Source organism: Saccostrea echinata, unplaced genomic scaffold (genome assembly GCF_033153115.1).
Source record: "Saccostrea echinata isolate AGI-Se365-2 ecotype Australia unplaced genomic scaffold, CSIRO_AGI_Sech_v1 ptg000029l, whole genome shotgun sequence".
NCBI classification, from domain to species: domain Eukaryota; kingdom Metazoa; phylum Mollusca; class Bivalvia; order Ostreida; family Ostreidae; genus Saccostrea; species Saccostrea echinata.
This window is the reverse complement of record NW_026889778.1, coordinates 35,444,179-35,588,357: the sequence shown is the minus strand read 5'-3', so window position 1 is coordinate 35,588,357 and position 144,179 is coordinate 35,444,179. Positions and strand designations below refer to the sequence as shown.

Below are 144,179 nucleotides of genomic sequence, written 5' to 3'. Positions count from 1 at the left end.
AAAGTTTCACATTGATATCTTTTACCGTTCTTGAGATTATCCGCGGACAAAATGTCTTTTAAAATTCAGAAAATGATCCGTAACTTGGCACCGGAAGTAAGATTCTAAAAATTCTCTCAGATAAAATAATTTCAGATAACAACACATTGTTCCTGCAAATTTCATTAAAATCCATCCAGTAGTCTTTGAGAAATCGCGTGCACAAAATTAGATTGGGCGGAAAAATAATAATGATAAGAAACAGTAGAATCACTATAAGGTCTTCCGTGAAGACGGAAGACCTTAATAATAATAACTAGAAACTCATTGCTAGCAATGAGAGGTCTTCCGTCCGATTGTAAAAAAAAACGAAAATTCAAGCTGAAAAAGTGATAAAAGAAATTCAGACAATCTGGAGATATACACCTGGTCATCAGCATGAAAATCCAACGTGCTAACCATTAACCATTCACTTTTGTAAATCACTTCCTTTCACGACCAGAGGTAACGGCGATACAAGATTTTCTCACGATTCAAATAAACTGATGACTGACTATCAGTTCTGAAACTTTTAGACTTCAGTCGTTTACTATTGCCGAGCAATATTGTGAGAACATTGATCCTTATTGTAGTTTTCTTCAACACGACGCTCGGCTGTTTCCGTAAACTCCGACCTGCCAATCGGCAATCCTCAGCTGACTCCGCTACCTCCATACAAACTCGGATGTGATTGGTGGAGGAATGTGTATCAAATTAATTACATTTCTCCGACGAAAACTGCCTTGTAACTCATTTCATATTTCGCTCTGCATAAAGTTCTTCAAAAAGTTTTTTTCTCTCTTGTCTTGTAAGTAGTCTTTGGAAGCAAAAACATAGTGTTGGACGTGCCACAAAGTAGCTCAGATTTCAAAGGTACACAATTGGAGGAATTTCAAAGAAGATCACATGACTGTATCAGCAACATGGTAGAACACCGTTGACGTCCGAGGTTAGTGTGCGAGGTACGAGCCACCCCAGGAGCTCCGAGTGCCGACCTGCTCGTCAGAGTGTACGGTGACAGCCGCCATTTTGGAGCCGCTTCAGATTTTAAAATGCGAATATCTAGAGTTTGAATTTATCTATTTGAAAACAAATTATATATTAAGCATTTCCGGAAGGGCCTCTATTAACACTACTACTACTAAAGAAAAATATTGAAAGATAAAAAAGTTTAAAAATTCAATTTTTTAAATTTGCATCCGGTAACGACCGGAGGTACCTACGACAAACGAAAGGTCACGTCCCGGCTAGTATTTATCACAACCTATAATCCCTGAAAGTTTCACATTGATATTTTTTACCGTTCCTGAGATTATCCGCGGACAAAATGTCATTTTAAATTCAGAAAATGGTCAGTAACTTGGCACCGAAAGTGAATTTCCGAATTTTCTCTCAGATAGATCAAGTTCATGTTACGACACATCTTTCCTGAAAATTTCATGTAAATCCATCCAATAGTCTGAGAAATCGCATGCACAAAATTAGAAAGTCAAAAAAATAATAATAACTAGAAACTAGAAACGTCCGATTCGGAAAATAAAAACGAAAATTAAGCTGAAAAGTGATAAAAGAAATTCAGACACTCTGGAGATTTAACCCTAATCGTCAGCGTGAAAATCAAATGCTAACCATTAACCTTTCACTTTTTTACATAACTTCCTTTCACGACCGGAAGTAACGGCAATGCAAGATTTTCTCACGGTTCAAATAAACTGATGACTGAATATCAGTCCTGAAAGTTTTAGTCCTCAGTCGTTTATTGTTGCCGAACAATATTGTGGGACTAAATTCTAATTTTGAGAACAGGTAAACACACAAGCGGAAGTGAATTTTATAAAAATCTCTGACTGTTCTCTAGACATTTGCAGTATCTACAACATGCATAAAATCATTTCAGGTACTTCATCGATAAGCGATATTTATGAGAAAGTTAAATATCAAAACAACGTAGTCTATCTCCTAAAACCGGAAGTTGACGTTTTTGTTTCCGGTGGAATCTAACATATTTCAAAACAGCAAAAGAGATGCAATAAAATCATGTAAGTTTTAATTTAAAAAAGAAAAGTTAAAATTTTTGATTTCTTTGATCACTTCCTGTGACAAGCGGAAGGGACGACTGACGCGTTTAACCCAAATAGTTTCATCTACCTCTCAACGTCCATTACTCTTAAAAATTTGGTATTTTAATCTTCTACCTGTTTTTGAGATCTCCCTCAGACAACTTCTCATTTTGAGGACAGGAAAACACGCGACCGGAAGTGAATTTTTGAAAAAATATTTAAGGTTACTCTAGACATTTGCATTCTGAATAGCACATTTAAAATTCATTTCAAATACTTTATCTATCAAAAATATTTACGGGAAATTAAAAAACTCAAATTATTTAGTTTTTCTCTTCTAACCGGAAGTTGTCGTATTTGTTTCCGGTGGGACAAACATCTTTCGAATCTGCAAAAAAGATGCAATAAAGTGATGCAATTTTTAATTAAAAAACGAAAAGTTGAAATTTTCATTTTCTTTGATCACTTCCTGTGACGACCGGAAGTGACGACTGACGCTCTTAACCCAAATAGTTTTGCCTACATCTTAAGGTTTGTTGCTCGTAAAAGTTTGGTGTCATAATCCCTTACCGTTTCCGACATCTTGCTCAGACAACTTCTCATTTTGAGGACAGAAAAACACGCGACCGGAAGTGAATTTTATAAAGATATTTGACGTTACTCTAGACATTTTCAGTCTGAATAACGTATTTAAAATTCATTTCAAATACTTTATCTACAAAAGATATTAATGGGAAAGAAAAATACTCAAATTATGTAGTTTTTCTCTTATAACCGGAAGTTGACGTTTTTGTTTCCGGTGGGACCAACATATTTCGAAACTACAAAAGAAATGCAATAATGTGATGTAAGTACTGATTTAAAAAAGGAAAGTTGAAATTTTACGATTTCTTGGATCACTTCCGTAAGCGACCGGAAGTGCCGACGACGAACAAAAAGTAGCGACCCGGCTAGTACCTATCACGAACAATAATCCCTGAAAGTTTGACATTGATATCTCTTGCCGTTCTTGAGATTATCCGCGGACAAAATGTCATTTTGAAATCAGAAAATGGTCTGTAACTTGGCACCGGAAGGGAATTTTCAAAAAATCTCTCAGATAGATCAAATTCATGTTACAAGACACTTTTCCTGAAAATTTAATGTAAATCCATCCAATAGTCTTTGAGAAATCGCGTGCACAAAATTAGAAAGTCAAAATAATAATAATAATAATAATAACTAGAGCGAGCTCGTTGCAAAGCAACTAATAGGTCTTCCGTTGGAGCTGCGAAAGGAAGAAGTGACCTTGAGTCAAGGTCATGCAACATTCTAAAGTTATACATGTAAGCAATCTTGTAAGGGGAAGCAACTTACAATATTTCGCTAGGAAAAACTGTAAAGGAATGTACGTGACCTTGAACATTCCAAATGACAAGCCATGTCACACTCTCGTCATAAAACCCAATCTGTGTGTTACCGACTTGAAAAGTTCACAGTGACACGCCATGTTCTTTTAGTCCATACATACAGTCAAAACATCTTATCCTTAGTGACCTTGAACTTGAGTCAAGGCCATGTCACACTCTGCATGATACCAGCAATGTTTCACTAGTACAAATACGGTAGCGAAATTACAGTTTCTCTGTCAGTGACCTTGACTCGACCAAATGACCTTGCATCAAGACCATAACATACACTGGTTAAGAGCAATCCCAGTCTGAGTTTCTGAATGGATAAGTTCAGCCATGTTTTTTCAGACCAAACAGCGAGTCGGAATAATTTGTTAGGTTCAACACAATGATTTAAAAATTCATTGAGAATGTTTTATGCTCAGTTAGGATAAGTAGTAAAACGTGGAGATCGGTCCTTTGGATGAGACCGTATAAGGCCTCGTGTTGGGGTAAGTGCTAGCATGAGTGATCTCATGCTATAAATTTTGAATTTACCGGGTGGCAGTAAATACAAAAAAATTTACAACATGACATGTAAATTTTGTATTTACTGACAACAGGTAAGGTCAAAATTTACAACATGACAGATCCATGGCACTTGATTCTACCTCTGATTTCAAAAGATTTGCACTGTTCCTAATTTGTATTATATTGTTTGAATGGTCTTTTAAGCTTGAATGTTGCACAGGTGCTTGTGGACAGGAACCCCCCCCCCCCCAATATACACCCAATACACACCCCGGGGTCCAAGAATATTTTTATTCGTCTTTTTCCATAAATTAATCTTTTAGTACACATTTACAATGTATTCCATATAAAAAATCAAAAATTACCGTAGAATTAACGTTTTATTCAAAAATCATACCCGCGGTATTATGAAATAGAGAAGGTAAGTCACTTCCATTTATTTTGTTAACACTGGACCTCTCTTGGATATCGGGCCTAAAATATCATATACCTACCACATGTCACCAAAATATGTTATTATATCTTGTATCGGTAGATATTTTTTGTCTTTAATCGTGCTATTTAATTGCCTATGCATTCCACAATAATCCGAGTATTCATCGTCAAACGTAAGAAATGTAAGATTTGGAAATATCAAAGTAGAAATTATACGGAAGTGATGCAGAAACGACACCTAGCGGGTAACTCTCGAGTTCCGAGTGTTACAGAATTAAAGGAAAAGCCAGAGGTCTACGGAAAAGTTCGGGAAAAATTTTGATAAAGAAGTCGAAATCGATTCATTAGAATTTTAAATTTTGCTGCAGATTTTCCAGATGAGTTAGGGTAGTCATCAATATTCTTTTTAAAGGATTTTATTACTCAAACCAAATAGCGTTTTAAAAACGCTTTCTAACTGCATTTAACCAGTTTGTACAATTTCTCTGTTGTTCTTCATACTCACATATGTTTATGACATGTCCGCAGAATGTAATTATTTGTATTGAGCAAATTACACCAATAATTCAGAATTCGAAGTTTTCTTTGAACATACATTGGGCATCTACCAAATTCGAAATAAACCATTAAGTTATTTGTAGATTTTCGAAGCGACATAATTTTCTTCAAAAAGTTAATATGTACTTGCTCAACATGTGGGGCTTTATGAAATCCCCACATCTCACATCCATAATGAAGAACAGAACCTACATATGTATCAAATAAAGAGAGTGTAGTATCCTCATTGAGATTATTCTCTTTCACTCTTTTCCACAAAGAAAAAGTACATTTTTCGTTAACATTTCACCTGTGGAATGCTGATCATTTTCTCCGATTTCCATCCCTTATTGCTCAAAGGCCGTAAGTACCATGTACATTATAAAATGTATAAATTTTCAGCCATTCACCATTTATATCCTATCAAAATTTTAATTCCATCTATTTTGTTAACATTAAATTCTGGAAATATAGTCAAAAATCAGGAATGAAAATAATAAATGTTAAAAGTGAAATTTATTAATTGTCGAAAGTGCAATGCAAAATTCCGGAAATCAAATGCAAAAACCGAAAATGGTAACTCCCCTCACCCCAAGAAACTATTAGTAAACACTTCGACGCTCAATTGACCACTCCAATGAACACATTAAATCGTTACATTTTTTAAGTTTTAAAATAAAATAAAAGACCTTAAAAAGTTTATAAAAATAGGAAAGCTTAGTCACAGATATTAATCGTTGCAGACCTTGTTTTTCATTCATTTGACGATTCGCGAATAACAAATGTCGCGTATGATTATTGGTTTACATTAAAATAGGTTGTGGATATCTCTCGGAATTCAACACGAGTCCTCACCTATATGTATACGTACCTGAACAAACCAACCGATTGACATTTTCGGCTCTAAAGAAAAACATTGTATTCTTTAAAGGGGGGGGGGGGGTACGTATCGTAATGAGAGGAAATTTGATCACCTGTCAGTCCATTAAACATGAAAGATTATTTTGGAATATCTGTATACAACTGCGCGGCTTTCTTAGAACCAAATTAGCATTTGTTAGATAAATTAAATAATTATTTAAATTAGATGTTTAAGATTTGTGACATATTTGTAAGAACCACTTTATTTACCAAACAAAGTTTCATCCTTATATGGACGCCGTGATATATTTGATAGGCTGTTTAATTACTATTCGGATATATTGCCATTCAAAGGACCAACACATTTTTTTTTAATTTGGATAAAAAGTCCGACAATTTTCAACCACGTAATTTTACCGAATCGGATCTTTTTTCCGTATAGTCGAAATGCATGGACGCAGGATAAAAAACCGTATGCTGATCAATCAAAACATCATTGCGATTGTGTATCTAATTTATGGAGATATGTTTTTTTCTGTTTTTCCTTATCTGTGAATTACCCGTTTGCTTTGTACACAAGCATGTATATTCTGAAAGCTCAGGATGTATTTACTTTGGGCGCTCTTCCATGTAAAACTGCATGTACTTACAAGCATGTATCCGTAAAATCGTGTATTGGGATATTCTGTTTATTCGACGAAATAAAAGAAATGCATAAGTATATCATTCTGTACAATACAATTGTAAGTTTGGTAGCAAATAATGCAAACTCAGAAGTGATTAATTTAATTTTCGATTTTCCCGAGAATTGAAAACGTCACCTCCACTTACAATTATTATGCATGTGTACATGCAGTTTAAAACATGAGACAGAAAAATAAATTGTTGCAAACCTAGTGGTTAAGTCGGCAATTAAAATGCATACAACTTAAAATGAATAAATACACAGGCGGATAAGATAATGATAAAAATAAGCGTGAGATAGAGTGAAATTAAATAATATTTAAGATTTGAAATGATTTCAAACACATGTACAATTTTCTATTAATCGCTATGAGTACACATTGCATTAAATTTTTAACACCGATATGACCGCGGCTCGCTAATCTCTGCGGCCACGTGTGAACGACGAGTGGGTTACAAATTTTGAAGTTAAACACAGAGACAGAGCGGAATATAAACTGTCTGCTGTAAGAAGGCGTGAATTATTGTTTGTTTAAAAGTATTATTTTATGTATATAGTTTATTTAATATTAAATGAAAAATTAAATGGAGAAACAAGAGACTGATAGTAAAAATTATACTTTACACAAGTATCACTTAATACAATTCTTTGCCGTAGCACCTTTTCAATTACAATTGAAATAGAATACTATAACACGGGATAGAGAAATATTTTTTTTTAATCGTATTGTTGTGTCAACAGTGACCAGGTCGATGAAAGCGATTAAAATTCGTAAAGATTAAATCAAAGATGAGATTAAGTTATCTTAAAGATTCGATATAAATAAAAAAAAACAATGTTTCATTAATCGTTGTTTCTACACAATGGATTTGTCTTCTCAGATGTTTGTTTTGTTTACATGGCTTATGACCGCAGGTGGCTGGTACACTGGTGACCTCGGCAACGTGGGATCGCGGGTTGTGTTACATAACCATAACATCGAGGTGAACATGGAGAACGTAAACTTGTAAAATGCGTACAGTTAATGTTCATTAATTATTCGATGCTTAAAGTTTAATATAAGTAATATTAAACTTTAAGCATCGAATAATTAATAGATACATTTAATTCCTTCCTTTATTTGAAGACGTGTTCCCTTTAAATCTAAATTAAAAAAAAAAAGAAAGTTGTAAAAAACTAGAGCCGAGCTCGTTGCAAAGCAACGAGTAGGTCTTCCGTTGGAGCTGCAGGCAGGAAGAAGTGACCTTGAGTCAAGGTCATACCATATCATAAGGTTATAAGCAATCTTGTAAGAGGTATCAACTAACAATGTTTCGCTCTGTAGTATAAAGACGATAAAGGAATGCATGTGACCTTGAACTTGTCCAAATGACCTTGCGAAAGCCATGACACACTCTGGTTATGAGCAAACCCCATCTGTGTATTACTAACTTCTCAAATTCACTCATGTTCATACAGTCCATACATCCAGTCAAAATATTTTATCCTTAGTGACCTGGAACTTGAGTTTAGGCCATGTCACACTATGCATGATACCAACAATGTTTCACTAGAAAAAGACGGTAACGAATTTAAAGCTTCTCATCCAAACTCATCCAAATGACCTTTCATCAAGACCTTAACACATACTGGTTAAGAAAAATCCCAATCTGTGAGTTATTGACTGGATAAGGTTAGCCATGTTCTTTCAGACCATAGATCGAGTCAATTAATTTATCAGGTTCCACACAATGATTTAAGGATTCATTGTGAATGTTTTTGTCTAGTTTGGATATTGAACAAGACGTGTTTGTGAAACACTGATGCCCCGGTATTGCAGCTTATGGCAAAGGTTTAAGTTTCTCAAATCCGTATCCAACTCCAAGGTCAAAGTCAAGAGATAAGAAATTATGTTACCCAAAGAAAGATCTCGCCTCAGTGAATATAACTGTGAAATATGAAACCGCTATAAGACTAACTATTGAAAAGCATGGCAAAGGTTTTTTTTTTTTTTTTTTTTTTTTTTTTTTTTTTTTTTTTATACTCAAGTCAAATGTTAAGGTCAAGGATAGATTAACGGTGTCCAAAGGAATGCCTTGTCATAAGAAATAGACATTGAAATATGAAAGCCCTAGCATTAATTATTCAAAAGTTATGACAAAGGTCAACTTTTTTTTTTCAAAAGTAGGTCAAACCCCAAGATCAAGGACAAAAGTCAAAACTGTCGGTACTCAAGGGAGGGTCTTGTCACAAGAAACACACATGTAAAAATACGAAAACCCTAACACCAACCGTTGAAAAGTTATGAATGAGATTAAAATGTTTCAAAGGTAGGTCAAACTCTAAGGTCAAAGGTGAAAAGTCAAAACTTTTATTATTTTTTTTAAAGTACGTCAAACTCCAAGGTCAAGGTCAAATAGTAAAAATTGTTGATATCCAATGAACAGCGTTTTCACAAGGAATACACCTGTGAATGTGAAAACACTAGTCCCAACCGTTCAAAAGGTATTGCCAAGGTTAGATTTTTTAAAAAGTGGGTCAAACTCCAAGGTGAACGTCACAAGGTCAAAAATATTTATTCCAAAGAAAAGGTCTTGTCACAAAGAATTTCGGATGTGAAGTATGAAAGCCCTAACGCCAACTGTTCAAAAGGCTAAAGAACAAGGTACGGTTTCAATACAAATCTTGCCCTGTGTTTTTCTTTAAAAATAAAAGTGATGTAAAAAATTAAAACTCATGCTTTTTGAATTATTGAAATTCATGCAGAAAGATCATACAAATCTTTTTTCTCACATGACCTTCCAAATGCTAATTGTGACGTCATAAACTTGTGCATTTTCCCGTATTTTCTTAAAAAGTTGCAGAAGACATCAATTTTCAATGGAATTTTCTTTCAGATGATATTGTTCACAGGCATCGCCCACAAAAATTTTGAGATATGTGATTTTCCAAAGAATTTTACACAACATATCTAAAAATTAACGTGGGCGACGGCTGTGGACACTATTTTCTTAAGGAAAATAACCCTTGAAATGGGTCATTTTGAGGCTTTTTCTGTTTAAAATAGAGAAATGCATCAAATTAATGACGTCATATATCCAGAATGGTACTCCATCATGCTATATTCTTTCCTGATTTATTACAGTCATATACTCAACTAATATTTAAGCCAGTTTCAAAACTTTTTGAAAACATTAAATTTTTAGGGCACAATAAAGCTAAAACCATACCTTCTTCTTTTGCATAGTTGGTCAAACTAAAAGGCTGTAGAAAGGATAAGAGAGAATCCGAGATATTCAATCAAGCAAACTTATGATATTGCAGATCAAATAAAGCATGAGCTATAAGAGCAGGCACGTAGCATCAGCCTCCCCCTTTTTTCAGACCTAATTTTTTACTTTAGTAATGTTCATTGAAAGTCCCGTTGGCCCCCACTTTTTGTTGCAGTATTGTCCCGTTGTCCCCACCCCTTTCCGCCAGGAAATAGGATTCTGGGCTATTTTCCGATTTTGGTTTTGCTTGTGAAGTCTTTTCAGGTAAGTTAATTTTTTTCTCTGGCTGCCCCCCCCCCCTTTTCAAAAACGATGCTATGTCCTTGAAAAGTAACATGTAGAAATGTCTGTCCTGGCATATGTTATAGTTTTATAATCTACAGCCTAACTTTGCACTTAAACCACAAACACATACGTGTAGTACAAAATAATGATAAAAATAGAAATAATCAGTAATATTTAATTATTAAGATAAAAAATGAAAATAATGCAAAATATTCTATATTACATATATAGAGAGATTGTCAATCAAATGGCATGTTCAACGCAATAGCAGCAATAAGAAACTCGCCAACAGTTTTTTTTTTTTTTAAAAATTCCAAATTGCTTTTTAATTTCTACTGATATTTATAATCCTTTCAATGTATGTTCGTGGATTATTGATGGAATAATTTTAGTTACATGTCAAGTTTAATATTATGGTGTTTGTGCTTTGTAGCAAGGATTTGCTAAATACTTATAATTTTCTATGATTGTACCGAAAAGTAGATACATGTTTTAAAGCAGAGCTACCGCTCAAGCTTTATTTCTGTCGTGTAGATCTAGAAGTCCTTGTGTATATATCATAGGTAAAAGTACCAATACCGATGATCACATCCCTTCAAAGTTATATTATTCTTGTTTATTACGCCCCTTGCAGTGGCAGATCCAGGAATTTCATAACGGGGGGGGGGGGGGCAAAGTAGAAGGCAGGGGAGGGGTCGGGGGGGGGCTGCAATGAAGCCCCCAGAGGGTCTATAACAAAGCCCTGGTGGGGATCCAGGGGTGAAGCCCCCAGAAGTTGACAAATTCTTACAAATAAGAGATGTTTTTTCCTTGATTCAAGGATAATGGACATTTTAGTTCTACATACAAAAAATTCGAAAACGGAACGGAAGGGGGGGGGGGTGCGTGCGCCCGGCGCGCCGGCCCTGGATCCGCCTTTGCTTTTTTTTATTTTATACATGTAGTTATGCACCTCACCAACCCTTCTTGTGTTCAAGATGTTTCAGTCGTTTGTTTGCATTATATTTTAACAAGAAGTCCGTGATTTTTTGTGTGAAGTTTAGTTTTTAAAATTCCGAAAATGACAGGCTAAAAGGATATTTATTATTGATGAAAATAATGAAATTGGTGATCAAAGTTCAAAATACACGTGCGGTGGCGATATTCAAAATTGACAGGAAGTCGCTTGACTTTTTAATACACTTAAAGATGGTGTCAAGAGGGAAGAGTTTGAAAGGTTTGATAAATACACACATGCATCACAGAGTTGACCAATATGAATGCATTATGATCAGGTCACGTGGTAAGTACCTCTATCACAATAATTGACACGTGGAGCACCTGCATTGATTTCTTATAATTAAGTTAAAAATTTGTTTAAAAAAAAAAATGAAGATATTAGTTAATAAAAGTTTTATTAATTATTTATTAATTAAACTGTAATGGTTTGGGTCGTGGATATCGGCCTGGGTAGCTCAGTCGGTACAGCACCTGAGTAGTGATGCAGGGGTCCCGAAGAAAATTAAAGAATATTTGTTAAAGGTACGTGTATAGTCAATCAGATTAGAAATACAGCGACTATCAGAATTCCGGGCCGTAAAAAAGATCTGATTTTGATTAGATCTCAGGTATAGGCGAATGTGTGTGTACTGAAAAGGTTAGTTAATTCATTCAAGATTTATTATATTGTTCGTTTGGACGAAGGCTTCATAAAAATATACACACTGCCTGTACAGGTACACTATACCGATACACATCAATGAATGTTCGGATTAATTCAAAAATTGGCGGACATTAATTTATTTTAGTTATCTAAAGGCAATGTTATTTCCAGAGACATTTATATTTTTCTGTTTTTTATGTCTCGGATTTTTCTTTTTTGTGATTTACCGGTTTACAAAGGCCTGTGTTTTAACAGCTGTTCATAAACGCTGCCAATTAATATATGATCAGAGAAAACGAGACATCTCCCGGTAATTCATTTCTTATGGAAAATATATGGATTGAAATCTTAGCATTTACCTGTGTAATTACGATGTTACAAACCGTGACGATGACAGGCCAGGAGGACTACCCGTTATAAAAACAACTCATGATCAACTCAGCGGACCTATAATTCACTTTAATATATGCTGTAAATCAATAAAATAATTTCAGTGTAGTCGATATTTTATTGCAAAAATAATGAAAAAAAAAAATACGGGATTTAGAATTTTTCTGTATTTCAAACTCTCGATATGCATATATTTGGGGCGTTCTTGCATATGCACTTATAAAACGTGCATGTTCTGTACTTGCATGCGTGTACATTGTATGTGTCCGTAAAACCTTAAGAGAGCTGATAAATGTGTTCTGATTTTCAGAAAAAATAATGGGAACCTATAAATAATTACACGTTTATCATTTTGTTCGCATACAGTAACAAGTTAAGTAGAAAAAATAATTTGTTCAACATCGAGGTGCCCGCGGCTCTCTGTGGCCACGTGTATGTAAACGAGGACTGGACTACAATACTTAAGACACAAAGCGGCAGAGATGGATGAAACTGTTTGCTATATTACAAAGACTTGAATTATATTACATGTATATTTGAAGGAATTTTTATTTATGTTAATGTTTATTTAATTCTATAAATAATAAATGGACATTCACAAGAGTGATGGTAAAAATAATATGTGCGTAGCATGCGTAGTAATTACAATTATTTACCGAAGCCCCGATTCAATTACAATTGCAGATGAATTAAAATACAACAACACGGGATAGAGCAATACTTTTTTTAAATTTATTGTTGCGTGAACAGACAAAAACAGCGATTAAAATTCAAAATGATTTTTATGCACCAGTGTTTGGAATTAAGATTATAAAAGATCGGTAAAGTAATCTTACTGATTCGATATAATCAAAAACATAACTTTCCATTAATTAATAGCTCTTTGTACAAAATTGACATTATACGCGATCACAAATACTAGCTTTGTTTATTGCCACAGGTGGCTAGTACACTGGTGACCTCGATCAAAGGCGTGGGATTCGCGCGTTGGGTTACATAACTAAACATCGAGCTGAACATGGAGACCGTAATATGCATACAGCTAATGATCGTGAATTATTCAATGCATACAGTTTAAAATCACTTACAAAGTTTGTTTTAATAATAAACGTAGAAAGATAGATTTAATATTCTCCGCTTTTGAACACTATTAATCTAATTGAAAAAAGAAGAAAAGAAAGACTAGTTGTAATAAATAATTTAATAGTGAACCATAAACCACGTTTTAAACCTTATTAAAAAGAAAATTAACATTAAATACCGCAGGGTATATTATTGATAGCAAGTCTGTTTAAGTTATACACATGAAGAGGTCTGATTTCCTTGCCGAATGAAAAACGTTACCTGTTTACCTGGCCTGCTTTCTAATACGTATTACGCAATACCCATGGTATACTCGAACAAAACAACATTTTCATTAGATCAAAAAGGTGTAAAAGAACAATTTTGTTCCCAATATCCAGATCGAAATATTTACCGTTTTTGAGTTATAAAGCAAAAACTTTTAAGGGCCCAAGATCCCTAATCATAGGGGCCAGCCCCTTTTAAATAGTATAATATGAAAGCCCTTGCAATTATGCACAACTTTTGTTCTACATGTCTTAACAAAATATTTCTAGTTTTCAAGATATAAAGGAAAATATGTCAAATTTTTTGCTGTTTTCCGCGTTCTAACTTTTGACCCCTCTCTAGCGCCATTTTTAATGCAAAAATCAAAAAACAAAAACCGATGTGCACAACTTCAATGCTTCCTCTTTTCAATTTCAAAGGGTTTTGTGCTCCAATTATAACCATTTCTGAGCCTTTGTCTGGAAATCGGAGGCATGCAAAATTCAATCAAAGGGGAATAATTCGTGAACAGAAGGTAATTTCCGAATTGTATTACGGTATTCTGACAGTGTTTTGTAAAGTCTAAAAGCTCTGAAAATTTGAACAAAATCTGTTTAAAAATGAGGAAGATATGAAGCGTCAAAGTTGGCGTCTAGGAAAAAAAAAAGAATAATAAGAATAATCTTAATCGTCACAATCAGTAGAAGGTCTTCCGTTGGAAACGGAAGACCTTAATAATTTATGAGTGAACCACAGAACACGTTTAAAACCTTATTTAGAAGAAAATTAGCATAAAATACAGTAGGGTATATAATTTATTGCAAGTTTGTTAAAGTTATACACATGAAGAGTTCTGATTTACTTGCCGATTGAAAACGCTTACCTGTTTACGGGACCTGCTTTTTACCTACATATTACGACATATTACGCAATACTCGAACAAAACAACATTTGTATGAGATTAATAAGGTGTTAAAGAACAACTTTAATTCCGAAAGCCATATCGAAATATTTACCGTTTCTGAGTTATAAAGCGAAAACTTTCAAGGGCTCTAGATCCCTAATTATAGGGGCCAGCCCCTTTTAAATGATATCAAATGAAAGCTCTTGCTATTATGCACAACTTTTATTCTACATGTTTTAACAAAATATTTTTAGTTTTAAAGATATAAAGGAAAATATGTCAAAATTTTTGCTCTTTTCCGCGTTCTAACTTTTGACCCCTCTCTAGCGCCATTTTTAATGCAAAAATCAAAAAACAAAAACCGATGTGCACAACTTCAATGCTTCTTCTTTTCAATTTCAAAGGGTTTTGTGCTCCAATTATTACAGTTTCAGAGCCTTTGTCTGGAAACCAGAGGCATAAAATTTTCAATCAAAGGGGAATAACTCGTGAACAGAAGGTAATTTCCGAATTGTATTACAATATTCTGAGAGTGTTTAGTAAAGTCTAAAAGCTCTGAAAATTTGAACAAAATCCGTTCAGAAATGAGGAAGATATCATGTTGTAAATTTTGAATTTACTAGGGGGAGGTAAATGCAAAATTTACAACAAGTTATCATGTTGTAAATTTTGCATTTACCTCCCCCTAGTAAATTCAAAATTTACAACATGATAAAGATATGAAGCTTCAAAGTTGGCGTCTAGGAAAAAAAAAAAGAATAATAAGAATAATCTTAACCATCAGAATCAGTAGAAGGTCTTCCGTTGGAAACGAAAGACCTTAATAATAATAAGAAACAGTAGAATCACTATAGTCTTCCGTTGAAAACGGAAGACCTAATAACTAGAAACTCATTACTAGTAATGAGAAGGTCTTCCGTTATACCACTTCCTGTTGGGAGTCGCCTATGTAACACAGTGTTTTGAGCGGTTTTTTGGCCGGTACTTCTGGCGGAAATAATTTGCGTGGACATGTCCTTTCTAACTTCGGTATTATCCTAAAACTAATGTAGAAAGAAAACAACTTGCAAAAATTCACTTTTTTGTATCACTTCCTGTCACAATCGGAAGTAATGGCGACACACGATTTTACACGATGCATTTGAACTGATGATTGACTATCAGTCCTGAAAGTTTTAGACTTCAGTCTTTTAAAGTTGTCAAGCAATTTTGAGAACACATTCTAATTTTGAGTACAGGAAAACACACGACCGGAAGTGAATTGTATAAAAATCTCTGAAATTTCTCTAGACATTTGTAGTATCTACAACATATATAAAAAACATTTCAAATACCTTATCTCTAAGTGATATTTATGAGACAGTTAAACATAGAAATAACATAGTTGATCTCTTAAAACTGGAAGTTTAGATTATTGTTTCCGGTGGAATCTGACATATCACAAAACAGCAAAAGAGTTGCAATAAAGTGATGCAAGTTTCAATTTTTAAAAGAAAACTTAAAATGTTTGATTTTTTATCACTTTCTGTGACGACCGGAAGCGACGGTTGACGCGTTTAATCATATACGTTTTGTCTACTCCTCAAGATCTATTATTCTTATAAGTTTGGTGTCTTAATCTCTTACTGTTTCCGAGATCTCGCTCAGAGAACTTCTCATTTTCAGGACAGGAAAACACGCGACCGGAAGTGAATTTTACAAAGATGTCTGAAATTACTCTAGACATTTGCAGTCTGAATAAAATATCTAAACATCATTTCAGATTCCTTATCTATAAAAGATATGTATGGGAAAGTATAATACTCAAATTATGTGGTTTTTCTCTTAAAACCGGAAGTTGTCGTTTTTGTTTCCGGTGGGACTGACATATTTCGAAACGACAAATAAGATGCAATAAAGTGATGCAAAAAAAGATTTAAAAACGAAAAGTTGAAAAATTCAATTTCTTTGATCACTTCCTGTGACGACCGGAAGTGACGGCTGACGTTTTTTACCCAAAAGGTTTTGCCTACTTGTCAAGATCTATTATTCATAAAAGTTTGGTGTCTTAATCTCTTACCGTTTCTCAGATCTGGTTCAGACAAATTCTCAGTTTACGGACTGTAAAACACGCTACCGGAAGTGAATTTTACCAAGATATTTGACGTTACTCTAGACATTTACAGTCTTTATAACATATATAAAAATCATTTCAAATACTTAATCTATAAGCGATATTTATGGGGAAGTATAATACTCGAACTATGTAGTTTTTCTCTCATAACCAGAAGTTGACGTTTTTGTTTCCGGTGGGACCAACATATTTCGAAACTACAAATGAGATGCAATAATGTGATGCAAAAAAAGATTCAAAAAAGAAAAGTTGAAAATTTCGATTTCTATGATCACTTCCTGTGACGAGCGGAAGTGACGGTTGACGCTCTTAACCCAAATGGTTTTGCCTACTCCTCAAGATCTATTACTCATATAAGTTTGGTGTCTTAATGTCTAACTGTTTCTGAGATATGACTGGGACAAAATATTTTTGAAAAAAAAAACGGAAATCGGACATATCTGACGACAGGAAGTGAATTTTGAAAAAATGAAAAAAAAACGCCTGGGATTATTTTCATTGTCTATCATCCCTGAAAATTTCAAGGAAATCCGTCCAGCCATCTCTGAGAAATTGAGGGGGACACGAAAAGGGAAAAAAAAAATAATCACTACAATCACTATAAGGTCTTCCGTCTGAAACGGAAGACCTTATTAAGAAACAGTAGCATCACTATAGGTCTTCCGTTGAAAACGGAAGACCTAATAAGAAACAGTAGAATCACTATAAGGTCTTCCGTGAAGACGGAAGACCTTAAATAGTAAAATCTACGATATCTTTCATGTCTATAGTGACTGTCTGATCGTGAACTTGATGAAAAAAGATAAATTTATTGTCCGGAAAAAAGATTGTCGAATGATATTAAAATACGGAAAAAAAATAGGAAGGAAAAATGTATAAATGGAAAAAAGTTTAAAAACCTAACTAATAAATATAATTTTTACGTGCATGTGATCGCGGAAGAAACTCGAGAAAGGAAAGGATATAAATGGCGGAAGATAAGACGGTCCAATAGAATAAAGAAAAAGAAAGGATATCCTTAAACGTTAGAGCAAATTGCAAAAGTAGTAAAATACTAAAACATGCCATGACGCGCATGTAACACAAAATGATATATTTCACATCTTTCACAAGATGGTTGAAAGCTGTATTAAATTACTTAACTGTATCCAGCTTATTCTTATATCCATTCTGTAAATAGAAAAAATAGTTGAATACAAACATCTACACAATAGAATGAATAAACATGGTTAGTATTCAGATAAAGCCTCAACAGACTTAAATTATAAAATTTGCAGAAACAGATATAAAATTGGCTTCAGCGTTTTAAATTTGACTTCAGTTTCAGTTAAGGATACATTACACAAACAAAAACTTGGTGCATGGATATATATATATATATATATATATATATATATATATTGAATAGAAATGACATAAATAATCAATCCCTAAAATACAAAGAAATCGTACCGGTAAGTTTCCTTTGGTGCTTAGATATGCGACTTTGTATTGTTTTCTATGTAATCCTATACAAAATTTTGCACATATTTTTGACATTGTGAAAAATCTTACAAAATTCTTCCACTTTACTTGGAAAATATCATTCAGGTTACCTTTTTGAATATTTATCGATGAGATGCTGATTCCTGAAAAAAGTTTGTGTTATTTATCCTTAAGTTTTAAGTGAATGTCAAATATATGGGAATATAATTGTTTAAAACTACATTTAAACAAACTGACACTAAGTAAAAATGTTCCAAACCACAGCAAAGCTCTTTAATTAACTGAAGTTCAGCTTTACACATATTCTAGAACATTATTATTTGCCAGGAATAAGCAATAAAGGTTTCAAATGATAGATAAAAAAAATCTGCCTTTCTTCTTAACTTACTTCTCAAAAATTCTGATACATTGAAAAAGTCAAAATAAAATAACCATTTTAATTTCACTTTAAACAGTAAAATACTGTAATTTATTTGAATAAAAATGATAGTTTGTCACAGTGTGAAATAATATCAAACGTGCGACAAAACTCCTGATTTTGCTTCCCCTCTCGAAGATTGTTGTTAAAAATATTCTTGGGCTCTATAGAGTGTAAATAAATAATCCCGATAGAGACTAAAACTGTCAAATTTTCTCCAGATATGTTGTTGAAATCCATGTCTACAATATTTTTAATCTCACAGTTGCTCTTCTCTGTAGAGCAGTGGACAGGCTTTCGCCTGATGAAATGAAAAAAAAAAAATCCTCTCCCACTCGTGAAATAAATACCATATACAACTACGAAACATTAAATATCCTCTATTTAGCATAAAAATACCGTATTTTGTTTTCTTAGTCACTAGATTTACCAAAAAAAAAAAAAAAAAAAAAAAAAAACAACAACAACAAAAAACCAAAGATGCACTCTGAAGAAAATTTCGGGAAAAAATGCATGTGTAAAAAGATTCTGAGACAAGGTGTTAAAACATTTAACTTAAGGAACTTTTTGTATCAAGTATCCGATGGCAGGTCTTGAAATCGACGATAAAGGGAACTACGCTGAATTTTCGAGAACACAGATCTCTTATTAATAGATTTATCTATTTCAATATTCACGGCCAGGAACACGTTAAGTTCCTAGACAGTACCGTTGTCAGAAACCTTTAAAGTTAAGCACTGAAACTGGTTCGTTGTCATGAACATACAGGTGAGGTTATGATAAAATCCGTCCGGTGTCATGACTTGAGAAGACAGGCTGTGAGATGTTTTTCATTTTTCAAGTTAAATTATCTATAATAATGTCTGAAATTGCAATGGGAAACAGGGCTGACACCCTATTTGGCGTTGTATGAATTCAAGCCGTTAAAAAGAATTAATAAAAGAAGAGTTTGCGTTGGCGACATTAACCCTGTTGAAATCACTTGTGGATTTGATTCATTTTCCTACTGAGATGTTATATTTTTCGTAAATAGAATATATAATATACACACCAATTGGTGCAGACAGTATCAAGACATGTTGTAAGCCTTTACAGAAAAATGAGAACAAATTAAACCTGAAAATTCTGATTTATTTCATTTTTTGTCCGTTGTCATGACAAGATACGAAAATTCAGTCCGTTGTCATCGGTCCGTTGTCGCTACTGTACTTCATACACTACGAAGGTCGATCTTATGTTGTTTTAGGTATTGTTAAGCATGCCGTCAAAAAAGAGGGGTGTGACGGTACATATTGTCGTTGGCGACAAAAAGTACCTAACCTGACTGCACATGTCGTCGTCCATCGGTACATATCGTCGCCGGCGACAATTTGTACCGAGACGAGCCTTTTTTCCTCCTGCGTAATTATGAAAGACAAAATGTACAGTCAAGCATGGGCACGTTTTGTTGTCGGCGACAATATGTACTGTGAACATTTGCACATTTTGTCGCCGATATATTGTGTTGCATATTTACTAAGGTCGTGAAGAGAGAGAGAGAGATAGACACACATACACAGAGAAGAGAGAGAGACAGACAGACAGTTAGACAGACAGAAGGATAGACACAGTGTTTGGCTGATAAATAAGTAAACAAGTTGTATTTATTTAGCATTACTCGCAATACTGTAGGGAGAAATGGTGTTGCTCAGAAACTTGTGTCCGGCATTGGTTTACATGACTATGATATGTCAAAATACCAGAGTTTTTGAGATATCTGATAAATCAGTCTATTTTTTTTCTCTTTATATATACATAGATATGAGATTGAAAGTTATTTGTTCAGTAGTAATGTTATCTACAATTTATTTTTTTTATGCCCCCGTATCGAAGATTCGGGGGTATATATAGTTTTTGCCCTGTCCGCCCGTCTGTCTGTCTGTTTATCTGTTTGTCCGCAAAAACTTTAACATTGCCCATAACTTTTGATTGGTTGGAGCTATGGCTTTCATATTTCACATGTGTATTCCTTGTGACAAGACCTTTCTTTGGGTACCATCATATTTGACCTTTTGACCTTGACCTTGGAGTTTGACCCAGTTTTAAAAAATTTTGCGAAACTTTAACCTTGGCCATAACTTTTGAACAGTTGGTGCTAGGGCTTTCATACGTCACATGTGCAATTCTTGTGACAAGACCTTCCTTTGGATACCAACAACTTTGACCCTTTGACCTTGACCTAGGAGTTTGACCTACATTTGAAAAATTTTAACCTTGGCCATAACTTTTGAACAGTTGGTGCTAGGGCTTTCATACTTTACATATGTAATCCTTGTGACAAGATCTTACTTTGGATACCAACAACTTTGACCTTTTGACCTTGACCTTGGAGTTTGACCTACTTTTGATAAACTTTAAACTTGGTCCTATCTTTTGAACGTTTGGTGCTAGGGCTTTCATATTTCACATGTGTATTTCTTGTGAGAAGGTCTTTCTTTGGGTACCATTAATTTTGACCATTTGACTTTGACCTTGATGTTTGACTTACCTTTGAATTTTTTTAACCTTTTCCACATCTTTTTAATGGTTGCTGCTAGGACTTTTATATTTCACAGGTATATTCTTCGGGACAAGAACTTACTTTGGGTACCAACATATTTGATTTGCATTTGAGAAAGTTTAACCTTAGCTATAAGTTGCCATACGGGGGCATCAGTGTTTCACAAACACATCTTGTTTTGCTTAATTCTTATACGAGTGCCGATATAATTGGTGTAGGGGTTGACATTTTTAGCTCACCTGAGCTGATAGCTTTAGTGAGCTCTAGTGAGCTTTTCTGATCACATATTTGTGTCGTCCGTCTGTTTGCCGGTAAACTTTTCACATTTTCAGCTTCTTCTCAGGAACTACAGGCCAATTTCAATTTCAACCAAACTTGCCAGAAAGCAAACGTGGATAAAGGGAGTCAAGTTTGTTCAAACTAATGGTCATGCCCTCTTTCAAGGAAGTATAGTTAAGAATTAGTAAAAATTTAGTGACATCTTTAACTTATGTGAAAGCTTTATTATAAAGTGTAGATTCATTTTTATTCAGATCATGTCTGGGGAAGGGTTGGGCTACAATAGGTGATCAAAGTTTAAATAGAATATCTAAGAATAACTCTTTCAAAATTTCTTCTCAAGATCTTCTGGATCAGAGGAAATGATACTTATGTGAAAGAACATAGTGTAGTTTTAATTTTGTAGATTCTGGCACAAAAAAGATCCCACACCACTTCTCAATGGCCCTGAGTTCCGAGAATAGGTCTAAATATTTGACCCTCCACCGGCAAGTGGTGATGTCTCCTTAAAACATTAAAACAAACAAACAAAAACAAATTCAATTTCGTTCAAATCATGACCCCCATGGGTAGGGTGGGGCCACAATTGGTGATAAAAGTTTTTCGTTGGAATATACGGTATACAGAAACTCTTTATAAATATGCTCAATAACCAAAGGCGGATCTAGCACCGGCGCATACTAGCTAGGATGCAGGTTCCTAAGAGAAAATAAATTGAAAAAAAAATAATCGCAGAATAGTTAGCAAGTTCGTGTGACCTGCTTTAAGACGACCCCTAGATTCAAAATTATCTGTAATATGCTTTGTATTCTTTTTAATTAAACACATATTTGATCATTTCTGTTGAATTTTATTGATTTACTTACATGTTAAGAAAAATGACACCGGACCAGATAAACTTAACATGTACTGACAACGGACTTTTTGCTTATAAATTGCGATTTCTTAAAACATGTTAGCTACAAAAGGCTGTCACTTGCCTAATACATTTAAAATGAAGTTTCTCTTCATATTTTAAAATAAAAGGACCATTTCGATGAATTAAATATAAGAAATATATAATTTTCCAGCTCACGATCATGCCTTCACACATGGGCATGAGATCGCCACTCAAAACTCCTCAAAATGTGATAAGGATATCAAATACATAAATCTTTGTATGGAATACTGAATGTTGTATCTGTTTCCCAAAATTCAAATTTATTCTTAGAATTTGTCAAAAACGTTAAATTTTATGCATTATGTATAAATTCTTGTATCTTTTGCATGACACCGGACGGATTTTATCATAACCTCACCTGTATGTTCATGACAACGAACCAGTTTCAGTGCTTAACTTTAAAGGTTTCTGACAACGGTACTGTCTAGGAACTTAACGTGATCCTGGCCGTGAATATTGTGACAGTTTACCTTTTTATTTATGTGCATGTTTAAAAAAAGGTGTAGTCACAAAGCTGAAAATAGAGGAGGGGGAAGGGGATCACCCAATAAAATATTTGAGAAGAACGAAAGATATGCTTACCTCATCTTTCAAGTGGGGGGCACTAATCCTGCCCCTTTGTTACGCCACTGTGAAACCTTTTCCAATTTAAAAATTTTAGGCGGGGTCCCACACGCCCTCTATCTATCTGACTGAAGTCTTAATAACTTCATAGAATGTCGATATCTACGGGAAAACATCCCCGGAAGCACGTGCCCTCTGCATGGTTTTTATCAGCATACACACACATATATATTGTACATAATTTCCTTGATCATCCATTATCAGAACCATCTTTAAATAGTTAAATGCCTTTATGAAATTAAAGTAGATTTTCAATGCGTGTTAAAAAAAATGTTTTTGAGACATGATGTTAGATGTAAGTTATTGATGCTATAGAAATTCCTGGCAAATTCTCTGATGAGACGACAATGGTAAGTTTATTTTAATAAATCTAATTCTGTGGTTTAAAAAGAATCATTCTTTGCGAAATAGTGAAATTAAAAAAATGAATATTTTAATGTTTATTAAGAATTTAAGAAGATAATGAATCAAATAAATGAAAAATGATTTTAAAAGGAGAAAACAAAAGTCATGAGAGTGAAGTGCTCGTTTTCAGGATATTGACGGTGTTTTGATGTTTAGTTTATTTGTATAAATCTGTGTGTGTGTGTGTGTGTGTGTGTGAGGGTGTGTGTGTGTGTGTGTGTGTGTGTGTGTGTGTGTGTGCAGAAAGAACCTTAATTAAACATACAATCATGCAACCAAACCAGTGTTGATAGTAATCACATGGAGGGGTTTGTAGTTAATAAGCCGATGTATCATGTACTGGAATAAGTGACAAGAAATGATTTTCTGTAAGTTAAAGGGTAGGCTTTTCAAAACAAAAAAAAGAATGAATTAAATGTCGACAGAAATTTTATCCAATTTTCTACAATTTTATTTAATGAATGTCTGAATTGTTGGATAGTGGGAAAAAAAAACCAACATGAAAATTGAAATGATCGTGCTGCATATAAGTTGCTATAACTTCATTATTAAACAAAAGTTAAAACTGGTAACATATTATTTGTCATAATAACATGAGCTGTAAATTTTATACCTCTTTAAGGGGCTTGGACACAGATTTGAAGTTTATTTATTTTTGAAAAGATAAATTCAGTGTTATATCATGACTTGTATGTTGCTAGAGCATTTCACTCCTAAATACTTCAAAAGCATATTTATAAACTTTTTTGAAATAATTAAACGGAACGCATTTAATTGACACCCATCCTTGCTCTTTCACAAAGTACACCTTATCCTAAAAATATAAGAGAAATGGAAAGTTTGTGTATCTATGAAAAATATTAAAACTTTAATCTAGAAAATTCACAGTAGAAATATGAGAAAGCAAAACCAACTTACCAGTATTGTGAGTCCGTTTTTAGTGATGTGTGCAGAGTAAACAAATCGAACACACCCGGTAAAACGTAAACGTAAACATGAACAATAACAAATCTCGTGCCATGTTTATATCATCGGGCAAAATAAGTGTAAAACTTTCCGGCAACAATGAAACATAAAAAATGCTAACGATGGAAAAGCACTTTATTATAAACTTAGGTAGGTAGGGTGAATTCTGGAAATCCAAAAAATTACATCCTAACAATCCGAAGCCTAGGACTTGACTGATTAACAATGTTGCATGTAACATGTAACATATAAATAATAAAATATAACAATGATAATTAGCACAATTCTGAGCATGAGTGACAGATGGCTTAGATAGAATAACTCATGACACGTTGAGTAAATCGATTAAATTGACACATGTTGAGTTACACGGTAATTAGCATAATTAAAGTGTTTTATGTTTTTTAAAGTAATTACATTTGATTAAAAGCATATTTCAAAGTCAGCTAAAACATGCCACTAAAATTGCTTTTATCAAAAATTACACCGAGATATTTACATGTAGAAACACCGATATCTGACGTGATGAAATGAAGTATGTCGATGTCATCAGGGACCTATATACTAACGAGATAGGCAACTCCTTCAGCGCCATGTTTATTTACCCAAAACGGCACACGCAACACTGCAAGTTTTTCAAACTACGTTTTTTCCCAGTGAGAAGCTTGTTTTCTGATTAATGTAATCTGTTGTTTTTGTGTATCAGAATGGATATTTAATAAATTTTAAAGCACATATTATAAAATAATTTAGATATTATGTAAACAACCACCAAAATCGTCGGTTTCTCGGAAATACGGCCGATCAGGGGCACGCACTGATTTTTAAATAAACGTAATTACTACTAAGATAAGGAATTAAAAAAAAGTGCTAATAACAAATCTTGAATAATTTTTTGATAGATAAATTAAGATTTTATTCTGAAATATTAGATAGCAAAAGAAATATACTTAATTAAAATTGACTTACGAAATCCCGCAACTTACGAGCGATCGCGAGACTTGCGAGAGTTGCCTACCCCGTTAGTATATAGGTCCCTGATGTCATTGAATTTTAAGAATTTTTCGTGCAAGTTTAATTCATTTAACTGAAGTTATCTTCGGAATAGAAATAGAAATTAAAAAAAAAAGTAAACGAAACGGCAATGTAACTGTGCCCACCCCCCCTAAAAATCATGATCTTATTACATATATTTATATATTATAATTATTTGTTAAGTTAAAGCATAACATTCATTAAATATAACAATATTATACCTTCATGTAAATTAGTTGAATCTGATTCGTCGAAAAACATTTGTTAAAAAACACTATTACCCGCTGAATATTGAAGCCACGCCCTCCAGCGTAGCAACAGTTAACATTGCTTGACGACGGGTGTTATTCCAAAAAATATTGACTGCGCAGAATTCATGCGCGCAAGGTTTACTGTAATATGCATTTGTATAAAGCATTCAGTATAATATAATAAATACTTCATGTAGTTGAGCGTAACATTGAAAATTTTCACCCCTCGAAAACCATTGTCAGCCTCGGCTGCGCCTCGCGATCGGTTGACAATGGTTTTCTTGGAGTGAAAATTTTCAATGTTACACTCAACTACATGCAGTATTTATATACTGTCTACTAGTATTATAAATATATACTTATTTCTAGATTATTTACATATATCACGAAAATGCATACGTTTCCCCCCTATAATAACGATACATATGCCGTATCTTTTATTCAGAACGACGGAAGAGGTTGTATTAATACTGAAAATAAGGAAACAAAAAGTGTCTTGTTTAAACAATAAATGTTTTAAATTTTTTGTTTCGTCTAATTAAGCAGGACATGTATTTTTTTGCGGTTGTTGCAATCGTTAATCCCTGTAAATATATAAAAAAGAGATTTTATTTTTTAAGATTACATGTGTATAAATAATTATCCGAATTACGTGAGTGAAAGTACGTAAAATATGGAATGATTGGTACGTAACGTTGATCGAAGAACCAACTTTAGCACAGAGGGCTTTTTTCAAACTGATGTTAAAGGTTTACACACTATATAAACGCCGAATTTTTTATGTGAAACAAAATGATTAAATGATTTGAGAAACATGATGTGTAATGAAAAAACAAAGTTTAACTAAATAAGCCGTTGTAATTACAAAACAATTAAGCAAGATCTGCAATCAAGAATTCAGTCTTTTCATGAATATTGATAAAAGAAGTGCGTAAACAGTTATATAGACACGCATGTCCGCGGGAAATCATACACGACGAGGTACGTTGCATTTTGACTACGACTATGAATAAAAGGCTAATGTCTGTCATTACAGAGTAGATAGTTAATACTGGTTGTTTTAAAAGACAAGTATCTTTAAGTGTTAGACGTGTGCCATTCATGTCAAAAATTATTTGTATACCAAACAGCCTACCTCGTTTTCTTGAACGTCATTTTTGTTTATCAATCTAATCATACGTTCCCACTGTCGTGCGGTCTGTTACGAACGCCACGATTTATCAATCATAGCTGATCGAGTTTTTATTGAATTTCATGCCAAGATACAAAGACATGCGCATAGATGCGTTTTCATACGATTCGTTGCGCTTTGATGCGGTATGGTCACGATGGATAAAATCTCTGACGATCTGACTACCCTTTCAGATAAGATGAATTACGTTCCAATAGGATTATCAAGATTTAGTTGACGAAAGAACCTCGATCTGTTACGAATATAACGATCCGAGTCCCCGATTTGAAACGTTCTTCTACGTTTAAATACGTACTCACACGATAAAATACGTTCATCACGCCCCGTTGCGCTAATTTGCGATAGAACAACACGTTAATTGCAATGTCTTTCACGATCAGTATCAAGATGAAACACGCTTTGAGCTACGATTGTACCCCGACAGATATATTTTTAATTTGTTTATAAACAATCTGACTGCATCGAGCCCATTATATTTAATCTATTAAAAAGTAAACACAACAAAACATACAATCAACAAGATGTGTTTGTGAAACACTGATGCCCCTGTATGGCAACTTATAGCGAAGGTTAAACTTTCTCACATGCAAATCAAATATATTGGTACCCAAAGTAAGGTCTTGTACCGAGGAATATACCTGTGAAATATGAAAGCCCTAGCAGCAACCATTGAAAAGATAGGGAAAAGGTTAAAGTTTTCCAAAAGTGAGTCAAACATCAAGGACCGTTCACGATAGCTCAGTCGGTAGAGCGCTCGCTCCGTGATCGGAAGGTCGTGAGTTCGAATCTCGGCCGCGACAGACCTAAGTCGATAAAAAATAGGTAGCAACTGTTCCTTCGCCATGCGCTCGGCACTTTGAAGTGAAAGTTGCGGGTCCTTCGGATGAGACCTTAAAAACCGAGGCCCCGTGTCACGACAGGCGTTGGCACGATAAAGATCCCTCAATGGCCCTGAGTGCCGAGTAAAAGTCAAAATTTGAAGCCCTTCACCGGTATATGGTGACGTCTCTATATGAGTGAAAAATTCTCGAATGGGAGGTAAAACAACATACAATCAATATAAACATCAAGGTCAAGGTCAATGGGCTATGATTGTTGGTATCTAAAGGAAGGTCTTGTCACAAGGATTACACATGTGAAGATTGAAAGCCCTAGTACCAATCGTTCAAAAGTTATGGCCAAGGTAAATGTTGTGAAAAATTTTGTAAAACTGGGTCAAACTCCAAGGTCAAGGTCAAATATTATGGTACCCAAAGAAAGGTCTTGTCACAAGAAATACACATGTGAAATATGAAAGCCATAGCTCCAACCAATCAAAAGTTATGAGCAATGTTAAAGTTTTTGCGGACAAACAGACAAACAGACAGACAGACGAATCTTAGATACGGGGGCATAACAAGAATGGCAGAAGTTGAGGTTGATGACAACGTGGTGTTTGCAGTGCTACTATGTTCATAATGTTATTGATATCGAAGAAAAGGAAGAGCAGCGGATAGACCATGTACAACCCCATCAAAGAAAGGTTATAAGAGCTGATTGAACGGGTTCAGGTTCAGAAGGAGATTAGATCGTTCGCCTTTTTCCTTTTATGCCCCTGTTTCCCTTGGGTAGCATCTTTAAAATATTTTGCAAAACTGATATCTATCTCCTTGTTCCGATCGGTGAATGAAACGCGTTAAGTGTTGTCCGTTATTTAAGTGAGTTTAAGAACTCGTAAGATAGCGTAAGCGTCGGTGACAAAGTGTCAGCACTCGTATCTAATCGCATTTACTCTCATCTGTTCCTATCAAATTGTATCTGAGCGGAAGTAATTCGTGTCAGCTCGTGAGCAGTAGGACCACGCAAAGCGTCACAGATAGTGACGGAACGCGAGACATCGCAACGAACCGCAAACCAGCGGGATGTTTGTCCTGTCCAAGGTCGATCCCGATGATCACGATATGAAAGCCAGATTAGATGCGCTTACTTACGATGCAGTTGAGGTTAGTTACGATGCAATACGGTCTGATGCGATGATAACGATTAAAATCTAATCGTGATAATCGTAGAAAAAAATTTTAACAGTGAAAAAAATTTCACGATCAACACGATAGCCACAGGTGAACAAAAGATTTGTTACGGTTTGATACGATCACTACTATTTGTCCGCGTTTGAGTCCCCGATTTCAATCGTGGCGCCAATTGTGATAGTGGGAACGTAGCATAAGGTAGCGACTGTGTCACGTGATGCATTAATTTAAATAGAGGCATTACTTTCCGGACAGGAAATTAAATGATTATAATTTGCCTTCTTTATAACGCGTTCATTTTCAGATGTGTGATTTACATTTTTTTTCGTAAGTTTAATTGGTAGGGATGTCAACGAATAGTCGACTATACGACTATCAGTCGAATGGACCGACGATCGAATAACGAAACGACATTCGAATAAATAAATTTAAATAACAGTGATAAAGAGATGAAATTCTCATCCTAAAATTAAGAAACTGTCTTTCCTCAGACACAGTCGATAAGATAATTTTCCTCATTAAAAACTGTTGACTTTACATGAAGAAAGTACAGTAATTAGAAATGCTTCACTCTCGCGAGAATTATTTGTCAATTAATGTGTTGTTTTTGTAATAAAATTATCTCGCTATACTGCGCTTTCTTTGTAAAATTATTAATTGGACTTGATCTCATAACATGCACCCATTATAGCCGTGACATGTTTGGACACTACGATAATTATTATAAAATTAATATTCTTTTACATATTTTAAAGACATTTTGATAGATGGTACAAAAACTATATTCAAATATTTTACATTATCACAGACACCGTGTGTGCCTACCCACCCTCAAATCATTTAAATAAGCTTTAAAAAAAAATATATCGTACTGTTATTTTTTTATGCTTCCTAAAAAAAAACGACTTTACAGACCGATTTATGAACATGATTGAGGGGAAATCATACATTTGGAGAAATGAGCGGTCTATATTTAGTAAATATAAACACGCTATCCACATTTTAGGTCTATGTGAACATTTGTGTTTAACATTTGATGTTACTTCTTAATAAATTTAAGAAAAGAGGATTTTGAGTTAAACATGTCGTGTACCAGTGAAGTTTGAAATAAAATTTTAACTTCCGAAAAAGTTTCGAATATATTCGACTATCGTTCGAATAATGCAATCGAATATTCGACTAAAGAAAATAAATATTCTGACATCCCTATTAATTGGTAAACAAAATAAATAAATTTCCAACTTTATCCTTAACTGATGCAAGTTACAAAAATGTACATGTGTATATCTTTAACTAGTGTATGTTTATCGATTGATAAACATGATTAAGCAATTAGTGTTTACAAGAAATAAAGAAGAAAATGTTTAGTGGACGTAAATATGATAAAATAGATCAATAATTATTGTCTTTTTTTAAGATTGAAGAGCTAGACATTAGTATTCTATCAGAGGGAGTGTACGCTGGATTATGTACAAAGGTGGGATCACAGCTTCAGGTGGAAACAAGAAGATCTGTGATAGAAGTGATGGAATTGATTTCAAAGCGTAATTTACTCTCTGAATATGTTCTTGGGGAATGTATATTCAAGCTTATGGGAAGCCGAAGAGAAGGATTCATATTCTCTGATTCCGATTTTGATGTGATGTTTTGGTTTGAGAATTATGTTATACTACCAGAGGATGATGACGAAAATTTTGTTCCCAAAGATGTCAAAAACATATTGTTTACTTACAAGTGTAAAAAGAGTCGACCAGGGTTTTTCTTCCTTGAGATGCAACTGTCTGACATGACCGAATATTGGACCACATTTAAAAAAACGAATAACATGATCATGATGATGACTAAAAGCTCCTACTATCATTTAGTTGAGGCTCTACATTGTTTTTTTGAGGAATGCTTTGGTGTAAAAGATGGAAGTTACTTGGTATCGAGTTCAGGTTTTCGTCTATTTACAGAAAACGTATATTCCTGGCCAGCAGGCGGATGTCAGAGGTCTTCTCATGGGCCATGTTTAAACATAAAAAACGAATCTGACTATGACCTCGATTTAACTTTTTGTTATCAATGCAATTTTTGGCCATCATCGGTATGCTCTTGGACATCGAGAGGGCAGAATTGGCCGCCATCAAATGTTGTTTATGAAATCATAACAAGTGGCTTCCATCTTGTTCCTATTGGAAGCAAAGTTTCCCATGATTCAGACATGGAATGGAGAATGTCATTTTCATTGGCCGAATATAAGTTAGTGAAATCAATGAATCATTGTCAGTTTTTGACATACGGACTGATGAAATTGTTCTTAAAAGAGGTGATCAACAAAGATGACAGCAACCCTGTGCTTTGTTCTTATTTCATGAAAACAATTTTGTTCTGGGAAATTCAAGAAGAAAAATATATTTGGTCGGTACAAACATTGATGCATTGTTTTTGGTCGTGTTTCAAACGATTGGTGCATTGGGTGAACAAAGAATATTGCCCCAATTTTTTTATTCCAGAGAACAATATGTTTTTGGGAAAATTATCCCCAGCAGCAAAACATTTATTGCTTGATAAGCTCAACTCTTTGTATGAAGAGGGTCACAGATGCATTTTCAAATGTTCCACGGTGAGATCCTTCTTGAATGACCGCGGTTTATTTAATCCTAGCCGTGAACTAATATCTAAAACTGAGGTGATTGAAGTTCTTGATGATTGCCATTTTTTCTCAGAAATTGACCAGATTTCTCTTCTAAGATTTCGAATCCTAGATTTGAAGGAATTTGCCTTGCAAGAAAGTCTTCGTAACATAGCCGATTTTTCACGTAGAAATGAACTGGAATGCAGGGATATTGTTATAATTCAAAAATATCTCTCTCAATTTATTTTCCTTCTTATCTCTGACACGCGTTTTTATTGCTTTAAAGGAAACCGATTGTATTTAATGCACGGTCGATTGCTTCAAGTTTTTCATCATGTAATGAAATTTTCGGATATAACAACCTTATTATACTACGCGCTGCTGATTTTTGAAAGAAATGACATCAGTACCACACTCTCCACCATTGCCAGAGCCAAATCCAAATTATCAAAGCCATATGTCATTTATAACAATACTGTTAACATATCAAAATATCGGGAAACCTTTGCAGGGAAATCGCTCTATGTCAAATTTATGAACGCTTCTGTAACAGATGTCCATGTACCTCATACGATTTTATTCCAGGATGTGTTAAGTGACCTACTTAATGATAAGGAAACAGGGACATATATGAACCAATTAACATTCTTTAGAGTTCCTCCTCTTGTCATCTTGCACACATTGGAACTGTTCTGCTATAACCGTATAAATGATCCGAAACAATTCGAATCCTTACACAGTCTATATTTCTTGGTGCATTTTGACAAGGGAGAACACATACCAAGTGAATGTACGGAAATAGCCTGGTATTTGTTAGGAGTATGTCAAAGAATTTGTGGTGATGTCGAAGGTGCCATTAGATCTTTTCAAAAAGTTTCGAGTTTGACAAATCCAAAAGGATTTCTTGGATTGTCCATCTTTGCTCAATTAAGATATTGCACTTAATTCTAAAACAACTGCAAGCTGAAACATGATATATTTCTGTATAAGAAAAAAATTGAAAAGAATGAGGAACTTTTGAACTATACAGTGACAAATAAGATCACTTAATTGAGATAGTATTTCAAGGTGTACATGTACCATCAAGTAAATATTAAAACATATCACTATGTCCATCTTTCCTATAACTACTTCTTTTTATGGTTTAATTTATTAATTGTCATTATTTTTATTCCAGCATAGATTGGTTCTGCATTCTCGAAATACTTTTGTATAACAAACAAACGGTATTAAAATGGAGCATTTCATTCTTGTATACATATGAATGCCTTTTTGAAATGGCAGTGCTATGTATTACAAGAATATTGTAAGGTCTGGTGCATTGACTGGCTTACTCTATTTTCTGCCTATGTAGTAAAAGATCCCAGTGGCACTAACAGCCGAGATAAAACATAAAGATATGTTATAAATTAAATTGTCTATGAATAGTAATGGCATCTGTTCAATTCTAAAATGAACATTCTTTTCCTGCATGAATATTTTCAATTTATTTAAGGTACATGAGTACAAAACACCTATGAAATCTGTTTTAACGCATTTCTTATAAGGACACTAGAAAAAAGAATAATATCAATATATTGTCAATAATTAATGATTATTGTAAGAAAATCAATAAGTTGTGACATGTTTTTCGCCATATTGTGTAAACAAGAAATTAGAGAATCCTATATATATTAGTCATTCGAGAGCCTGCATTTTAGATTGTGTTTATGCCATCTACATGCCAAATGACATCTATTATTAAATGCAGAGTAAATTTTGATCCGTTTTAAGTAGAGACCTGATATTTGGACATATTTATAAGACGTCTCCATTCTTTAGACACAATAAATGTCAAGGTGATATTTAGAGGACAAAGGTATTCTTAAGTGCAATGTCTGATTTCACAGTCTTCTTACAGGGGGCTGATAAGTCATATTTCAAGCTGCAGAATGTGGGCAAAAATTGTGCGGTTGAATTTCTTTCAAATTACATATAAAGAGAGATTTTGTATCGTAGAACAAAATATCAAAGTTTAAAAAAAAATTGAATTTGAGGGAAAATTTGGCCTATCTATTATGCACTACCTTAATACAAAATGGAGCAGTGCTTCGAAAGTTTAGAGCTTGAATCGCACAGTAAGAGATCTAATTGATTTTGAAACTCTGTACGTCTTTCCCTTTATATAATATTTTTGTAAATATTTGGCAATTTTATTGTACATTGTCCAATGAATTGTTGATATGTGTATATGTCTTTTGATCGGTTTTATAATTAAATATACGGTATTCTTTGTTGCTATGTCTTGGAGGTTCTAGTTTCTTTTGTCATCAACAAATAACAACATATATAACTAAACTGGCACATGTTAAATTTATATAAATACATCCATGCATATTCAGTAGATTTTGCATGGTAGCGATTTTCTTTTTCATGTTCAGATGCGTGTATTTATCTATATCTCTATCTATATCTATATCTATATATATATATATATATATATATATATATATATATATATATATATATATATATGCAACTTTTGAAATGAAATGGAATGTACGTATTCATATAATAAATTTTGTAGATACAGTTTGCTTAGAATAGATTATGTTATGTATGATTCAACTTGATGTGTCAGTGTGACACAAATAACCCCGCTTACATTCAGGTTTTAAATATCTGAAAGTCTAAGGATAGATATGAAAATAACAATCGTTGGACATAAAATAAAAATAGAACATCATATTTCTGTTATTCTTGAATCAGTTGTCCATACCACAAGAAACACCGATGAAGTTAGAGCACTGCAATTCAGTGTTCATTTAGCAATCTTTGTACAAACCAAAAAAAAAAAAAAAATGAAAAGAACAATCAATAAATTTCTTATCATTTATTATTCTCTGCCCCCCCCCCCCTCCACTTTGAAACATCGATTCCTGCTTCTCGTTACCAGATATAAATGATTTACGATATTTTGAGGCATCAAAAACAAATTTTGAATTTTTCTGACGTTAAGTGCATAACAACACCGATCGTTTATGAATTTAAGCATCCTCACAAAGTCAGGCCCGGGGTCCTGTGTCAACTCGTCGCCGTGGGACCCCTGACAAACTTCATTCGCTATTTTACGGGCTGGCGGTAGCGATCTCTTTCGGAAAAACTAAAATCTTTTTTTTTTCTTATATCTCAACCAATCACGTCAAGCGTGTCAGTGATAAACTTATAAGGTGCATATGATCGAGGTGTCAACTGATTTCTTTCAGTTTACATTATCTGTCTACACGTACTTCAATTTGATTGATGCTTCTCAATGAGAGAATCAAGTCCGAAAAAAAACAAAATAAAAGAAGTTTATTAGGGGTTCAATGTCAACATGTTGACACAGGACCCCTGACGTTGTGAGGATGGAATTCTAGACATTAATAGTCTCTGTAATACTATTCATTCGACACATGATTAAAATTGATAAAAACAATTTCAATACTTTTAGTCATCATTTTTTATCAATTAATTCTGTACTAGTTCCAGGCCTCTAAGTGACTTCTAAAATTTAGCGTCAGCTGGCTCCAAACAATTCAGTCGCCAAAGCAGATTTTTAGTCGCCAGGCAAATGTTTCTTAGGTGCCAACTTTAAAAGGTGATATAAGCCAATAAAGGGACCAATGGGGGTAGTAAAGGGAGGGGTATCTAGTGCCTCTTCCACTTTTGAAAGTGGAGGTGCAATAGTATAAAAAAAAAAATCCTGTCTCATGAGTGAAATAAATTCCATATCCAACAACAAAAGATTGAATTGTACATTGTAACATGGATTTTAGCAAGGAAAGATTTTTAGGAAGGAATTGGTAGTTTTAGTTTCTATCAAGACGGTTTATTTACTATCTCTATTGTTACAGGTCCAATAAATACAAGACTGCTGTATGGGTTCTATTCTTTTATTTAGTACATCTTGATGAATTGATTGGTTGATTTATGGAGCCCTAAAATTGAAAATATATTATAAATACATGTAAATCTACAAATCAAATAATTACAAGCACAAACAATCATATATATCACATGAAATACAATGGTATAACATTATGCTCAACATTATACTTTCCTTCATGATAAATACAGTATGTACAGCACTCTGAATAAGGGGCCATAACTCTTAATTTTAACTGAACAGATTTATAGGGCTTTACATATAAAACATAAAAAATAAAGGTAAAAATGGATTTTGGTAATTAAGCTTGGTAAATCAAAAATATTTGTCAAACATACTTTATAACCAATACTTTCATTATCAATTCAAAGTAATAAAAATATCTAAAATAAATAATACATGTTCTTACCAAAGACAATGTGTCTGGAGGCTTACTGATTCAGACTTATATATATTTACAACAACTTGTCATATGGTAACCCAGCACCTAGTCATCAAAATAATATAAAACAGTTCAAGGTGTTGCATACACACTTAAATGTAGTTTTTAACATTCAGATTATTTAAAACCAATAAGTCTTTTAATCAAGCATAATAATTAACTTATTCAAATCTTAAGCTTTAGATAAACTTTATATTAACTTTAAATGTCATAGTCAAAAGTATAGAGAATTAATTTAAACAACAAAATTAGTAAAATTAGTAAGAGAAATCTAACCTGCTGCTACATGTATCAGGACCAAGGTCTGGCTAGAAAGTGAAAAGCATGAACTGCATGGGATAAATATACCACCTGACTGACCAAAATGACTTAACCAATAGCAGAACAGGGCAAGACCTCAATTATAATAATAATACATCACATGACACTACCAAACTGGACAAAACACTACACAGAACACAAAACACAACACAAGCACATGGCCAGGTAAACATTGAAATTACACAAACAAACACATTTAATATTTTAATAAATCTTATTAATCTGACCTTACTACACTATCTTATGACAGGCCAGAAATTATTTTTACTTACTTTGATACCCTTTCACACTGTGAAAGAATCTCACTTTTATTCAATAAATAAATCACAGTATTTCACTGTTGAAAATGTAATAAAATGCCGTATTCCACTGAAATTTTAATGTCGCTTCATTCATTTACAAATTTCAAGATGAAATTTTCAGCCGTATAAGCGTTTCGAATAGATTGCAATAAATATTTAAAAAAGTCTTTCCTATATAAAAAGAAACCACTAATCTCGCAAAGAAATGCACGGATCTTCTTTCATACGAAATCATAGCATGCCGCTGAAAATCATTTCACTTCCGTAATGATTTTGTTTTGAATTTCCCGCACAGAATGCAGATTTCAAAAAGAACTGAAACTTATCTGAAAGACTTTAGTGACCATGGAACCTAATATCATCGATTCTAGTTGCGAGTCCGCTACTTTAGACCATTACATTTTCGACAAAGCAAAATGAATTAGACTAATTTGAAAACAGGCGTCTCACTTCAAAACTTAACTTCCGTAACGGTAATTCAGGAAAGTTTTGAATTAAAGGTATAATTTAATAATTGTCGAGGGTAAGGCTTTAATATTTGACATGAGTGTTCATTATGACAAGACCTTTCCTTGGGTACCACCATATATGACCTTTTGATCTTGATCTTGGAATTTGACCCAGTTTTGCAAAATTTTACCAAACTATAACCTTGGCCATAACTTTTGAACGGTTGGTGCTAGGGCTTTCATACTTCACATGTGTAATCCTTGTGACAAGACCTTCCTTTGGATACCAACAACTTTGACCCTTTGACCTTTAAGTTTGACCTACTTTTGGAAAACTTTAACCTTGGCCATAACTTTGAACGGTTGGTGCTAGGGCTTTCATACTTCACATATGTAATCCTTGTGACAAGACCTTTCTTTGGATACCAACAGCTTTGACCCTTTGATCTTGGAGTTTGGCCTACTTTTGGAAAACTTTAACCTTGGCCATAACTTTAATTTTGAACGATTGGTGCTTCGGCTTTCATATTTCACCTGTGTATTTCTTGGGAGAAGGCCTTTCCATTAATTTTGACCATTTAACCTTGATGTTTGACATACTTCTGAAAAAACTTTAACCTTTTCCATATCTATTCAATGGTTGCTGCTAGGTCTTTCATATTTCACAGGTTTATTCCTCGAGACAAGACCTTACTTTGGGTATCAACATATTTGATTTGAGAAAGTTTAACCTTTGCTGTAAGTTGCCATACGGGGGCATCAGTGTTTCATAAACACATCTTGTTTTTTATTATTTTTGGAGCGAAATGCTTCATACTTTTGTTTAACATCCAAGAACAAACGTTAATTTTAACTATAGCAGAGAACTTTAACTTTTATTGCTGGAAATTAACTTCCGTAACGATTAACTTCCGAAACGATATTTAGGCTAGGTGACTGGAATATAGAAATGCAGCATTAATTAATAAATGTTACGAAAATTATACATGTAAATTAAATTAATGTCTATTCTGAAAACAAAAGTTTAGTATTAATGGAATTTAAAAACACTTTCCATGTGTAAAAACAGCTCTATTTTTTATGCATTAGTCGAGAAAAGATTATTTATAAATAGCTCATAGAGGCAAACAGGTTACATATAACCGATAACTTGTATGCATATTAGAACGCATGAAAAAATGTTTCAATAAGTGTATCGATCCCGGATTTAAAAAAGAAAATGGAACTTGGGGATCTCTGGTTAGAATGGGTCAATCAACAAGGAACTTAAATTTCATCTGTAAGTCATTAAAGTCATATATGGCGCGCATGTTTTTCATAAGTTAAGACTAACTAAAATTAAAAAGATTTTTCTATTTGTTTTATTTCTTTATATTAAGATAGGACTTTCCTGTAAATTCCAGATTTTAAATCAATCACGTTTCAAAGATATTAGAAATTTAAAACAATAACCGATTTATTTACCGACTCCGCATTTAAATAACAGCCACTTTAAAGTCAACATGAGGTTATTCAAGTTCAAAATCGGTGAAAATTTTAATTTGAACGTAAATAAAACGTAAAAACAATAACATATATCATGTTTATCTGCACTCAATCTCGTATTTTTATTTTTTAGGTCAGATACGCCATATATAGCTGTTATATAACTCTACACACGAAATATCAGAGGACCATGGACCTTCTGGAAAACAGAAAATAATTAGAAATTTGCAATCAAAGGGCAATGACTGGAATAAAACTCAGACTTGATCTGGAAGGCATCAGAATAGACATAACAAAAATCAGCTTATGAAGCCCCCCCCCCCCCCCAATGTCCAGAAAAGGGTGAATTTTTTTAAGTTAAGAAAAATAACCACACAAAATAAAAAATATATATATATAAAGATAACAATAAAAAGTGATTTAATTATCTCAAATCCTATAAACATTAGAAATTGAGAACAGGGTTAAAAAAAAAACACCACTCACATTTGACCTCTCTAAGTCATCAATAATGTAAGGACCTGTCAGATGTCTAAAATTTTACGACGGTTTACTGTGTAATCATAGTAGGGCGGGTGGACTTTACTTGTAATATTATTTCATGCGTGTCAAAACGTTGTGCTAGAATTGGTCAGGAATGTTAATGTTCGCATTTATTTTTACATACCATGAATTAGTTACCCTTCATCTTAAATCTGCAAGTATTTCTTGAGTTAACTGTCACTATTTTAGCAATTCTACATGTGTAGATTAACTGCAACACTTTAAATCATCTGCTGCCATGCAACTTGTTTACATCCTGTCTGCCATCTTTATCGGTGCATGTTAAGTAGATTAGTTTCGTATTTAACCTCATGTTATTCATGTTACATTACTGGCATAATTACTTGCTATTAATTATGTTAATTATTATTGTGATTTCTAATATTCATTTTAGTAATTGTTATTCCCGATTACATGTGTCTAAAACTTGTACTATATTTTTATCCATCCGCGATATCGTCTGCATACTCAGCAAGTTTACTTCTGTGAAATTTACAAGTTTCAGAGATAAATTGTTTACTTACTTATTATAGACACATCTTTTGTCATCCATATTTATTGATTATTTTGTCTTTTCACAACTTAATTCCTGGGTTTGTTTATAATCCATATTGTACGACAACTTTGTTTGACAGTACGACACGATTTTTATTTTGTACGATGTCGTACATTGTCGTGATTGGTGGAACGTCGCCGTACAGCATTTGTATTGGTTGAAACTTGTCATGTGACCCTTTTCCGAAGGGGCGATCGCATTATGTCATCAGATAATTTGCCGAGTTGTCAGGCGCGTATATTCAAAGTAGAGATCCAAGATCCGCCCATATTTTCACCATAGCCATACTATTGTGATTCCAGGTGAGAAAATGTTCGACAATTATCTCCCAACACACTGGACACCTACTGTATTGTAATTAACTCTGGAGATCATCCTACTAAAGCCATTGTACACCCCCCCCTTCTTTTTTTATAAAAGTAGAGTGTACGGTAGACGCCACCAATATGAATTGTACCTGTTCAGATGAAAACTATATGTTATTGAGACCAAGATGAATCTTAAGTTTTCCCTATTACCAAGTGACCAAGGATTTTAGTACAGGAGTACTGCCAGTTATTATTTTGTAGCGCCCCCAACTTAAGCTTGGCCATTCCCGGGGAGCTTACAATATAAAGAGATACATGTATGTACCAATAATTGGCTCATTATTTATAAAATAGCATTAAAACATCCCAAAAATTTGCTCATAATTACCATTTAAGCTCTTAACTCTCAAGACAATTTTATACAACCCATCAAAGTTTGTGATAAAGAATTTTCAAAATATCAAACAATGGGTTGACACTTTGTTCAAAACCCAAGCAACTTTTCTTATTATTGAATTAGCAAACTGTACACCATGTGCGATACTAAAATATCTTCCATTTCCCAAAACCACTACAATCTTTATGATACATATTTTTTCTTCAAAGATATTTATACATATACACGTTATTGATTGTGTACATGTACCTACAATTTATTCCGTGTAGACTCAACCCCTTTGACATGGTATCTTCGTTCCATGTTCTAATATTTCTCTCTATTACTTTTCAAATTCTTGGTCAAGACAAAAAACATTAACTTCCAATCCCTGAGACCTTGACCTTTTTAAAATACTTAGCTGAAGGTGATAATACCCCTTCTGATGATAGGTTACCATCTGATTCAAAAATGAAATCTTTAAGCTGCTAACTCGGTAACAATGTTAAATTTACCTACAAATAGCCCCCCCCCCCCCCCGAAAAAAAAACCCCTTCTATATTTGATGCTTCAGTCCTCCTCACACACAAACATACTTTCTCTCTCTATATAAATATTCTTATAAATAAGAAAACAAAAGAAATATTACAGTGTCTGATAATTAATATGAAAATGAAATAAAAAGGCAACACTTCTTGTTAAAATATAAGCACTTTTGTTGTTTTCTTCAGATACATGTCTTTAAATGCCATATATATAAATTTTTGAGGCAACAACAGTTCAAATACATATGTAATACTTTCTAATGCTCAGTAGATCAACACAAGTAAAGTCTTTAAATTCATATGTTGAATTTTGATCCACCTTTCTTATAGAAAGTAAAATACAATAATTTTTTGTTAACTCTGTATTCTGTGAAAGTATCAGTTCTTTAATTTACAGAACTAACCACAGTCAACCTCGTTGTCTTAAACTCAATGGAGCTGAGAAAAAAGTGGGAGATTTTAATGGATTCAAGATATCAGAGTAAAAATACATGTATACAAAAAAAAAAAAAAAAAAAAAAAAAAAAAAAAAAAACAAACAAAACTTGAGACTTTCAACTTATTTTAACATATTCATGGTATTTGATAAATTACTGATGTTCAACTGTAGTCAAATACTGGCTATTGTCTTTTGTTCTAGCCTACATGTTCTGTGTCAAAACATTAACACCTTGATCAAACTTGTCCCAGTCCACTCTTGCACCAGCATTCTCTGCATCCATAAAACACCTGGTTAATTCTCCCAATGTTGCATTTCTTCCATTTTTATATTTCCATCTGAGAATAATCTTATGAATCTGTGTGATTGCAGAATATGGGTTTTCCATTCTTATCACATCAATATCGGACTGTGTAAGGAGTAAAGCTTTCCCAACTATTTCAACATCACTTCCAAAACATTTGTTGAATTTGAGGAGATTTTGTTCGGTGAGGTAATGCGATTTCTGAGCATCTGTTAGTTTTGCAAAATGGTCCACTGTAAAAGATATACAAAATATTTGTACACTACCAAGATCAGGAAGAGAGAAAATATGACCAACCAGTCTAAGATTCAAACCTGTAACCAATGAAAACTGAAATATTCAAAAGATATTTTTTTATCAGTAGCCACCCATCACAGTACTATTCAGTGAAATTCAAAAACTGATAAATAGAACCATACATCTTGATCTTCTTTACATTAATGTTCCAAATTTTATTTAAATCAGACTCGCACCAGAGGAGGGGGAAGAGATAAATTGAGAATTGAGAGCAGATTATTTTATTTTCAGTAACCATAGCAACACCACTCATCAAAATTTAAAAAAAAAAAAAGTTCCTTAGTACAGTGATGAAGAGTACTTGTGCACAAGTTGAATTGAAGTCTGGCTAAAATTGTAGAAGCTGGGTTAGAATTTAAAAGAATTTAGAGGGTTGTATTTTTAGTGGTTCAACCACAAAAAAAACAAACTCATTGAAATAAAAATATAAATTTGTGTGCATGGTATATCATTTTGTAGTTTTACTTATAACCCAATTTACTGAGTTACTGCAAAGATTTTAAGTACAGTAGAAATTTGAAAAAAAAAATGTCTAACAGGCAGTGCTTTGAACAGACAATAGACAAAATACAAACTCAAAGAAAAAAATGGAATTGTGATAAAAAAAAAATAAACAACATGCCAACAATGCAGACACAATCAATCTCATATTCTTATTACACTCTATCTATTCAATGGGATTTCTTAATATTTATATGTTTTAAAAACAAAATAAGATAAAGGGGAGCATTTATATTGTATGATATTATCTTTGTTTTGTCCAGTATGTTGAAATGATGTAAATTCCATGCAAGCCTCATCATTTCAACTCCTTGTGTAAAGCAAGTATGAAATCATACAATATATAGATATCCTATTAAAAGATTATGTCTCTTCATCCCACAGTGCAATATAAGTACACAACTTACCTTGGGCTGCCTGTTTATTCTCAGTAATTGGTGTATTTTTAAGTTTTTCTAAAATATGATCAGAGTGTTTTGCTTTCAAAGCATCAACAAAAACTTTGTATGCCCCTGGTCCAGACTTTAATAATAGCCTAAGGAAAACTTCATTCTTTTTATTTGGAGTAGGCATTGCATCAATTTCATCAAAGTCCTTGACATCCCAGATATCTTCATCCATAAATGCATCTCTTATCTCATCTTGATGTAGCTCTTCTTTCAAAAAACTCCAGTTCTTCTTTATGCGCTGTTCATCAGAATTACTAAGTGGTTGAAGTGTCCTTGGCATCTTGAAGCTTTACATAATAAAAATATCAATTATCAATGTAAAAAGTAGTGAAAAAATATCGAAAACATCTATAAGAATTTAAAATAATGAAAGACCAATATTAAAGGTTCAAATGTAAATGTAGTTAATGTTTTCAAAGGTAAACACTGCATGTAAATTTCAGTAGCCATCAAGAACCTGAATTCTTTTTAATCTCTATTTCATTTTCTTGAATAATAATCTATACAATAATTCAAAGAGTGACATTGGAAAGTACTATCTATAACATAATATAATATAATATAATATGATGTGATATATATAACAGTCATAAGCAGGTCCAGCACAATCTCTTGATTCAACTATATAGCTTGAAATAGCTATATAACTTTATTAAGCTATTCAAAATAGCTTGATAAAGCTATTTATCTACAGATTTTCACAAATTAAATGTTTTTTGTAAGAAATAGACAAAAAGTATTTGACTATTCATATATGTACTATGGGCTATCAAAACAACAACTGAAATCGAAGATAGTTCTAACATTGCAGCATTTGAATACTTTTAAGCAAACGATGTATTTCCATTGTTTGAGTAACTGTACACTACCTTGTGTGCGTTAAGACGTGGATAAGTATGATTACTTCTATTGTACTGAATTATCTTGTGGACCATAATTGTCCTCCTTTATAAGTATCAATTGCTTTATATAGCCCCAAAACTTTTAGAACTGAGTACACAGTCTCTTAAGGAGACGCAATTTGATGAGTGATTTTTACATGCATTATGTTCAAAAGAGTTCAAGGTTGAATATTATCACTGTACCAAGGTGCGACTTTTTGTGCATGCTGAGAAAATAACACATTTAAGAAAATTTGTGATAAAATAGCTAAATCAAGCTATTCTGAATAACTTAATAAAGCTATATAGCTAAATCAAGCTATATAGCTAAATCAAGAGCTTGTGCTGGACCTGATAAGTATGCATTCATATATTCAAAGATAGGGTATCATCTTTCGTCCTAGGTGCAATCATGTGAATGAGAATTCTGTAACTACAATACTTTTATCGAATTGGATCTGATTTAGGTAAATTTTTACCCTTAATTAATAACCCTGTACTTCTTTGATGATTTATATCAAAATCAACACTGTGATCTACTTTCGTTTTGTCCAAAAACAAGTAATCGCTTTTTCGTATATTTTATGAAATTATAAATTAAAAAAATATGGCATGCGGTGATTATACCCAGCATGTGGATGTTCCGGTTGATTATTATTATACAGGCAAATGCCAAAAATTGAAGGATTTACTTGTTAGCACTCTAGTCAGGTCCACCGGCGATTATGACCTGATGACAGGAAGTGTACACGATAGAAAGAATATAAAACCGGTTTGGTAGGTACATGTAAATCCGTAATACCGTTATTATATGAAATTGGCGAACAAGGCGTGCAAAATTCCTAAACATGCAGCTTCAAAAGTATGTAATATTCAATTTGTGAACTTAGTATTTAGAGTAAAGTTCTTATTATTGAAAGGTATGAAATTATGACAAAACTTTTCTGAGAAAATTCTTTCGGCAAAAATCACTCTATGATTTTTTACAAAAAAAAAAAAAAAAAAAAAAAAAAAAAAAAAAAAAAAAAAAAAAAAAGAAAGAAAAGAAAAAAAAAGAAGGTATTCTTGGGGATAACACCCAAGCAGTAAAATTGCTGAGTGTCATTTTTTTTCTTCGAGATTTATACGCTAACAACTACGCTATACTATGCAGCTTATCACAGATAGCGGCATTAAAATCATGTACGACCCTTGACTAATTAAAGGACCTCTTAGAAAGATACGAGAGTGAATTTTTGAGGTAAAGTGTCACAGCGTCTTTGGTTTTTTTTTTTTAAATCCAGAAATTGTATATATTTTATGCATACTTTGAGAATAGTCTTTCAAGAAAGTGGATCGAGGACCCACTTCATTTAATCGAAAAATTGTAAGGTTACAAATAGTATGAAGAAATGATCATTTCAATCTTTGTGAAATTTTTGCAGATTGTGGAGATTTTACATAAAAATGTTCATGTTAAATGAAATATCAAAGAAATTTTTGTTATAAATGAAATTTAAATTTTTGACTTTCTTGTTTGTCGCACAATATAGGCATTTTGCTCGCCAAATATCTGCGCATTCCAGACACTTTTTTGTAATGAAATATAGTATGGGGTTAAAAGAAACTGGGGGGATAAGCCGAGCCATATGCCTACATAACGATCGATAAAAAATCAGTAAATTCATTTTTAAAAAATTTCACTTTTTGTTGAATTAGAGTAATGCTTATTACCATTTGGATACAATTTTGACAAAACCTGAATACTGTAACAGCGAAAATGATTCTGATTAACACAAAAAATGGCATCACCCCAGCAGGCACACAACGTTGTTTAAACGTTGAATATTAGTTGAAAATGTGTTTAGACGTTGATAAATCTAGATTCAATCTTGATTCAACGTTGACTTTTCAACGTTGAAAATGTAACGTTGATTCGACATTGAATTCAAATTGAGTTGAATTGCCAACATTGATTTAACGTCGGATCTTCGTTGAGCGGGAATCCTATTTTTCTCTGATAAGTAATTCGGACTATAATAATGTCGGACTATAACATTGTCGGACCATAACGAGGTCGGACTTAACAAAGTCGCACTACCGACTTTAATAACTATTACAACAAACAAGAATGGTAAATATATGTATTTTACAAATTCAGTGATTAATATGAATTCAGTACGAATTTGCCAATGTACGAATTAAGAGCATGCGCAGTAGGACATCAGGAAAATATTCAAAAAGACAGGATAACAGTTACTGGTAAGTTTTGATAATTTTAAGATTTTATATATACAGCTGTTTTAAGATTTTAAAAATATAACTCGATTTGGCATTTATCTTAATTGCTCGTGATTATGGATGTTTTCGAATTCCAACTGACGCCAATTTCAGTTCAATATTTTTTTTTTTAAAGAATGCATGAAGACCATATTGAAAACTATTCCATTGTATAGTTTGGTTAATTGCTCTTCATAGTTTGAGAGTATTACATATTGTGTATGTTATGTGTTAGGATATATAGCATAAACGGATCAAAGATTCTGTAAAAAAAAAAAGGGGGGGGTGGGGGGTGGCCACTTGAACATGTTGAACAGTGTTGAAAGGGGAAGTCTACCATCTCCACCGAAAGCTTTCGGGCAGTTTTCACGGCACACCGAGTCCCGTTTACATCCCATTCTCACATCTGTAACATCTTAAGGAACCCTGAATTTTTTATTTTCAGATTCTTATGGATCTGTCTTTGTATAGCTTTACTGGGGGGGGGGGGGGGGGGGGGTTGCAGTCAGGAATTCCCCGTCTGTTTTCCAGTATACATGTATCCCTTTCCCCCTTTTTTTATTTGATGAGTAAATCATTATTTTAAAAGTAATTTCCTCTTTTAATGATTTTTTTTTCATGTCTTGGATTTGAGTTTTTCTTGTAAATAATTGTTTCAGGCCCGTAGGAAGCAAATTTAGTTTGGGGGGCACAGCCATACATTTTCAGTCGACAGTTGAGGGGGCACTACCAAAAATTTCCTGACAAGCAAAAAAAAAAGGTCATCAACTACCAAAATTCCTTGACAAGCAAAAAAAAAAAAAAATAAAATAAAATGTCATCAGAGATTTTTATTGAGGGGCACAAGGCAAATAGTATCTATGTTTACTATAGTAATCTACATATCGCCCCCCCCCCCCCCCCCTCGGTTCCTACGCCCAGGTGTTTTGTGAAATATTGAACTGCTGCACAAGTTTGGGTTGAGAAATTCATGTGTAAGTCTTTTGCTTTGATGCAACACAAGCTTTTAACAATTTTTTTCTTTACTTTCCTGTTACACTTTCAATTTACTTCATTTTATTTTGTGTTTTGTGAACAGTAGGCATGGCTTATAAAGAAATGGAAGAGATAGATTTAATCTCACGGCCAAACAATGATATAGATGTACCTTGTAAATGAAGGACATTCCAGCACCTCACAGCCTCCAGCAAATTAAGCAGCTGATGAATGTTAACACATGGAAATTAAATGGTACAGTGCATTAACCATTCTCATTACACTTTAAAAATTTGCATTTTAAAGATTTATTGATAAATATCATTTGCAATGGCAAGAAATTAACTAATTTTTGCATATAAGTATTTTTTTAATAATTCGTTTTTAATAATTATATTTGTCTTTGGATTGATTATTCATAATTTGGAAAAAAGCGCAAGATATTAATTGTTTGTTAAGGAAGCTCTAAGCACTGCACACTAAAGAGTTCTACTTATAGGGTAGTTTTATGCAGTTAGAGTGATCTGCCCTTAGAAGTAAGATAGAAAAAAAACCCGGTTATTTACAGTTAATTACACAATTTGTAATAGATCAGAATATTCCTAGCATTATATTAGATCGAGAATAAGTAATTGGAATTCATTTTTCCATTAATTTTCCCAATATAAGTAAACAACGGTGATTTCTGCTCACGAGTAGTCCATTGTCTTTGAACATTTTTCCTGCGGAAATAAGGCAGGTACCCTATGATGAACATGAACTAAACAGACTCAATATGCACACCTTTATATGATATATTTTTAATATATATATAATAATTAGTCCAAAAAGCACTTTTTGTTTGTGTATAGAGCTTCCTTAAAGTTTTCGTCAATTTTCACTGAAAGATAATTTTGGAATAAAAAGATTATGAGATTGAACACAATTTTAACATATTTCATTATACAAATATTTATTATATTAAATTGTACATTGTAGGGGTAATCAACTAAAACGCTGCACCAATCTGTCCACTCAGAAGACCAACATAATCCAGGAGAGAACACTAATCAGGAGATCAACAGCACCCCAGGAGTCCAACACCACCCACAAAGACCAACACCACCCTCAGGACTCCAACACCAGGACTCTAACACCAAGATTTAATTAATAATATATTTTTTAAAAGAAATATTTATCAGATTTCGGATTTCCGACATTTTGGTATGAGCATCACTGAAGAGACATAATTTGTCGAAATGCGCATCTGGTGCATCAAAATGGCTACCGTATAAGATTTACATCTTTTCTTGGAATGTTTTCATGTATTGGACTATTTCTTGACCACGGGTGAAAATAGAAAACGTTTGTAAAATGTTTGGGTTTTGTACTGATTACATGTAATTTATAAAATGTATTTTTGTGAAATTCATTGTAACTGATCTATTGATAGGAAGTTAATTAAATGTTTACAATATAGATTTATATATGTTTTCCTTCATATAGTTATGAAGGCATCTTAGTTAATAAAAAATTAAAATTTTAAATAAGTAATCACCATCCACCCCCGCTCCCGAAAAAAAAAAAACAACAATGTTGAATTAACTTTTATTCAATGTCTAATCAACATTGATTTTCAACATTGAATCAACGTTAAGATTTCAACGTTGAACACAATTTTCAAAATCTTACATAAACTAAACGTTGAATCAACATATATAATCAACGTTGATTCAAAGTTTTTTTTCAATGTTGTGTGCCTGCTGGGCACGCTCAATTTTCACAAAAACTGACATAAATTGGATGATATAACTACATTTTTTAAATAGAGTGGGTCATCATACCATTTTTTTGAGAACGATTAATGAAAGGCAATGGAAAGATGTTGCTTTTTACACTTGCAAAAATTTGGTATGAAGACCCACTCTACATAAAAAATTAAGTTAACTTACTTAAATTTTCACCGTGGTCTTAAAAAATTCTAAGTCCAAATACGCTTGCTAAATATAGAGAACTGTATGCTATTTAAATGTGTATATATGTGTGACTCCGTGGTATAGTGGTTAGCGAGGAGCTCTTTTAAAGGGACGTTTATTGAGGAAAGTGTTAGAATCATGATTTTTTTTATTTTTTATTTTTTGGGGAGGGGGTTAATTTTGTTTTACTTTATAAAAAATGTCTATAGGAATAACATATTTTTCACTGGAAATAATATATATATATATATATATATGAAGTGTGATTTACATAATTGAACGAATTAATTATCGCTAATTAATTACGGCCAACAGTAAATCGTACATTGTCTTATTCTCTCAAAATATTTTGAGAGAATAAGACAATGTACGATTTACTGTTGGCCGTAATTAATTAGCGATAATTAATTCGTTCAATTATGTAAATCACACTTCACCAGACTACACCCGATAGACCGGACGCAATTCATAGCGCTCCGGATTTCTTTGTTCACAACTGTTTATAAACTCCAAATTAAACATGTAACATTGTAAATATTTAGTGTTTGGTAGTTTAGTAGTAGTGCTAGTTGTTTTTGCTTCTCTATTTCCTTTGTTTTTATGACTTCTTAACTTTTTTCTTTGTCCTGAGGAAGGGACAGGTTGTCCCGAAAATTTGACAATTATTATTGTTCGTGTCGTTGGTCATTTTTAGTGCTTTATATAAATTTCCATCCGTGACCTTGTATCTACTTAGTAGATCCGACACTTAGGATATACAGTGTTGTTGGTTTTTAGTGCTTTATATATATATATATATATATATATATATATATATATATATATATATATATATATATATATATATATAGTAATGAACTCATTTACAGTAAATTATTTAGAATGACGGATAAAAATTAGAATAGATATTTGAATACTTTTATTCCCGTTTTTTATTTATTTTTACTACAAGCGCTTCTAGATCACCACTATCATTATATACAATGTTAACATTTTTATAATATCTCCACAATAAGTGTTAACACTCGATAGCAGATTAATTAATAGAAGTCCCTACCCATGTTAAACACTTGTGACAGTAAATGAAAGTCAACTGTTTAGCTTGTTTAGAATATAAATATCATTTTGAGAACTACTGCAAACATTAAAATGCTTAAGTAAATTCGAACAATTGAGAGATTTTTTCCAATAAATGTTCTTGCATAGCCGAAAAATGGGCATGGGCACATGGCTCGTCTTATTCCCCCAGATTCTTTTATAAAGAAAAAAGTACCTGTTCTGCGAATCGATAATTTTTTGAAATTGTGCTAGTAATCACTACATAATGTTTAGATCTTGCTTATTACAGTGACTGCAGGTGAACTCATGCAATCTTTAACGTTTTCTTTTCCAGGAATATTGGATTTCAGTCAGTCAGAATCATTCGATCATATATTTAAATATATTATCAACCCTTCTAGCTGCAGAACTGTAGCATCATGGTTTTATATTTTAGTCTAATGGTTATGGTCAAAGATAAGATATAAAACCACAACGCTACAGTTCTGCAGCTACATCCCTTCTATCTCAGCCCCCTTCCAAATCTAAAGTACTAAACAGTAAACAATAACTTTCAGATCAAGAAAAACACAAGCATATTGAATTTTTTAAATATTTTGGCTAAAATATGTTCTCTATCAGTGCAGATCCAGGAATTATGACCGGGGGGGGGGAGGGGTGGGGTGGGGGGGGGGGTTAAAAAAAAGTAAAATGACACGACATGAAAAACTAAAAATATTCAAAGTTAGAATTTAGAATTTAATTAATAGCATAAAGTTTTCAATTTTTTTAAACTTTGCAATATAACTTAAGAGGAGGTGGAGGTTTTCCCCCTATTCTGCTTACGTACACTGGATACATGTATACATGTAACACAATATTCATATCCCCCCCCCCCCCCCTTTCCGCCCATAGAAAAAAAAATAAAAAGTTCTTTAAAGTTTTATTTTTAAAAGACAACACATAATAGGTATATAATATTTTTTCAGTAGTAAATGCATCGAATGCGATGAAATGGAATATTATCACGCATTTCCTCTGCGTGGTCTCGTCTGAAGTCCCACAGGTAATGATCAATCAAAATAGAATTCATCACTACATCTTTCAATGAGGAATCTTCCTTAATTAATTCCCTTGCTTTCTCAGCGACAAGCTATAAGTGGAAAATATTACCAGAATATATACATGTACTAAGTTAAGCATATTTATATCCATTCAGGTAATTTAGGAAAGACACGCAAGGTAGTCAAATATAAAATTAGTCTTTTGACATATAAATAATTGCTAAAGTGCAATTAACAAAAAGAACATAAAAAAATGTTGAGGGACATTAAATTAGAATTTAAACTTTAAAATATTAATATTAAAATTCTCACTTCAGTAGCCCAAATGCTACATCCACGAATCTCTACTTCATATCGGTCTCCAGATTTCATCATATGCCCTGAAATAATAATTTTAAAAAATAGATAGAATATTAATTAATAATATAATAAACAAGAGGCCCATGGGCCACATCGCTCACCTGAGTAACTTTGGCCATGATGTTCTTTACCAGATTCCCCCCTTTTAATATACCTATTGTGGCCCCGCTCTACCCCCGGGGGTCATGATTTGAACAAATTAGAATCTACATGACCTTAGGATGCTTCCATTTAAGTTTCAGCTTTTCTGGCCCAGTGGTTCTTGAGAAGAAGATTTTTAAAGATTTTTCTTATGTATTTCAATGTAAAACTTGGATTCTCTATTGTGGCCCCGCCCTAACCCCGGGGGTCATGATTTGAACAATATAGAATCTACACTACCCCAAGATGCTTCCATATAAGTTTTAGCTTTTCTGGCCCAGTGGTTCTTGAGAAGAAGATTTGTAAATATTTTTCTGATATATTTCAATGTTAAACTTGGATTCCCTATTGTGGCCCCGCCCTACCCCCGGGGGTCATGATTTGAACAATTTATAATCTACACTATCCCAGGATGCTTCCACATAAGTTTCAGCTTTTCTGGCCCAGTGGTTCTTGAGAAGAAGATTTTTTAAGATTTTTCCTATATATTTCAATGTAAAACTTGGATTCCCTATTGTGGCCCCGCCCTAACCCCGGGGGTCATGATTTGAACAATTTAGAATCTACACTACCCCAGGATGCTTCCACATAAGTTTCAGCTTTTCTGGCCCAGTGGTTCTTGAGAAGAAGATTTGTAAAAAAATTTTCTTATATATTTCAATGTAAAACTTGGATTCCCTATTGTGGCCCCGCCCTACCCCCGGGGGTCATGATTTGAACAATTTAGAATCTACACTATCCCAGGATGCTTCCACATAAGTTTCAGCTTTTCTGGCCCAGTGGTTCTTGAGAAGAAGATTTTTTAATGACCCCACCCTATTTTTGTCTTTTCTTGATTATCTCCCCTTGTAAGGGGACTTGGCCCTTTATTTTAACAATTTAAACTCCCCTTCACCCAAGGATACTTTGTACCAAGTTTGGTTAAAATTGGCCCAGTGGTTCTTGAGAAGAAGTTGAAAATGTGAAAAGTTTACAGACGGACGGACAGACGGATAGACGGACGAACGACGGACAACGGGTGATCAGAAAAGCTCACTTGAGCTTTCAGCTCAGGTGAGCTAAAAATTAATGGTCAAACAATAAAGAATAAGAATTCTTCCTACCATCTTTTAGATATTTCATAAGTTCTTTATTGTAAGACAATGCTCCGAAGTGGTACAAAGCCTGGGGAATTCTTGAAATGCAAAAGATATAAAAGATATTTTAAAATCATAAAAATTGTTATAGCTTTTAAACATTTTTTTAAATAAACTCTAACAATTCTAATTTGAAAATAAATTTATAATATGGACAAATGTATGTACTTCATGTAATACGACACACAAATAAGAGTTAATGAATATAGACGATAACAAATCATAAAGTCCAGATTAAAATTACAAAAATAAAAAAAAGGAAAAAAATCTGTATTAAAAAATCTAAATTCATAAACATTTTACAATACTATCAATTTACCATTTGAATTCTATACATGACATGACTTAAGTCATAATCAGATTTCATGGTTTGAGCAAATTAAAATCAATTCTAAATCAATTCAATTCACTTTATTACGTAAGACATACATCTTATTGTATACAATATAAATTTATAACACATAAACAGTAAGACATAGCGCAGGGTTTTTTTTAACAGCATAATAATTATACAATCAGTTTAATGGTGGAGAATTTACAAACCATTTTATTTAATTTGTTTATAAGACAGTGAGACATTCATTACGTAAGTTAAAAGCATGGTACAGAAACTTTCCCAAATTACAAAGGTCCTTAACATTGTGTGCACATAACAACTGTATGAATTTGAACATTAGATGGTTTTTCCCAGTAAATTTTTTTAATATATTTTACTCGTAAATCTTTATATCGTGGACATTTTAAAACAAAATGGAATTCTTCTTCAATTTCACATCTACATAATTCGCATATTCGATTTTCGCGTAATATATTTTTATGGCATCCACTTTCTATAGCTAAATTATGTGATGACAGTCTTATCTTGCTAATTTGCTTTTTATAAATGGAAGGAATAGGTTTTACCAAATAATATTGCAGTGTGAAGTGGTCAATAATATTCTTAAATAACATACATCTAGATGAACTATTGATATCTGCAAGGAGATTCTGTACATAGGTGTCAATAATTCTTTGCTTTATAATCTTCATAAAACTTCAACATAACTGATATGCTCACTGGGATTTTTTTATGTAAGTTAATATTGTTTGTTGTATTCATGACTATATGCCAATGTATGATGGTTTTGTCAATAAATAAACTGAAATTATTGAATATTCATTTTGTTCTTTACTAATTTTTAGTTGAAAATAAAATTTTATAGTACATGACTATGACCCTTGTATATATACTTGTGTACTATTTTTAATTTTAAAATAAAATCAGTAATGATCGACAATTCTCTACAGCATTTAGAGACAGCATAATCAGAGAAACAAATTAACAATTTGAGGTTAATTTTTTTCTCAAATTTTTAAACTTTTTGAATTTTTCTAATCTTCATAACAAAATACACAGTGATTATTAATTACTTCCAAAGCAAATATTGATGCTTCACAAAATCTTACAAGTCATAAAAGTAAATTTCTATTTCATTACACCAGATCTAAAAAAAAATTGTTTTCTTTTTAAGCTCATAATCCACACTTTCTTTTAACATGAGATTTAAAAGTTCCACTTTCTCAAAACAAAATTAAAATGTTCACACATACTTCAACTAACTAAAAATATTTTTAAAAAAAGAAATACTATAAAATTCACCTGTAGTCTGCAAACATAGTGATTGTGTCTATGTCGTAAAATTCCCCAAAACCTTTCCCCTCAAAGCATGCCCAAACATCAGCAACTAAAATCTGGGCTCTCTTGTAAAATGACACTAAAGAACATAATTAAAGTTAGTCATAAATAATAATATATACATCTTAACATATTGCAGTAAAATTTGAAAAAGGAGAAATTACGGAAAACTGAAAATATATTTATACCCCCCCCCCCCCCAAAAAAAAATCACACACAAAAGACAAACAAATAATGGAAAATGTTTGCAAATATTAAATCATACCTTATGCTGGTCAATAGAACAGGACAAAGAGGTAATTTATATTTTTATATATTATAATTCAATTTAAAGTGGTAAATTCTATAAAAAAAAAGTTTTTTCCAAGAAAGTTTTATAGTTAAGTTGACCAAGGGGAACCATTTTAAGTTCAATTGACAAAGACATTCAGATATTAATTAAGATTTAAATACAATTTCCAGGCATTGAGAGAGTGTATAAATTCATTGAAATCAAGTCATCATGAAATATGCAGTGTAACCTTTTTCCAGTCGATTACCTTGGTGAGAAAAAAAAAATCTACACCATTCAGTGTTTGGGGTTTTTTTGTCACCCAAATGCAAAACCCCACTTTCAAATTTCACAGGAATTTGAATTGTTTATACAACTGAAAAAAATGTGGACATATTATACATGAAAATCAGATACTTCTGAAGAGTGAATAGAGGACAGGTGGTTAGTGCATGTAGTTGGGACTGTTTGCTGAGTCTAATTAAATACGAAATGTAGAATGGTAGAATTTTAAACTTGGCATTAATTAGTAATTAATTTTAATATTAATCTGGATCTTTATATAATTATGTAAACGGATACCTCTCTTTCCTTCGTAATCAGCTTCATCTCTATAGGAGGGGAAATCCTGGACAACCAGACGCAGCAACGATTGTGCACTTTTATTGCAAGCCTTAATGCAGTTTGAAAACTTACCATCATATTTCTGTGAAAAAAAGTTAAACATTTTTTTAAAAAATGATTGTTGCTTATAACTCCTTGCGTTAATATTGAAAAATAAAGTGCCTTTTTGATGTTTTTTTATGCAAAAGATTGAAATGAAAATAAAATTATGATGAAAAAGGTCTTACTAACATAAACTTGTATTACAAAGGGTCAAGGGTTAGTATTTAACAGTTTTTTTTACCCTTTGAACAAAATATTCTTTTTCTTCACAAGCAGTTTTTTCTTATATATATATATATATATATATATATATATATATATATATATATATATATATATATATATATATATATATATAATATCAGCATCAAAGAATTTCCACCCTAAATAGTACAAAAGACTCCTATAGCACATGATACACTTCCCCTACTTACTTCCAGTAAGACTTTTCCTGCTTCTCTCAGAACTGACACTCTTTGTTGTAACAATGGTATTGGTATATCAGAGTCTGATTTCAGGACCTCTGCAAGTTCCTTCTCTGTAATGTCGGCGTAGAAATTGGCATCTGTTATTTTGACACCTTTCTGTTAAAAAAAAAAGGCGTGAACACAAAACACGTGCTTATCCACAAAAACAGGCGACGGATATCGGCATAGAAGATCATATTTGTTGGATGTAAAATTTACATGATTGGAAATAGTATGGAATATAAACTACAATACTGACAGTCATTTTACTCCTGCGCGGATCAAGAAATTATTTTTTTCCGGAGGGGGGGGGGGGTCCACCTCAGTCCCCCAAAAAATCTACCCAGAAATTTGTCAGCCCCCCCCCCCCCTAAAAAACAACTCATTTCCCAAACGTGAAAAACCTATATCATGGGGGAGGGGGAGAGTCGCTTTCCTTCACTTCTAGAGCTTCGTATTATGACTCTTCCTACCAAATCAACAGAGGTCCGCGTTTTCTAGGGTGGTCGGGGGGAGGGGGGGTCCTTCTGACGTTGACCTTTGAGCAAATGGCATAAAACATTGTAGGAATCTCTTTTTATTGTGCAGTAAATAAGAATTAGTATCAATCTACATGTATGTGTATTACAGAATTAATATTAAGAAATTAAGCAAAGTAATTATTATGTTTTGTCAATAAGATTTTGTTGCTATAGTACATAATTGCTCCCAGTCAAAAATAACATTATCATGTGTGAATTTGATGATAAAAATTTTAATTTAATTTTTTTCCACAAAACTCTCGCTATCTATAAATTAAGGAGTATTACATAGAGTATAAAATAGATCTGATTTTTTAAAAATACTATATTTTAGTGCAAATGTCTAACTACCTCCAAAGCTCTATTGAGGGCCGCGCACCATGACCAGTAGCCCGTGTACTCTCTCCCGTTATATCTGATGCGGTATTTCTGAGATTCGTCGTCCGACCAGAAGGAAAAGTTCAATGTGTCTGCTACAAATACCCTGTGTAAAACACAACTTTTCTTCGGTTTCAATGGTTTCAAATAAGTATATCAACATAAAATAATTTATTTCACCTAACATGTACACATAGAACGAAATTTTTAAATAAAATCCTGCGGGTGTAGACAGACCTTGGGGGAAACATTTAAAAAATGATTTTATATTTTAGTATGCGCAGGCACTCACCAGTCCAGGGCTGACTCGTCCTGCTTCCGCGGGTTTAATTCGTGCTCCGTTCGCCAGGACTGTATAGTGTAGGTATTCTTCTTAGCACACTCATACATCTGGGACAAGATAAGATAATATTTTTAAGAGAGAATATTCACATTATACATAAGAGTATCATGTTGTAAATTTTGAATTTACCTCCCCCTAGTAAATTCAAAAACTTACATGATAGAAATACCCCCCCCCTCTTTTTTTTCTAGTGGTGCCAGTGCCTATTCCAGGACATCTGACAGCATTATATATTTGTTTGAATATTTATGTCACCCTTAGATTGTTTGGCATACTTTAAAGTTTAAACTAGTTTCATTTCTTAGATAAATAAAACATTTTCCTGCTCAAGATATTTTATAAGACCGCGGAACATTAACTGGCAAAATTGGAAATATACAGCTTACGTCTTTTCCATCTGTTACAGTCAAAACAATGAAATGGGCGGGTACAATTCGGTACGGACGTCCGAGAAAACATTGGATTGAAATTCTAGTTTGAAATTCATTTCAAACGCAGAGTGTTAATATATGATCCAGAAGACAAATAATTTCAATTCCCAAACACATGTGGTGTGAAATTCATACTTATCATTGTTTATATGAGTTTTTAGCCTATAATTTTAAGGAGACGTAAAAGTCAAGAAGACAGAGATTATTTTTTTTTTTTTCAGGGGATGGCTATTTGATTCTATAAAAGGGGGGGGGGTTAAGAAATTGTCGAGTCAGGCCATGCCTTCACATGACAAAATATATTAACATCAATTCTCTGTAAGGACCAAAAATGCTTGGCCACGCACTATCACAGAATTTGATCTTAACACTATAACTTCAAAGAGGGTTCCATATAATGACTCTTGGTGGGTAATGTTTGGACATTACCTCTCTGGTTTCCATAGCAACGACTTTGAAATATTTTGCTTATGGCCAAAATGACCTCAGTGAATCATCATATAAAGTAATGGCATGCTCAAAAAATCTAGGAATGTTTTTAAAATGAGATGGGTTTCATTCTATAGCTAAATAATCAAAGTACCTTTGCTCTTAATTTCATTCAATTTAACTAATGGCTTATTGTACTGTAAAGATGTGTTGCATGGCGTGAGTGAAAAAAATGAATGCAAAATTTCACATTACATTATATGCATATCTTTTTAAGCAGGCAATTAAAATTCTGGGTTTGAAAAGTTCAAGTAAATCATAATGTAAGATAATTTTAAACGAGCTCAGCATTTTTTTTCAAATTCATATTGGAATTTATAGAAAATCTGAAAAATGTGTACTGTCTGTTATGCCAGATATATAAACTGTGCTATTTTAATTGGATGTTAATCTTATAGCTGGTGTTTATAAGGTATTTGAAAAAATATTTCATGTAATTATTATTTATTTATATGTTCATAATGTATGTGGGAGAATAAAATTTAAAATGGGGGGCAACTATTTGACGGATCCATTAAAAAAAAATTCACACTTGCTACTTACATGTATATTGTTTATTGATGAACAAAAGATTTTTTTGGTCTATATTTAAACACTTGAGCTTTTATCCAGAGATTTTCTTTCAAATATATTTATTTAATTAAAAATGTAATTATATATATATATACATGTACCAATATACATGCAGTTGATAAAATCCATTGAAAACACAAAATTAAAGGTTTGGAGTTATCTGCCCTTTGCTATGAATATCATATAAAACCATTAATAATTCCATAAAAATTGTTTCAAATATGAAGTATCATAAATTTTATTTTCTATTTAATCACTTTATCAACTACATTAATGAAAAAAAAAAATTCAGATAATAAATTCTATAATTTGCTCGTCTGCTAACATTTTACACAAAAATATTTTTTGGCAAAATGTCAAATTTCAACGTTACAAATAACAAAAACGATAAAAATCCCCAATCTTCTTTTCATATTAATAAATTAATGTTATTATGGTGTGTTTAAAAAATTAGTTGCTTTATTTTTTCATTGCCTGCATTTCTTGAGAGACTTCTTCAAAAATAGGGTAAAAATAGTCATATTCCAAATGCGACATTTTGGCCATCTTTGGGCCATCACTTATGGAATTGCGGGCACATTGAGAATTATTTTAAATATGTCATATACAACTATAGTTGTTCTTTTCATATCATGTATGAATTATCTTTGAATATTAAAACTGAAGAAGGTAAGTGACATCAAATATATAGCATTTTTGTGCTAGAAATGATAGTAGATGGGCCCTTAATGAATGATGCTCCGTTACCATGGCAACCAAGGTGGTAACCTTCATTTTGAAGTTTGATAATGTCACCATGTATGGACCTTAATCAACTGAGAAAGTTTCATGAAAATCTGGCTTGGTGCGTGCCACGACCCTATAGTAAAATTTTGGTCCTTACAGAGAGTTGATGTTAATTACTAGGATGACAAGAGGTATTTTTTTTTAGTTTTGTCTTCACTGAAAAATTTTTGACACTCAAAAACAGGGAGGTGTTGTCCAAACTAAAAAAAAATTCTTTTTTATTTCCAAGATCGTTCAGCCCTCTCACCCCCCCCCCCCCCAACACATGCATGCACATACCTAACAGAAATCAAATATTTGTTCCTTTATATTTCTTTAAAAACACTGGTCAGAAATGCTGATTTATATATTTAAACTTCAAAATGTTCCGAAAATGAAATTATTTGTCTTCTGGATCAATCAGTAACTCATTGTCTTCTAGCGTAGCTGAGGTGGATTGAAAATGATTTTCAAACTAGAATTTCAATCCAATGTTTTGTCAGACGTCAGTGTCGAATTGTACCCCCCCCCCCCCTCCATTCCATTGTCTATCGTTAAATGTTTTGATTGTAACAGATAGAAATGACGTAAGCTGCATATTTCCAATTTTGCCAGTTAATGTTCCGCGGTCTTATCATCAATTCAATATAAAAAAGGAACATTCAGTGAATTCCTCTGAAAAGATATTTACCAACTTATTTTGATTCAAATTTAAATTCATTTTTTTTTAAAATACACAAAATAATATGCATGCCAAATTTTCAACCTTTTCTTTGAAAGTAAATAACAATTTTAAGTACCAGAAATATTTTCATGAGAGAGAGAGAGAAAGAGAGAGAGAGAGAGAGAGAGAGTTAATAGTTTACTTACATGTTGAGCGATATTGTCTACGCCCTCATCTATAACTTTTACATCTTGACTAATTTCTGCTATCAGCTTGGCACTCTTTCTTGGCGACAAGACCTTTGCATACCCATTTTCCATTTCGTCTAAATCCTGTAAAAAATAAATAAAATATTAGTGTAATTTACGTAGAATATTTTGTTGAATAAACTGACTTCCCACATACAGTCACACAAAGCAGTCAAACACTGAAGACATCTTGTGTAATCGATGAAACGTTTACTTATACATGTCAATGCATATATAATGGTCTTACAATCATTTCACTATTCAGATAAATTCATGAAAATTACGTTGTCATATGTGTTACCAAAAATGCATGTTATCTTATCTACCTTTAGTTACTAGCCTGAAATATTTTTCTCTGGAAAGTGGTAAAGACAGTGATCTTATTCACCAGCACATTCCTTGGTCGCGTATCGGTAAAGATTGCACAACTACATGCAACAGGTCTTTACATCTCGACGTTTTTCATACGATGGTTAACGAACCCTCTCATTTTCACCACTAAACGAATGAACAACGTTTTACAAACGATGAACAATGAAGGCACAACTACGTGCCCAAGAAGGGATCCATTCAGGCCGGTAGAACGCAGGGGGGGGGGGGGGGGGGTGTCTCCCACTTTTTTAATTCTGGGTATAGTATTTTGCTATAGTAGATGTTCCTTTAGATACTGGTTGCCCCCCCCCCCATTTTTGTTGCAGTATTTAAGGTTTCAAAGTGTTTTAGTATCTGTGCACGTCATAGAATGAAATCTAACATTTACTTTTATACACATATTGAAACCATATAAAGTTTAGTGATATTTAGTACATCATCGGATACCTACGGGTTTACATGAATGCTGGTGGACACGACTTGGTAAATATGGCCAGTGTATAATTCGGTTTCAATACCCGTACGTGGGCTGTCCTTAAAATTCGTGGACAGGCCTTAATTTTTCAAATTAAAACAAAATTTACTAAAATCAAATGTTCTATCATCCCTCTTATAAAGTTTTATTTAATTTCTTATTTGAATTGTTAAGCAATAAAAGTAACATATGTATATATACGATTTCGATAAAGAAGTATCGGGACCCGGAACAATGGATTGATTGTTTGTTGTTTAACGCCCCTCTCGAGAATTTTTCACTCATATGGACACGGAACAATGGAAATTCGCCCGATATTCGATTTTCATAATTTTTAGTTTTCGTATTTAGCGAATTTCTGCATATCAAACCTTTTCTCTCTAGTGCTAGAACACGTATCCTAACATATGTTGTTGTCTGTATCTGTTTATATCTAAAAAACAGGAATGTATTTGGGTGGCTTGTACACACGAATAACAGGCCAATGGAAATGAATTTCGAGTTAAATGCTCCATTTTGAAGTTTCGGTAAAGGTATCTAGTATTCTTTTGGAAATGAATGAAAATAATTTTCGATAATGATGACCGACCAGTTTTCAAAATTATCGGTAATGCAATACAGTCCTCTTTTCCCTTAGGTCTTAATTAACCGCGTTCACCTTAAGTTCATACAAATCTGGTCCTCCGTACACGACTATACTCGGTGAAGCATAGCCTCTTTCACCGCTAAATGGCCATACCTTCAAACAATTAAGAGATTTTGTCTTTAGTACTCAACCTTTGGTATGTTATGTTTTAGCACCTTTTACAGAGATAGAGAGAGAAAGAGAGGGAGAGATAATGCAAAGAATATTTATCTATTTTTAAACGAAAGTTGAAAACAAGTACATTCCTGTTTGTCTAGTCACCATTGTTTAAATATTTAATACCAGTATTTAAATAGCACTTTTTTCATATGATTATAATTGTATTATTTGTACTGTAATTTCCTTCTTATCCGTTACATGTATTTTTATAATCTAATATTAAGGTGCATAGTTTGTTATGAACTAATGAAATCAAGTTTTTTGCACGTTTAAATAATAACCTGAACTGTATACTAACAACGCAAAAAAGTTATCTATGATCGGGCTTTAGGTTCGGTTGTTTGTATTTTTTTCAAAGCATGAAAATCGTCCTGAAATACTGGAAATTATCAGGCTTTATTCCGTATTAAAACTTGTATAGTGATGATCCAATGTATCCCACATGCGTCGGCATATCATGACTGCTACCACTTTATAGGTGCTAAACCAACCCCTCCACAACCACACAACGAACATCACACCCGAAATTGAGGTTGCTCTGATTTAGGTGGAAGAATGCTCCCCGTTTGTCATTCTAAAAAAATGCCATTCCTACAATGAATTATTACATGTATCATACTTGTATTTTAAGGTTTTGCCTTTTCCCTTCGTCGAGATATTCTTTTTTTGGCTGTTCATTTTCAAAACCTTCTACTACCACCCCTCAACCCCCTTCATATATACTCCAAATTCCTGTTTCCTCCAACAGAACAGCTTTTTTGGAAAATAGGAAAGTATAATGATGGCCTGTACATGTAGAAGGCGGGGGGGGGGGAGCCCTGCCTCCCTTTTTTTCGGAGAATAGTCTTAATTTGCTGTAGTTTTAACGTGTAAATTATGATTTGGATGCTGTTCCCCCACTTTTTGTTGCTGTACGGTCAAGGTTGAAAGAAGAAATATACCGAAAAGTTAGAAAAAGGCCCACTGCCCCCCCCCCCCCCATCCCCAAACACACACTAAATAGGATTTTAGAATGTGGACAGTTTACTTTTTAAGGAGGTTACTCCCCCCCCCCCCCCTTTCAAAACCCGGGCCTGTGGATGGTTTTTTTTTTTGTTTATAGAAAATAAATGTTTTGAACATAAGGGGATCACGTCCTACTATATCATATGCATCATAAACACAGCATTCGATATCATTATTGTATATAAGGCTAATATAAGTAAGCTAGCCATCGAAAAACTGATAACCTGTAAAAATATTTTTCTAAAAAAAAAAGATAATTTTTCAGTGGTTTGTCATGGCTAGAGCACAAGCCCAAGATGCCATACGTTGTCAATTCTGTGAGGACGAGCCCGCTCTCTTCCGCTGTGTTCCGTGTGGAGATCAATTTTGTCCCCGTTGTAAAGCCTTTCATCTTAAAAGCAAAGTCCCCTCCGGCCACAACATCATCCATTTGTCAGAGAGACATCAGCCCAAAAATTTGGTGAAATGTGCAAGAACCACCCATCCAAAGCATATAGTGCTTGCTGTGAAGCTTGTCAAGTTCCCGTCCGCATTACCTGCATTCAGAAAGTGCATATCAAACACACCATTGGCAATCTGCAAGATTTCTACGAGAAGCAAAAAGCATGGAAGAAGTTTCTAAACTAAAGACGCAGTGGAAGGCTGAAATCCGTCAAAGGATTAAAGATCTCGAAAAAGGAGAAGCAGTGATGAGAACTTGTCATGAAACAATGCGAAAAAAGATGATGACGCAAGCCGAAGATTTCACTAATCTTATTACAACCATTTTGAATGAAGCTTTAGACGAGTCTGTAGAGGACGAGAAAAAGGCGGTACGCCAAATATCACAGCACAAAGCAGAACTTAAAACAAAGTATCATGATGTGAAGAAATTGATTGCAAAGTTGGAAAATCTGACAGAGTCGTGTCCTCCTTCCGATCTGATACTATACCGAGAACAGAATCCCAACATACTTCTGAGATTTCCAGGTAAAGTTGACATCATTAATCCTTCGTTCACGGTCGGTCAGTTGGATAAATCGGAGAACAGAAAACAATTTGGAAAAATAATGAAAACTCTTGTAACACAACTAAAACTGCCCGATCAGAATAGAGAAATGTTAGATTTTTAGTAAACTGCGTCACAACAAACGACCATCTCTCCAGGATTTTAGGATTTTAAAACGTTACTTTTGTGGATTACGACTCAAAGAAACGAGCAACCTTTTGTAAAAAGAAAATGGAAAGAAGACCCATAGACCATAAAAACGAACTTTAAAACAGACACATTGTGTAAATGCGCTGCTTTATTGTCGTTTCAAAACCCACACTTAGTATGCTACGACGACAGCACGTGCAGTTGTACATGTTGTGTTCCTCTCCATGACGGTGAGGAATCGGTAAGTTTTGGTTCGATCCTCGCATGGAGCGTTTATTTATTTTTTTTTTTAAACAAAGAATAAAGTCCTTTGTCACTTTGATTTTATTTACTGTTTTCTAAAAATTCTAAAATAAAGCTAAATTATGTTTATGTTGAACCGAGAGCGAAAGTATTTTGAAAGCAAACTGAAATTTTAATACATTTGCCTATACCTGTATACCCTTTTCTCTTATAGCTGTCTACTAATTATATGTAGTGATAGTTTGTATTCTAAGAAGCCAACTGTACGAAGTGCATTTGATTTGTTTGTTTGGTTTTTCCCCCCATCCAAATGATCTCTAAATGACTGTAGATTGTGGAATTGTTAGATCACAGGAGTTCGCGTACCTATCAATTTAACCGAAATTTTCAGTAAATAAAAAATATACGATATTAAAGGAGGGGTTCCCCGGTGACCTGGAATGCTTTGCCATCCTTGTGTTATTATTATAGGTATTACGTATTTTTTTTATTTACTGAAAATTGCGGTTAAATTGATAAATACGCGAACTCCTGTGGTTAGATAAACATCACAGTAATAAAAGTATAGTCTTCCACGCGATTTCTGTTTTCGATTGTGTATACAGATATATATGGGATGCAAGGCAGCCAGAACGGGGGGAGGGAGTGCGTTGGGTGCGACTGAATCCCCTTTATAAAAGCATTTGAAAGTATCACTTTTAAAACAACATGTAATTCGTTATTCATAATTTAATTCTAGCATTTTTAAAACAATTTCAAGAATGCACCAGTACAAATATATATATATATATATATATATATATATATATATATATATATATATATATATATATATATATATATATATATATATATATATATATATATATATATATATATATATATTATATTATATTATATTATATTAAATTCTGGCTCAAAGGAAGGGAAATAATTTCAGACCCTTCTCCGTATCTCCTTTCCAGAATTCTGGAGACGGCTCTGGGACGAATTAATATATTTTGACTGACGATTGTTTTCACTGATCTTGATTATATACGTGAGGTCCTTGATCTCGTCCAGTGGACCCTTTGACTTTAAAGTAGATGTACATGTAATACATATAAATTAAATGCGCAACTGCTTTGGTTTTCATAAACATGATAAAGATATTGGTGAAGTATCAGTAGAAAGACGATTTTGCAATACTTAAATTAAGTCTTAATCAATTTGTACTAAGATGTTACTAAAATTTGTGTATGAGTAATACACGTATACAGCTGGTGTATATTAGAACCACAGCTAGGGGCATCTTATTCGCCCTTTTTGTCTATTTCACATATAAATGTAATAAATACACATAATGTGTATTCATTTTATGTGAAAAAGTGTATTTATTGTATTAGCTGCAGAACTGTAGCGTTATGGCTGGTCAAAGACTAATATAATGTGAAATAGGTAAGTGCAAGTTCAGAGAGGATGCCCTAGTGTTTAGAACTGTATATTCCTACATACATGATTTAGCACCAAATTTAGTTGATAGAAGATCTTCAAAAACAACAAATTTATTTGATGCAAGATCATGGAAAGGCCTCAGACTAATGTTTTCGGATAAACTACTGTTACTACTCACCAAGAAATACTCCACGTGTAGCGAATGGGACAATGTTTTTATGTAAGAATTGTTTGTAACACGATCCCGAGCTATTAATATTACTTGTTGAACGATATAGAACTAAAATACAAATTGCACATAGTACAACTTAAACAACTCAGTGTTCCTGAAGTTAATGTTCGTTTCCGTGTGGTGTGGAGGGGGATGGTCTATATTTGACTAAGACATCAATTAAACTGCACACAGTATGTTTTACACACGGGGGGGGGGGGGGATCACTTTTCTATTTAATTTATACACTATACTTTTTTCTCCTTACCATCTTACGAGGGGGTCGTGTTTGCTAGGGGGATCCAAGGTCATTTTTTTGGGTAACTTTATTGAAAATTAAGATAGAGGCAGAGATTGGTCCATTTTATTTCTATCAACATTTTGCAAGAGAAGAAACAAACGAGAGCATAATACTCACGTGTACATTCTACATGGAATCATCACATGCTTTCTGTTAATTTTTATACTATTTGAAACTGTGTAAAGGTAAACGTATTGTTATTGAAAACAAGTAAATTTTTGATATTTTGTCTTAATGTCTTAGTCACTAATAAGATTAATCAAAAAGAAAAAGAAGGGGGGGGGGGGTTCCGTATCATTTTACCATTTCCAATTCAAAATCTGTTGGCGTTTTCAAGGAACCAAGGAACACCTCTTTTCTAATTTCATGAACATCCACTCGCAACGTTTTCTAACAAGATGCATCTTACAGACAGACTTACGGAAAGACTGATACACTATTATAAGGATACACCTTTCAATGATAAATGCGTTCATGATAAGCTGAAAACTGAAGAAAATCATTTAATTTTGACGTCTTAATCTGAAGAGCGATTCTAATCTAAATATTGGCATTTAACGCTACGTCCTTTTGAAAGAAATAACATCTCTGATAGTTATACAATAATCTGATTTAAAATGTAACTTGTAAATAAATTCTTGGAGTACAAGAAATTTCTTTAAATGCATGTCTTTACCATTGCTAACATGATGGTGATGTTTCCATTTTTTATTATCTTTCGTTATACAATTAGCAAATTATAAAGATTTAACACTTTTATTTAGTGAATTAGGAAACTATTTTTTGTGATCACAAGTATTCATACATGTTACATGTACCTGGTGGATTGAAACACTAGACTTCTAGAATAAATTCTGTACATGTCTTTGAAGGTAACAGAGAAGTCAATACAAAAAGAGTTCTTTATTTAAAAACGAAATGTTTATAAGTTACAGAAATCCATGCAATATCTTTGGTTACATTCTATACGTATATCACAATACTTGCATCAGACATTCTAGATTAGTACAGAAAACACAAGAAAATCTAAGCCACAAAGACAATTAAACAACGAACAGGCACTGTCAACAATTTGTCTAAAAGAAACTAATACCTTGCTTCGGGTTAACCTACTGATTACAGAATTTCTGAGAAAAAAATACGACCGAAAACAATGGAAAAGATGTTTCTTAATATAACTATTTGATTAAAATTTTTACTTTTAAATACATTTGATGTTTTGGTCCTTATCATATCTAGCGATATAGAAATGATATTGTAAGGCAAAAATCTACAAAAGTTTAGGCCTACTAACTTAGCATCAATTTTATCTAAAAGATGTTTAACATGTCCAAATTTTGATCATTTCAATACAATATCATTTTATATATTACTGAAAATTTTTACTTTCTAAAACGACAGCATCTAGAAGCCAACGACTTTTTGTCGAACATGGTCAATATTTTCATACACGTCCTTTGTGTAAGGCTCTATGACAATGTGTTTGTCTTCCGGTCCTTTAAAGTGCTCTGGTTCTGCTAGCGAATTAAAGAGTTTGTGTACCACATGTTCCCCGGAAGTGTATACATGTTCCGGAACTTCAGTGTCGACGGGTTCATAAACGACCTCCTTGTTGACTTCATGGTCAGGTTTCGGATCACATGTATTTGATTTCCAACCACACTGCAGGGCACCGTAGGTAGATTTTTGGACGCATGCGTTCTTTTTCAGGTAGCAGTTTCTGTTTGATTTAATAACACAGTTCTCTCCTGTTGGTGGATTACAATTTCCGTCCGTACAATCCAAAATCTGAACAAAGTAAACCCATTTCTTATACCCATCATACCATCAATTAAAGTGTTCAAAGTTTAATCAACTATAAAAATTAAGATTTCTTAGTATTTTTCATAAAAAATTCGGTATATTTTCTTGTCCTACAAGAAACAGGCCGGAAGATCATAAATGTATCTGACTTGTATTTGTTTGTTGTAACTTAGCCTAATTGAACAGTACCCCTAAAAATGATTATTTTTATAAATCTAAGAACTACAAAAATGGGTAAATCTTCCCACATCGTACCTTGCACTGGCAATTCTTTTTGTACAGGCCAGTCTTGAGAGCAAACTTTTGGAAGGATGTGACGGTACAGATCTTCTGGCTCCAAGAACAAGCGCTTGTTGTCAACTTTCCATCCGCACCAGATTTGTATCCTGCGATGATAAAATTATAAATACATTTGTATTTGGATTTAACACTTATATTTTTCTTTTTGTGTAGAAAAAAAATCAAATTATAATGTATAATATATCCTCCATGTTTTTAAACGGGTACCCAATGCATCGTAGGATCCAGATGGAAAAGAGGTAAAGTGAGGGGGTAGGAGGAATCCTGGTTGATTTCTATCATATAATAAACTAGCAATAACATTACTTTTAGTCAACCATCCTAGAAGACTTCTGTAATTAAATGAAAGCCGTCTTCGCTATCAGAAAATAAGTGGGGGGGGGGGGGGTCCAAACCCTAACGTACACAAAATTAAAATTTTCCGCCCCATATCAAGTTGCCCCCTTTTCTTTGAGTGGAAATATAATTATTTTTTAATTTTTTTTTTTCAGAATAAAAAAGAGTTGGTAGTATTTTTTCTTTACGGAAAATGCACTTCAAAACACACACAACATATATATACCCCCTTAAATCCAAATGACAAAGAAATAAAATGAAAATCATGAAATCGTCCCTCAAATATTTTATTCCTAACTTGTATCATAATGCTTTTAATAATGATATTTTGAAATGAAATATATATAAGAACCAATTGTCTACCACTTATAATGTATGTGGCCTTCCTTCTGAAATATACACCACAGGGTTCATGTGACGAGCTTGTGTAAATCTTTTCTTTTCCTTGAATAGGATCAAAGGTGTTCTGCAATATTAAAGAAAGATTAAAGACTTTGGTTCAAAAAATAAGTTTGTAAAATGAAATTAAAATAAAATTGGAAAATTAAATCAAGAAGTTAGAATTTAAAAAAAAGAAATAATTTTTAAAAAAAAAAATGTTAAAATAAACTTGAAACAATAAGGAGTTAAAATTAAAATAAGAAATAAAAATATTAAAAGAGAATTATGGCACTAAAATCCTCCCATATATTGTTCCTAATATTATTTCTGCACATTTTATCAGGTAGAATTAAAGTTAGTTTAACCTTGTAATCTTTTAAGACTTTGACTTTATAAACACGACGTCCAGAACCAGGTCCACCAGATACCTTCTTTCTGCTTAATATCTTTGCTTTGATAACTAAAAAAATCAAAAATAAAATCATATACAAGGAGAAGAGAGAAGGCCATGCAATTTATATTAAAATACATGTATATTTTATCTTTGACCGCGTGAAATCTTTATAATATATACAAGTTTCTTCGATTCAAACGTCCACCACAGTGTTGTATGTCCATTCTTTATTGCACATTTTGATTAGTGACATCTATTTTAAAAAAAAAAAAAATCAATCAGCAATGCGCCGCGTAGATCCGATGACTGAATGGTTTTACGATACCCAAGAATTTTGTTTTAGCTCGGTCTAAATCAAAAGGAAACTTTTTCAACTTCAAAAGAAATATTTAATAGAATTGACTTACCGAAAGTTTTGTCATCACAAAATGCCTCTTGTGGATGCTGTGGCCTGCACTTGCACTCCTTTATGGCCTCAGAATAATGGAAAAATGCCAGGACTAGCAAACAACAGATGCTTAGAAGCCTCATTTTCGTGTACGGTATATCAAAATCTTCTTGCTGTTGAATTGTACGTTTTACACAACTTGGTAAAGCTCTCACTTTTATATATTTTCCAAACAAGTTGGTTTTTGTTCGGAGAAATTTAATTGTAAAATTATTCCTCATGTGATCTACAAACAAACAACCAAGGAACAAGCAATATTCTTTAACAATGCTTTATAGGGTTTCAGACTTATGGTTTACCACACTGAGCAGCATCTTTGCGAAGGTACAAAGCAATAATTCCATGTCTCGTGATTGCATGGACGTACAAATAAACTGATTATGACATGTGCATGTTTTAGCCAATAAGAATTTCATAGATAAGATTATGATAGCATCTTTGCTAAGGTACATGGCAATAATTTTGGGTCTCATGATTGCATGAACGTACAAATATACTGCATCAGACATTTGAATGTTTTAAACAATTGGAGTTTCATGGATATCATTATAATACAATTTTAGAACTTGACAAAAAAAAAAAAAAAAAAAAAAAAAAAAAAAAAAAAAAAAAACAATTGTCGGATGTATCAAATGTCATAGTCATTCTATTTAATTTAATTTAAAATGTATGCTTTTGAGTTTGATCAAATATAATGTTGTTTGAACGTCTTTCATCATATTTTCTTTCACTCTATATTGCAGACTATATTAGTTCATCATAATTAACGAAATATCCGTTATATTTTACTTTTATACCTTTCAATACGCGTACAGCGTGGATAAAAAATAACAAGACTCCTCTTTTCTCCCTTTGTATTAAAGTATTCCCCTTCTCTTTTTTTCTATACATGTGCGTATCAAGCTTCATATATAACAAAAGTTACTAGTTCTTATTCTTAGGTTTAGATAAAAGTACAATTCGTCAGAATTACAATTAACTGCTAATGCAAGAAATATTGACAAAAAAATTAATTAGATGGTGTTGTTAGCGCTGTGGTTGATTAAATTCATTTATACGTACTTGTATGTACTTTAATGAAATTGTTGACCTTGGAATGTTTCTTGCGCCTCGAATTAAAAAGCTATTAAACTTTGTAACGTCAGGAAATCCTCCTTTTGTTTTAAAAGTACAATAAGTGATTGTCTTTGGACTCTGATCTGAAACTAACGGTAAATATACGACACATAAATGTAAGTACAGCAGTAAATTCATCTCAACCACGAAAGTCTCACACTCTGACATTCATTTAATGTACCTTTATCAACTTGAAGCCTCGCGTATTCACTAATTTGATGACAATTATACTTCTTTTACATGTTTATCGAATACCTTAATTAATTGGAACTACTTTTGTATAAAACTCTTGAATATGTACAGGAGCATTTCATATACCGAACAGTTTTCTTATTTATTTAACACAACACGTTTGTTATGCATTCAGAATTTCAAAAGAATTGACCTATTGGGAGAGAACAATTTCCCGGAAAAGTCACATTCAAAAATCAATGTTCATTAGTTATGTGTATGTCTAAATTTTTCAAATTTGCAAAATGAACCTTAATTTATTATTTGCAACTTCAACATTTACCTCCAAAGTTGTCTAAAAACAGCTTTTTCTCTGTTAAAGCATCGGCTTTTGCATGAATTTTGGCCTAGAAGTCCTTCAGGACAGGTCTGCCCCTAAATAAAATTTATGATATTTTGATACCTTGTGTTCTAAGGAATAATTTAAGATAGGATTTTTTTCTCTGCCCTAGGGTAACAATTCACAAAAAACCTATATAAAAAAGAAAGAAAGGAAAACTGTTTTTGAAAACCTGGTTAATATTTAAATACCATCTATTTTCATAGCCAGAATAGCTCAAAAGGTATAATAGCTGACTATCAACGCCGCGGGTACTTTTTTTTAGAGTCGTGTTTCGAATCCATTTGGTGTCACACTTTTATAGTTTTAAATTCAAATTCTTTTCGAAGAATATTTCAATTTTTTAATAGGAGAATGTGTATGTCCTTCTATAATCTATCTTCAATGTTCATTCTTGATATATATATATATATATATATATATATATATATATATATATATATATATATATATATATATATATATATATATATATATATATACGAGGGTTGTCCGTAAAGTTCGTGGACAACATTTATAATTACTGACAAACATTGATAAAATACATGAAATTATTATTTTCATGAAATTCATGTTTCAGTTTATTAATATGCAAGTTTTAATTACAAACAAAGCGCAAATAGTTATATTTTATCAGATACAAAAAAGATACACACTCATACCCGGAGCACTAAAACAAAAATCCTTGGCGTTACTCGACGTGAAAAGCTAAATACATTTAACTTTTCTTAACGTAGTCACCGTTTAACTCAACACATTTCTTATGTCGCTTCAACCAGTTATCAAAAATGTGCACAAACTGTTCTGGTTTCATACGTGAAATAATATTCAACACTTCCTGTCTCAGATCCTGCAAATCATCAAACCTCTGTCCGCGTAAAACGACTGTATGTACGGAAACACGGCAAAGTCACGTTACGAACTTTCATTTTTTACAGCACTACAATCTCGGAAAGATGGTCTTCCTTCACGCATGTAATCTAGTAAACTGTCTCTTCCGTCCGAATATTTTCTGTGCCACTTAAACACTAAAGAATAGATTACTTTACCATGATTTCCCGACTGTTTAAGGAATTTATGGGTCTCTGTTGGTGTTTTTCCGATGTCTACACAAAATTATATCACTACTCTCTGCTCCACCTTTTCCGAAAACGTCCCTTTTTCGAACAGTGACGATCCTGTCTTAATAAACTCTGACCTCGATTTCTCTGCCACTTCGAAACTTTGAACTTTCAAATGTTACAGGTTTGACGTATAACTTTTATCAACCTTATAATGTAAAAGCCATCCTTTCCGCGGAATTTTACAAAATAAAAATGAAATGTATAAAGTGATAAATAACTTTTTAATTAAAACTTTGTTGTGCCCCGGGTCACCATCCCAAGTCTAATAATGGAGTCATAATTGTAATTATACACTTAAAATTGAATAAAATTTTTCATTTTGTAATTCACATATAGTAAAGGATTATAAATATGCTAAAAATAAATATCTATGACGCAACTTTTATTTAAATTTTAGCTTGTCCACGAACTTTACGGACAACCCTCGTATATATATGTATATATAAAGCACATTTTACAACAACTCTTAAACTAACATAGCTGCCCTAAGTGAAGAAATATCAATATACAAAGCACAAAGAAATTCACTTTTTATAAGGATACCCACTTCCGCCCCAGCCCGGGGTTGAACTCTCGACCTACGGAATCTGTCTCCTAGCAGGACAGGAACAGCGCGCTAGACCGCTCGGCTATCTAGGCAAGTCAAAAAACTTGCTTTCGATGCCGATGGAATTCTCGCGGCGCTGCCCTACACTACACGGTCATTGAGAATGGAAGTGAGATACAGTTATTTGGACATTAGTTTTATTAGAGGATCGTTACCAATACACGTTGTAATGAAATTTTAATTTTTATTTATAAACCACATTTTACATCAACTCTTAAACTAAATAACTGCCCTAAGTGAAGAAATATTAATATAGAAAGCACAAAGAAATTCACTTTTTATAAGGATACCCACTTCCGCCCCAGCCCGGGACTGAACTCTCGACCTACGGAATCTGTCTCCTAGCAGGACAGGAACAGCGCGCTAGACCGCTGTGTGTGTGTGTGTGTGTGTATGTATATATATATATATATATATATATATATATATATATATATATATATATATATATATATATATATATATATATATATATATATATGTATATATATATATAAACCACTAAAGAGAAAGCAAATTGTTAATTCCATGTAACTAAACACAGTCAATTACATGTAAACCTCAATATAACATACTTTCTTCGAGGACAAGAATTATTATCAGTCGCAGGAGCGGTCAAACTATTTGTGATTATGTTAGAATGTGCACATGGGGAAATGAGACGTAATTTTTTCATTGCTTCGATAGAATAATTCCTTATTGATAACGTACATAAAAGTTATGAATAAAAAAAATTAAAAATTTGCTGAATACTAAGTCTGAATGGTTGCTATAACTTTTGAAATTGTGTTTAATTTCTCATGAGTTATTTATTAATTGATAATTTTATAAAAATTTGTTACATGAATTGCTCCCCGAAATGGGCGTGCATAAGATATAAAAACAATAAAGTATTAAGTTTCCGGATATGAATTACAGTGCCTAAAATAATTTATAAATTGTAATAGTTTTTAAGAAGACGTGAACTTTATTTTGAATACATTAAAGTTGCAAATAACACAGTGAATTTTTTTTTTCTCCAAAGCACTTTTATTGTGATACATAGCATTATCACGTGACAAAGATCCTGGGTATCAGCAAGTGAAGTTATTACGTCTTTTTTTGTCAGCATTCATACATACATAATTTCAGATATTGCTTTTATTCCGTTTGTACTACTAGTACTGGGTTATTGCGCTGGAAAGTTTATGTAATACATGTACATGTATTATATGAGAGAAATATATTTACAATTACGTACAATTACTTTTGTAGTCAAAATGATAGCCTACATGCAGTGTACATGTATCAGTAACTGCATTCCCTTGGATCTCATTTATACAATTTCTTTACAATAATGGCTTGTTTTTATTATATCCACGAAAATAAGTTGTAAAAAAAAAACACACATCAAGAAAAAAATGAAGAATATAGTACATAAATTACCATTACGTACAGTGAAAAATAAAGGAACAAGAGTCCCATGGACCACATCGCTTACCTGAGCACCGTGGCTAGGAAAAAAGCCAAAATCAGTTCAGTATTGAAAAGCTTAAATGGATAAGTAGCCTAGACGTACCCCTAAAAAGGGGGGAGTATGATTTGAACAAAATTAAATCTACACTAAATAAGGATGATTTCATATTTCTTTGACTAACTGTGTTTTTTTTTCTACAAGTTTGAACTCTCATTGTGGCCCCACCTTACTCCCGGGGCTCATAATTTGAACAAATTTGAATCTAAACTATCCGAGGAAGCTTCCATATAAATATGACCAATCATGGCTTTGCTGTTCATGAGAAATAGATTTTCAAAGATTTTTCCTATATATTCCTGTTTAAAGCTTTGATAGTTTATTTTGGCCCCACCCTACCTCGGGGGTCATGATTTGAACAAACTTGAATCTACACCACCTGAGGATGCTTTCACATAAATATGACCAATCAGACTTTGCTGTTCTTGAGAAGAAAACTTTTAAAGATTTTTTCTATAAATTAATTCCTATGTAAAAATTTGATCGCCCATTGTTGCCCCACCCTATCCCCGGGGGTCATGATATGAACAAACTTGAATCTACACTACCTGACAATAATTCCACATAAGTTTCATCTTTTCTGGCCCATTGGTTCTTGAAAAGAAGATTTTTGAAAGATGCAATTAATTTTTCACTATTTTGTAATTATCTCTCCTTTGAAGAGGGCATGACCTTCATTTGAACAAACTTGAATCTCTTTCACCCATGGATACTCTGTGCCAAGTTTGGTTGAAATTGGCCCAGTGGTTCTTAAGATGAAGATGAAGTTGTGGAAAGTTAACGACGACAACGACAACGACAGACAACGGAAAATTTCAATCAGAAAAGCTCACTTGAGCCTTCGGCTCAGGTGAGCTAAAAAGTCAAAATAATATTTTGAGATAACAGACTCAAACTGCGTCGACAATATCATGCGTCATAGTTGTTGTCTATGAAGAGGTTCCTCGATCCTTTCTCTATATACTGAAATAAAATGTTCATGTATAAAGTGTCCTTCTTGATATACATATGCATGTACATGTACTTTATTTTAGCAAATAAATTATACAACATGTTATCTTGACCGGAAGAGAAATCGACAAGCTTTGTGTGAAGACTAAAATCAGTCCAGGCCATAAAGGTCGGCGCTTAATTTATAACGAAATGTTCCTTTTCAGTTTCATCATTGATATAAGTCATGGAAAAGACTTTGAAAATTCAGCATTGATGTTGAAAATATTTTAGAAAAAAAAAGTTTTAGCTCATTTAAAAAATGGTTTAATCTCAGTTTTTAAGAAACTGTTCAAGATATTTTTTTCAAAGCTTACGTGCTGATATATATTCATGAGAGTGATAAACTGCATTAACATTTTTGAAGCCGTGTTTGTTGATACATAGATGGGAGAGCTATTCAACTTCATCAACAATTTAAGCCTTCACCTTTCTTTTCATCTTGACCTCACCTCTCTCAAATTTGTTTTTAGCTCAGTTTCAAAGAAAATACCGGTATTCAAGATATTTTTTTAATCAAAGTATATATGCTGATAATATTGATGAGTGCTATTCAACTACATCAACATTTTGTGACCTAGTCCTTTCCTTTTAACCTGAACTCACTTTTCAAAAAAATGTATTTAGCTCAGTTTGAAAAAAATCAACTTTTAAATTTCTTTGACCTTGACTTTTCCTTTGACCTTTTCCTCACTTTTCTTAAAATTCTTTTTAGCTCAGTTTCAAAGAAACTATGCAAGATATTCAAACCTCGTATACTGATACTTATTTGTGAGAGTTACTAGCTTCATTCATATCTTTTGACTTTGACCTGCTTTTCTCAAATTTGTGTTTAGCACAGTTTAAAAGAAACTTCTCAAAATATTTTTTATGAAACTTTATATACTGATATATATTGGTGAAAACTATTCAACTTTATCAACATATTTTGATTTTGACCTTTCCTTTGACCTTGATCTCACTTTCCTTAAATTTTTGTGTAGCTCAGTATAAACACACTATTCAAGATATTATCATCAAACTATACACACTGGTACATATTTGTGAGAACTATTCAACTTCATCAACATATTTTGATTTTGACCTTTCCTTTTGTTAATTATTAGGCATAAAACTCAGCTTTAAAGAAACTTTTCAAGATATTTCCATCAAACTTCATACACTTACACACATTTTCATGCAGTACTAATGACCCCTAGGCTGGGCATTCATGTCCTAGGGACATATTTCTAGTTAAGGATGGTTTTCGTGTAGGCCTATGTAAAATTTGATTCTCTACTGTGACCCAGGTCTACCCCCAGGGACCATAATTTGAATAGACTTCCATCTGCAGTACCTGAGGATGCTTGCAAGCTAAAATTATACTGATCACAGTCTAGTTGTTAATCAGAAGATTTTCAAAGATTTCTCTTATATATTCCCATGATAAATGTAGGTCCCCTATTGAGACCACATCCTACCCCTGCATGACTTGAACGAATCTAAATATACATTAGGCGAAGATGCTTGAATATCAATATAACTAATCAATGTCTACTTGTTATTGAGAAGACTATTTTTAAACATCTGTTATTTTATATCCCAATGTAGGATAGGATCTCCTATTATGCTCCCACCCTGCCCAAAAGGGGCATAATGTGAACAAATTTGAATCTGCACTACCTGAGGATGCTTGCATATTAATATGACCAATCATGGCTTTGCTGTTCTTAAGAAGAAGATTTTGAAAGAATTTTCCTTTATTTCTTTTGTAACATTTTGATGCCTCACGTGGCAAAACCCTACCTATACGTGGGCAATGATTTGAACAACCCTCAATCTACACTAAATCAGAAAGCTTTCACATTTGTTTCATCTTTTTTGACCCAGTGGTTTTTGAAAAGATTTTTAAAGACATCCATCCATATCATGCCTTTTTACCTCACCTGAGCCGAAGGCTAAAGTGAGATTTTCTGATCAAAATTTGTCCGTTGTCATCGTTGTAAACTTTTCACATTTTCATCTTCCCATCACTGGACCAATTTCAACCAAACTTGGCACAGAGTATCCTTAGGTGAAAGGAATTTATGATTGGCCACACCCTTTTCCAAGGGGAGATAAATAAAATACAGTGAAAATTAGGTGTGGTCATTTTCAGTCTTTTCAAGAACCACTGGGCAAAAAATGATGTAACATAATTAAAAACTTCTTGATACAGTGTAGATTCAAATTTGTTAACGTTTAAATCATGACCCCCGGGGGTAGGGTGGGAGCATTGTGGGCGATCAAAGTGGTAATATAGGAAAAGTCTTTAATTGAAATATCTTCTCGATCAAGAACAGCAACGTCCTGATCAGTAATATTCATATGGAAGCATCCCCAGGTAGCTTAGACTGAATTTTGTTCAAATCATGACCCCAGGGATAGGTACACAATGTCTCAAAGCCCAAAGGCAGTGTTGATTCAATTTTTTTTTTCAATTCATGACCCCCAGAGTAGGGAGGGTCATTGGCGACCAAAGTTTTACATAGGCATACATAGGAAAAATTGACTAATTGATTTGCAAACAGTTTGAAATTAATACAGTTTTATTTTTTTTTAAATATTTAAATAGTGTATAAAAATGCAAGTAAGTCAAGTCTGAGGTGAATGCGTTAAACTTAATGAATAAATTCTCCTAAATAGCCACAACAACCAAAATAATGTTTTCATTTTCCACACAAGTTTTCCGAGCAAACTATTTAAAACAGGCTTCGGTTTTTTAATCTCATCTAATAAATCCCACATATCTTCATCTAGCTGAATATTTCTCTGGGTCTGTCATGCGTAATTTTTTTTCTATCGAATGAAAGGTGAGGGCAATTGTTGAATCCACATTCTTCAAAAGTTATGTCCCTCGGCTGCCATCTTTGCGGAAAACCCAAAAGACACCACTTAGTAGCCTTTGTAGTTTTCTGGTTTGTAACTCTGACGTTTGACTGGAAAAAATCTTTGCAATGAAAAAGGCGAAGATAACGAACAGTGATCGATCTCAAAAACCCATAAACACTACAAATTTGTAAGCAGGGCATAAAACACGGACCCCTGGAAATTCCAGAGGTGGGATCAGGGCCTAGGAAGAGTAAGCATCCCCTTTCACATATGATTAACGGCGGATGTGATCGGTCGACAGGGGATGCTGATCAGGAAGATGGAATAATTCGAAATGCCAAAAAAATTGTATATTGATTGCCCAAGGATGGGGCTACCCATACACTGAATAAAAAAAAAATAAGCAAAGTGGATTTATCAAAGCACACCAAATTGTTTATGAGAATAAAGTGGACACACACTGAGCAAAGTGTAGACTGGACTATTGCAACGCATAGCAATCAAGCTAAATAAAAATCCGATTAAACATTACGAAAGAGCAGAACAAGTAAATGGAGGAGTAAGCATCATATGAAGTCCCGTACACTTGAACATTGTACTGAAAATAGATTCCACATTTTGACTTTTAACGAGGATGTTCATTCCTTTGTACCATCAACTTATTTGTCAGTAGCCTTAATCGATTTAGAAATTGATCGTAGATCATAAAGTCTGATTTCAGATGAAAATTTGTGCATAGATGTATACTCAGTACACTGTATTCGTAGTATCTTACTGAAGAACAGTGTTTTGTCAGTGTCTCTTCAAGTCAATGAATTATTTGAATTCAATAGAAAATACTGTTACATCTTACAGATATATCTCCAACTCATTTAAGATAAGACATACTTTTCAACTCATCTTTACACTACATTTTAAACACAACAAAATTGACTTTGCATTTGTGAAACATATGTAAGAAAAGTAAGTTTATCAACTTCTGCTTGAGACAATAAATAAATAATAATAAAGAATATCTTTAATGTAGAGCATTTTAATATCGGTTTACATGCTAATATGAAGAGGCCCATGGACCTTGACAGTCACCTGGGAAGCTGGGTCTGGAATTATGTGACCAAAGATGGTGAGGACTCTGTATTGTTATATCTTGTTAATGAAGATTGTCTCTTAAGAATTATTCCAGAAATAAAGAAGAAAAATTTCATTACAGTATATATACAAATTAGACCCACATTAATTTGATAATTTTGGTAAAGGGTTAAGTACTCATTGTCATCATGCTAACTGTTTGTCTAATGCATGCAAGAAGAAAATTTTCAAAGTTGTAAAGTATTTTTCAATAAATGAGTTACTTAGCCCCGTCCTTGGACATGAACCATATGCCAGGGGGCCATGACCTTCAAATTTAAAATTTTGGTAGAGGGCTAAGTGTTCATTACAATTATGTAAACATATCTTCTGCTAGATGTTCATGGGTAAAGAAGAATATTCTCAAAAAGCTGAAAATGTTCAAAAGTTAACGACGACGAAGGACCAAAACAGATAGCAACAGATAGCAATCGGTCATTGAAGTGACACTGGCGCCATAAAAATGAAGAGAATACAATGAAAATATAATAAGATAATTAAGAAAAATTGTTAAATTGTTAAACTGGTTAAGCACTGTAATCTATGATGATTTTCAATGTCTCTAAAGAATCATGCAGGTGAAGAAACAATTTATATGAATATTGCTTTGTGAAAGATGTAATTTCATAAATTATTCTGAAGAATTATATTTCATTTAAGCAAAAAAATTTAAAACTTTCATCATCCTCCAAAAAATTTTAATTTGTGTCCTCCGGTTGATCGTCTTCCTTGACATTTGATTCGCCCTTTTGTTGGTTATCTGCTCCTAAAACAACAAAATTTTGAAAAATTTATATGCCCACAAGCTTATCTTTTAAAAAGATTGGTGAGCTAGCGCTGTAGCATAATAAAATACAGAAGATATCTGAACCATTTGTTAAATTTGCTGAATCGATTAATTATTAATAAGAAGGCACATTGGAGCACTGGGTGGGTGGGTGGGTCATAATTCAGAATGGTGAATCTAAGAGTGGCTTCACGTCGGCAATGGCATAACTCCTGACTGTGCTTTAAGCGTTCTGTATTCTACCGTAATTTCAATTTGGAGGTGAAAAAATGTCAGTAGAACCAACGAGCACCTAGTTTAAAATATCCCATTGTGGTACTGTTTTTTAGCAATCGCATCTTCTCGGAACTTTCCGGCAAGCTCGGTAAACATATCCGAGGTTGCGGCGGTTTTCCGAACTTGCCGGAAAATCAATGAAGGTAGATTAGAAAAGCTAGGTATTCATTACAATTTTAGAAATAACAGTCTTCGTTTTATAAGACCCGAGTAACTGTTACTTTTTGTTCATTTACGTGCAGGATAGACAACAAAACCCGAAACTTCAGATCATATGTATTTTCAGATGATAAAAACTAAACTGACATGTCTTTCCGACATAGTCTGAAAATTTTTTTCCGAGCTTGCCGAAATTATGCAGGAAGGTGGTATAACTGTGAGGAAAGCTAGATGTCTAGAATCTTGGCATTATATGACCTAAGTTTTTCTTGTACTTTTATGTGTAGGTTAGACAATAAATAAAAAAAAAATCAGAATCCGGATCTAGACTGGTATTGCCTGTCTCTAACGTAAGAAATGTATATCGCACATATCAGACAGGAAAGGCTAGTGTAAATTCTGATCATATCTATATTTGTATGACAAAACGAAATTGTTATCGCACAGTCTATCTACAGTAGTTTTCCCAGAATGCCCGACTGTGAAGTCGAGGATGCGTATTCCAGAAATATAGACTAACGTAGTTGCTAGCGCTCGAGAGCGCTAGCAATTACATGGCAATATAGAAAGTCTATAACGATATTGAAATCAAGTGGTCATCTACTAGTCGGGGCAACCATAACACTAAGTTTGATCTCTATCAGACCTCAATATCATTAGGGGTAATTTACTTCTTAGAGGGTATCAGTGTATAAAACATGATGTATATAATGCAAATTGTTTTCAAGATACTGTTTGAGCTCATAGTAACTTCTTATATCGTAGAGGCTATTGTATGACTTTTGATCTTTTATTTACCTTGTGACCTCGAAATCAGCAGGGGTCATCTACTTTATAGGGGAAACTAATGAACCAAATTTGATGTCTATCAAGCAAAGGGCTCTTAGAATACTGAGTGGTCAATGCCTTCCTATGTCTAGAGAAGTTTTACCTTGGCCTTCGACCTTGTGACCTATAAATCTTTAGTGATCAACTACCCCTTAAAGGGAACAAGTGTACTAAGTTTGATGTCTGTCAAACAAAAGACTCTCAAAATATTGAGTGGGTAATATTTTCCTTTGTTCTCTTTCATTCTAGTTCTTTGCCCTGGACCTCATAAACAAAGGAGGTCATCTTTTCCTTAAAGAAAACTACTGTACTAAATTGGATGTCTGTCAGGAAAAGGGTTTGCAAGATACTGACTGGTCAATATGTTCCTATGTTCAGCCCTAACTTTCACCTTGTGGCCTCATAGACAAAAGGGTCATCTACTCCTTAAAGAGGACTTGTGTACCAAATCGAATTCTGTCAAGCAAAAAAATTCTCAAATATTTTATAGACAACATATCTTCCTATGTTTTAGAGTACTTAGACTCTTAACCTTTGAACCCAAAATCTGCAGTGGCCATCTACTACGTATACTCAGAGGAAACCAGTGTACCTAGTTTGATGTCTGTCAATCAAATGGTTCTCAAGGTACTTTGAACCTACCGACATGTTCAAAGCAATATGTCCCCTTTCTCATGTGGGGAGGACATAAAAAATAATGGAATATTCATATATAATCATTAATTTGTTATGATGTGTCAGATCCAAATTTGAAAAAAAAAATAAAGGCGTATCATTTTATATGAAACAAAAGTTATCAATCTCTTCGAAATTATTTGCCATTCAATATAAAATAAATTTTATAATCATCAAAAGATAAGCAGTAGACACAAACAAGATAAACTTACCTTTCAAATTCCCTTTGCAGGCATCTTCATACAAGTTCGTGTACTCGTCCTGTGTAACGATGTCATCTGTGAGGGAGAAAATCATTAAAGAGTCGTTAAAGTTTTATTCAGTGACAAAAAAATTTCAATTTCTTTCCTGAAATGTGAATATGGTCATTATTTGTAACCTTGTAAAGTTGTTTTTTGCAGAAGTATGTGTAATTTTGTTCCTAAATGGTGGCTCCATCTTTGTCTGAAGGACAATGAATAAACAATTTACGATGTAAATAAAAGCAGTATAGAGATGCTGGTATGATATGAAATTAAATAAATTATTACAGTTCTGTTCTTCTTCAGAAGATTTTTAACTGTCTGTTCTTTATATTCCTAAATTAAAATCCATAAATTGTTAACTACTTCTTAATTAGTTCCCCTTGTTTCCTAGGGATGTGGCCCTTTATTTGACCCGATATTGAAGATAAGGTACAGAATTGATGCTTTTTTTGTCAATTGATTCCTATACTGGAAGAAGAATGAAAAAGCTGTAAAGTATGCCTTTGTAACCAGTAGTATATGTCATCCCGAACTGAACCCAACGCTGCAATTTTGGAATCGAAAAAAGAGTAATCATTCGTTTTTATGGATACAGTGACAAACTTTGCCTAACCAATTCCATATAACAATCCTATAAAGCTTCATAAAGATTAGTTGGGCAGTTACTGAGAAAAATGGAATTACAGAATTTTCACTTTTCGTCTGTTTCCATGAAATGTAATATATTGACTGCACAACTAGAGTTAGTGATTATCGTTTTTTCCTAGAGAAAATGTGTGGACAAAGCTATTTGTCGAGGAATAATTAACATTATCTACGTTCGAAGTGACATAATAAAAGAATATTTTGTTAATTGTAACCTTTGAAACAGAAATGATTTCGCTAAAATGTTAGACATACGTTTATTCGTAATCTGTTCGACAACAACGACAATAAATAAATAAAAGAAAAGAAAAGGGGAAAAAAATTAAAGAATGCGGATGAAATTTTAGGGATGACATAGTAATTGATGCTTGGTTATTTAATAGTAAACGTAGCATGCAATTTAATTAGATAAAGAAAACTTCTTGTTTATGTTCTCACCATTATTCTTGTCTAGGTTTTCAAATAGTTCCCCCAACTCCTCTCGCCCTGTGCTTTGAATCAGAATGGCCAATTCCTCCTTGGTAATATTATTGTCATCATTCAGATCAAGCATGTTTACTTTACAGATATCTATATCAGGAATTGCCTTTATAAAAAAAATATTGATAAACATAATTACATCCCTTGCATATACATCCCCCCCTTTTTTTAGCTCACCTGAGCCGAAGCTAAAGTGGGCCTTTCTGATTGAAATTTGTCCGTTGTCTGTACCTGACAGAGTATATCATTGGGTGAAGGGGATTAAAGTTTTATTCAAATGAAGGGCCCCAACGTCTTCCAATTGGAGAAAATAAAGAAATAGTAAAAATTGAGTTGGTTTATTTAAATATTTTTACTCAAAAACCAAGGGGACAGAAGAGTGGAAACTAATGTAACTTCTTTTTGACATTCTGTACATTCATGTATGTTCAAATAATTACCCCCGAGGTAGGGTGGAGCCACTGTGAGCGATCAAAGTTTAACATGGGAATATATATGGAAAATTCTTTAAAGATCTGTTTCTCAAGAACAGCAGGTTAAATTTGATTTGTCATATTACAACCTTTTTTTTTTATATGGAAGCATCCTCAGGTAGTATAGATTCAAGATTGTTCAAATCATGACCCACAAAGGGGAAGGTGGAGCCATAATGGGCGCTCAAAGTTTTCAGAAATACACAAAAGAACAATCTTTAATAATCCTCCTCCCAAGATTAGCAAAGCCATGGTTAGTCTTTTTATATGGAAACATCCTCAGGTAGTGTAGATTCAAATTTGTTCAAATCATGACCTCTGGGTGTAGGGCTGGTCCACAATATGTGATCTAAATTTTACGTGATATACATGGAATATAAATGTGTATGGAAAAATTCTTATGAAGAACAAAATGGCCATAGTGATTCAGGCGAGCGTTGTGGCCCATTGGCCTCTTGTATTTTTATGCCCTGCTCAAAATAACGATACTTGGGAAATTGAATTCCATGGGAATAAGGATCCACTTTTTTTTTTTTTTTTAATTTTCTACAGTAAAATTTAAATCAACAAATTTGGGGGAGTTTCCATAAGGCCACTTTTTTTCATGAAAATAAATCTCAGTTTATTTTTTTCAAAATTAGTTTAGAATTCAAGATAAATATGTTAACTTTTGTTATTTATATTTCAAAAGTTAATATGAGATGAGTTCACAACGTAGTTGACAAATACTTAAATGCAACCTCAGAGGCTTATGGAAAATATAAGAGGGTGGCATTTATAAAGCGATGTTTAAAATATGAAGTGTATAAAGGACACTCACCTAAATTTGCTCAGTAATTAGATATACTCTGCACACTAAAATCTTGAAATATGATGAGTGTCGCGTGTGCACTTCATATCCAAAAATTGAAAAAAGCATAAAATGTGCATATCTAAAATAAGAAGCTCAGGGTTTATCTGAATCTGTGTTAAAATACTTAGCCAAACGTGGCATATTTTTTATTAATTAAAGAAGATTCTCGAAAATATTAACAATATAAAACATTATCGTATCCTTTCTTCATTTCAATACTTTTTCGTCGCTAGCGTATAAGGTTAACGTCACATTTTTAGCTCACCTCCACGAAGTTGGGGGAGCTTTTGTTATACCGTCAGCATCAGTGTTCCGGGTAACATTTTAAAGCAGATTTTTTTTCAAATATATCTATGCCCTATATTAATCAGAGTCACCTGATCTAGTGTGTTTCCTTGTCACCAGTCAGGTTTCAGATTGAATTGAACATATTTTATTGTAATATATATACATTTTCAGCTAAAGAATGTCCAGGTAAATGTTTTATTTAAGAAGGTTCAAGTTTTTGGAGAAGAGCACTTGTTGACAAGACTTGCTGCGATCATGATGCATCTTGGGATGTACACTACCAGACTTGCTTCAGATGCTGGATCTGACCTACATTTTCTTAATGAGTGAGCAGGTTAAAGATTTGAAGCGGGTCTCATTTTTATGTAACTATAAGCCCTATCGTGACCAAACTTGCACTGATGATGCATCTAGGATTGCACACTACCAGACATGGTTCAGATGCTGGATCATCCTTATATTTTCCGACTAGATGAACAAAAAAAAAATGTTTTGGAGCAAATCCATTCCTTGAAGTTATTTATCTTAGATTTTCTTGTAAACAGTAATCCACGCTCCAACATGCTAGAGAAGCGCCCATATATTTCCGTGTGGTTGATATACTGTAGGGAACGTGGATTTTTTTAAGCCTGGATGTTGAAGCGCATATTTCTGCAGGATTAAGAAGACTAAACACATATCTTTGGTGTTTACACATGTATTTCGAACTACGGCTCTGGTCCAGCAAATCATATATAATGAATTCAAACACTCTCTACATGAGAAGTAACTAGACTAGGTGAAGCAACTTAAGTATCTATGGAGAGTTGGGAAGCGAGAGGAAATAAGTCCTGACTGGGATTCTCTCAGTTATGTTGAAAACATAACGCAGATACTTCTAACTCACATAATGAAAAGGAAACACTCAATGTATTTTAGGTTTTTCCATCATTTGGCTATTCACATAATTTTGTATCATGATAAAATACTTTGACTGTAATTAATATTGTTGATATTATCAAATACATTGCAATATACGGAAGCTGGAAGGTACTAGTAAAAAAATTTATTATCTTGCGGCCGCCAGATAAGTTTCTAGTGCCTGCCATTGAAATACCTTGCGAACTCCAGATAAAATTGTAGTGTGTTGGGTATAACAACATCTACCAGTTCAGTTTGTAGTCAAATCTGGGAGTTTCATGCCTTATTAGCAAAGATCAAATCTACACTATATGCAAAAGTTCACTTTTCATATGGTTATTTTTCCCTTACAATTTATGTTTTATTAGATTACATGTCTACACCGCAAGAATCTTATTTGGCGGCTTCTAGTTATTTATGTGGCGGCCGCCAGAAAATTATATATGGCGGCTGCAGGAAAACTATATGGCAGCCACTAGATATATTTTCCTAGCGGCCGCCAAATAATTATGTGGCGGCCACCACATAAAATATTTTTCTTACCTTGCACCTACCGACTTCTGTAGCAATATGTATGTATATATATATAAAGTTGCATTTATTTTTTTAATCGCACCAATCTTTCTTTTAATTTCAAAACATTTTTTACATTAAATTTGATGATATTAAGTAGTTGTATAACCTCATTGATGAGAATATATTGCAAATACCTGTATTATATAAACGTTTTGACGTTTACCTATCTCATGTCTGCATATTTATTCATTTACATTTTTCGTATGGGAAAATCTTATATATTGATTATAAAGTTGATGTATAAACTGTCGATTAATTATGATTGTTTAACTTTCGTTTACTTACGTTTTCGTCGTCATGTAAAGAAAAGTAACATTTAACACACCAGAAAATATCGCACATTAAAAGAACATTCGCATATTAAATAAATACCATCTTTTGAAAAAAAAAATGTCGAAATTGGTTAATTTATGTCTTTATTCATATTTATCCTATTTCATTTACGATTCTGACGGTTAAAAAAAAATCCATTTTCCCCCTTTAAAAATGTCTACTCCAAAAATATACGGAAGGGGTATGCTTAAATTTTCAATTATCACGTGACCGGAAAATGCGGAACATAAATTATTTTCATATTTTTAGGAAGGTAAGGAGTTTGCTACAAAATATCAAAATTTCATCATATTTCTTGAGGGGCCGAAAAACGGCCTTATCGAAACTCCCCCTTTAAGAAGTGTGTATTTCATTAAAATGTTTATTTAAGAAATAAACAACGTTATTCAGTGAACAGGGAATTATCATTAACCTTTATGAATAGCTCCGCTGCAATGCGCATCATTGAAATATGTCAGTAGGGCAATTGCACACACCATGTTCACTAAATAACTTTGTTGATGGTATGTTTACTCCTCCATTGCATCTAGATCCCCATTATGTTTTCAGAAGTCCGTGTTGGTTCCTATAATTTGTATTTTTTAAATGAACTTTTAAGAATGATCACTACTCGTAATCTTTATATTAGCGTTCACGGTAGCTTAGTCGGTAGAGCGCTCGCTCCGTGATCGGGAGGTCGTGAGTTCGAATCTCGGCCGCGACTGACCTAAGTCGATAGAAATGGGTAGCAACTATTCCTTCGCCAAGCGCTCGGCACTTTGAAGTGAAAGTTGCGGGTCCTTCATGAGACCTTAAAAACCGAGGCCCCGTGTCTCGGCAGGCGTTGGGACGATAAAGATCCCTCACTACTCAATGGCCCTGAGTGCCGAGTAAAGGTCAAAATTTGAAGCCCTTCACCGGTATATGGTGACGTCTCTACACTAGACAAAATTGCTAACGCACCACTTATTATTCTTATTTGTTAATTGGTCATTTTTCTGATTGGTACTAGTATATAAAATATGCCATCTTTTCCAAAACAGTTGGATTGACAAATGTCTTGGTGTCATGTCAAGACTTTTAAAGGACCTTTTTGTCCGAAATCCAATGTCCCGACGTGCACTGCGCACCGTTTTTGCCAAGATATGAAGTTGGTGATTACCGAAGGTGGTCCGTGAGGTTGCGACGGGAGCAGTCTCCTACTTAAAAATCAAATGATATACCCTGATTGACTACCATACTGCTTAATAGTCACCCAGTGCCTTGGTGTCCCTACCAAATCCACCCAACTTCCGGTTGCCCCCGTTTTGTGGAACAATCTTGAAGTTATTGTGTGGTGCTTACTTAATGCCGTTGATATCTATTGTAAACATTTTTATGATCGTTAATTCATTTTCAACAATTTTTCACCAGAGAAATGCATAATCTTTGAATTGTTTTAATTGTTCACAAATTTCTTCAAAGGAACCCCCTGTAGATACCATACTGGCTGCCTTAGCGGTCTCTTCTAGAGTCAAACGCTGCATACGGTGTAACTTTTTTTTCTGAGCTTTTAATTAGTGCAAACATAAAGAACACAACCACAAAGAAAAAATAAGAAATTTTTTCCACCAAAAAAGTATGAATATGATTTTAATTTTTTCTATGAAGTGGTTACGCTTCAGTAAACATTGCTGTTATATATCAGTTAAAACATTTAAATGTCTCATTTTTTATCAAAGAAACTAAATTATATATTAAAAACATCATAAACAAGTTTTGAAAAGAAAAATGTTAATTTATTTAGGTGGTGCGTTAGCAATTTTGTCTAGTGTATATGAGTGAAAAATTCTCGAATGGGACGTAAAACTACATACAATCAATCAATCAATCAATCAATTATATTTTATTTCTAAGATTTTCTCTCTTCTATGGAAAATTTTTCTAATTACTCTTAGGTTTCTTTTTCACTTTTATTATTAAGGTTCCTCCGTCTCAATGAAAAAAAAAGGTATATCGAAAATTTCAAAATTTTCAACATTTTTTTTCATCAATATTCCTTTACCTGTAAGTAATTTGTGAAAACGTATAGAACAGAAGTTGTGCAAAATTACAAGATCTATCATGTAATATCAAAAAGGGGGCTGGCCCCTTAAATAAGTGGTCAAGTGGGATCGAAAGCTTTCTGCAATATTTAAACAAGAAACCCATGGGCCACAACGCTCACCTGAGTAAATATGGTCCTTCTTGTTCTTCAAGCTGCACCAGATTCTTCTTCCCATACATTCATATGTAAAACTTTGCCGATTTTAGACCCATCCTACCCCTGGGGGACATGATTTAAAAAAAAAAACCCTGAATCTACACCATCTGAGGATGCTTCCATATAAATATGCCTATTCAAGGCTTTCCTGTTATTGAAAAGATTTTTATAGATTTTTCGTATGTATTCCTATTGCCCATTGTGGACCAACCCTTCAACCTACCCCTGAGGGTCTTGATTTGAACAAACTAGAATCTACGCTACCTGAGAATGCTTCCATGTGATGACTAACCATGACTTTGCTGTTTCTGGAAAAAGATTTTTAAAGATTTTTCATATGTGTTACTATGTAAAACTTCGATTGCCCATTGTGGACCCACCCTACACCCTACCCCCAGGGGTCATGATTTGAACAACTTGCATCTACACTACCTGAGGATTTTTTCTATTTAAATATGACTGATCAAGGCTCTCCTGTTCTTGAGAAGTAGATATAAAAAGTTTTTCCTGTATTTTCCCATGTAAAACTTTGTTTGCCTATAGTGGCCATATTGCCCCACTCTATCCCAGGGGGCACATGATTTGAACAAACTTGAAAATACACTACCCAAGGATGCGTCCAAAAAAAGAAAGACTGAAAGTGAAGTCTTTTTTGGAGGATATTTGGGTTTAACACGTATTTATAAAATAATTAAAAAAAATTAATCTGTAATTTCAATTTCATCATTTACTTAGAGTTGGGAATCACATTTTTATTTGATTGTCAGATTTTATATGATAAATGCTAATCTATCAGTCTTTAATTACTATTTATGTATGTTTATCCTTTGCTATAATGCTAGTAGCAAATAAATAGCTGGCCAACTTTAAAAAGTGTTTAAATTATGTGGATATTATTATGGTTAATGTTATGAAAAATGTCGAACATACGTTCTCTGCTGATCGCTTCGAAAACTCTTCTGCTGTTCCAACTAAATCAATAATTGTTGTTGCGAAATCAAGTGCTGTGAAAGAATTTTCTAAAACACTTGCTGCTCTTCTGAAATTAGCCGGGACCCGTCTGTTTCTTACATTACTGGCGATTCGGCGGTTTCCTCCATTTCCATCATTTCTGGCGTTTCGGCGGTTTCGGCCCAAACGCCTCCGAACCCTTGACTCCGTATGGTCAATTATTAGAAGACAAATCAGGAGAAGAACAGAGAAGTAACGGAACTTTTCCTAATTTAAAATGTGAAAGTACAAATTTGTTAAGAAAACAAAAACTATTTAACACCAAATATATGCGATGAAAAGAAAATTAAAAATGAAGCATTAAAATGACTGACAAAAAAGTTACTCATGAAGTCTTATTAGTATATTTTCGAAAAAGATGAACACAAAATTTTATCTAACTGGTGTTAAAAGCGGCAACATAAACAGTCTATATTATCAAAATTGTAGTACAATATGATTTAGAATTAAAGTTACATATATTTTCAAATCGGCTTATTATTATCAAACTGAACATAATAACGTGAAAACAAAGCAATTACCATGATCTTGATGATGCCTCTGACTTCTAAGATGTTAGAAGAGGAATGTTTTGGGGACTTTTTATGCTGATTGCATATTTCCTCATTATTATGACAATGACGTCACAAATCCAGCCCCTGATAATTATCTGCAAGTTCAAACCACGAGCTACTTATCTACTTACAAAATTACACTTTATTTATTTGTATTATTGCATAATTAACTTTTAGCGCTACTAAAAGAATATTTTCGGGGAAATGGGACTACTTGTGATACAAATCGCTGGAAAGCTGCTCTTTTAACGAGGTCAAACATTTGAGACATGCAAGAAGCATGTTGGTTAGAAGTACTTTTGTAGACTTTAGTATTATATGAATTTCAGATTTTGAAATTTTCCAGTATGAAAGAAGTTTACCTTCAGATAGGATTTGCCTATATCTTATTTGCTCTCATTTTGTTGAAATACATGTACATGTATAAAATCAATTTTGTTATATACTTGTAATATAAAATCAGCACGAGTCAGGTACTACAATGACGATTGCTTGAAAATTTTATTGTGTCGCCTGCAGAGCGACACTTACGTATCATTTTACCCGGCGTCTGTCTGTCTGTCCGCACGATTGTCTTTGCGACCGTCTGTCCGTTTGTGATACGTTATATCTCAAGAAATTTAAGAGGTATGTATTTGATATTTTGTTCATGTATTGCTTGTCACAATACACCTCTACCAATGTTATTGTGATTTAAATTCAAGACACGTGGTGTAGGTTGGCCCATTCAAAGGTTATAGGGTAGAACCGGTTTTATAAATAAACTTGGCAGCAAACAGAAAATTGCTATGGTCAGCTTCTTTTAAAAATATGTCCTATGGAAAACGTGTTTCCAGACCTTTCTGAAAGATTTTCAAGATTTTAGAAAGGAAAGGGGGAGGGGGAGTTAAAAATCACAATCTACTTCATCTTCGATTTTGTGAAAATTTACGGCGAAAATTAGAGCTCAGTAGGGACAATTTTTCCAAAATCGCGCAATATGCTGGTAGAAAAAATGTGTAATATCTTCTACAGTGACAAACCTTTGTTTACCTTATATGGCTATATTTATTAATGCGCACATCGGATTTTACCATGAACAATTGACCGATCGTTGAATGAAAAGCAACGTTTACTGGACAACCACATGTTTACATTTTACTTTAAACACGGGATCAGGTCAATCTACGATCGATTAAATGGACTGCAAAAACCAAATGAAAAAAAAAATATTGTTTTTTATGAAAAAAAAATACAAAGATCAGAAAGTAAGAAAGATGTCAAGTCGTTTGTAATTTGTTGTTACTTTACTAAAAATACACATAATAAAATGTAGTTTGTGCCACGTTCAGAACACCAGCGCTTCAAGGATAAGGAGAACGATCAGCATCTCTAAGACAAGTAAATAGACAACAAACTTTTTTTTTTTTTTTTTTTTTTTTTTTTTGGTTGTTTTTTTTTTACATATCAATACCCGTGATCACATATTCCTTTGGTCAGGGAATCCACTTGACAATTGTATTCACCGATAGTACAACAAAGGAAAACAGGTGCAAATCACTTAACAGTATGGCTTTGAGAACCCTAGAATTCCACGCTTATTTACCAAATCATTGAATGGTTTGTAATTGTAAGCATGGTAAAAATAGAATAAAAATGGACATATTGCATGGAAAAAATGTTCATTGTGCCTTTCCGATCGCCTGTAGATTTGGAATTTTCTAGCGTAAAATTCCAGTAGTAAACAATAATGCAATTCAACGCATTCAGCTAATTTGTCGGTTTAAGTCATGTTGGTACCTCATTTGCTAATCTTACGCCAAAATATAGTCCCAGTTCTCATGCGAGTGTGTCCCCTCCCAAAAAATTAATACATAACAGCAGAAACGAATCAATGTCATAAAGAATACTTAATGAAGATTGAATGAATTCACGAGAGATTGAAGTACATGTACATTTCTACTGATATTGTAGTGGTGAAAACTGGAAGGCAACATAACTTTTCTGTTTACCATTTCTCCACGTGCTAGTCATTTCCTAGACACATTTCCGTGAATAATTTACCTTATCTCTCTGTAGTCTCGCTAAATCTTACCAGAGCTACTGCGAACTCCTCGGGTATTATAGTTTGCAAAACTCCGAACACATTAGTAGGGATGCAATAGCTTATGGAGAAAACTACGGCTACCGACCTGGTGAACTTTGAATTCGACCTTTGACTAACTTTTCAAAATAGTTCATAATGCCAATATACACCAATTCATTTTTTGACATTTAAGAGGTAAGTCTGTGTTATTAAGCATAAGCACTGTTTGTCATAAGACATTTTGAAAAAAAAAAAAATATCTGCAGCGTTACAGTCCACTTGATCTTTGACACACCTCTCAAAAATACTACGAACGCTTTATTCAACATGTTTTATGAATATTGAGAGACAGGGCTTCGAAAAGTAGAATATATATTACAATTTTATGACCTCATGACACTTCGCACGTACTTTTAAATTCTATGATATACAGCTACCACACAAACTGAAATGTAAAACAATATGAAAATACACTGGGATCAGTATACCGAAATGCATCGTAGTTTTACACTGACATTGCAGTAAAGAAAGATTGATCTTTCCAGCTACTAATTTGAGGTAATGTTTTATTAAACTTATAGGAAAAAATAATTAGTAATTATATTAAATATTTTCAATTTCATTATTCATTTTAGATTTAAGGTTCGAGGAATCATATTTCTATTTGATTGATAAAAGCTTACTATCCGTGGACTTTTTTGCAGGCAAATGCATGAACTGTAATACTGGTACTGGTATGCAAATAAAAAGCTGTCCACTCTTAGATTGATTTATATAATTAATAATGCTATAGCAGGCGACACATGCTTTACCTGCTATACTCTACAAGTAGTTATTTTTACAAATCCTTAAATATACATTTAAGCTGAAGCTTTTTTTTAAAACAAAAAGTTAAATACCATTGAAATATGGAAATGACGAACAGAACAGTAGTCAAGCTAAAATGTCAACTAAAACAATACAAATCGGGAGCAGAGAAAACACGGACCTCTAAAACATCAGAGGTGGGATCAGGTGACATGGAGGAGTAAGCATCCCCTGTCGACCGGCCACACCCGCCCTGTACTCCTTGTCATGATGGGGTAAACGGAAAAATCCTTAGATAATTCAGTGTAAATGATAGCCTAACAGTTAATATGAAAACCTTCAGTCAGCATTTTACTAAATGTAGATTGTATTTGCTGACAAGGTCTTTATATCGACCACAGAACTTGCGAAATGCCGACCTCGATTGAGACTGCGACATCCCTGTTTCATTAACTTGTCTGTCAATTGATTGTTTCATTTCAGAAAATGTTCGTTTGCATATCGAATCAGCTAGGAGACATAAATTCCACTTCCAGGTGATAAGGGTCCAGTATCGCCACACAAACAAGGGAAGTCGACGACAGAAAAGCCGAAGCCAGCACGCCTACCAAAATGTCCTGCTGTCAGGTTACCATTAACGCCCCTCTCCAGTAAAATATTCAAATATGAAACAGATGTGTCAGACACTGTGGTATCCTCCATTTCAAGTTCACTGGGATATATCGAGTCGACATTTGAATGGAAGTAACTATTGGTAATTGACAATAAGTCGTCGATATATCTAAATGTCGAGTTGAAGGCCAACGCAAGTGATTACTTCTTCTCATGTCTGCTAATCTCTGGATGCAGTTGTTACCAATGGAATTCCGACAGATTGTTGGAAGAGCTACATAGATATTGTCAATCAGAAATTAATATCTTTTTAATATCAACTTCGGAGTATATCTGTGTACAATAAGATTGTTTTTAACAAAATCATTTTGCAAATGACCATTGGCAAGGTACGTAAAGAGGATGGGCGTGTTTGGCGTGTGATCTGCAGGAATCATGTGTACGAAACATTTATAGCTTAAATGTCCACGATTTGGTTGGCTGATCACAGCTTACAAAACTATGCACATAGGAAAATGTTATATTTAGTTAAATAACATGTCAGATTGTAATATTTAGGTCAGCTTATCTTAATAATCAAACTTTAACATCGTAATGCTTTACATAGATAATGAACACCTACAAGATGGTAAGGGTATAGTTAAATGCAAGTACAAGTGCATGTACATGTGTATATTAAAGTGTTAGTAGGTTGGAAGAATTGTTTTCGCTCTCGATGCAACAGAACTAGAATTTATCCATTTTAAAATAAATCAGTACAAAAAAATTAAACTGACAAAAGAATTGATTGCTTGCATTAAAAAGATATTAACGCTCCATGCGAGGATCGAACCACATTTTTTTTGATTCCATTGCACTGGACGGTTAACGCATATCACTGAGCTATCATCGCTACACATATAACTTGGCTTTTAAAACGACAATGAAGCACCGCATTTACACATTGGATTTTTTTTTTGGAAAAAAGTTCATTTGTTATGGCCTCTTGGTCTTCTCTCCATTTTTTTTTTTTTTTTTTACAAATGATTGTTTGTTTCTTTGAATTAGAATGCATACAAATAACGTTTGAAAATCATGGAGAGATGGCCCAAATTTTTAGAAAAAATGTGTTTAAAAAATGTGACATTTTGTACCAAATTAATCATCTAGCATATTTTCCAGTTATTTTGTAGCAAATCAAAATACAATTTTGGGAAAATATTTCCCTTTCCTGTTTCACAGAAACCAAAATGATAAAAAATGCTAAAATTTCCTGTGATAGATCAATGAAATTTATACTTTTCAATTTGCGCCTAGATTCCTGCTGAATGCCAATCAAAAGCACCCTTGTTCTTTACGAGGTCCATTTATATTGAAAAAGCATCCGTCTGTGATGCCAAAAAGCCTAGTTTATAATTCATCGTAGGGAATTGTTGTATAAAGTGTTTAAAAGTCGTACGTTTTGATGTTATTGATTTGGTAAAATTTTATGATTTCAAATTTTCGAAAAGTTCATTGCAGTTTTTAAGCATCCACATCTGATTTACACAACTTCTCGAATTGTTGAACAGTACTTCTGAAGTTTCTCCTTCACTGCTTTTTTAAAATTTTTTTTAGTGAGGAGTAGAAAAGAAGTTTGGTAGAACACTGAAACCCGCCACGTATCTTTGTTTGTATGGATTTTTATGTAGTTTAGGAATCCAGTATAAGTATGGCAATTCTAATTCAACTATTGGGGATATTAAAAATATTTAAAACGGACATATAACTTTGAAGAACTTTTTCCTTTGAAAGAGATCTATGGGTTTAAGATGGATTATCACTCGCAGATTTAAATCCAAGCTCCTCTAAAACCATGGCCGTAGGAACAGGGGGGGGGGCACGGGGTGGGGCCGTGCCCCCCAATAATTTTGCCGATATATAGATGACTATAGAAAATCTAGCTACTTCTAGCTTGTGCCCCCTCAATTAAAACGTCTGATGACCTTTTTTTTTTTTTTGCTTGTCTCAAGGAATTTTTGGTAGTTGATAGTGCCCCCAACTGAAAATGTATGGCTGTGCCCCCCCCCCCCCCCCCCAAAACTGAAATTGCTTCCTACGGGCCTGAAAACACAATGAAAATAAATACCGAGTGAAATATTTTTTACTTAATATATTAACATGACTAAGGAGATCATTGTATTAAACTGCTTCTGTAGCCTGGCTGAATTTAGTGTGACCTTTGATCATTTTTAAAACGAGCCCTATAAACAAACACAATGTTATTACCTGCTTTGTCAGCTGGGAATAGTATACATTGATTATGTAATATTTCTAAATTTTTTTCACTTCTGAATCATTGAAGTTAGAAGGATAGATGGTTTTCATATTGCCTCTCAATCGCTTAATACGAGATTTAGATATCCATCTGATACTTTTAATCCATTCCGACAAAGAGTCAAGGTCTTTTTTTCATGTTTGGCTCATCGCCTGGCGTAATCTTCCACAGAACTCATAATATTTATAAAATTATGACGCTAGTTAAAAGATCGGGGGTCCCTAAAAGTGTGAACTTCAACTTGAATTATGGTGGAATACAAGACGGGACCCATTTGTGATTAAGAATAATTACTTACAGTCCCCTCCTCTGTAAAAAGATGAAGGTCTAAATATGGGATCCAGGATGTTGGCAAGCCCCTCGAAGTATGTACCCTTATAACAGTATTTTAGGCGTTTTCCTCGATTTAGACCGGGCTAGCTAAATAGGTTCCCGGTCTTGTAAACTCAATTCCTTTTGACAGTCAAACGGACCCTCCCAGCCCCTTCCCCTATCCAAAGATGATGGTCTTAATATGGGATTCAGGATGTAAGCCAGCCCATGGAACTATGTACTATTATAACAGTATTATAATCGTTTTTCCCAATTCTGACCGGGCTAATTAAATAGGTTCCCGGTCTTGTAAACTCAATTCCTTTTGACAGTCAAACGGACCCTCCCAGTCCCTTCCCCTGTCAAAAGAAGGTTTAAATATGTTATCCAGGGTGTTAGCTTGGCCCTGGCACTATTTTTAACCTTTAAATGGTATTATAACCATTGTCATCATTTTGATCTGACTAGTTACATTGGTTAGGGGTCCTCTCTCTTTATTTTCAGTGATATCTTTGCTTCGCTTCTTTAACATGTATTATAATGAGTCATTCAAGTTTTTAAAAAAAAAATTATTAGGAAACTTACAGTAATTTGAATAGGGAACCGGCCTCAGAATGCGGTTCGCCATTCGAATAGTGAATAGGGAAAAACCTTCTAACTTCTGATTGCTCAAAACAGTATACATTTTGGTGTTCTTAGTGTATTGAAAGTGCATGTATTTCCTTTTGTGTTGTCTATCGCGCCGTGACAATGTTTCGTGTGTGTCTATAGGGGTTGAATGTTGTAGATTTCCAGCGGATTTCATAAAGAAAATTACATTGAATGTAAATATTACGATATAGATTAATTTTTTATTTAATCAAATGGCGCGTTACAACCAAAATTATAATTCATATGACAGTAACATGAAAAATTTAATGTAAAGAATTTACAGGCAAATTTTTATATGTGTAAATTGAAAAAAAAGGAATCATTAAAAAATGCATTATGATTCTTCCATTACCAACTGATAATCTGTATACGTTTGTCATAATGCAAATGATGTACATGTATAATGACATAAATTCCTTAGATATAATTAAATAGATTTGTTATGTCATTCTGAGTATTTGCATGTGCTTGTCGAGCACCTAAATTCCTCATGGTATATTTATGCTTTACGGAATATGACCTCTCACACTCAAGATTAATTTCAAATTCATTATTGTATAAACTGTTGGTACATTGATTGTTTTTGAAAAAAATATTCCCAGTCATGCTCGAAGTCATGGTGAAGTGTGCCCTCAATAAAATTAATGAATTATAAAGACAAGACCTTATGTTAAAAATATTTGTTCAGCGAGATCAGAAAAGTCGTAATATAGTAAGCGTAAAAGAGATTTTAATTATGATGATATCATTACTGTTACAATAAATTCATATTAACTTTAATTTACTTTCCATACTGCTATAATAGATCACAGGCCGGAGAAGTCCACATGCAGTTGGAATTAACTCTCCCACAGGAATTAATGTCATGGAAGCAATTGAAATTTGATCTGATGACGCACTCATTTCCTCTCACAGCTTGGCAATTTCTTACGCCGAATGTGCAATCCAAAATCTATTGACGAACGATAAATCCTGATTAATTTTTTTTTTTATTAAAAAATGGTAACTTTTACATTTGTATAGTATTTAAGAGTAAAGATTGTGTTACCTTGCAGGTACAACTATTTTTATAAATGTCGAGATCCAGTGCTCTTCTTTGGTATTGCGTTAGTAAAGAAGTTTCAGTATTCCAGGCGCATAAATTGGTTTCCCATACCCCCTGAGTGTTGACACCTGAAAAAATGAGTATCAGGTAACAATATGGAAAAGAAGAAGTATTTGTGCCGAACTCCAAGGAACGCATGTGCATCTGCACGTGTTGCCTGCTCTTGCATCAAAGATAAATAGCACTTAAGCATGATCAACTATTTATTCACATTATAAAAAACTAATATATGATTCTGTCTTTGAAAGCTTAAGTGAATAATCGAATTGAAATTAGTAGAAACTAGAGGTACTGTGAGCATCGTACAATGATACCCCACTCCCATATGAGTATAATGGCATTTTTTTGTTATGGGAAACCCGAAAAATCAGTCTGATCAGAACATAATAAACGAGGCGAACTATTGGACTATGTAATAAAGATTCTATGAAAGTCTTACCAGATTGTATTTGATATAGTAAGAGTAACAGCTAAAAGAGATGGATACCCCAATAATATAGAAAGAATGGTTGTGTCCGTGTTTTGCTATAGGAAACTGCAAAAAATTGTCCGATCGACATATAAATTATTAGGTGCACAATGGCATTATGTAATAAAGATTCTGTGAAAGTCTCATTAAATTCTAATCAGTGGTAAAGGAGGAGTTGTAAATTAGAGATGGATACCCCCAAGTGTTACGGACGTACGGAGAGAAGGACGGACACCCCCACCCTTACATGTATAGGCCCCCACTTTTCCACCTTAAGGTATAATTATAATGAATTATCAATTTATTCGTGTTCTGTTCAATTAAAAAAAAAATGCCTAGGATTTGTAATTTGAAAGAGATTATAGTCTGACCTTCCTTATATTGGATTTTACTTGATGTATTCTGATTTGATATACTCATCTCGATTTATTTTCATAAAACTATAACCAAATGCATTTAAATTCTGTTTTGTGTGGTAAATGTATATCATTCTGTTTGCAAGTGCAGTGTCATTAACTTAAGGTAACAAAATGTAATTACATTTTATTACTATTACCTTAATGACACTGTGAGGTAGATATTTCATAATTAGCATATGCTAGTTATCAAATATCTACCTCTCATTTAAAGCTGAACACAACTCGTAAATAGACAAACGTCTTATTAGTTTTCCTATCTCCTGATCTCCGATATGAGCACAGGAGTATATCCTTCGTTACAGCTGACTGCTTTCTTGTCACGGGCATCTGCGTGGAATGAACGACACTTCTCTTGTTGGTAATTTTACAGTTTATTGCAGTTTACGTGTTCGTCTGTTTGTACTGCACTGACCTGTGCAACTGATGTCATTTTCTTTGGTAACTTTCTCCTGTTGTGGAAGAAACATAGCACACAGTTACTTTTGTCAATACAGAGAGTTTTACAATGGCTATATAGAATACATCCGTCCACACCGGTGAGAACTGATTACACTGAACGGCTTATATAGGGGCCGTACAGGTATCGGGAAATGCAGGGTAATATGGCACACAAACATAGCTTTCTGCTTTTTACGAATCGTGTTCAGCTTTAAGACATAATTTAACAGTTCTGAGTAATCTTGAATTAGTAGGTAAAGGTCAAGGTAAGATGGATCGTTTGTGTGGTATTTTTCAAAATATTCTACAACAAAGAGTGCACATGCTAATAGTGCAGACTTGTCTCTTAAAATTCAAAGAATAAAATACTGTAATCGGATGCATGGACTAGTTTGAAAATACGTCAAGGTCAAGTTCAAAAGCTACTTTGTCGGTAACATTGGTATTTTACAAACACAATTGTACCAAGAGCAATACCTGAGCTAAATATCATATCCTCACCTCTTACAGTTTTCAAGATATAATGTGTTATAGACAAACGGACTAACAGCTAGGCTAGGCAGAGACAGACAGAAAGACGTATGGTAAAGTGATCCTCAAGTGTCGTTCTGATCTGCAGGCGACACAAGAAGAAAATTTATCCTGTGTATGCCATTTTGCATAAAACGTATCTCCAATATTTTTCTTAATATTATGTTTGTTTGTTTGTTGTTAAAAGATATTGATTTGTTCTATAACCTCATTTATACGTAATAATGATAGATTTGAAAGCAGATACTTCTCTCTCTCTCTCTCTCTCTCTCTCTATCACTTAATTTCAGAAACACCGATGTCTAAATAATACCTGAAATGATGTATTCTTTATTTAATTCAAAGTATGAGCCACAGGCAGCGGAGGATGAGCTGGTTTTAATGGTTCGGATTATCGCCTGCTGTCTATAACGTCTGCTGTCACTCTGTCATGTAAAGTGTAAAACGGAGAGTCATGGAATCTAATGTGAAAAATGAGCAACTACATCAAAGCTCGATCGTCATTTACTTTTATAATCAAGAACATATTGTTTGTGGATTTCGATTTGTGATGACAATAAAAAAATTTTTAAAAAAAAAAGTGGTTATCAAAAGAGTATTAAATGCCAAAATCTACAAGATTATTACATGTAGACAATTATGAATAACTTTATCATGTATATGATAGAAATAAAACCTTGAAGTCTTGGAGTATTATAACACTGTATACAATATCCAATCCCTTGTTTACGGTCCTTCGACTAATGATCTTTGCCTGGACAACTGACATCAAAACATTCGGTTATTAAGTCAAAATTGTAAATGGAAATTATTTAGCACAAGAACATTAAGGATAATAAAAAAAGGCAGATATATATAATTTTTAAAGGTTGGTTATTTGATGTAACAATCTTGAATTTGATTTTGAAATTTGAAAGGAAACCGCGATTTTTATAAAGTCAGTTTAAGATTTTGTATAAACAATAACTTACCAAAATGTGAGTTGCAAAAATGTTCCTGAGGATGTTGGGGAAGACACTTACAAGCTTCCGAATCAGCAAAGAAAGCAAGAAACACTACATAGATAATCAAAGTTCTCATTGTAGGGCCTGACAAATAACGATAGGTAACCTCCATATGCTTACAATTTATTATGCACTTTAAACAGGATTTTACAAAAAAATCTTTATTCTTTATTGACGTTTAATAACAAGCTGTTAAGAATCTGCACTCTGTCGCCAGAAGGATGTAAAAAGTGCAAATCGTGTTAAAAAGACGACTGTAAATCTTCATTTAAAATTCACCACAACTGTTTTTTTAACAATTAAATACACAACCAATGCCTGTTTTATCATAATTTATGCATGTTTGTTCCACAAGTGCATCAATACAAAATGAGTGATTGATTGTATGTAGATTTACGTCCCATTAGAGAATTTTTTACTCATATAGAGATGTCACCATATACCGGTAATGGGCTTCAAATTAAGACCTTTACTCGGCACTTAGGGCCATTGAGCAGTGAGGGATCTTTATCGTGCCAACGCCTGCCGTGACACGGAGCCTCGGTTTTTTCGAAGGACCCGCAGCAGTCACTTCAAAGTGCCGAGCGCCTGGCGAAGGAACAGTTGCTACCTATGTTTTATTGACTTAGGTCAGTCGCGGCCGAGATTCGAACTCACGGCCTTCAGATCACGGAGGGAGTGCTCTACCGACTGAGCTACCGTGACGGCTCAATACAAAATGATATTTACGTACAAAACATATGTATAAAATGAATTTGTAATTTAAAAGTAAGTACAGGGATACTTAATTCTTTAATCAAAGATTAGATTATATCGTATTTCCTCAAATAAATCTTATCTTTCATACAAGAACTGGCAAAGTAGCAAGAAATGATCAATTAATGAAATTATACCATTCTTCTTTTTCAGGAGTTGTTCTAGTATTTGTTGTATGTGTGTGTGTGTGGGGGGGGGGGGGTGGGGGTGGGGGGGGGGGAGGTGGGAGTGGGGGTAAGACTTGAAAGAATAAAGTGTAAAGGATGCACTAGAATAACCTCTACACGTTGATAGGACAATTTCTCTCCTTTCTGCGGAATTTTAGCCTGTGAGATTTCGTGAGTGAAAAAGGTGTTTTAAACACATGTATTTGGAAGCGCAGAGGAAGCGCCCCCAAAATCGATTTTTTTCCTTTGCGATTTTAAGGAAGGTACTTACTCGCAAAATTATACCTTTTTAAAAAACCTATCTGCCTTTCTGCGGATTTTTAGTCCGTGATTTCATATGCAGAAAAAAAATTGGTTCTTACTTTCTCCATAAATTTTTTTTTTATTTTTATGTCTTGGAGGAAACACCGAAAATCTGTTTTTTTTTATTTTCGATTTTCAGGCAGAAACTCACTAGCAGAATGATGCGGTTTTTTTTTAAAAAAATTCCGCACTGATTTACTAGTACCTCTAAAGCACACACACAGTAGCTTAGGTCTTCAATATTTTTAAAAATTTAGATAAGTGTGTCAAACATCATACAAATGCAAACGTTTAATGAGTAGAAAATTTAAGATAATAAAAAAAGACAGCCTTTATTATAGTATTATAGTAAGTATAATTGTAAGATAAGTATATATAGATCACGTTTCGGGTACAAGGTAGTTAATGTTAAAATTATCAATTTTTTAGACAACTTTTACTTAATCTACATAAAGGGCTCACATCGAATGAGATAAGTCAACAGATGTTTTTTTTACTCCTCTAAAATGCACCTGATCCTATTTTTGGATTTCCCGGCCAAAGGGTCTTGTCTTCCTGTTCTGAATATGTATATAATGTGGTTCAACTGCATTCTTTAGGGTGATCGCTGTTCTTATATACAAATAATGTCGCCTCTGATAAGAAGGTGAAAATATTCGATTGTTTATCAACGCCGGACAACAAAAGACGGAAATAAATAGATTCAACTAGATGACACAACGATCTTCCAGATTTTTTACTCATTTATAAAAGATCATTTTATTTAAATTATCAAATTTTATGAATGAAACATTTTTTTTCTAATGTCGAATGTTCGTAATGTTGGCAGTGTTAAAGTACATACTCCTTCTCACAGTGATCATTCTGATGATTCAATTTTTGTCCGATCATGGACCTTTGCTTCGAAATAAAGGCAGAAGCTGGTTAAAAATGTAAGACTTTAAGTTCAAGGTGACACAGACTAGCAATATGGCCCAAGTGCCTCTGGTGGTTGAAGGTATCTTTTAATTACCATTTGGTCATACATAATAAAAGAAACGTAAAGATAGAAATGGTCCCCAAAAAAAACATAACAATTCTGTCCAATTGTTTTATAACTACTGAACAACATCCATTTCTGCATTTATGTAAAATAAAATTAAGTATTAATTCAAGAAATATAGTTAATGTACAAAGTAATACACAATGTTTAAAAACTGTCAGATTGATTCTCCGATTTTTCATTACTACTCTACTGTATATTTTTTAGACAATCACAGTCAATAGCTAAATGAAAGTCCCTGTGCTTTTCTCAGAAACATAGATGTATACATTGTCTCTTTTCTTTATCTCTTTGTTGTTTTCTTTCTACTTCTTATACCGTCTGTTTCCGGAGCATGCAGTGGAAATCCACCTGCAACTAGAACCGACTCTTCCACAAGTGTTACTGTCGTACAAACAACTGCCATTGCTGTCAGAACTGATGACGCATTCATTTCTTGTCGCGACTGAGGGACAGTCTGTTCCAGGAAATGTACAGTCTATAACCTATTAAACATACAGTAAAATTGTCTATATATAACACATTGTCCTACAAAAAAGTAAAGGAAAAAAAAAGGGAACTTGTAAAAAAAAATTTGTAAGAACTCTCTGTTCTGGTATTGTAAGGATAATAAACTGGATAACTGAATTATATTACAAAAAAAGATTGAAATTTACTACATCTTGACGGTAATAAACTATATTACTGGGCTATTGGAATAAGAATTGCAGCCCATTGCAGTCACAGTTATTCTTGTAAATGCCTAGATATAGAGCTGTCCTTATGTATGGTGTAAGGTATTTCACTTGTGGAGAAAAGTTGCATAAACTTGTAGTCCATTTACCGCTGTTTAAGAAATTGAAATTTCAGAGTCAGTTTTGATAAATTCATCATTGTACAGCATTATTTTCGTTGAAAGCCATAAATGAAAATACAAGTTTGAAGAAAAGCATTCCAGGGAATTAGTTTCATGGCATGTATAGGGGAATGTAAAGATGATAATTTCTCTTATGTTTACAAGATGTGCGGTTTCTGATTAACATAAGCGTTATAAACCTGTAATGATGTAGTCATGATTCAGTTCAAAAACTCTTCCACAACTTGCTCCTGATCCGCTGGTGTATATCTCTTGTGTTCCATGATTGGGTCGGGAACTGCTCTGAAATGAAATACTATTTCTACATATATATACATTTACAAAAACTATTAACGAAATAATAGTGATTTGGTATTTGTCGCGAAGTCATAGAATATTATTTTTTCTTCAAAAATTTATATAACAGATTGTGCACACTTTATTGATGCTTAAGCAGAAATTTAGCACAGTTTTCTGTTCAAGTCATTCTTATTCTTGCATTCTCTCCAAAATCCACACTTTTATGTATACATTAAAATTCAGAGCAAAAACATGAAAAAAAAGAATCTCTCAACAAATTCCATATAAATATTTTGGATATTGATTATTTCATTATTTATGATTGGTTTACATTGTTGTGTGATCAATTGAAATGAAATCCAGTGGATTCACAGAAAAAGTTCTACTTCATCTGATCGACGCTTCAAGCAATTTTGTATCTATTCTTATACATAGAATAAGTTTGTATTTAGAGGTAAACTTTCATGATAAATATGTGATATAAAAATTATTTAATAAAGTCTTCGATAATTGTTTTAAGGAATTTTATTCATTATTATTTTCGAGTATACTATGTGCTTCATGTTAAATAAAAAAAAAAACATCAAAAATGAGAAATTATAGTTATGAAGACATTTATTTTTAATTGTACCTTAAAGTCCCATAGTATTTTAACCGTGTATACCACCTCCATGTCGCTCCTGAAATCTCTTTTAAGAATTGTAGCCCGCACAACTAAAAAAAAGAATCATTATTTAAATGATCACACAAATGAAAATAATTTATTATTTTCATACTATATATGTAACTTTCCATTGTTTAGAAGTGTATTTGTATGATTGTTCTTCATACGTACTGCGGTAATATGTTGATAAGCTTTTCTATGAAAGAAAAATACCAACAGTAATAATATACAATTAAATTCAAGTATTATAACAGTGACTGAAATTTTAACGAAGAATAAGTTATGTTAAAAATTTAAAGTATAGAATTAAAAAGGAACATTTTGAAAGACCTGTATTCTATTCATTTTTTAAAACCATGAGAAATGTTGTTAAGAGGTCATGAATAAATCAATAAATATTTGAAATTAAGTGGACTGAAAATTACAGTTTCCTAATACTGTATTATGACATATTGAATCGAAAATTGTTGATAATTACCGAATATTCAAACTGAAACAGAAGATCATTTTTTTCCTATTTTTAAATATAAATGTTAAAAAATATTATAAAATAAATGGAATAGTTATTATTGGAGCAATAAATAAATGAATAAATACCCCCCCCCCCCCCCCCCAAAAAAAAAAAAAAAAAAAAACAACTCAAAAACATGTACCAAGAATCACATAATTCAGATAACCATGCATAATAAAACATAACTTATATACTTAAGTTCTAAACCTTATTATTCAACAGCTGTAGGGTATTTCATATTTTGAATAAGATTATTGAGGAGAAAATGTGCTCTTCAAATTCGATCAAAAGAAATTTTAAAAGTTGCAATCATGCTCAAAGAAAGTTTGAAGAAGTATTTTTACTTAATAAATAGCTCCCGACAATTATATGCGTTTTCATTCAGGTGATGTTTTTTAAACCTGTACAATTTTTAGCTATGATATTTTAAAGAAAGCTGAGCAGTACCGTATATTAATGCTTTAGTGTTGCCTGCACAACAACAACAACAATGATAATAATAATAATGATAATAATAATAATAATGAAAACTTACCAAAATCAGAAGAACAAAAATGCTCCTGGGGGTGGAAGGGTATACATGTGCATGTTTCAGAAGAAGTTATGTAAACGGCGAAAGATACTACAAAGAAAACAAATTTCTCATCTTTGTTTCTACAGTTGAAGGCGATACATGAAACAATTTCTTCTCAAATGCTCACACATTTATATTTTTTAAGCGGATATCTCATGTTCAGAACATGTTGTTAACGTGTTCATTTTGCACTGTGGTAGAGGCATGTGAAACCAGTAATTATGGGGAAAATTAAGTATAATTGGTAAAAGAAAACATCAAAAGGCTCTCAACATGTAATAGAAAATGTTAAGATCTTATTAAAGTAAAACCACAACCAAAATTGTATTATTCTAAAAATTGAAATTTAATGTTAATTACATGTATTGGTACCAAACAGTGACCTTCAAGGTGCCTCTTATTCGAATAAGAGACATGTAACTTAACACTTTAACGTCAATGACAAATGGCCATATTCAAAGCATGTCAGCATTTTTTAGGGAGGTTAACAACTATTGTATGCAGGGTTCAAACAATTTTTCTTCTGTGTTAAATTGAGAATTAGAGTAAAGAACCAATCTTTCCTAGAAAACTTTCCTAAAAAGTGAACATTTAAAACAAGAGTAGTAATAAAAGATTTAGAAAGGTACGTTTACATGCAATTTCTGGGCCATTAGTTATACATAATTGTATCTTTGTTCTAAGGGTATTAATTCAAATAAAGATTAAAAGTCTTTTCAATCTAAGATTATGTTCTATTTTATAGCTAGTAAATCAATAAAAAAAAAAAAATGTACAGTATGTTATGAGATTTTTCAAAGCTAACCCATGTCTTTTATCTCAATATATAGAACTCATAAATTTAATAGTCGAAGATAGAAAAAAAAAATCAAGGAGGAATCTGAAAATGAGTAATGTAGAGATAAAGCACGGTTAATTATAGACATAGATTTAAAAAAAAAAAAAGCAATACATTCTTAAAGTTCGTGAGAAAAGAATCAAATTGATTTATCCTTAAAAATATCTCATAATTGTTGCAACGCGAAATGTAATAACAACGCAAAATGTAATAAACCGGGATTATTGCATTTTGCGTTATTACATTTTGCGTCGATATCAACGCAGAATGTAATAACGCAAAATGTAACAACACACTTTTAAGAATTTTTACATTTTGCGTTATTACATTTTGCGTTAAGATCAACGCAAAATGTAATAACGCAAAATGTAATAACACGATTTTTGGATTATTACATTTTGCGTTGTTACATTTTGCGTCGAGATTAAGCAAAATACAACAACGGAATTACACATTTTTGGTCAGTCAGATTGAGAATAATTTTCAGTTGAGTTGTGGATGAAGAAAAAAACGGAAGGAAAATAAAACAAAAAAAAATCATGCTTATTCTTACAATAGATCTGATTTCATCATATTTTGATATCATTAGCCATTTAAAATCAGTTGATATTCAAATCATAGATGTTACAAATTAGAAACGTGCGTGTACACGTGTGTGTGTGTGTGGGGGGGGGGGGGGATTTCGTTGATCAGTGTATCGGTTTGCTTTTGCTTTTTCATAAGCACATGTACGAAATTTTGACAAGAATTCTATTTATTTTTACTGGCAAGTGTAAATATAGCGGGAAGGTGGTTTCTTGACAATTAAGATAGCACGCTGCTTTACAAATCATGTGCATTGCAGACCAGCAAAAATAAAATTCTCTCTCTCTCTCTCTCTCCAATAATAAAGTGGATTGGTTCTGCATGCGCATAAAAATACAATGATTAACATACGAAGTAACCCCTACCCCCCGCTTCTCCTCACCAGACACACACACAGACATGCACTTTTAATTTGCTAACCAATGTACACATGCACGTTGTACATGCATATCAAAAGCTTTTAATGGACCCATGAACAATCTTTGGTAATCAAGAATGTCAGTGATGGATATATAGTACAGACTGATTTATAAACAGACATGTCAATCAAAGTTAAGTTAACGTTTTATAAGTATTCAATAAAAATGTTAGAAACAGAGTTTAAAAATATACAATTAGATTTAGTAATGTTCGTTAAAGACGTAACGTTTGTTTAATAATCTAAGGTCTCTCTGTTTAGTAAATCGAGTTTTCTCATTGTTATATGTTTAAATCAATTTTGCGATGTTTCGCGTGGAAAACAATACAAAAAAATAATTATATTTGTTTTATTACATTTTGTTTTATTACATTTTGCGTTTTCTTCAATGCAAAAAATAAGTAACACAGAATGTAACAACCAAAAAGTGCATTATAACATTTTGTGTTAATCCCAACGCAAAATGTAATAATCCAAAAATCGTGTTATTACATTTGCGTTATTACATTTTGCGTTGATCTCGACGCAAAATGTAATAAAGCAAAATGTAAAAAATCCCGGTTTATTACATTTTGCGTTGTTATTACATTTCGCGTTGTAACACATAATGTATTTCAAATAGCCAAACACCAACATATTCGTTCAGAAATGACAATGTGAAGACAACGGACAGCGATCGATCTAAAAAAAAAAAATCTACAAACAATACAAATTTGTAAATAGGGCATAGAACACGGATCTCCGGAAATTCCAGAGGTAGGATCAGGTGGTCAGATTTGACCTTAACCCATTTCAAAGAACAATGGTCAAAATTATAAATCACACTCTGATCACAATCAATTATTCTCTAACTTATAATATTATTTCTCAATTAAAAATTATGAATCATACAAAAAATACTATTCAGATTAAAAGCAAAGCTTAAATTTATCTAACGATTAATAAAATACTGCGATTCAGCAAGAATCAGTAAAACTCCTTGATCTGAAATCATGCTAACTAGAAACTTCTTGATATTTAACCTTTCAAGTTTTTTTTGTTGTATTTTTGCACCTAACGTAAATTAACATAAACCATTGAAATATAATGCAATATCATGTCCAATGAAAAACTTAAGCACTCAAGGAATAATCATTGATTATCTTTAAAAAGGAGTGTTTAACTGCACTGTACTGGACAAAGATGAGATTAAAACCTATTGTGCATAATGCCATTTTCTCTCTAAAAGTGACGAAAACCCATTAGATAATTTTGAAATTAGTATTTGAGGGCCATTTACAATTTACATTAACAATATGGATTTCTGTCATTTAGATTTAAGAGACACTCTTCAGTTTTTCATAATGGAAATTCAAATTGAGTAGAGATTTTACGAAGGAAATTGTTCAACATAGAACATATATTTCTTTTAGAGAAAATGATCGACAAGTGTAAATCAACATTAATTTTCCTATTTTTTCTTGAAGTCGGCAGACTTTGAGTTAGGCTGCGTCACAAAAAATGTACATTTTGATTTTTAAAAAAAAATGATAATGAGTATTTGATAGAATAAATTTATTGTAAATTCTAGGTCATACAGGGAGAAAAAAAAAAGATTTATAGAAGCTGAATTTATATCATGTCAAGAACATAATCAGTCTTGTGGAAATGTATCTTATAATAATGCCATATTGCTTTCATTATTGAAATTTTACCAATACAAATTCAAAAAAAAGTTAAGTTCCTTACATAAAAGTAAAATAAAGACATCCTTCACATTTTAAACAAGTTTTGATTGCTACTCAGTGTTATCCTAATTTCGGGCATTTCAGCTTTTTTATTGTTACATGTAATAAACTATACGGTAAAAAATATTTATAAAGAGAGAGAGAGAAACCTCTGCTTTTAAGTCACCAGAGTCACTCAGGTTACCTATCCTACCTGTTTCCATCCGTTGTCTTGCATCGAGCGTCGTCTGTCCGTGAGCATTTTCAGCTTCGTTCTTTGAACCGCAGAATTTTGGTATATAATGAAATATGGAGATAACGAACAGTAATGAAGCTCAAAAGTTCATTGAAACAATGCAAATCGGGAGCAGAGCAAACACGGACCTCTAAAATACATCAGAGGTGGAATTAGGTACCATGGAGAAGTAAGCATTCCCTGCTGACCGGTCACACCCGCTGTGTGCTTCTTGTCATGATCGGGAAAACGGAAAAACCCGTGCGCAATTCAGTGTTCAAATAATGGCCAAACTATTAGTATGAGAAACGTCAGTATTTTGTAGGCCTAACTATTAGTATGAAAAACGTCAGTATTTTGTATGAGCGGAAAACATTTTGAATTTCTCGTTCTCTGTCTCCCTGGAGTATACGGAGTGTGGCTAAACCATTGAATTTAATTCAAAATCTAAAAAAAATCTTCTTTACTCCTGGGCATCAAGCAGCCAAACGATTAAAGGGTGCGCATGATTATAATTATAATAAGCAATAAGCCATCTATAAAAATTGTGAATTCATGATCAAGGGGTTCAAGGTTCAGGCACAAGGTGGGACTAAGTTGGTCATATATTGAAAAGGTATTTATTTGGAAAAAAAAATTCTTCTTTACTCGTTAATATCAAGCAGGCAATCTCTATTCATGTTTATAATTAGTACTCAACTTTTTTTTTTATCAAAACTGAGATTCATACCACCTAGGTACATGGTACAGGCCCTACGGTCGGGCTTAGTTAGTTACATGTTGAAAATTATTACATCTTTGAAATCTTTGTTCTTAAAGGACATTTAATGGGCAAACAAATTTTAAGATTAATATGAATGCATACATGTACCCCTCTATCAAAATTGTAAAATAAAAAAGGAAAAGAATGATTAGTAATAGATTAATTTCACATATATATAAGTGTTATATATAAAAAAAAAGTTTGACTGTCAATACTTTCTGCCTTTAAATGGCTCTTCAGACAGTTACAAAATAAATTACAAATTGTTAGTAAGGTTCATAATAACACTAAAATGTAGCATTATAATACAAACAATTAAAATCATAAATTATTAAGAAAAAATCAAATGGAAAACAATTGAAGTAAATTCTAAAGCAATTATGTTCTATTAAGTTTTGGATTAAGAGATCTAATAAAGTAGTCCTTGTTTGGTAATCTGGATATTTCACAGTCATTGTGCTCTTTATAAATTGGAAATATTTTAAATTTGTCTTTCCCAAAGATAACAAAGTGCTCACTGCACGGCGTATTTCTTATGTTAGGGTCCCGAATTTGCTATTTAGAGACGTATATACACGTGCTTCCAGTTTGCCGGTTTGTCCTATGTTGTACTGGCTATTTATTACAGGTTGGACAAGTCTGACATCTTAAAACATTTTACGACTTACAGGTCATGTTAGCGTTTGGTGCAAATTTTGAACAACATTTTAGAGGGTTTTTTTTGCAGCCCTCTTCCTGATATTGTCATACTCCACAATGTAGGTCACCAAACATTTTAACGAATTGAGGATTTTCCTCTGCAAATCTGGCTCTGGTTAGGTTTTTAAGATTGGGTGCTTGTCTCCTGCTATTAATTATATGTGACTCTTTCAAGTTTTGGGATTGTTTTAAAATGAGAAACTTCTCCAAGCTGTTCTCATCTTTTTTTGTAAGGTATAATTTACGAAACCACAATACAGATATATATAAACTCAGAAATTTTTAACTACAAGGTTACTATATTTGTATTATATACTGAAAGGAAAAAGAAACGCAGGGTAAACTTTTTAGGTAAAATAAGGTTAAATATTTTAGACGTACTCTCCAGTTATCCTATTCAACATTTAAAATCATCTTTAATAAAAATGTAACCAAAATCTCATTTGATTTTCCCCAATAATCCATGAGTTATTGAAACTCATATGACGGTACCCCAAAAAAAAGTGAAAAATGAAAATTCTCATTATCTCACATGTCTCTATCGTGCATCTATCACAGTCTTGATTCTCTTATGCATGGAGCTGTTTATAAGTGTGTTTATCCTTCTAATAAGGTTATTATTCAACCCTTCCGAGAAGGCAGCCCTTAGTTCATTGAGACCAGCTTGGGCATTTGAAACCCTATCGTCCACGTAGTCCCACAGACGTTTGATGCGAAAAAGATGGACTTGACAGAGACCAGTCAAGTGGATAAATGTGATTGTTTGCGAGAAAATCCTGACAAACCCTGGCAGCATTGGGAGGGGGTTAACATGCCCAAAAAATAGGTAAACGACGCACGCATGCGCGAGTTAGAGGAACACTTACGTAAAGTTGACGAGCTCACAAGCCAAAATCGCGCTATCAATTTCCTTCAGTTTTGGGGTGAATAAAACGATTATGATAGCCTGCTGTATTAACAGCAGTTTTAGGGTAATGTGATGGTAACTATACAAGTGGCAGGATGAATAGCCCGATCTTGACGTGAACGTACAAGTGAAGAAGTTTCATTGGTCTTTCATTGATACAAAATAAGTGAAAGTATATCATGCAATGTTTAGGTTACAATTCTGTAATTTTCCCTTTTAAACAGGTATAGATTTCTGGTAAAATACGAGGGTCATTCAAAAATACGTAGAAAATGTCGCTCTTCGTCATTTTATTTTAAGAAATTAAAGAACAGCGCATTGTCATATGTAAAACATTTATTTTGTTGATGTGAGCAGTTTCATTTTATTTGATCAAATGGAACTAATAATACAATATTTTAAAATCAACATGTTTTGTCACCAATGAGCACGCTTATTGACGTAACGTCAAAACAACGTCAAAATAGTTTCTCAAAAATGCACTACCTCTTCATTTCACATACAGTCTGTGGCGCCTTACACATTTATCTAAAAGGTTTCTATACCACTTTATACTTAGTTTGATAACAGTTATTAGAGTATCAACATAATTCGTCAATGTCTTCAATTTTTTTTTAACACGTAACTCTGCTTTCACTAGTTCCGCAAATGTGAAACGCACATTCCTTTTCATGACGTTATTAACGGTCTTGACCAGATTTTTCCTGATAATTAATTTCATTGGAGGCCGTTCATCATCCAATAAAGAGTCTCTTAAATTCCAAAAAATTGGATCGCTGCTTCGTGACGTCCTGCGACGTCATTTTATTTTTTTTTTTTACTTTTTCAAGAAACAATACTTGTCTTCTGAAATCGATTTCTGTTCAACGAAGCAATACATCACAATTCGGCATATGAAATGACGTAACCATACTAAATTCGAATATTTAATTTTTATTTTGTTTTAACGACCTTTTAAAGAGATATGACTAAAAACACTTTGTACATGTAGTGTATTGCGATCATATTACTAAATTTAAACTTGCATGCTCCTTGACCTCATTTATGTAGTTTTGTATTTTCAATAATTTTGAAATATATAATGAAGTATTTAAATTTTTTGTTCAAATTATTCGGATTTATTAATAAAATGTTTCTATCGAATTTGGTCATAACATGACGTTAAATAAAAAGTTATGACGAAAGTCTATATGTTTTTGAATGACCCTCGTAAATTAAAGTGTACTAACAAAGTTTATAATGTTGCTTTAATTTTGTAAAAGAAATAATTTCATTAGATTGATTTAAGGGCACTAGCTACAAACAATATTATAAAGTTTGGTTATAGAAAGGAGCCTTAAACCTCGTCTGACAAGATTTATTTGTGTTTTTTAAAGGTTATTTTTATTCTGATGGAGAAGGATTTGCAACGGATGCTTTACAATAAACAGTTAAACAAGAAATCCATAGGCCACAACGTTCACCTTACACAGCCCTGTTGTTTTGCACAAGTTTTTTTGCAATATTCATTCATCCAGTATACTTGTATTCCTGTGTGAAATTTTGTTCATCTTTTGTGGCCCCACTCTATATACAGTGGCCGTGATTTGAACAAAAAATGAATCTACACTACCAGATTATGCTTCCACATTAATATGATTCATCATGCTTTGCTATTCTTGGGAAGAGGGGTTTTAAAGATTTTTTCCCTATATAATCCCTACTGGGCCCTACCCCTAGAGACTATGAGCTGAATAATGTACACCTCAGGAAGCTTCCACGTAAATTTCAGCTTTTGTAGAAGACGAAGTTCAGCTTTTCTGGTCCAAAGGGTTCTTGAGAAGAAGATTTTAAAAGATTCTTCCTATATATTTCAATGTTAAATTTTTATTCCGTATTTTGGTCCCATCCTACCCCTGGGGACAAAGAATTGAAAAATTTACAATTTACACTACCCGAGAAAGCTTTCACATTAGTTTCAGCTTTTCTTGTCCAGTGGTTCTTGAGAAGAAAATTTTTAAAGATTGCTTCCTCTATACTTCAATATAAATATAATATGATATTGATTCCCTATTGTGGCCCCTTCTTTCCCCCTAGGGGATATGATTTGAACAATTTACAATCTAAACTACTTCAGGAAGCTTCCACGTAAGTTCCAGCTTTTCTGGTCCAGTGCTTCTTGAGAAGAAGATTTCAATGTAAAAATTTGATTCCATATGTGTCCCCATCCTACCTAAAGGGGGCACATATGGAATCATTTACAATCTACACTAACTCAGGAAGCTTTCACTGTAGTTTCAGCTTTTCTGGTCAAGTTGTTCTTGAAACGTTTTTAAAAGGTTTTCCTCTATACTTCATTATAAAACTTTGATTCACAATTGTAGCCCCACCCTACTCCCAGGGGCCATGATTTGAAGAATTTAGAAATTACACCACCTCAGGAAGCTTCCCGATAAGTTTCAAATGTTTTCGTCCAGTGGTTCTTCAGAAGATTTTTTTTTTAATGATCCCACCTTGGTTTTGCCCTTTCTTTATTATCTCCCTTTGGAAAGGGGTTTCCCCTTGATGATTTTAACAATCTAGAATCCCCTTTACCCAAGTACCAACTTTTTTTAAAATTGCGGTTCTTGAGAAGAAGTTGATAATGTGAAAAATTTACAGACAGACGGACGGACAGACAGACAGCTTGATGGACGGATATTGGACAATTGGTGATTATAAAAGCTCACCTAAACTTTCAGCTCAGGTTAGCTAAAAATGAAGGAGCTCAAGTTCACTTCACCAAATCATATGACTCCCTGTAAGCTGATGAAAGGGAAAACTGATTTTTTACAACCATTTCTTTGACTCTCACTCACCCAGACACATGCTAACATTTTAAGATCTAATTGTTTGGAAAATTGTAGAAAATGTGAGATACTTGTTTTTTCCCGCGTTTCGATAGTCAAAATGGAAAATGTAATAATGACAAGATATTTATAGAAATGTAGGGAGTATTGGTCAGGGATTGACCAATTGAGAAAAAAGCTGAACACGATTCGTAAAAGAAATGTGTCCGCCATATTCGATTGGTCTCTCGCTATATCTGAGGACCCCTATATAAAGCCGTTCACTTAGTCACTGTTCAGTGTAGTCAATCGTCACCGGTGTAGACGGACGTATGCTATACAGCACTCGGTAGCGACACAAAATAACTGTGTACTTCTTCTAATGCAGAAGAGTAAGATACCAAAGAAACTTACAACAGTTGCACAGGTCAGTGCAGTATACAAACAAACACAAATATACGTTACTGCAATAAAATGTAAACAACGGTAATGCAAGATAACCAGCACTAACAAGGGTCGCCATTCCACGCCCTTACCCGTGACAATAAAGCAGTCAGGTGTAACAAATGCGATGAGTATACCCCGGTGCTGATGTCGTAGATAGCAATATCAAAAATGGCGTATGCCTATATACGAGTCGTGTTCAGCTTTAAGTTCGATGTGGAGTAGAGAACTGACTTTAAAAGAATAGTCATTTTAACTCCCCTGCGAATGTTTTTGCAAGTAAATTTAAAGGCAGTTCTCTCTTGGCCCATTCAGAGGTTGTAGGTTAGAAAACAAAACATATTTGACAAAGACACAGGTTTTCTAAATTTTTTTTAAAACAATGTTTTAACTATAGTTTTTGTCTGGTTGGCCAAGATGCTTTTAAAATATTTATCTGCATCACAAAATTATACGCAACAGTTTTTTTTTAGCATTTATCATGGTGTATCTGTTATGTTTTAATCTTTAATGACTGCTATACAAGACATGTTGTAGTTTATTCTTTATAGTATTAATAGAAACTATAAGGCTAATTTTACACGTGTTCAATGGAACGCAAGAAATCATAAAACACCCATTCATAATGAATATTCCAGCCAACTTATAAAATTTACTTGTCCAAACGTTAAATGATCTATATGTATTACTTGATAAATACTACCATGTTCATAAACAAACTTTTAAATTGTTTTGTTGGTCTTTAATTCTGAATGTCTATTTTTTGTCCTTTTTTGTTGTTTTGTTTTGTTTTTGTTTTTGTTTTGCTCCATATTATTTATTTATGCTTAACTGAAGATCATCTATAGTGCTTAAGCTTTAACTTAATTTTCATCATTTAAACTTATATTAAATGCATATTGATAAAGTAATACTTTCTGGCAATATTTCTCAGTCATGCTCGACATAAAGAATAAGTTTATCCCCTTAAAATAAATTATAAGAACACAATATTGTTAAATAAAAACAAACAAACCGCATCTTTTTAGGTACAAGATCAGAAACTGTATCATGCTTATTTGTTAAAATCAAATTAAAAAGTATTTTGACAAACACGTAAATATACAAAGCATAAAAGAAACAGAAATATTGATATTAATTTACTTTCCATACATCTGTGGTATATCACAAGCCTGAGAAGCCCACGTGCACCTGGAACTGACCCTTCCACAAGAATTATTATTATAGTAACAACTTTGATTTGATCTGATGACGCATTCATTTCCTCCTATAACTGGGCAGTTTATTGCACCGGACGTGCAGTCAGAAATCTATAAGTGGAAAACATAACTTTGATGAATTACATGTGTTACCTTGCAGGTACAACTATTTCTATAAATTCCAAGGTTCAGGGCTCTTCTTTGGTATTGTGTGACTAAAGATGTTTCAGGATTCCAGGCGCAAAGGTTTGTTCCCCATTGCCCTTGAGAGTTGAAACCTGTCGTGTCATAAGAAAGAAAAAAAAAATGAAAACTTGTATACACGTACATGTTTATTTTTATTTTTTATTGAATATGTCACTTCTTTGTCATTCTACAAATGTATCTACGATCTGGTTTTTGGTATATATATATATATATATATATATATATATATATATATATATATATATATATATATATATATATATATATATATATATATATATATATATATATATATATATATATATATATATATATATTAAGAACCCGTTAGTCTGTTGTTGTTGTTTTTTTTTTTTTTCGAGAACCCTTTCCATTTACGATAAATGCAGAAGGGTCTATAGCAGCTGACGAAAAGGCAATCAGAGCAGATACTGTAAATTAACGTACGCTATAATTCCACGGAAAAACAATTTCTTTTATTTCACGCAGAATTTTCTTTAGATTGCCATTATGTGCTAGAAATGTACTTTAAGTACACTGGGACAAATTTCCGTGGAAAATTAGTGAACGCCCACATAGCATAAATTAATACCAAGCAGAAAAAGTATTTATACAGTACATACATACCTGAAATGATGTATTCTTTGTTTATTTCAAAGTTTGATCCACAAGCAGCAGATGATGAGCTGGTTTTGATTGTTCGGATTGCCGTTTGCTGTCCATACCGCATGCTGTCTCTCTGTCAAAACGATGAGTAAGTAAAGTAAAAAACAGAGAATCACAAAATGAAAATGTGTCTAATGAACAATAATGCTAAAACTGGCATTTAGTATTACACATCGGGCCTGTAGTGAGCCCCCCCCCCCCCCAAAAAAAAAAAAAAAAAAACTTTTTCGGATTAATTATTTACTTTAGTTTTAGTATGAAAAATGCTCATTCACCACCCCGCCCCTTAGAAATTTCATAATCAAGTTGGTCAGATAAGTTTTTTTATGGTTGTTTTCATCATTATTATTTTTATTTTTGAATTAATACTTTTCAATTTTTCTGTGATTCCTCCCAACACACCTTGAGAAACGCTGCTCTGGGCCTGCAGAGAAGGCCATTATATTTATTTGTGAATTTCAAATTGTGAATTCCTTGTTTGTTTGTTTGTTTGTTGTTTAACGTCTCTCTCGAGAATTTTTCACTCAATGGAGACGCCACTACTTGCCGGTGGAGAGCTGCAAATTTTGTCCTATACTCGGCACTTACGGCCATTGAGCAGTGAGGGATCTTTTTCGTGCCAGCACTGCTGCGACACGGGACCTCGGTTTATACGGTTTCATCCGAAGGACCGGTCTCCTCGTCCCACAGTGGGATTCGATCCCGCGAAGTAAGGATCAACTCCTTACTTCGCGACTCTAGAGCAGACGCTCTAACCACTGCGCCACGCGGGTGACGTGAATTCTTTGATAAAGTAAGTTAAAAAGTATACTTTAAAAAGATAATAGATTTCGAAAAAGATTTAACAATTATGAAATAAAGATAACCTTGAAATCCTGAAGTATTTGAACGGTGTACAAAATATCCAATCCACTGTTCACAGTCCTTCGACTAATGATCTTTGCCTGGACAACTAGCAGCAATTGTGAGAGTAAAATAAAACCATTAATAAAATTCAATATTACTATGTCAAAATTAAGTCAAAATTATTAATCAAATACAACATAGATATACACTGTACTAATGCAAGAGCTTATATGGACAAAAGGGGAAAAAATAAATACTTGTATATTTCGGATCTTCATATAGTTTTGGGTACAAATAATCTTAAAAAATGTTTTCTAAATTGTATTTTGTTTATGAAAATGAAAATCCGCGTAAAACAGACATGTTTCACCTTAAAAGTGATGGATAAAAAGCGCATTAAGTCATTTCTAGTTTTCATATAAAGGATTACTTACCAAAATGTGAGTTACAAAAATGTTCTTGTGGGTGCTGAGGAAGACATGTACATGCTTCTGAATCAGCAATGAAAGCAACGAACAGTACATGTATAATCAAAGTTTTCATTGTAAGGCCTGTCAAATAAAGATAGGAAATCTCCGTCTGTTCACAATTTATACATGTTATGCTCTTCAAGCCGGATTTTACGAGAAAATTTCCATTTTAAAATTACAATAAATTTATCTATACTTTGACGTCAGAAGGATGTAAAATGCACAGTCCAAGAGTGCAAATCGTACAGAAAGGATTGTGCAAAACGTAAAGGCTATTAATCATTATTAAAAATTCAACAATTTAACAAATTAAATATACAATGATTCCTTGTTTTAATTATGATTATATATGCATGACTACTCAACTAGAACATCATAAGAATGTCCTAAAAACTTCCATGATTTGTCGAGATGGCATTTATCGAAATAACATTACGAGTTTCCAAAAAAAAAAAAAAAAAAAAAAAAAAAAAAGTCTTTTTAGTGGCATTTATTTATTATTTGAATATACCTTGATTAAAAAAATATGTACAGCAAAGATATATCCCTTGACTTGCAATTTTCCTGAAATTTTTTAATTTTTTTGCAGAGATAACGGGATTTGAAAAATGTGAGAGAAAAAAAAAATGAAATAATGTTTTATGTTAAGTAAACATGAGGAACATTTATCAAAGTTTACATTTCCTGAATATGCATTTATCTTCATATGATTATATAAAAAATGATCAAAAGTAAAATGCTTTTTTTCAGGATTGGATCTACTAATAACTGTGTGTCCTATTGCGGGGAAGGAAGTTGGGGTCAGACTTTAAAGAAGAGAATAGAAACCTCTTACGGTCACCCCCTTCCACTGCAATTCACTTTTGGGTGTTTCTTGCCCTTTTCCGCGTATTTCAGCTCGTTATCTTTCAGGATTTTATATGTAGGAAAAATGTTGATTTCTGTTTTGTTCATAGTAAAAAAAGACGTTTTAATCGCACATCTAGAAGAGTAGAGAGGAAGCCACTGAAATCTCTTTTATATTTTGCTTTGAAATTCTACGATAGAGACCTACTGAATGTCAAAGAATGAAAGTGACAATGTTTTTAATATTCAGAGTCTATGTCTAACACTCATTATCAGGGCCCGAACCCTGTACCCAAGGATAATTGTGTTCATACTGATTTGTGCTTTGTTTAGCTTATTCCTTTTACCTGGTGTAGACAAGGGACTAACAGCGAGTTTGACTTGTCGACAGAGGTTGTTGACTTCTCTATTGCAGATGATCCCACATCTGGACATTCGAAATATTCATTTCTGCCAGCTCTGATTTTTAAAAATTGTATTATTGAGCTAGATTACTGTGCAGTATCTTTAAATACATTCTGTAGCCTCTATCTTATTGGAAGTGAAAATGATTAATCTTTAAGCACAGCAAAGGACAGGAATGAAAAACACTTAACCATTAACAATCTTTAGATATATTTATAAATTTTAAGGAGATTTCCTGATCGTAAATACATGCGTATCAAATTTAATGAATAAAAAAATATCAGTCCCACAAAATAACAAATTGTTTCAGTATGATATATATACTAGTGTATTATTTCCTACAGTTTAATTACCATTTAATAATGCATTATAAAAACAGTTTGAAGACAGAAAATTTTCCAAACAAAAACATAACAATGCTGTTCAGTTATTTTATATAAAAAAACTGTTCGGCTTTTATTTCTGCATTCATGTGAAATGAAATTAAGGTATAATCCATGAAATACAGTTAATGTACAAAGTAAGGCACAAACGTGACAACTCTTTCAGACTAATTCTTTTGTTAGTATCATAACACTTTTCATTTAATATCGATTTATTGCATCTCACAAATATAAACATGACGATGTTTCTGCACGAGAGGCTGACCAATTATTTTTTACTTCTTATACCGTGTGTTCCAGGAGCACGCATTGGAAATCCACCTGCAACTAGAACCACTTCCGCTTGACTGAACACAAGTAACTGTTGATTGTCGAACTAAATTAACCAGGGAAACATTGATAAAAGTATGAATAGATATAAAACCTAGAAGTTAGTAGTCTAAAGAAATTACATCGGATGCAACAAGGGTATTTTAGGGTTAAGATGATAATTAAAAAATCTTGTAATGGCTGAACTAGTCATGATATTAACGGAACGGTACAACATATAGCTAAGTATCTGTTACTTTAAATTTTCAATATTAGATAAAAATAAAAGTAGAAATTATGTCTTATAGACTAAAAGGGGTTATATGTTTTGATTTTTAAAAGAGTAAACGGCTTTAATTACCTCCAAAGATATAGAAGGTATTAGTGGCATTTTATGATATTATTTACTTTGTAGCCTTTAGTTGATTTTTGAATGATTCTGATTATTATAGTAACGACAACAACAACTTAGCGAAATCTGAAGAACAGAAATGTTCCTGTGGATGTAGAGGTCTACATGTACATGATTCAGTAGAGGTTATGTAAACGGCGAACAATACGAAAAAGAACACAGCGTTTCTCATCTTAATCCATACAGGCAATATAAGGTACCTTGTCTCCTCAAATGCGCATATATTTAAATTATTTAAGGCGGATATTTCCTTCACAGAACATGTTGTTAACATGTTGCTCATTGCATTGTGGTAGAGGCTCGTGCAAAGAATGATTAACAATTTTTAAAATAAAAATATGCGATAAAAGCAAAATATTTAAGGATCTAAACATGTGAAATATAATATGACAATATTACGAAAGTATAAGCCATGATTAAATATCCTTACTTAAAACAAAAATTCGATGTAAGGTACTGATATCAAGTAGAGACCTTTAAGGTGCCTCTTTTTCGAATAAATGACATGTAATTAACACTTAAATGTCAATGACAAATGGCCTAGTTAAAAGCATGTCAGCATTTTTTGTACTGCAGGTTAACAACTTCTGTATTAAGGGTTCAAACACGTTTTGCTTCCTATTTATTCTCAAAATAACAAGATAAGAAGTTGCACTGTAACTAAATTTATTCAAAAATACTATGTTTGCCTTGAGGGCTCATGCAACAAACTAAGAATAAAAGATAAACAAAGTACTATAGATGGAAATGGAATACGTCGACATAAAAACACAATCTTTATTACTCTGTGAAATGAATATGAATGCAGGCTGAGGACAAGTAGGCTTGTCCATGTGTCGCCATGTTCATTAGCACCTGATGCGAAGTATGTTTGCAGGTTGGGTACCTGAGTAAGATGCAGGCTGAGGGCAAATATTTGCCTATATGAACATGAACACTAGCGCCTGAGAAATCAGAGTAATTTTAACGTTATCAATAATGGCTAATATGTAATAACACTAGTTCGATGAGTATTCCATAATCAATAAGCATGGTTCAATTCAAAAAGTTTCCCTTGCTTGGGAAAAATCAATGGTATAACCATTGTGTATGCCATAAATGCTGATGGATTAGAATCTGTGGACAGATGAAAAGACAGCTGCATGAGCCCAAGTATGGGAAAATAAAATGCAAATTATGTTCAATTGAAATGTTGCAGCTGGCAGTTTGTGTACAAACATAGACTTAAGTCATGCACTTGTTTAACATAATTGTAACCTTCTTAATGACAAGACACAATATTACAAACTGCTACCTTGATACATGTACATCTAGTTCTGTTGTCCAGATTAGAGAAATTATTTCTGACTATTCAACATGCTATGTTGAGCATCTTGAAGTACTAATTGGGGTGTTTAAATGTATCGTGTGTAACAATCTGAAGACCATCTACCTAAAGATTTGATTAGATGATCTTCCATCCTAACGCATGCAGCCGAAGTGGCTGCCCCAGTTTGAAAGGAGTGTCCATAATATTTCGTAGAATCTATACCTACTCTGTCTAGAACCTGCTTTAAACATTCAATAAAAAAGCTTCGTTTGACTGGCAGACCAACATTTGTTACAAAAAATGGCTCATCTTTTAATGCCTTGGGATATTTTCTAAATTGCATGTATTTGCAAATTGCTTTTAATTTGACAAATGTCTGTGTCATTGGAATACAAAACAATATTTGTGCCTCTTTAAAACCTGTCTGCCTTGGATGTTTTCAAAAATATTTTCATAGTTTTCTGTTGAATTTGTACATGTTGACAAGTTAAATGACAAGTAGGGTCAAAAGTTTTTCTAATTGTTGACTCTCCACATCGGAAAAAAAAAACAAAAAAGGCAACAGTATACATAGCCTCAAGTAAAATGTTTGTGTAAACATCAAAAACATCTTTTCTTATGCCGAACAAATTCTTTGCACTATTTCAACAGTGATTGGAAGCCTAGTCAATTGATCAGAATTTAATTCAATTTTTCTAATGGCATTCGAAATCAACTTCAAACGCTCCATAGATTGACAGTTTGACTGAAAAGGATTTGGTATACCTTTCTCTAAGCATGTAAATCTAATACTACTTAAATACAACTTGACAGTGGCGTATTTTAAAGACAAAGTATGCTGACAATAGGCTACAAAATAAATGAGAATTTCCTGTGATATAGGTGAAAAAACTATGATCAAAACTAACATTGTACATGGCTAGAAAATGTTTATACACTTGAAAACCTTGCTGATGAACAGTCTTGGTGTTCACTGAAATTGAATTGTCCAAGAATTCCGCCACTATTTGTTGAAGCTCCACATTACTTGATATATGTCTGGGCATGGTGTCGGTGTCTGGTCTGCCAAAGGTGCAACTTGTCGGAAACGCTGTATCTGTAACCGAGATAAGGAATCAGCTATGACATTTGTTATTCCAGGTACACGTTCACTATAGATATCAAAATTGTTTCTCGCAGCGTAATAGCACAGGTTCTCATCAAATTTGAAATTGGTAGGTCTGATGAGCGACGTTTCCTAATTATTTCTACTACTGCAGAGTTATCACAATTAAATAGAATTCGTTTACTTCTCCACAAATGTCCCCATAGCAATGCAGCAACTACTATAGGATATAACTCTCTAAATGCCATGGAGATAGGTTGTTTCATGCAAGTAGTCAGTTCTTTTGGCCAGGATTCAGCAAACCAATGTCCATGAAAATAGCCTCCATATATCCTATGGTGGACGAGGCATCAGTGTATAGCTAAAAATCTGCATTGCTTGTTAGTGTTTTCTCGTAAAAACAGAAACACCATTCAATTTCTCTAAGAATTCGAGCCACATACGTAGATCTTCTCTGCTTTCTTTGTCAAAATTTACGTAAAAATTCAAATTGTCTACTGTGGTTGATAGAGCAATTATATGCGAGGTGAAAGGTCGTCCTGGTAAAATTACTCTAGCTGCAAAGTTAAAATGCCCAAGCAACTGCAATAATTGTCTTTTAGTCACAGATCGACAGTTCAAGAAGTCTTTAACATATTTACAAATTCTATCCACTTTTTCCAAAGGCAGTCTTGCATGCTTCCATTTTATTGGTATCCAATATAATGCCTTAATACTCCAAGCATTGGGTAGGTCCTTCTGTTTTCTTCATAGACAGAGGAATATTTAAACGCTTGTAAAGGGTACAAAGCAATGCCATGGTTCTTTCTCCATTCATATCTGATTTATCAATAGTGAGAAAATCATCTAATAGATAAAACACGCAGGTAAGTTAAGGCTTCCCTTAGAATATTACACTGCACTCTGTGCCTTCACATTTCTGAACTACCAAAATATGACGTCATAATGGAAAATGACGTCAAGTCACTGCAAACTTGAGGTGTTATGACGGGGAGAGTGTCATGAACTTAACACTTTATTTCAAACTGCATGTAAAATGCTAGATAGCTATTGCAAAATTCACTGGTCGTTAAAGGTTTTTTAAGTCTTATATGTCCGAATATTTTAAAAATACACCGCTTACCTACCCTTGATTGAAATTCAGCATGTTCAAAATGCTTATGAAAAATATACTTTTGAAATGTACTCTGTTTTATACCCGTGGTTGGAGGTAGAATTTATTTTATGTGTATAAAAGAGTCTGGCGCAGGTGATTAATGAGGATTAATCTGAGAATTTTTGTGGAAATCTGTAAGAAGAGGTTGTTCTCTAACTGAATCTTGCTTGGGAAAAATGTGTGTTGGCTTTGTTTTAATACAGATTACGATATTGTGTGGAAAATACCCTCAAATTTGTAGGTAAGTTGAGTTTCTCAGGAAATATTTTGTACCCAAGTAATACCATGACTTTTCCCAAGCACATTTCGGATACACAAGGATACGATGAGTTTATTTATATAACAAAATGTTAATAATTATCGTGTTAATCAGCTGCGCCGAAGCGATTTATATGAAACACTTTAAAAAATTATAAATGACCGTCACGTGATCAACAAAGTCATGTGATATCATAACAAATATGTTAATATATAGCCGAGGAAACCCTTTATATAAATTGGAAGTACTAAAGTTCAATACTTATAAATTAAAACCAAAACCGACCTCGCAATGACACATTATGTTTTGAGCGCATTTTAAAGCTTCGGGAAGCCTTAACATAGCTGCGCATGTTTTCAATACCATAATTGTTTTTGGCTATCCAACATATAGCTTGCGATAAACAATCAAAAATTCTTGGAGAACTGCGACTTCCAAATGGTAAACGAACAAAGTAGTAATATTGGTTTTTCCACTTGATAAATTATAAATGCCATAAATTTGGTGCCATAGGTATCAGTTTAAAAGCATCACTTATGTCTGTTTTGCATAAAATGGCATTTCTTCATAAATCTTGAATCTTTTTAGTAGCATCATCCACTTTTACATATCTAAGGGAACACGTCTTTGTCTATTAAATCGTTGACACTGGCTACCTCGCTGTTTTCGTGTGGTGAAGAAAAATCAAGAATTAATCTTTTTTTTCTTGAGTATTTTCCTATAGCAATTCCTATTGGACTTACCCTGTATTTTGAAAAGGGCAAGGCGTCTAATGGACCCACTAAATATCCCTTTTTAACTTCAGCATCAATTAATTGTTCCACTGTTTTTTGGTCCAATCCAGCAGTTTTTAGGTTTCTACATTCAAAAGATTGAGCAATGTTAATATTATCTCCCATAAATATATCGAAACCACTTTGAAGTCCATCTGTTAATACTTGAATAAGTTTTTATCGGGATGGTTTGCTAGTTCCATTTGTAATCTTTCTTTATTTAAAGGAGTTGTTGCCTTCATATTGGTTTCAAAATTACTATCTAGTCATATTTTAGGTTCAACTGGTGTTTTCTTTGCTTTAACATTGGTTGTCCTTTTTTCTTCATTTGATTCTGAGCATTTTCTTTTCCCATGCTTAGCAGACATGCAGGAAGAACACACATGTGCTCTTCTGCAAAAGTGTAAAGCACATCTTGTGTAATTGAAGTTATTACAAATTGGCACGCCCTCATGGTACAAAATTTGTCGATCATATATTTATCTTTTCTCTGGTACAGTGTCTTTCCTCCTTGCTTAACATCATCCGTATATATTCTTGCTTACGTTCTCCAAACACATTGAGGTGACATGAGCTGTAGAATTACAAACATCACATGAATTCACATCTGCCCAGGCAACAACTCGTTTTAGCAATTCGTCATCTCCCTTCGACCAGTCAATTAAAATCTGTTATTGTTTTAGAGTGATAGCACATTTAGCTGAGAACAGGTTATGGTATTCGAAGAAGTTGGTGGTCCAGATGTTGTTAATTTCAATAATATGGGCCAAGTAGCCATCAAGTTCATTTTGCCTCCAGGGGTACGCTGTTGGTGCACACATGATTCTCTTATAACGACAGAAAGCTGTCACAAATTTGCTTATGCTCAGATTCCTCGCCAAACGTTTATCTGGTTTGTCATCTTTTTTGTCGGATTGAATCTCAAACGAGGGAATCAATAATGCACATAGATTTACATCTTCACCTCTTAAGATTTTCTTGCGCAGATCTAGTGAAACCAAATCTACATGACCAACGTCCTTTGACGAAACCCCTATGTTATTGTGATGCGAGGTAATGTTAGGAGTAACTGTAAATTCTGTTGATGCATTGGTCGTAGTTGCAGGCACGGGGTAGGCACTTCCGATGCTATTTCCGTCACGAAGATTTGTCTCAGCGACTTGATCTGTAGTCTGTATTACTCTGTTGAGCATCCTGAGAGGATTATCTTCTTCCTTTTCTTTGTCTTTCTGTAATAACGAGGTTATTGTGTTTTGTAAAGTAGTACAAGACTGTGCCATCATCTGTAGTGACTTTAACCATGCTTGTTGTCCTCCATTACTGTTTTGATTAACGTCATTTCCGCCCAACTCTGCCTCGCGCTGAATTTCCTGCGGTCTGTCCATCACGTGATCTCACTTGTTTTCGTTGTGCAACTGTCGTAATACTGCCGCGGACAATCCCTTTGGAACAGCAATTCCCAATTCATTCAACTTTTCCCGTAATTCTGCTATCGTCCAATTCAACGGATTGTTCCTGTCTAAGTTACGAGACATATTAGCTGTTACAATGGAATCACTTTCTCCTAGAATCTGCTCTGACATGGGTTGGCGTTCGTCTGTTGCTGATCTCGATCTATTTACAGTTCTTCTTAAATTTCTAGGCATGATGAAATAAACACATAAATTAAATACGGAAAATAGAACACGTAAATAGTTACTCGCTGATCAATTAAAGTCTGATTAATCCACGTACAGTCAGTCACTTCGTGAGAATGTAAACACATTGCACATAAAATCCAAATGAGATGAAACTTCAAAGCATTGGATAATTCACTTGTATTACAACGTTAGAAAGTCATAGTAAATCTATAGTAAACCATAAATAAAGATGAGTAATAAAGTGATTGAACTGTAAAAAGTAAACAAATAGTGATGTTGACGAACGCTCAGAGAATGGCTGAACTGAATATGATTGGTCTATAAACCCACGTGACTTGTGTATGGAGGTACAGCAAGGGAAAATGTATGGAGGTACAGCAAGGGAAACAATACAAAGTGTGGAAATGTTTTTTTTGATAATAAACTTTGATAATAACATAATCAATAAATTAAATGGCAATAAACAGCAAAGAAAAGCAAGATCGAGAAAGGTATATTGACGTACAAGGACGCACACATGAGGCCGCTTATTATATATCCATTCAAGTTTGTTGGTAGGGAATAAAATAGTTACTTAAGATTGCCATTCTTTCACTCGGGATATATTCTCATTTTATAAAATACATTATTTCAGACTTTTTAAGCAAATCTACTTCTTGTCTCTCTTTTACAATACATAGAAAATACACATTAAGAAAAACAAAATTTCTAAAGTAGTAAATTATGATTAATCATGGAGAGATACATTGCAGTGAAGGTGGAGTTCTTTTAAAGAGTTAGTGATGCAATCCTAAAATTCTCGAGAATAGAATTAGTGTGATTTTCATATCCATATAATTACTAGTTATCATTACATGTATGTATTACGAGTATACTAAAATGAACACATTCGTTGAAACAGGAATATCGTAGAACGCCACTTTTTTTTAAATGTGGAAAATTTCACCGTAACCTTGCTCAAAGGACAATGGGAAAAGATCATGAAGCACCTTCTGTTCGTAGTCAATAATTCTGTCAAGTATGCAGTTCTCTTCTCCATTGCAAAATTCTGTCCCATAACAATTTTTATATTGCATTTCAAATTAGAAGCTTAGCTTAAATAAACGTCTTAACGATTAAAAAAAAAATCACTTTCTCCACGACGACAGGATAAAAAGCAGCGAAGCTCCTAAACTGAAATCGTACTAGCCAGAAACGCCGTGATATATTAAAATATCACCGCATTTTCTGTTATTATTTTGCATCTATTCTGGGTTAACATTAAATTTATTATGAACCATTAGAATATATACGCAATACCATGTCCTTCATAGAAAAACATTTTAGATGCCCAGAAAGCCGTTATCGACAATCTTTAAAGCAGAAAATAAATACAATGTAATTTACTTCTGGTGAAACTAATAGTAAATGAATTATAATGTTTAACTGCAGTGCACCGAACATGAATAAACCCTCATATCTCTTTGAACAAGAAAAAAACGATGAAACCCATCAGATAATTGTTAAAAAATAGTCGAAGAGGACCAACTATAATTCACTTTTACAAGTTAAACATAATTATATTATTGCGATTTGTGACATCCTTTATTTTTTCATAATGGGAATGACAGTTGAGTAAAGGGTTTAGAAAGGAAACTGACCTTCAACATTTAAGTTTCTTTATTTCTGAAAGCAGGCTTTGTATATGGCTACATAATACACACAATGATTATCCATTTTAAATGAAAATGGTTTTTGTAGATTGTTTGAACAAACTTACTGTGTATTCATGAAATTGTACAAGTAGCACTGAACCAAAATTTTCAAGTAGATGAATCCATTTCATTTTTGTGCAAAATAAATGCAAATATATATGTACTTATGCATAAGAGTAATTCTCTGTATCCATTTAATAAACTTTTTGGCATACATATAGTCACTGATTTTGATGAATCTTTGCCAATTATAAAAGTGCATATATAAGACCAGAAACAAATTCCTCAAAATTGGTTACCATCTGTCCTGGTTGTTATGGTAAGAGAAATAAAATATTAAAATCAAATGTTGAGGCTGTCAGCTACTATGAATCTTAATTAAGCCTTTACAAAGACTAAAAAACCCCGAATTGACCACTTACTCAAAAACATAAGTTCTAGTTGCCACTTGTTGTGTGAAGAAATTTTCTGAAATATATTTCTAAATGGGCGGTACATGTAACAAATGCTACATTTAACATATATTTTATATGCTGAAAAAAGCTCAGTATTCACTAATTAAGGGAGTTACTTGACCAAACTTAGGCACTATCTGTAGAATAAATATATAATGGAAAAAGGTTGTATCAATTTTATTCCAAAAATAAATATAAGGGTTGAAATAATTCACAACATATCTACACACATTTATTGGTTTAGTTTTAATTAATACTGCCATCTCATAGAAAGTCAGGCCAGATATATATATAATATATATATATATATATATATATATATATATATATATATATATATATATATATATATATATATATATATATATATATATATATATATATATATATATATATATATATATATATATATATATATATATATATATTTAAGACATTGTAACATAAAGATGATAAAGAAAATTAGGAAATTATTGCTACATTATATAGAAAGCATGGAGACACATACTGTAAACGTGGTTATTTTGACGAGTTGAAAAATTGACGATTTTTTGTTTACGAAAATTGACGAGTGTTAATTTTGACGAATATTGAATCAAGAGTTATGTATATCTTTGATCTCACAAGATTAAAACAAAAATGAAAACTAAGAACTCCTAAAAAAAAACCAGTTTCAAAACTAGTACTCAGAGTAAGTTCGCCAGAAGCTAGAGGACCAAAAACTTGATGGATTCATTGGCTTAGTTGACTTCAGAACGTATACGATTAAGCCGCTCTGTGCGAGTTCACGATGTTATAAGCAAGGACCGCGACTTCCTCGGGAATTTACAAGCGTTCTCATCAATAAAATTCAATTTTGCTTGTAAAAACCATCTACAGTGTATAAGATTTGATTGAATTAATTGCTCTTTTGTACTAGTCTTTGTTTTCATTATACGAGACCGATTGCCTGAAGTGACAAAGTAAGTCAAACAAGGCGTGATAATTACGCAAAGTTAGAATGTTGTGACCATGGGTAATAATAGTATATGATATAATCAATGATTTTTAAAACTGTGATTATATGTTTTCATAACTATTTACAAGAAAATTAAACAGTAATTTTGATCTAGTTTTAATGGGGGAAGCCGAGAAAATTAAGCGGTAAAGTTGTACGACGGTCAATGTCTGTTGTGACGCTATATATATGATGTGAAGTTTGACGAGTGGAAATTTTGACGAGAAAAGAAAAATCGTCAATATAGTCAAAATTAGCACGTCGTCAAAATTTCAACGTTTACAGTAGTGTATTACAGTTTTTCTTGCTTCTTTCTGATTCTAGTTACCTTCTAGGTAAAATATATATTATCCTAGGAATCTAAAATTGCATTTATCTGATAGATATAAAGAAATAATAGAGTTTGATGAAGAAAAGAATATTGTTGCTATGTTTGAAATGTGTTCAGTTTTCTTAATTTCGTAGCCATATTGATGGTTATAATGTAGCTTCTTGCCTTCAAATAGAGAATTTCTGATAGCTAGAACGGAGAATAAGAGTAGTAGTTTATAGATATCAATTTTAAAAGTTGTAGGAATTTTCTTTCAAACATATGATCTCAGAAAATTAATAATTTTAAGATTTTGATATAGTTTGGTATGAATAATTACATTTCAATACTTTGTTTTCATGGCTATGAATGTAATGGTTGTTTTCCCAGATATTTTTACGTGTATAAAGATATCAAGCATTTAACTTTAAGAATCAATCACTGTCACTTTTCTGCATTGCTGCAATAATTAATAATGATACTCTGAACATGTTCAAAATGCTAATTTTCAAGCTTTCGGGCACATTGCCATGGTAACCATGATTCATAACAATTTCTGCCTGATATGATTTTATGGTATTAACTACTTTTTTACATCTTGAGTTTTAAGATCCTTGCACAGCTTCTATACAAGAATTAAAGTCATTACAGAGAATGGCTTATAAATATAATTTTATTTTCTAAATTTATTTAAAAGTGTATTTGAAAATATGCATGGATTGGGTGTCAAGCATTGCCTCTTCAGTCATCTTTCTAAATAGAAATCAAAGTCATTATAGGCAAAATAACAATAAGCAGGAAAATTATTAATTTGTAAAACGTTAGTCAGCATACGACTTAATGATAGATTGTATTTGCTGACAAGGTCATTGTATGGAACCATGAAACTTACGAAATGATGACTTTAAACGAGACTGTTGATGTTCTTGTTTCATCAACTTGTTTGTCAATAACTTAACTTGTTTTAGAAATTGTTCCGACGTAGAGCATGCTTTTGTATATCGAATCAACTGATAAATATATACACACCATATGCATGTGATAAGGGTATATTGCTGCAGAAGTAAGGAAAGTTGACGATTGAAAAGCTAAAGTCATCACGATTATCATAAAGCTTTGTTGTAAGATTAACCACTAACGTCTTTTTCTAGTAAAATATCCAACCAATATGAAACAGATGTGTCAGACGCTGTGGTGTCTTTTATTTGAAGCTCACTGGGATATAACATGTGACATATGAATGGATATAACTATTGTTAATTGATAGTACGTCGTCGATATATCTAAATGTCGAGTTGAAGGCCACAGCAAGATATTTCTTTTTCTCATGCATAAGATTTTGAGTAAATTCTGCTTTATATGAATACAAAAATAGGTCTGCTAACACCGGGGCGCATTTGGTACAAATGGGAATTCCAACAGAATGTTGGAAGATCTAGTCTCAAAAAAAAAAAAAAAAAAAAAAAAAAAAAAACACACACACACACACACATAGATATTGTCAATCAGAAACTCAAGCATCTTTTTAATATTAACTTCAGAGTATTTGTGTTTACAAACAGAATGTTTTTTAACAAAATAATTTTGCGAATGACCAATGTCAAGGTGAGTAACTTTAAGAGTTCAATTTTTATTGAAAAAGCAGATGTCAATAATGTCAAAAAACCCGGACTTTAATTTATCATGGGGAATGGTTGTGTGCAGAGTTGAAAAGTCTAAGTTTTTATGTAGTTTATTTTGGTAAAATTTTGTGATTTCAAATTTTCCAAAAGTTCCTTGGAATTTTTAAGTATCCAAATCTGATGTACACCACTTTTCGAATATATTGTTGCACGGTACTCCTGAAGTTTCTCCTCCACTACTGTTAATACTTTAGTGAGGAGTAAAGAAAGAGGCTTGATAGAACATTTACTGGAACTCGCTATGTATCTTTGTTTGTAAGGATTTTTATGAAGCTTCGGAATCAAATATAAATATGGTAATTCAAATTCATTTTGGTTGTGGGGAATGTTAGAAATATTCAAAACTGACATATGATTTTGAAGAATTATCTCTTAAGAAAGGAAGCCATTGGTATACGTTGGATTGTCACGTGTAGAATTAAATCCCAATTCATCTAAAATACAATTAAAACTAGTTCTAATTGTAACGGAGACCGTTACAGATGTTCCCCCCCCCCCCACCCCACCCCTACTCCCTATGGGGCCCCATTCCCTATATGTTCAAAAAATTAAGCAAACCTTTTTAATATAGACTTAAACAACTTATTTTCAAAAGTATTTTGAAGAAAGAACAATACTTATATACTGTAGCACAGAGAGCATAAGTAATTCATATTTAATTACATGTGCAAGCAATGATTTCGAAAATTGCCATATACATGTACAAAATCTTGTAAAACGCCATAATAAAAAGCTCCATTTAAATTTCAAAGAATTTCACTGAAAACATAGAAAGTTACAGCAACATGAATATTAAGCAATCAGAAATCAACGAGTGTGCATGAATGTCCTCATGTCGATATCTGATGATTAAATAATGTAGGAACTCGTATTATTTATATATACTCTGAATTTCGTCCTTTTCGTTAACAATTAAGAACGTTATAAATACTAACAACCTTAGCCAATCAGATTTCAGCACATGTGCTTGCGCATATTTTCTAGATTTCTGACACATATATTCTTACAGTGTCTTATAAGCATAAGCCAATGTCTTACATTTCAAAGACTTAGTATTGAATAGTAAGAGAGATATAACCTATAAAGCATTAGCCAATCAGATTTTAGCACAAGTACATGCATGTCCTTGCATTCAATTTTGATAGTAGCAAAATGTAGGAACCCATTATACTTATCCATATTCTAAATCTCATTCTGTTTTGTTGAAAACTAAAGAAGTTATATCCATTTAAAGTTTCAGCTAATCTAATTGCAGAACACGTGCACGCTTGTGTTATCAGGATTTTTTGTATATAACAAATTGTAGAACCTTATAATATAAACCTATATCTTAAATTTTAAAGAATTTTGTCAAAATACAAGGAAGATGTTGGTATTTTTGTTTCAGCCAATCAGAGCGAAGCGCATGTGCATGCGCGTTTGTTCATGCTAATTTGACCATGTCATCTTGTCTACACTACTAATATATCTATATATTTTGGGTTTCAAAGCCTTTCATCAAAAATTATAAAAGGTATGGCTATGTTAAGTATATCAGTCATTTCACTCATTGCACGCGCACGCACGTGTATGCATGTGCATGCAAAATGACCTTCGTTCCGCACATTTACACAACATTCCTGTTAACCCTTAAAAGTTTCATCTCAATCGGATGAGTAGTTTACGAAAACACTCGCGGACAAAAAAGTACCGGAGAAGAAATTTTGAAAAAACAAATTAAAAACAATATGTTCCCAAACTTAGTTTGGGGAACATAATAACGAGCGTTACAAACAAAGACAATGTTGTTACCTGCTTTGTCAGCTGGGACCAGTACATACTGATCGTCTATTCTATCTCGTTCTTTTTTCAAGAGAGAAAAAAGAAATAGGAATTATCCACATGATCTCCGAAATACGACATAAATATTAGTTAAAAATGTTTAAGTAGAATTTTTTCCAGATTAACTTACATGTTCCTTTTTTTTCCAGGATGTATAAATACGCTGAGCGTCCACCAAATTAGTAATAATAACCACTGCAAAATTTAACTAGTTGTGCATATCATCGACCTGAAAAACTGCTCCATTGGAATATAATTCGAGTTGCATACAAATGCCCTTTTAAGATCATTTCTTGTCAGTTGAAATTTTGCCTTTGGATAGTGAGCATGAGCGTGAATTTTTGTCGCTGGCTAAATTGGCACAATGATAATTGCAGGAGTTTTTCTAAGAGTAATCCTTGTAGCCCATTTGTTATTTCACAAATTTTCCACCTCAAAACTTATAGGGGGGTTTTATGATATAAAGTGGAAAAAGGACCAAAATGCAAACACGTTTCATAACATCAGTGGTATCAATTTTATTGACTGTGTTGAAGAGTGTCTTCGAAGAAAAAGATGTGTGTCAGTCAATTACTCTAGAAGCAAACTTTTCTGTGAAATGAATGGAATAGATTCGCCTTCATTGTCTCCACTCGTCTATGGTGTGTATGCGGATGATTTCATCTACAGTGAAAAAAGTTCTTGGGATTCAGTGAGTATTAAATTTAGAACAAACATTTAGGCAATACTAATTACTTTAATAGAAATAAGCTCCCACAAAATAATATTATTTAATTAAAATAATATATATTAATACGAGAGTCATTCAAAAATACGTCGACAAAATCGCTCTTCAGGGTATTATTTTTACAAGATTTATGATCAACATATTTTCAAGTGGAAAAACATTTATTTTGCCGTTGTGTGAAGTTTCATTCCATTTGATTAAATGGAGTTCATGTTACTTAATTTCAAATAATCAACATGTTTTGTCACCATGGAGCACTCTTACACTGTAGCTATATTGTAACGTCAAAAACAACTTCTTGAAGGTTACTCACAATTACTCTTCCTCGTCATTTCTTATACCGTTTGTAGCGCCTTATTAACTCGATAAAATGTCTCCATAATACTTGACACATACTAAGCTAACTGTTGTTCGAGTAACTTAAGTTAGTTTGTGTTTTCAAATTCTTTACTACGTAACACTATATTTTATAAATTCAACAACAATGAAGCCGCATATCACGTTCCATGACGTTACCAAGTCTTTTGATCAAATTTTAATGAAAATCTGTTTCCTCACAGACTGTACTTCGTACGATTCAAAGTCTTTACTACTCTTTACCATCAATATACAAATCACGACTCACTTCTGATATATATCAATTTTAGAATTTGTTAAACGGTTTTTCGAGTGCAAGATAAAATTATATCACTACTCGCTGCTCCGTGACGTCCTTTAAAGTCAGCTTTTTGTGCCTTTTTCAAAGAGGACTACCTGTCTTCTGACATTGATTTCTCTCTACATGTAAAAAAGAAAATGTATTACAATTTAATTTAATTTGGTACTTAAAATTATAAAACAAAATTCATTTGAATTTGAACTTTATTTCGTTTTAGCGCCATTTTAGAGATATAACATTAGACATATTTAAGTGTAGTGTTAGAAAATTACTCAGTTTTGACCGTGCTGCGTAACCCCATTTGTGCAGTTTTAAAATGTAATTAACTTGGATATTTATCACGATATAGTTGAGTGTTTTGATTCAAATTACTTGCATTCATTGTTAAAGTATGTCTACCAAATTTGGTTATAATATGACGTTAAATAAAAATGTTACGACAAAAGTCTACGATCTTTTTGAATGACCATCCTATATACTGTATAATATAATAATGAATTATAAATACTCAATAATGAGTAAAATCCATATATTTGTTTTCTGAATATGAAAGGGAAGCTTCTAATCTCAAGGGTGTTCATAAATATTGACAATAATTAAATGCTGTACCTTGTTAATTGGATGAGAAAAACATATTGAACGAATAAATTCCAAACATACAAATATTCAAGTATAATTATTATGTTTTCCCCATGTCAGTTATCGTTTCAATTTTATTTACCAAACAATTCTTTGTACTTATGAAACCATTTTTATCGAGTAGGGAATGCTGTGTCGTACACTTGACAGTTGTCTTGTAACCAGGATACTACATGTATAATGAGACATAGGGTCACAATTTGTTACATATATACTTAATTTTATAGAATTTGAACTACTCATATTTTTTTTTTACAGAGAATTATTGGAGATTGTTCGTCGCATCCTTGCAACTTTAATGAGATATGTATTTCTGTCATCGGGCTGAAGGGATTCACTTGCAAAATGCCAGGTAAAGATAAAAAAAATTTTCCTTGGTAAGTAAAACTTCCATTAAAAGCAAAATTTAACTTATAAAATCTAATGCAATATGTGTATATTTTGTCTTTTATATTCCGTATATATTCGCCTTTAAGTCGGTCCGCCTATAAGTCGGTTGTAATTTTTGAGGTTATTTTGGAGGGATTTGCCATTGACCAACATATAAGTCGGTACAACTTTTTGCAAGAACAGGTTGACAATTTCAAATCAATGTTTTAACTTGTTTTAGTTAATTCTTTTGAGAAATGACGCCAATATTCAATTTTAAATCCTCAAAAAAAAAAAAAAAAAAAAAAAAAAAAAAAAAAAGTATTGCACACTTTAGATAAAGATAAAATTATTGAAATATGTAAATGCTTGTACTTTATGCATAATCTTAGAACACAAAAATTATATATGCAGACTTTATTCAACGATAATCGTCGGACACGTTTATAAAATACTACATGTTTGCGTTCAAAATAACGCCAATTTTCTATGACTCGCCTATAAGTCGGATATAAAGTTTTGGACCAAAATTTAACTCCCAAAAAAACGACTTATAGATAAGTATAAACGGTATGTGAAATCTAATTGTCACTGATTACTTGTAGTTATCTATGTAAATACACTGTAAAAATTGTGTTTAGGAAATAAACACTTCTATTACATGTTTAGATCTAAACGTGAATAGTACTGTGTTTAACAACTAAACACTTATGTCTTAACATGTTTTATATCTAAACGCGTTTAGCAATTAAACACATTTTACTGTAAAGTGCAGAGTTATCTTCCCGGAAATGACACACATATATTTGAACGTTAATTTGAGCGGCTACCTAAACAAAGAAACACAACAAGCTAAGGTGATGTATCAGTGAGAGATATGACAACCCAATTCAAGGGATAACCATGACGAAATAGTGAAATACGTGAAAGGGCATCTTGTTACTGCAATACATTAAAGGTTTGTTTTCTTCTTCTTTGCATTAATTAACCACGATGAGCAACGTAAATAAAGTTGACTTGGGATATCTTGAATTCGTTCATAGACTTGCAGGAGAGGAAATAATATTAAATGTCATTATCTATATTTATATCAGTGTAGTTTCACTAAAATTTGAACAATTTTGTTTTTCTAAGTAATGTAAAATATCAGTGATAGTGTACTTCTTCTAAATCTGGCTTTCTTTCCTACAGGCACCGTACGTAGTCCAGATCGAACTCAAAATACACGTATCAGAGTACCTGGTGTCATCTTCAAGTGATTGTTGTTGTTCCATAATCAACACTTTGAAACTTCATTTGTTGAAGACTACTGTGTTAATTCGGCAGTGTTTACAATTATCCTCGTGCATTCGAAATCGGTTACTTTCTGGCAGTTATTGATGGGATATAGATTATAATATGTGGTGCTTTGGGACTTGCTGAAAGTTCATAAAATTTGATATTTTGTGATTGACATGAGGAAAACTCTGCAGCCGATTCAAATTATAATGATTATAATAAATATATATATAAATATACATTTTGTCTTTTTAGTTTAACAATTCTTTAATAAAGCCTTTTAGAAATATTCAATGAAGTTTTGATATTAAATTGTCAGCTTAATATTATTTTCTTAATAATTTTGAAGATAAAAAGTTTGTTATCTATGTATCGTTATTAATTATGTGTCATTCTGATTGAATTGTTGAGACTAATCAAATCTATTCAGTTCTATCTCCTACATTATTAGTGTAGATTAAGTACATGTACTTCGCACAGTGTCCATTGTATTGTATAATTAAATACATATTCCAGCGCTCAGTGGCTTTATGGAAAATAATTAATATTGGTTACATATTTTGAAAATTTTGACAATTATGCGCATTTAAAAAACATATACTTTTTGTGCCTAAATTTACGAGTGTTTTATTTTTCTGCAGGTACAAATTAAACTTATGATGTGTTTAGATATTAAACACATCTGCTGTTATGTGTTTAGAATTTAAACACTTGTGTTCATGTGTTTAGATATGTTTAATTCCTAAACACACAAGTGTTTAAAATCTAAACACTTTCTAAGACATGTTTAGGAATTTTACATGTTTAGAAATTAAACATATAAAAAAGGAGGTGACAAGAAAGTGTTTAGAAAAGTGTTTGAATTGTAAACACATTTTTTACAGTGTACTGTTCTATTACTCTACATTATGACCAGAGCTTTGGGTAAATTTTAAATCTTATACAAAAAGATTAGATTTTTCAGTGTTTTATTTCAAAGCACCTATCTCCCCTCTTTTCATCTCAACATTAAATGGGTTCAATCTTTGTTATGTTACAAGTATTTCACAATCCATTCTAAGTGTTCTACTGAAATAAACATATTGAAAAGGGATCTACACTAAAATTTATATTGTTGATATCTACAGAGAGAAAATTAAATTTGTAATGTAGCAATCAAAAAAATGACTACTGATTTTTCTCAGACTGTGGGTCACCACCTTCTTTCTTCAATGCCAACTTGATACCTTACAATGGACAGCTTGTGACTGAGCAAGGCTCTAAAATTACCTACATGTATATGTACACACGTGATCAATCTACTCATTGGCTGGATAATGCTGATTTCCAAATGCTCTGTGAGGATGGAAATTGGAAGTATAATCAGAGTGGTACGTGCTTATATATTTCAATAGTAATTTATTGGGGATTTATTACTTTGGTGAAATCGTTTGTAGAAAAATAGTTTGGGGGTTTCTTGATCTTCATGAGCTTTCCTTTTTGTGGTATTTTATTTCCATTTTGTCGAAGTAATTTTTGCAGTTGTTATTGTTGACAATGATGTTGAAAATAATGACGTCATTGATGATTTACAGTCAGCTCCTCTCGGTGTGAGTTCCCTGGGCTCCTTACCTCGGTGGTAGAGATGACATTCGGGATAACATCGTTCCTTGTACCAAGAGTTTTCAAAAATGGGGAGGAATGGTTGGTATGTTAATTTAGATTACCTTATTCTATACAGACGTTGATTATCACCATTGTAAATTTTTGCAATTTTTTAAATTTTGTCTTTAGAGCGAAAAAAGTAAAATCAACCGTACATCAATAATAAACTAAGATTTATTCGATGTATAAATTTCTAAGTGCGGCGAAAAAGTCAGACGAATTTGTATTTCCCTCACTTGCAGGTTATCCAAAGAAGATGCAATGGACAAGTTCATTTTAATCGATCTTGGCATGAATATAAATATGGATTCGGATACTTGGATTCCGAATTTTGGATAGGTATATAGTGCTACCTCTATAAAATGATGATTCCATTTACTGAATTTAATGAATAATTTCAAAGGCCGTTATATCTTTACAATACCATTTTGAATTGATCCATAAAAGCATACATATTACAAGTATACGTCTTACTTGAATCTTGTCATATAACTGTTGTGTTTCTATTTGGTCATTAATTACATATATATCCCATAGGTATATGACATGTAATATTACTTTCTACTCCACTTTATTTATCACTGCACGAGACATGTCCTGGAAAGAATCATATCGGATGTTGTGAATAATTTTTAAAAATATTTTGATAATTTAGATGATTGGTTGCTCATCCAAACTCTTGGATAATATGAATTTTTTGGTGTTTAAATAGGATACTTTGATGATTTTGATTTTTGAGACTTTGACGTTTTTCATACTAATTCTTAGGCCATCATTTACACACTGAATTGTCTACGGATATTTCCCGATTATGTCAAGGAGCATACGTCGGGTGTGACCGGTCCGCAAGGGATGCTCACTCCTCTATGGCACCTGATCCCAACTCTGATGTCTTAGAGGTCCGTCTTTGCTCTGCCCCTGATTTGTACTGTTTGAATGGACATTTGAGTTTGAATACTGTTCATTATCTCCATATTTAATTTGGAGTCTCAGATAAAGATGACAGATTTGGTTTACATGTAATCAGTACTGTGATAAAAAAAAAAATTCTTAATCAGGATGGCAATTCTTTTTAGTACTTTACTAATGTCGGATTAGTGTAATTATAGTTATTAACTACATATTGGGGACGATTTGATTTTCTATTTAGACTTGTCACGTGATGTTACGGTCTTTTTATTTTAGCACATATACTTGCAGTATTGATATCGCATATAAATTTCAACAGTGTAAGGGAATTACCAAGTTTAATTCTAAGTTAAGTCTGTAAATATTTTCAACACACATTTAAGTTCGTGAAAAATGCTGCGATTCTAAATAGATTGTACTATTTCTTTGTAAAAATCTTATTTTTTGACCGCATGTTGAATTGTTTGCTTATCTACTGCATTTAATATAGAAATCATTAATATCAATTCATTTTCAAGATTTCACCAGGATTGCAACACTTATCAAATAGCTTAATATTTGTAGAAGATATGTGTAAAAGCTTACTGTGATCTTGAGAAGATTTTTGAAAGATGCCACACATTTTCACTACTTGTAATTCTAAATTATCTCCCCTTGAAATGGCCCTTCGTTCTAAAAAAAATGAATCCACTTTACCCAAGATGCTTTGTGGTAAGTTTGTTGATTTTGGCCAAGTTGTTCTGGTGCAGAGGTCAAAAGGCTTACCGACTGAAGTCGACAGCTGACGCCGAACAAAATGTGATTAGAAAAGCACACTTGATCTTTCAGCTCTCTGAGCTAAAACATGAATTTCAAAATAAAACCGCGTATGTTGTACATCAATTACCTTTTGAAAATTTGGAATAATTCGTTTATGCATAAAATTGAGAAAAACGCTCTTATAAGCGGCCAGCGCCAAATGATATGAAGTAGGAAAGGTACTTATTGGTGACCTACATCACTATATTATCATATTATCACTATATTACTATATTATCATATCTTAAAAACAAATTGTGGAAAATAATTTGTTTCTGTATCAAAGGAAAATACTCCAAACCATTAAGGCTATCTTTTAAATCATTATGTTACTTGGCTAAAAAAATTATATCTTTCTTGGACCTTCTTAAAACTTGTCCTGGAAGAATTCAATTATTTTCAAATTTATGATTAATAGACATGCATTCTTTTACTGAGGTTCAAAAGGATTTATTCTTCTTTTAACTCTTTAACTCATCAACTAAATCAATGAAAGGCAAAAAATTGGGGTGTATATATAAGAGGATGAGGAAGGAAAGATGATATATAAGTAAAATGTTACTCTTTTTTCCCTACCTGTAATTTAATTCTTAAATCAATGTTTGGTGTAAGAATACAATGTTATAATTTTATATGCCTAGTTTATGTTGTAGGAAATGAAATCATTCGCAAGCTTTCGATTAATGGGTACGAAACTCTGGGAGTGGAACTCTATGCTGATCATCTATACTATGCTGGTTCCTACCGATATTTCTCTCAATATCAATTCAGAGTAGATACAGAAGTAAAAAACTATCAAGCGCAGTTTTACTACCTAACAGGGAATCTTTGTAAGTATTGTGTAAATTGTATAGCTCACACATGCATGTTACGGGTGCACGAGACAATCCTAGTGAAACCTGTGATATGACGTCATTTTTTTTTAAAATTTGTATCTAAAGATTAAGCAGAACTCTTGAAAAAATGGTAAAAATTCACAGGCCCTTAGGAATCAATTTCTGTTTGTTTGGATTTGGACAAGCAAAGGAAAATCAAATCAAACCAAAAAAGTCACCGGATGTTTTTGAGGGGACACAGTCCTAAATTAGCTTTGTTTTCTACCGTATAGTTACTGACCCTCCGGTTCCTATAGGCTTGACATATAAAACACCCTCAAATATTAAATTTTTTTTCAAGGCATATCAATAATAAAGAAAAAAATACTTTGACAGACAACGTATTACCTGTCAATCAAACGGTTAAATTATTAGAAATTGATTTAATAATGTTGGAATTTGGTCATAATTGCAAGTAAATAGATACATACAAAAGAGTTTCAGAAAGCAGTATTTTGGTATTTCATGTACATGTATGTTTATTCAAGAGTTATCGATGTAATTTCATCACACATTTTCGAAAGAAACATATAGTTCATAAGACTTGTTATTTTTTCTCTGGCTTTTTACCAATAAGAATAATTTTAAAATATGACATGTTTTATTATTCTAGAACTTATTATATTCAGATCAAGAGTTTAGGATTTATAATAATTGGAAATGCCACTAGAATCATGCGCGCACTGGTAAAAAAAAATACAGTTCTAAATTTAACTATGAAAATTTGGTGTGGTGTCATGTAAAAGTGTAGATTTATCATGCCATTACACTGTAACAGTGCAGTGAAATTGTAAGAGTAATTGAGGGTCTCAGAGGTGTTCCTCAAAACAGTATAAATATGTAATCAGTAATAAACAATTCTAAACTCTAGGTTAGACTGAATTAGTATTTCTTTATCGGTATAGCAGTCGAATGATAAAATTGTCAAGAGATTTTTTTTATATAAATAGGTTTAATGATTTAGTAAAGTTTATTTTACTGAAGCTAATTATGCTCATGAATGCCTACAAAATTATAAGAATATTCTGTATTTTAGAGAATGAGTTTGAAAGTCTTGCAAATCGAAATTTCATCATCGATTTCGTATTACTTAAGGCATTTTAGGAAAAATAATTAAACAATGAAATGTTCACTTTCTTGCTTATTCTTGTAGCTGATTCTCTATCCTACTTCAATGACATGAATTTCTCCACATGGGACAAAGACAACGATAATCACACTACTGCAAACTGTGCCACAAATAACCACGGAGGGTGGTGGTACGGAGGGTGCCACCAGGCAAATCTAAACGGCTTGTATGGTGTTCACAGAACTGACGGCCTCTCCTGGTGGGTCTCTGAAGACAACTGGATTTATCCTACCCATGTCATGATTATGATGAAAAACTAACGTATAAATCATCAAAACTATGGCCATGAAAAAATATTTTTACTATTTTATAACTAATTTTTTTTTCTCAAAACCTCGTTTAAACCTGAAGGAATACAGTTGAGTTTTAAGTGTAACTTGTTGTATTAGAGAACCAGTACCT

At 33.0% G+C, this 144,179-nt stretch overlaps 7 protein-coding genes across 10 annotated transcripts; 1 reads left to right on the top strand and 6 right to left on the bottom strand.

The window, feature by feature from the left end:
* Nucleotides 1–40,547: 40,547 nt before the first annotated feature.
* Nucleotides 40,548–43,988, bottom strand: LOC133195871 (death domain-containing protein CRADD-like). Of its 3 annotated transcripts, XR_009722247.1 has the most exons (4): nucleotides 43,904–43,971; nucleotides 42,354–42,682; nucleotides 40,649–41,381; nucleotides 40,548–40,599 (listed from the first exon to the last, which is right to left on the bottom strand). XR_009722247.1 is itself a non-coding variant. In XM_061331840.1 (3 exons), exons 2-3 carry the CDS (start codon nucleotides 42,673–42,675, stop codon nucleotides 41,047–41,049), a joined length of 657 nt encoding a protein of 218 aa, XP_061187824.1. In that variant the 5' UTR covers nucleotides 42,676–42,682; nucleotides 43,969–43,988; the 3' UTR covers nucleotides 40,635–41,046. The 3 variants fall into 3 exon arrangements, 2 of the variants coding, with proteins under 2 accessions (XP_061187824.1, XP_061187823.1); XM_061331840.1 differs by lacking the exon at nucleotides 40,548–40,599 and having other exon boundaries at nucleotides 40,635–41,381; nucleotides 43,969–43,988; XM_061331839.1 differs by lacking the exon at nucleotides 40,548–40,599 and having other exon boundaries at nucleotides 40,635–41,381.
* A 6,441-nt stretch (nucleotides 43,989–50,429) lies between these two features.
* LOC133194768 (queuosine 5'-phosphate N-glycosylase/hydrolase-like) lies at nucleotides 50,430–65,364 on the bottom strand. 2 transcript variants are annotated; one of them, XM_061330676.1, is made up of 10 exons: nucleotides 65,346–65,364; nucleotides 59,654–59,779; nucleotides 56,475–56,572; nucleotides 56,156–56,288; nucleotides 55,251–55,400; nucleotides 54,733–54,856; nucleotides 53,844–53,958; nucleotides 52,172–52,242; nucleotides 50,880–50,947; nucleotides 50,430–50,656 (listed from the first exon to the last, which is right to left on the bottom strand). In XM_061330676.1, exons 2-10 carry the CDS (start codon nucleotides 59,765–59,767, stop codon nucleotides 50,489–50,491), a joined length of 1,041 nt encoding a protein of 346 aa, XP_061186660.1. In that variant the 5' UTR covers nucleotides 59,768–59,779; nucleotides 65,346–65,364; the 3' UTR covers nucleotides 50,430–50,488. The 2 variants fall into 2 exon arrangements, with proteins under 2 accessions (XP_061186660.1, XP_061186661.1); XM_061330677.1 differs by lacking the exon at nucleotides 65,346–65,364 and adding an exon at nucleotides 59,853–59,874.
* A 1,203-nt stretch (nucleotides 65,365–66,567) lies between these two features.
* On the bottom strand, nucleotides 66,568–69,458 carry LOC133194767 (metalloproteinase inhibitor 2-like). The gene is made up of 5 exons (XM_061330675.1): nucleotides 69,301–69,458; nucleotides 68,865–68,959; nucleotides 68,482–68,584; nucleotides 67,738–67,868; nucleotides 66,568–67,467 (listed from the first exon to the last, which is right to left on the bottom strand). Exons 1-5 carry the CDS (start codon nucleotides 69,422–69,424, stop codon nucleotides 67,084–67,086), a joined length of 837 nt encoding a protein of 278 aa, XP_061186659.1. The 5' UTR covers nucleotides 69,425–69,458; the 3' UTR covers nucleotides 66,568–67,083.
* Nucleotides 69,459–79,774: 10,316 nt separating this feature from the next.
* On the bottom strand, nucleotides 79,775–94,118 carry LOC133195239 (uncharacterized). Its single transcript, XM_061331096.1, has 6 exons — nucleotides 94,025–94,118; nucleotides 93,047–93,054; nucleotides 89,910–90,197; nucleotides 83,294–83,441; nucleotides 82,178–82,243; nucleotides 79,775–80,006 (listed from the first exon to the last, which is right to left on the bottom strand). The coding sequence occupies exons 1-6, from the start codon at nucleotides 94,116–94,118 to the stop codon at nucleotides 79,939–79,941; spliced, it is 672 nt and encodes a 223-aa protein (XP_061187080.1). The 3' UTR covers nucleotides 79,775–79,938.
* A 3,546-nt stretch (nucleotides 94,119–97,664) lies between these two features.
* LOC133194766 (metalloproteinase inhibitor 3-like) lies at nucleotides 97,665–117,943 on the bottom strand. The gene is made up of 3 exons (XM_061330674.1): nucleotides 117,841–117,943; nucleotides 98,336–98,460; nucleotides 97,665–98,239 (listed from the first exon to the last, which is right to left on the bottom strand). Exons 1-3 carry the CDS (start codon nucleotides 117,941–117,943, stop codon nucleotides 98,084–98,086), a joined length of 384 nt encoding a protein of 127 aa, XP_061186658.1. The 3' UTR covers nucleotides 97,665–98,083.
* LOC133194264 (uncharacterized) lies at nucleotides 104,211–111,625 on the bottom strand. The gene is made up of 4 exons (XM_061330256.1): nucleotides 111,619–111,625; nucleotides 105,288–105,370; nucleotides 104,519–104,556; nucleotides 104,211–104,346 (listed from the first exon to the last, which is right to left on the bottom strand). Exons 1-4 carry the CDS (start codon nucleotides 111,623–111,625, stop codon nucleotides 104,211–104,213), a joined length of 264 nt encoding a protein of 87 aa, XP_061186240.1.
* Nucleotides 117,944–141,676: 23,733 nt separating the features above from the next.
* LOC133195238 (ficolin-1-like) lies at nucleotides 141,677–144,037 on the top strand. The gene is made up of 3 exons (XM_061331095.1): nucleotides 141,677–141,686; nucleotides 142,427–142,603; nucleotides 143,802–144,037. Exons 1-3 carry the CDS (start codon nucleotides 141,677–141,679, stop codon nucleotides 144,035–144,037), a joined length of 423 nt encoding a protein of 140 aa, XP_061187079.1.
* The last annotated feature ends 142 nt before the right edge of the window (nucleotides 144,038–144,179 follow it).

Bases quoted from the DNA above. Each gene is read 5' to 3' on its own strand.
- LOC133195871 (XM_061331840.1), bottom strand. From the start codon at position 42,675: ATGCCAAGGACACTTCAACCACTTAGTAATTCTGATGAACAGCGCATA. The intron at 41,382-42,353 runs GTAAGTTGTGTA...TATCTTTTACAG, and splicing joins GAATAAACAGGCAGCCCAAG to TGGACCATTTTGCAAAACTA.
- LOC133194768 (XM_061330676.1), bottom strand. From the start codon at position 59,767: ATGGAAAATGGGTATGCAAAGGTCTTGTCGCCAAGAAAGAGTGCCAAG. The intron at 52,243-53,843 runs GTGAATTTTATA...TTGCATTTCAAG, and splicing joins ACTATGTTTGCAGACTACAG to AATTCCCCAGGCTTTGTACC. The intron at 50,948-52,171 runs GTAGGAAGAATT...TTATTATTTCAG, and splicing joins TATGAAATATCTAAAAGATG to GGCATATGATGAAATCTGGA.
- LOC133194767 (XM_061330675.1), bottom strand. From the start codon at position 69,424: ATGAGGCTTCTAAGCATCTGTTGTTTGCTAGTCCTGGCATTTTTCCAT. The intron at 68,960-69,300 runs GTAAGTCAATTC...TGATTTTTTTAG, and splicing joins TTGTGATGACAAAACTTTCG to TTATCAAAGCAAAGATATTA. The intron at 67,869-68,481 runs GTAGACAATTGG...TTATCATCGCAG, and splicing joins GGCCACATACATTATAAGTG to GATACAAATCTGGTGCGGAT.
- LOC133195239 (XM_061331096.1), bottom strand. From the start codon at position 94,118: ATGGAGGATACCACAGTGTCTGACACATCTGTTTCATATTTGAATATT. The intron at 83,442-89,909 runs GTATGTTCGACA...TTTTTTATAAAG, and splicing joins CGAAGCGATCAGCAGAGAAC to GCAATTCCTGATATAGATAT. The intron at 80,007-82,177 runs GTAAGTTTATCT...TTGTTGTTTTAG, and splicing joins CTGCAAAGGGAATTTGAAAG to GAGCAGATAACCAACAAAAG.
- LOC133194264 (XM_061330256.1), bottom strand. The intron at 104,557-105,287 runs GTACAATTAAAA...ACATCATTACAG, and splicing joins AAATACTATGGGACTTTAAG to GTTTATAACGCTTATGTTAA. The intron at 104,347-104,518 runs GTAAACATAAGA...TTTCTTAAACAG, and splicing joins AATCAGAAACCGCACATCTT to CGGTAAATGGACTACAAGTT.
- LOC133194766 (XM_061330674.1), bottom strand. From the start codon at position 117,943: ATGCGGTATGGACAGCAAACGGCAATCCGAACAATCAAAACCAGCTCA. The intron at 98,461-117,840 runs GTATGTATGTAC...TCATTTTTTCAG, and splicing joins CAAAGAATACATCATTTCAG to GTGTCAACACTCAGGGGGTA. The intron at 98,240-98,335 runs GTAACACAATCT...GTTCGTCAATAG, and splicing joins AAAATAGTTGTACCTGCAAG to ATTTTGGATTGCACATTCGG.
- LOC133195238 (XM_061331095.1), top strand. The intron at 142,604-143,801 runs GTAAGTATTGTG...TTATTCTTGTAG, and splicing joins CTACCTAACAGGGAATCTTT to CTGATTCTCTATCCTACTTC.